At 51.1% G+C, this 143,008-nt stretch overlaps 1 protein-coding gene across 2 annotated transcripts; it reads right to left on the bottom strand.

Moving 5' to 3' along the window:
* Positions 1-22,183: 22,183 nt before the first annotated feature.
* On the bottom strand, positions 22,184-72,076 carry CD82 (CD82 molecule). Of its 2 annotated transcripts, none has more exons than XM_061203278.1 (9): positions 71,941-72,076; positions 45,282-45,412; positions 41,841-41,913; positions 36,862-36,986; positions 36,632-36,706; positions 27,291-27,392; positions 24,179-24,385; positions 23,791-23,874; positions 22,184-23,474 (listed from the first exon to the last, which is right to left on the bottom strand). In XM_061203278.1, the coding sequence occupies exons 2-9, from the start codon at positions 45,342-45,344 to the stop codon at positions 23,397-23,399; spliced, it is 807 nt and encodes a 268-aa protein (XP_061059261.1). In that variant the 5' UTR covers positions 45,345-45,412; positions 71,941-72,076; the 3' UTR covers positions 22,184-23,396. The 2 variants fall into 2 exon arrangements, with proteins under 2 accessions (XP_061059261.1, XP_061059260.1); XM_061203277.1 differs by having other exon boundaries at positions 45,282-45,364.
* Between the last annotated feature and the right edge of the window lie 70,932 nt (positions 72,077-143,008).

Genomic DNA, 143,008 nt, shown 5'->3' with positions numbered 1-143,008 from the left:
GGCTGCACCCAGGTCTCCTTGCCTTGTGCCCCTTCACCCGTGTGACATCCACGTGACACACAGGTCCCACCATTAGCAACGTATCCATTCCAGTGCATGGAATTCCTCTCCAGCCACCCTTTGCTACAGCCAACACCAGCCCCTGTGTGTCTTTCTCCCCGTGTTCCCACCTCTAGCCATTGGCCACACTGTCCTCTCCTTCTGTCTCTTCTCTGAGTATCTAAATTCTGCCTACTTTCAAGGTCCCTGATAAAGTGCTTCCAGGTAGAAAGCATCTCTCTCCATCCTCTGGCCTCACGGTGCCTTGCCTTTTGTGACACTGGTCATTTTCTGTCGTATATGATAGATATTTGGGTAAAGGTCACGTCTGCCTTCCTGTAGCTCTTGAGGCCAAGTGTGAGCTGAGTCCTGCCATGTGGTGCCCAAAGGGTGCTTAATCCAGTGCCTTGGATGCGAGCAAGAGGAACTGACATTTACTAATCTAGTAACTTTGCCCTTGCTAGTACTCCTTACTTATCTCAGTAATCCCCACACAAACATGGCGAGGCAGGCACTACCGTCCACATTTTACAGATGTGGCAACTATCATAAACACTATTGTTTTTTATTATTTACATTTTCCAGTAGTATTGGGACATACAAGCAGGATGGATTCTTTTCTGTGTTGATTTTGTATCTGGCAGCCTTGCTAAGTTCTCTTGCTAAGCCTAATACTACATCCATGAATTCTTTTGGGTTGTCCATGAAAAAAATCACATCATTTGCAAGTTATTATTATTTTTTCTTTCCAATATTTATATCCTTTAATCTTTAAAAACTTAACTTTATCTTATTATCTGTCTTACCATGCTGCCTGGGACTTCCAATACAATACTGACTAGAAGCAGCATTAGTAGGCAACTTTGTCTTACATCTGATTTTAAAGGGAACGTTTTCAATCACTCCTCACGCTTTATGATGTTTGCACTAGGGTTTCTGTAGATACTACTTATTGGGCTAAAGAAATATTTCTTCTCTTTCTAGGTTTCTAAGAGTTTTTGTCATGAGGAGATATTGAAATTTATTGAACTTTTTCTGCATCTGTTGAGATTATTATATAGCATCTGTCCTTTGACTTGTCTGATGTGGTAAATTACATTAATCTATTTTCCAAAGTCAAACCAACTTTGCATTCCTGGGGTAAATTGAGCATGTCAGGACGTGTTGTCATTTTTATTCATTAGAATATTCAGTTTGCTAACATTTCGTCCAGAACTTTATCTCTATGTTCACAAGTGAAGTAGTTTCCTTTTCCATCGTGTTGTGTCTGGCTCTGGTATCAAGGTTTAACTTGTCTTATAAAAATGAGCTGGGGATTACCTTCATTTTTCTGACCTCTGGAATATTTTGTGTAAGATTAGAATTATCTGAAACTTGACTGTTTGGTAGAACTTGCCTATAAAGCTGCGTGAGCCTGGTGTTTTCCATTTGGAAAGTCTGGAACTTCAGATTCCATTTCATCTGTGGTTCTAGAACTATTTAGATGGCGGGGGGCGGGGGGTGGCATATGCACAATTTTAGAGACACTATTTTACCTTGTATTTCTTCTGGTTCCAATTTTTAAAGTTTTATTTTTCTAAGAATTCATTCATGTCACATAATTTTAAAAATGTATTTGAAGAAAGTTCATAATATCTTCTGATAATTTTGGCAGTTTAATTGAGCTATAACTGACATGAATTAACTTTACATATACAAAGCATAAAATCTGATGAGTTTTGACAGAGGTATACACTTGTGAAACCATCACTACTTTCAAGATGGTGGACACATCTCTTATCGCCCCAAAATTTCCTCATGCCCCTTGGTAATTCCTTCCTGCCCCTTCCCTGACCTTCCGTCCAGGTAACTACTGATCTGCTTTATGTCACTATACCTTTGTTTTCATTTCCTAGAATTTTATAAAATAGAATCATACAATACATACTCTATTTTGTTTGGCTTCTTCACTCAGTAGAATTATTATTATTATTATTTTTAAAATTTTATTTATTTATTTATTTATTTTTGGCTGTGTTGGGTCTTCGTTTCTGTGCAAGGGCTTTCTCTAGTTGCGGCAAGCGGGGGCCACTCTTCATCGCGGTGCGCGGGCCTCTCACCATCGCGGCCTCTCCTGTTGCGGAGCACAGGCTCCAGACGCGCAGGCTCAGCAATTGTGGCTCACGGGCCCAGCTGCTCCGCGGCATGTGGGATCTTCCCAGACCAGGGCTCGAACACGTGTCCCCTGCGTTGGCAGGCAGATTCTCAACCACTGCGCCACCAGGGAAGCCCTCAGTAGAATTATTTTGAGGTCTCCCTAAATTGCTATGTGTATCAATAGTTCATTCATTTTTATTACTCAGGAATATTCCACTGTATGGATATACCACAATTTGTTTATCCTTTTCCCTTTCAATGGACATGTGGGTTGTTTCTAATTTTGGTGACTAGAAACAAAGCTGCCATGAACATTGGTGTACAAATCTCTGAATGAAACACATGATGGAGCTGGAATGGCTGGGATGTATGGTTGGTATATGTTTAACTTTTCAACAAACTGCCAAACTGTTTTCCAAAGTGGCTGTACCATTTTACATTCCCATCAGCAGTGTGTGAGTTCTTAACATATCCTCACTGACACTTGGTATGGTCAGTCTTTTTCATTTTAGACATTATAATAGTGTATATTGATATCTCATTGTGGTTTTAATTTGCATTTCCCTGTTTGGCTAATGATGTGGAGCACATTTTCATGTGCTTATTTGACATCTGTATTGTATATCTTCCTTGGCAAAGTATCTGTTCAAATTTGTTGCTCATTTCTGGTTTTTATTTGTTGACTTTTAAAAGTTCATTATGTATCCTGGACTTGACTTTTCATTCTGTTAACAAAGTCATTTGAAGAGTGAAAGTTCTTATTTTTGAGGAAGTCTAGTTTCTCCATTTTTTCTTTAATGGCTCAAGGTCACAAAGATCTTCTCTTACATCTTCTTTCAGGAGTTTTATAACTTTAGATTTTACATTTAGGCCTATTATTTATCTTGAGTTCATTTTTGTATATTGTGTGAGGTACGGATCAAAGTTAATTTTTAAAATACAGACATCCAATTGTTCAGCACCATGTCTTGACAAGACTACTGTTATTACTTTGCTAAATTAACACTTGTTAAGTAGAGCACAGGGCGTGGGATGGTGAGTCTCAGTTCAACATGAGACCACAAAAGACATCAAAATAGAGAAATTTATTACTCACAGGTCCAGAGGAAGCACATGGCATACCTCAAGGGGCCACAGGGGGAGGTCAAGGCAGAGTGCAGACAGAGAGAGTGATAGGACTTAGGGCAACAACCCTTTATTAGGATCCGTGGGTGGAGTGCTTTGGGGTTCCCAAGCCAATCCCAATCCTAAAGCCAGATTGGTGAATTCAAACCAAAAGAGCAAGTTTTTGGTAAACTCTATGGGGTCTCATCTAAGGGGTGCAAAAGGGGAAGGCCTGGGAGGCGGGGGAGACTTGATCACAAGGGCTTTTTGTCATATCAGAACTTATACTTGCTTCTGACTCTTCAAGCTTCTATCTAGGTCATGCACTTGCATGAGGAGGCTGGTATTATTTTAAGGCCGCTGCAGGCAACTTGGCCAAACAAAACAGATGTCGTGGCTTCAATACATGGAATAGCCTAGCTAAACTCTCAAAAACTATCCTTTCTCCACTGTATTACCTTTGTACCTTTGTCCAAAATCATTTAATCGTATACACATGAGTCTAGTTACAGACTGTTAGTTCCATCAAACTATTTGTCTATTTTTGATGCTAGTACCACACTGTTTTGATTACTGTAGCTTTATACTAAGTCCTGAAGTGAGGTAGTATAAGTCTTCCAACTCTGTTCTTCTTTATCAAAATTGTTTTAGCTGATTCTAGGTCCTTCACATGGCCAAATGAATTTTAGAATGAGTTTGTCAGTGTCTGAATCTGTAGATTGATCTGAGGAGAATTGACATATTAACAGCACTGAACCTTCCAATCCATGAACACAGTATGTCTCTCCATTTTTTTTAGCCTTCTTTAACCTCTCTCAGCAATGTTTGGTAGTTTTCAGCATATGGGTTTTTCACATCTTTCCTCAGATTTATCTCTAAGTTTTTCATATTTTTGATATGATTAAAATGATATTTTTTGCTTCATTTTCCTATTGTGACCAGTATATTGAAATACAATTAATTTTTGTATATTGATCTTACATCCCATCACCTTTATCAATTCACTTATTAGTTATTGCAGTATTTTTGCTATTCCAGGGGATTAGTTGCATAGATCATCATGTCACTTGAAAATAAAGGCAGTTTTACTTCTTCCTTTCAAATCAGAATCCCTTTTATTTCTTTTTCTTGCCGCATGCACTGGCCAGAACCTCCAGTACAATGTTGAATTGAAGTGGTGACAGGGGACATCCTTGCCTTCTTCCTGATCTTGGGGGAAAAACACTCAGTCTTTCATCATTAAGTATGATGTTAGTTGTAGGGTTTTATAGTTACCCTTTTTTATGTTGAGGAAGTTCCCTTCTATTTTATTCTATTGCTGAGAGTTTTTATAAGGAATGGATATTGGATTTGACAAGTGCTTTTATTTCTTCCATTCAGATGATCAAATGGCTTTTCTTTTTTTAGTCCCTTAATAGGGTGATTTATATTGATTGATTTTTGAATGTTAAGCCAACCTTACATTTTTGTAATAAAACCACACTTGGTTGTGATGCATTATCAATTTAATGGCTATCATTAAAAAGTCAGGTAATAATAAGTGTTGGAGAGGAGGTGGAGAAATTGGAACCCTGACACTTTGCTAATGTGGTGCAGCCATTTTGGAAAAATCTGTAAGTTCCTCAAAAGATCAAACATAGAGTTTTACCATATGACCCAGCAATTCCAGTCCTAGAAAACAGATGTCTACACAAAAGCTTATACATGAATGTTCATGGCACCTTCATTCATAATAGCTGAAAAGTAGAAACAACCCAAATGTCCTTTGGCTGATGAATGGCTGGGTAAAATGTCTATCAGACAATGGGATATTATTTGTCAATAAAAAGGAAGGAAGTACTGAGATATGCTACAACCTGGGTGAACCTTAGAAAGATTATGCTAAGTGAAAGAAGCCAGTCACGAAGCAGCCCATAGTGTGTGATTCCATTTATGTGAAATGTCCAGAACAGGGAAATCTATAGAGACAGAAAGTTGAATGTAGTGGCTACGTAGGGCTGGGGATTTTGAGAGAAATGGGGAGTGACTGCTAATGGGCATGGGGTATTTTTCAGGGGTGATGAAAATGTTCTAAAATTGATGGTTGCACAACCCTGTGAACATACTAAAAACCACTGAATCGCAAACTTTAAATCGGTGAATTGTGTGGTATATGAATTATGCCTTAATAAAGCTACGATTTAAAAGAAGAAAGGCAGAAGCATACAAGCAAACATAGGCTCAAAGATCAAAAAATAACTAGCTTAGAGCTGGAATTTAACTTTTAATTGAGTCTAAAATTTTGTCTTTTAATGAGAACATTTAGTCCATTTGTATTGATTGTGATTACTGTTTAATGGGTTTATTCCCACCATTTTATTTTGTGCTTTTATTTGCACAGCTTTTCCTGTTTCTTTTCTTTTATGCTTCACTTTGAATTAAATAGGTTTGGCCCTCACTGAAGAACACATTAACAGGAGAAAAACAAACAGGAGGGACAAAAAGTAATGTTATCCGCCAATGCCCCCAGATCCAGCCCCCAGAAAAGTCAATCTGGTTTTTATTTGTTTTGTTTTTTTGTTTAATTTGTTTTCCTATTTCTTTATTTTATTTATTTCTTTATTTATTTGGCTGCGTTGGGTCTTCATTGCTGAGCGCGGGCTTTCTCTAGTTGCAGCGAGTGGGGGCTACTCTTTGCTGCGGTGCGCAGGCTTCCCACTGCGGTGGCTTCCCTTGTTGTGGAGCAGGGGCTCTAGGTGCACAGGCTCAGTAGTTGTGGTGCACGGGCTTAGTTGCTCCGCGGCATGTGGGATCTTCCCAGACCAGGGCATGAACCCGTGTCCCCTGCACTGGCAGGCGGAGTCTTAACCACTGCGCCATCAGGGAAGCCCCAGTCAGTCTGTTCTGAGGTGAGCTTTATCTTCTCTATGGCACTCTGCCCGTAGGGCCAGCTGCTCTGTGATCTGCTTATATGCCCAGTAATAACACGAGGTCCAGATTTCCATGCATATTGAGTTCCATTCCCTCCCCACTAGTTCAACAGTTTTATTTTCTTTATCAATTCTTTGTTACCTTTAATATTTTCACATTCTTACGTAGCATAACAAAGCTAAGCTCTACCTCGTTATATTAGACTCCCTTCAATTAGACATTATTTGCTTTGTATGATACAGTCATTGGGTTTAGAATTTAACCACACATTTACCATCATCTTTACTCACCATTCTTTCTTGCATCTCAGTCCTTTCAACTCTGAGATATTTTCTTTTCTGCCTAGAGTACATTTTTTAAAAACTGCTTCATTGAGCTACAATTCATATACCATATAATTCATTCATTTAAATTGTACAATTCAATGATTTTTTAACATATTCACAGAGTTGTGTAAACACCACCACAGTCAACTTTTGAACACTTTCATCACCCCAGTAGGAAACTCCATAACCTTAACCATTTGTAGTCATTCCACATTTCCCCCCAAATCCCCCAGCCCTAGGAAACAACTAAACTATTTTCTGTTTCTGTAGATTTGCCTATTCTGACATTTCACGTAAATGGAATCATACAGTACATGTTTTTTTTGTGACTGGCTTCTTTCACTTAGCATAATCCTTTCAAATTTATCACGTTGTAGCATGTATTAGTACTTCATTCCTTTTTATTGCCAAATAATGTTCCATTGTATGAATATACCACATTTTATTTATCTATTCATCAGCCAGAGGACACACGGGTTGTTTCCACTTTTTTATTGAGTTGTTTCGAATAATGCTGCTATGAACATTTGTGTATAATTTTTTTGTGTGGATGTATGTTTTCATTTCTCTTGGGTATATATCTAGGAGTGGAATTGCTGGCTCATATGGTAACTCCATGTTTAATATTTTGAGGAATTGCCAAACTGTTTTCCCAAGTGACTACACCATTTTACATTCCCATCAGCAATGTATGAGGGTTCGAATTTCCCCCAGTCCTCACCAATACTTGACATTTTCTTTCCTTCTGGGTATAAAGTGGTATCTCATTGTAGTTTTGAATTGCAGTTCTGTGATGACATTACATTAAGCATGTACTTCTGTTTTCATGCACTTGTTGGCCATTCGTATGTATTCTTTGGAGAAATGTCTATTTAACTCTTGTGCCTATGTTTCCCCTGGGTTATTTGTCGGGTTATTTGTTTTTTTACTATTGAGTTGTAAAAGTTCTTTATATATTCTGGTTAGTTCTTTATCAGATATATGATTTGCAAATATATTCTCCCATTCTGTGTTTGTCTTTTCATTTTCTTGTTGGTGTCCTTTGAAACATGAAAGTTTTAAATTTTGATTAAGTCTAATTTATCTATTTTTTCTTTTGCCGCTTGTGCTTTTGGTATTGTATCCAAGAAGGATCTAAGATTTACACCAAGGTCACTAATATTTACACCTATGTTTTCTTCTAAGAGTTTTATAGTTTTAGCTCTTACATTTTGGTTTATGATCTATTCTAAGTTAGTTTTCATGTGTGATGTAAAGAAGGGTCCAACTTCATTATTTTGTACAGGGATATCCAGTTGTCCTCGTACCATTTGTTGAGAAGACTATTCTTTCCCCATGGAATTGTCTTGGCACCCTTTGCCATAAATATACTAGTTTATTCCTGGATTCTCAGTTCTGTTCCATTGATCTATATGTCTATCCTTATGCCAGTACCACACTGTCTTGATTACTACAGCTTTGTAATAGGTTTTAAATTCAGGAAATGTGAGTCCTCCACTTTGTTCTTTTTCAAGTTTTAGCTATTCTTGATCTCTTGAATTTCCAGATGAATTTTAGGATCAGCTCAGCATTTTTTTTTTTTTTTTTTGGAAACAGCCAGCTGGGATTTTGAAAGAGGTTGCCTTGAATTTGTAAATTAATTTGCAGTGTATTGTCATCTCAACAATACTAAATCTCCCAATCCATGAACAGGAGATCTCTTCCCATTTACTTTGTTCTTCTTGATTTATTTCACTAGTGTCCAGCAGGTGAAAGCTGGCATTGATATTGATTTACATCCCAGATTTCCTGAATCGAAAATCATTTTTGGCCTCTGCTAGTTTTTGTTTTATAATATTTTTTCTGGCTTGTTTTAGTTGATGTATTTAGGAGGGAATGTCAGAGTAGCTCACTCTTCATATGACTTGAAGAGCCCAAGCATTTTACATATATAAACTCACTTAATATTCTTAACAATCCTGTATATAGGTACTATTATTATCCCCTTTTACAGAAAAGAAAACTGAGGTGTAGGGAAGTTAATTAATGTGTCGACCATTGCACAGCTAGCAGTGCGGAAACGGAGATTTTAGCCCAGGGACTCTGGCTCCAGATCCATGCACTCAGCCACTGTGCTCCAGCTGCCTCTAAGTGCAAGGGAGGATGAAACCAGTGGCAGCATCCAGATGGAAAAGCTCAAATGGAAATTACTTGAGTCATCCTGAAGGTCACCTATACTGGCTGCCATTAGGTGACATGTTCTTTGGTAATAGCCACAATTAAACCCTCAATCCAAACTTCTCAATGATCCAGAGTTGATCAGGTTAATGGACGCTGATTCACACCTACCACCTCCCAAAGGATGATGTATAAATCAGAATGCCAGCTGGTAACGTACATAATCACGACTGCCTGTGTGTCACCTTCCCACTAAGAAAGCCAAGGCTCCAGACGTTAGCATGGGGAAAGGGGAGCTAGATGTGTGATTTGAGTGTGCACTAGTTCCCAAAGTATACTCTGAAAGTCACCCCTTATACAAGATTAGTGTTATGGATGTCAGAGGAGTTTGACAAATACCAAAGGAGAAGGAAAAAAAGTAAAGCCATTTTTTTTACTGAAGTATAGGTGATTTACAATGTTGTGCTGTTTTTTAATACCAGAGCTCATTCGTTCATTCATTTATCACTCAAAAATATTAACTGAGCATCTACTGTATGCCTGGCTCTGTACTAGACACTGGGGACACAGCGAAGAAGAGCAAAGCAGACAGAAATCCTTGCCCTCGTGAAGCTGCCAGTCTAGCGAAGTACAGACGACAAACCTATATGCTAAACGATCCATAGCACAGTGTCAGGTGGTGTTTTGTGCTATGAAGGAAAACGAAGCTGGGTGAGGACAGCAGAGCATAACATGGGGTGGGGGACTATCTAATTAGGGCGGCCAGGGAAGGCATCCGAAGAGGGGACATGAGCTGAACCCTGAGTGAACGGAGGAACTTTAGCTTCAGTTTATATTTGTCTCCATCGTGTGAGCTTTTTACTGTAACCATGTGTTATTTTTATAACAGAAACTTAAAGTGTTCCCCATGAAAAGCTAAGGTGGGGTTGGGTAGATGGGGGGAGGTGGGGAAGGTTTTTTGCCTTGCTTGCCGAATTTACTCAACCACATACCCTCACTACCATTATTTTACTGGTGGTGGTGGTGGCGGTGGCATGTGTGGGTGTGTATCTGATGAAGCACCTTGCAGGACTAGCATCCTGGGGGACACAGCTGAGAGGTGCTGGCTGGTTGGCACCTGCTGGGGCAGCCTGGGGGATCTCCTCCCTGGAGAACTCCAGGGGCAGCCAGAGGATGCGATGCGGGAGAGCAATCTCCCAGTGGGAGGGACGGGGAGGCTCTCCCCTCTCCCTGCCAAGCCAGCCGCCCTCTGCATTCGAATTCTGGGTCCCAGGTGGCAGGGGGTGGGGATTAAGAGCCTCACTGTGTTTCAAGGTCATTCCTGAATAAAACCTCCATCCAGGTATTTGCTCGGGAGTCACAATCCCCTTGATGGGAAGGATGAAGAGCCAGTGCTGGTATTGTAGCCTTGGCTCCCATTGACGAGCAGGAGCTCCTGCAACCAGAGTGGGTCCGGTGCCGGGAATTTGCACACGTGGCCGTGCCTCACACTGGGGACGGCTGCTGTGGTGCCAGGAGGTGGGCGTTGAAAGCATGGGTGGGAGGTCCTTGTCCCCCAGATGGCCATGACAGCAAGGGACCAGACATTTAACTTTGAAATGGACCTTGCGGACTTAGGAATAAACATCCCACTGGCAGCCAAGATGGCCCAAAGTTCCCCTTCCCCCGGGGCAGAACCCTGATGGACATGACCTCATTTAAGCCTCACAATCTTCCTGCGAGGCAAGTCTGATGACTATCCTCGTTTTAGAGATGAGGCTTAAGGAGATAAAGTTACTTGTCCAGGGCCGCCCAGCTGGTAAGTGTAGGAGCCTGAGTGTGTATTTGTATCTGATGGCTCTGCCTTCAGGACCATGACTGCTCCAGCCAGACAGAGAAGCCTCCAGCTCGGAGGGGAGACAAGGCAGCCTGAGCACGCTGAGCCCAGGGATGAGGACCCAGGGGACAGCTCCCTCCCCCACCCACCCAGGATGTGTTATATTCTCAGGGGCAGCCAAGGGTGAAGGGTAAGCTGACTGGGGTGGGGTGGGACTCGGGAGGGTGACGTCACCGCCCTCTCAGTAATGCTTTGGCAGACCTGAAGCTCCCACCTTGGGAGGGAGGGGGGAGGAGGGGCAGCACTGGGGCCAGCGGCCAAGAGGCTGCCAAGTTGGTGATCAGGAATGGGCACCCTGCCACGAGCACCCAGGACCAGGCCTCCTGGGCAGGGGGTCTCCGGGAAAGGAGAATTCCCAGAGTCTTGGGAGGGGACTGCGGAAGGGAATGTCCACATCGGATAGAGTGTGGAGTGATGGTCTGTCTGTCTGGCGAGGCTGGCAGCCGGACATCCCCTGATCGATGCTCTACTATCTGATGGCCTGACCATTCATTCACTTCACTGTGTGATGGACTGCCTGATTTATGTGACTGACACTTGAAGATGGCGGCAGGGATGGGCTGAATCTCTGTCTACTTTTATGAAGCCTTGGGCTAGCCTCTCACAGGTGCCAGATGCCATCCTTTCTGAGCACTCAGGGTCAGGTGGAAGGCAGGGAGGAAGTTAACATCCAAGGGTGGCCAGGTGCCAGAGGAACGGAGGTGAATCCAACAAAGGGCTGCCCACAAGCAGCTCGCATTCTGGGAGGGGAGACAAATTCATACCCATAAGGACAGAAGCCAGTGAGCACTTGGGACAAGCTGGACTCATGGGGCGGACGTGGAAAGCAGCTTTACTCTTGTCTCCTGATGTCTCTTTACAATCTCTTCATGGGAGCAAGTTCTTCCCCCATGCCTGGATGAAAACTCAGGCAGTTCCTCTAGTTTTCTGTCTCCCATTAGGGGACAAAAATTCTTAGGTCACTTTAAGTTGCAAACATGAAGTCAAGCTAACAATTCAAAGCATCTGGTCCCAGGTAAGAGTCACACCTTTGAACTTGGTTTAGATTTAATACTCCTGCCCTTGCTGTCCCCCGCTGTCTGCGAGCTGGAGAAGGGCGTTAGACCCTCCTTCACCCCTGCATGGGCCCTTGCTCTTCCGCCCTCTTCCCTCATCTTGTTTTTGAGTTTCAGAGGCTGCCAGAGCCTAGAGAGGAAGAGGCAGAAGTCGAGGGAAGGAAAGGTTTTATTTCACTGGTCCCTTTCTGAGCTGGATTCTGCTAATGGGGCCCTGCAGAGGGTAGGACTGACTCTGGGGGTCCTCAGGCCCTGTTTCCACCCCTCACGACGTGGGCATGTGCCTTCTCCATGTGGCTGCTCCCCAGTCAACCTCAGGCTCTCCAGGGCCACACAGACTCTCTGTTTATTGTTTCTCGAATTTACTAGACCACATAATGGTGATGATGATGATGATGATGATGGTGATGATGTGCCGTGTCTTGTAAAACACCTCGGCAGACCAGGCCCGTGTGTGGACCACAGAAAACACACATGTGTCCTGGACGAGCTCTGGGGTCCTGGGCCATTCTGCTCATCCCTAGCAGGTAGCAGCCCTTTTCTGGCCCTTTTAGATTTCCCTGGTGGGAGCCAACTACGTCTGGGCCACTATGTGCCAACCTACTGGAGACACACGTGACCATCTTCGTATGGTTCCCTGGGAAGCCTCTCACCATGCCGGCAGGAGGGGTGAGTAGTCCCACCTCTCCCCCTTCACAGGGGCTGGAAATTCAAGCACCTTCCAGATCTCCCTCTAGAGAAGCCCTTTTGACAAAATCTCTCTCCTCCTCTCTAGCCACCTGACCCATTTACACCCTCAACATGGCATGTCGAAAACCTGTTTTCTGCCCAAGTTCCGGTTCATCATGACCCCTTATCTGTTCCCAGTCATGCCCCTCCTCCAGGTTCCCAAGCTTGTAAGTGTCCCTTCATCATATTCAGTTGCCCAAGCTGGAACCTGGGAACCTTCTCTGACCCTTCCTCTCTAACCCCAATCGGCCCCCTTGTTCTGGGGACTCACCCATCCTGGAGTGACCAACGCATCCCGTTTGCCTGGGACTTTCCAGGTTTTAGCATTGACAATCCCACATCCCGGAGAATCCCTCAGTCCCAGGCAGACCAGGATGGCTGGTCACTCTCCTCCATCTCCCCTGCTCCAAATGGTCCAGGCTGCTGACACCTCTTATTCAGACTACTGGTCTCCCTGCCCCTACTCAAGCCCTTCCAACCTGCTTTCCACACAGCAACCAGAGTTATTCTTCAAGGTACAAATAGGATCATGGCTCCCTCCTCTGACACCCTCCCAAATCCTCAATCACTTGGTCCTCACTCGCCTCTCCTCCCTCCTCTCTCTCCTCTCCCTAGCTCTGTACCTTCTGCCCCAACCGTGGAGCCTGGAAATTTCCATCGCTAAGAAGAGACTCAGGTGATCGTTAAATCAGGCAAGTATGGGGCACTGCTCAAAAGATCGTTGCCTGATTTCTTTTCTGCATCACCCTATTTCATTCTGGCATGGAAATTACATTATATTCATTCATTCAACAAATACGCATCAAATGCCTGTCTGTGCCAGGCATTGTGTTCCAAGCTGGGGGCACAGCAAAGAACAAGCCAGAAGCCCCCTGCCCTCCAAGAACTTAGAGTTCAACAGAAGATACAAACTTTAACCAGCAATTACAATTTACTGTCACCAGAGCTCCAATGGGGAAACAGTGCCCGTATCCGGCACTGAGAGTCTGCTCCTTGTTGGGCAGCAGTTCTATGCCTGCACACGTGCTAACTCACTCAGTCCTTCCAGCAACCCTTTGAGGTGGGACTATTATTAAGCTCATTTTTCAGAGGAAGAAACAGAAGGTTAACCCACTCACTGAGGGTCACACAGCTTGGGAGGGCAGGGTCTGGATTTGAACCCGTGGCCCATGTGTGGGCAGCCAGGAGGCCGTGCTATCTTGCCTTGGGAGGAGAGGGCCATGGGCGAGCAGAGCAAGGCCACCTATGTCATTAAGGGGTGTGGTCAGGGAAGCTCCCTGAAGACTGACCTGAAGGAGGAGCAGGGCTCGACAGGAGACCAGAAGGAGATTGTTTCAGGCGAAGCGGACTCGTTTTTGAGCGCGCGAGCACAACAGAGGAATTCAAGGCGCTCAGGGAGTACAGGGTCAGCAACAGTCCAGAGCACCAGGCAAGTAAGCGTGGGAGGGCCACCTGCCCAGGAGCTGATGAATCTGGCAGGGTGTCCACGCATTTGCAAATGGTACCTCCCCCAGAAGGGAGGCCAGCGGCCATGAGGCCGAGCCCCTGTGCTGGAAATTGGGGTGGCTCAGTTCAAATGCCCTGTGGCCACCCATTTGCCAGCTGTGTGACTCTGGGCAAGCTACTTAACCTCGCCAAGCCTCCTCAGTTTTCTCACCCATAAATGGGGAGGATGCTAAGAATTTTTCAGTCTTAGGGTTGTTTGGAAAAATAACTAAGATACTGTGCGTGAAGTTCTGAGCACTCGCTAAACGTTGGTTTTAGCTTCTGTGCGTATGTGGCTTTGAGCGCTCTCTGTCCAGTTTAAAGATGAAGAGATGGAGGACCAGAGAGACAGAGTGACTTGTCGATGGTCTCTCAGCCAGTGGGGGCCCCTAGTGCAGGGATCTTCCCGGCACCCAAGTTGAGCCAGGGGAAGAGAGCCACGTGTAGTTGTGGGGTATGAAATCCCTGCCATCGCCGAGAAGACCCTCAGGCCTCCTAGCCTGGTATCTCTGTACCCTTCCTGCTCCTGCAGACACACCTGCCGGTGCTCCTGGGCCACATGAAGGCTCCTTGCAGCTAGACTCTGATCGGCCAGGGCAGCTAGGTGAGGCCTGCTGCCAGCCTGGAGGAGACAGCCTTGCTGGGAACAGGGCTCTGGCAAACTTTGAAGGCCTACGGCTAAGCCCCCAGCCTGGGAGTGTAATCACCCTGGGAGGAGGAGACAGCCTAGACCGTCCCTGAATTCCCCGTTTGTAAACAGTTCAGCCAGGAGGAACAGGGCACTGTGCCCGGTGCCTGGTGCTGGAAGATGGCTGCGGTCCAGCAGCTAAGCAGAGGGGCGGGGCTGGTGGGCGGGGGATGAAGGAAGGCTGGGACTTCTCAGCTGTGGACACAGGGGAGCAAGATGGAGGCTGTGGTTGTCTCTCCACCCCACCAGCACATGCTCCCTCCTTCCTGGCCTGCTACCGCTCACAGGGTTACCTGGGCCTGAGCATTGTGGCAGGGTGCCTGACAGCTCTTGGAGTTAGGGAACATTTTCCAGCACCCCACTACGCTTTCTTTCTCGTCTCAGCCTCCCAGTCTCCTATCTGCCATACTCAGAGCCCAGGGTAAATTTCAAAAAAAGTCTTTTTTAAAAAAGCCACAGCTATGGTGATAGAGTAAGAAGAGGACCATCCTGAACTCAGCCAAATCTGGAATAAAATCATGTCCCAGCCACTTACTAGTTAGGTGGCCTCAGGGTGGCCACTTTACTTCTCTGGAACCTCAGTTTTCCCATCTGTAAAGTGGGGATGACCTTAACTACCCCAGTGTTGCTGTAAGGATTACATATGCTAAGTGAGGGCCTGCCACACAATAGGGGTCCAGGAAATGTCATGAGAAAAAGAATGCTATGGAAATAGGCACATGACAGACCCTCAATAAATATTTTCTGATTAAATAGGAGGTTGAATAAAAAAGAAATAAATGACCCCAACATCTGTGCCTTTGTCTTTCTAAAACACATGGGAATTAGAGGTATTGGCTGGGGTGAGAAAGGAGCAGGGTGAGACATGGCATAATTCTGGGGGAATGGAAGGCTGAAGACATTCTTAATGACGTCAGCTCCTGTGTACAGAATACATTATGATCTCAAGGGCTACTAGCTTGCTCTGACACTGAGGTTCATCTAGGAAGGAGATTCAGAACTGAGTACATGAAAACAGACTTTAGGTTCCAATCTTGTTTCTGCCACCGGCCGTTCAGGCAGGCTTGGACGAGGCCCATGTCTTCCCCGAGTCTCAGTTTTCTTGTCTGTAAAGCAAAGATCTGAATACCAATGCTCAGAGTTGCTAGGAGGATTAAATGAGGTGATCTATGTCGAGAGCTTGGTACTGGGCCTGGTGTACAGTAGGCTCAACAAATGGTAGCCATCATTATTATTACCTAAGCTCATCACTGTATCAGTTAGCTATTGCCATGTAATAACTACCCCCAAATTTAGGGGCCTAAAACAACCACCATTTAGTTAGCTCACGATTCTGTTTAGCACGTTAACAATTTAGGTGGGCTCAGCTGGGTGATTCTTTGGCTCTCCTCTTGCGTCTGTGGCTGGCCAGAGGTGAGCTGGGCAGCTCTGCTTCCAAGGGGATGCTGGCTACCAGCTGGGGTTATGAGGTGACTGAGAGGATGCTGCTCATCCTCCAGCAGGCCAACCTGGGCTTCTTCACTGGGCAGTGGCAGGGTTTTGAGAGAGAGAGAGTGGCAGTGCACAAAACTTCTTGAGGCTTGGGCTCAGATCTGGCCTGCTGTCCCTTCCCCAACATCCCATTCACCATAGCAATTCTCAAGGCCAGTCAAGATTCGGGGGCAGGGCAGGGGGGGAGCTGCACGGTCATGGTGCAAAGGGCATTGACACAGGAAGGGGGAGAGCGTGACCATTTCTGGAAACAACTGACCACAGTGCAGCCTATGAGGGGACCTCTGGGACAGGAACCAGGTCTCTTGATTCGCAGTGCAGTGACCCCACCTCAGCTACCTGCTCTGCCCTGCGACACCAGCAGCAAAGTCTGGTGCTTTCTCAGATGGCTGCACTGCTCCATGCCCCAACCCCGGTCAGAGCCAGGTTGCCACCTTCAAATGCCTGCACCCTTAGGAGATGGAGCCCAGGCTCTGCACAGGGCCAGCCACATGCATCCCATTCATGGAATCATGGGAACCTGATGACCTGCATCCCCCATGGAAACTCTACGGAGTCCCTGTCCCCTCAGTTCTCAGGGGAAGGAAATATACACAGCACACCTGGACATGCATGTGTCCTCTGCTCCTCCCCACAGGGCAGCCCCAGCTGTCTGCTAAATAAACTCATTAAACTTATCTCTGACGAGGTGTTTTAGACCATCCATCGTAAGCTACAGATAGCTCCTCCTGCCCACGTTGCAAGGACAGGAGGGCATGTCAGTTCCCCTTGGGGGTAGGGGGTATCTGGTTCTCATTTGCATTCACATTTTGATTGGTTCCTGTGCATCCTCTCGGGTCGGCCAGCCTCCTGGTAGAGTGGCAGCCCTGCAGGGAGCCTGCAGCTCCAGGCAATGAGGACGTCAGGTCAGATGGGCAGTCTGGGGACAGGCTTCTTCCATCCTCTGTGCATTTACTGACAGGCAGAGACAGTGTCTTGGTCATATGTCCCCGATAGGGGGCACATTTTCCAGTTTATGTTTGTATTTATGGCCTGTGCCCCACTCTAGACTGTAAGCTCCACCATGTCAGGGATGATGGCGAACCCCGATTCCTTCCACAGAGCCTAGCACATACTGGGTGCCCAATAGTTATTGCACAGATGGATGGAAGAAAAGTTGGATTTAATTGCATTGAGCCTCCTCACAGAAGGCTTACCTCCTCTACTCCTTTTCTGAACCAGGGGTCTTTTTTCCCATTGGCCTTGAGGCCTAGTAGAAAGAGCCATGAACACAGAGCCACAGGCCTGGGGGGCCAATCCAAGCTCCTCCGCTTACCGTGTGACCGTGGACACGAGGTGGTCACGTGCAGTGGTACTGGTTGCCCACTGCCACCTCCAGGGGGAGCCATTTATTTAGACTACAATGTGAATGACTCCTCCTGGGTTCGTGCAGTGGGGCAGGTCTGCAGCAAGCGACTTAGATTTTCCACGTCTCAGTTTCCACAACCATAGGGCGCATCTACTGTGCTGGGGTGTGAAGGGTAAAGGTTGACACTAAGTACATGGTGGCTGTTGTGACGGTGATGATGACTGGGAAGGAAGCAGGTGCCAGGGAGATGCGCCTGGTCCGCACACCTGCTGGCTGCCCGCCCTCTCTCCTCTTGCCTCCCCGCCTGCCCCGTCAAGTCACGCCTTGCCCTGCAGAGTTGGCCCAGCTCTTATTCCCAGCTCTGCCGCCGGCCGGGGTCCTATTCACAGCATCCTTCTCACCCTCACCCTCCCGACCTCCTCTCTGTGGCTCCCCGGGTGAGCCTGGCTCCCCGGGTGAGCCTAGCAGACCCCAGGACAGGGACACCTCCGGGCCCCCAAGACCGAGTCCCCCAGGGACCATCACCAAGAGGGTCGCTGTCCCCCTGGAAGCCCCAGAGTGGGCTCACCCAGGTGTGTGATGCAGGGCAGAGGCCAGACTGCTCCACTCCTGTCAGCTGCCGTCAGCCCCTTCCCGCCCCCGCTCCCCCCGAACCCCGGAGGCTGCTGGGGCCTCTCCAGCTCCCACCTTGCATCCTTCCCTCGCGCCAGCCCCTCTGTACTTGCAGCTGTTCCTGCCGATGCCCCTACACCCCCAGCATCCTGCAGGAAGCCCACTCTTGTTCCCAGAGGGCACTGCTTGAGGCATCCGAGGTAACGTTAGTGAGCGAGCAGGGAGCTTGGCTCTGGGCCTGACGTTCCCCCAGCCCAGAAGGCAGGTGCTGGGGAAGTGACTTCAGAGGGGGCAGCTGGGGTGGGGGGCGCTCATAGCTCGCTGCCCTCTAGCGGCTCCTCCTACCCACTGCACCTTCCCCCAAAGCTGGGAGGCTCCGCCCCACCGGGCAGGGGTCTGGACACAGATTCCTTCCTGCTGGCAGCACCTCTTGGACCAACCAGCAGTTCCTGGGCCGGAGGCTGCAACCTGCCCGTTCCGGTCCTAGGAGGCCCACCCCAAGGGAATGAGGAATCCCACTGAGGCCAAGGACAGTCATGGGAATAGGCGGCACGGGAAGTAGCTCATTATGTACCTTACATCATTTGATTCCCACGATAACCCTGGGAGTTGGGAATTATAGTCCCCATTTCACAGATGAGACTAAGAGAGGTGAAGGCACTGCGCCCATCACCCCCCAAGACCAGGAGGTGTTTTGCTTTTATTTGGTTTCGGCTGGAAAGGGGGCTGCCAGGGGAATGGCTGACTCCTGTGAAGTGTGACTGGAGCGGAGGGGGCTGAGTGATGAGCCTTCCACCCCCTTTCCTGTTTGTTCCACTCGCTGTTCATTATTCTACTTCCTTCCACAGGATGCCAGAGGCCTTGGATGGGCCCCAGGGGTCCCAAGCAACACTCAGCAGGGACCGTGCTGTCAGCAGCTGGCGGTTGTGTGCACGCACATGTAGGTGTGTGCAGGTGAGTGTACAAGACTCCCTACATTCACCAGAACACAAGTGCCACGTAGGTGTCTTCACAGCCGTGTTCTCAAGAGCCTAGAACAGTGCCTGGCACATAGCAGGTGGCCGTTAAGTATTCATGGCATGAATAAATGAATGAATGAATGAGCCTTAGCCCACAGGTTCCAAAGACCCCAGGGAGCAGCGGGGTATTTTCCCTGAGGCAGTGTGGTAACTTAGGTCTCTGTCCCTCTGCAGGGGAAGGAGGTGGTGGCAGTCCTGGCCCACAAGAAGGGCTGGTGACCCTCTTCACTGCTTCTTGGCCTGGGGGACTTGCTCACCTGGAAGACCCCAGGGCAGGGCCTGGAGGAGGCTCTGCCCTGAAACAGGCAGCATTGGGGTCGGTGGTGGGTTGCTCTGCCTGTCCTGGAATGTTCCAGGCTGGCAGACATTTGGCCTTTCCTGCCTACCACTGGCTGGCCACCCACAGCTTAGTCTGAGCAGAGAAGAGCTGGGAGTCTTCCCAGCCGGGAGTGGACTGAGCTCACGGGGTTTCAGGGCCCGTGTGTGTGTGTGTGTGTGTGTGTGTGTGTGTGTGTGTGTGCGCGCGCGCGCACATGCGCACACAGGGGTGATGTCCAGCAGTACTCACCCAAACAGCCATGCCAGCTATTAAAACACTGAAATAGTTCTCTACTGGTGGATGACAATCCCCCCGGGCCAGCCCCTAGGTGGCCCTGCACCGCCCACCAATCCACACAGAAGGACCCTATTCCAGCTCAAGTCTGGCTTCCATTCCCATTGGTCAGCGTCCCTGCCACACAGCTCCAGCCTCCTGGACACTTCCTGGGCACTGCCATTGGCTCCCCCAAAACCCAGAGAGCAAGCTGGCGCCCACCTAGGCCTCCTGCCTGGCCCCAGGGGCTCAGCAGCTAGGCACCGTGGGACCCTTGGCCAGTCCTCCGAACGGCATGTGCCCTGGCCTGGACCTTGGTGGGAGAGACAGCGGCCCGGGGGCGGCCCCGCCCCACAGAAGGCCTGGCAGCAGCTCAGCTGGCCCAGCCGCCAGGGAGGGAGGTCAGAGGCTGGAAGCCCTAGGCCCCTGTGGACACATGACCGGCTCTCGGGGCCAGCTGGGAATTAGAGAAGCCGGTCCACAGCACCTCCCTGTGGAATTTCACGGGCCTGGGGCAGAAGCGGGTGGAGAAACTCGGTCCTCCCAGGAGGTAGGAGTGAGCGGCCAGCAGGCTCAGGGCGATGGTGACCAGGACTCACAACACAACCCTGGGGTCATCCCAGGAAATCTGGGGCAGAGGGAGGCTGTGGAGGCAGGAGGATGTCCTTAGAGTCCGCTCCATGCCGTTCCAGGCCTGGCTCTGGCACTTTCCAGCTGCCAGGCCAGCACGTGCCTCAGGAGGTGGGCATGCCAGAGGAAGCCGGCTGCGGGATTTAGCCCACTCCCTAATCACTTACGACGTCTTCTCTGTCTTCTCTAAAATATTTTCGGGCACAGTTTTGAACCCACTCCTACTCTCTGTGGCACAGGGCCTGTGAGGAGAGGCCAGGTAGAACCTTCTATACTCCCCCATCCCTCCCCTTCACCCACTCGAGAGGGAGGTAGCCAAGGTCCCATTTAGGTCGGAGGTCAGCAGGTGGCCGGGACAGGAGTTAGCTCAGGTCTCGCTTGCCCCCTACCTTCCCGAGACTCCCCGCCTCAGCCCCAGAGCCCCAGGCATCGGGGCCTGACCCGCCCAGATGTCACGCTGTGTTCTCAGCCAGCTAACATCTGCTGTGGCTCTTTGGGGAAGGGGCTCTGGGCTTCCTGGACCATCCTGGCTCCCCCATTCTTCCACCCAGGACGAGGAGGGTGGAGGAGAGTTGTGCATGGGGAAGAAAGGGGCCCGAGGTTTCCTTGTGCTCATCTGATTGCTAGCCCCACCCTGGTGTCGTCCCCAACTCCTGGGTCCTGATGGATCCTGAGAAAGCGCCCAGGCAGAGACCCCTGTCTGCAACACCCAACACCCTCACACCTACTTTTCCAGGTGTCCCACTAGGGGCCCCATCCGCAGGCGTCACTGAAGGGCAGGGAAGCGCTGCCATCTGGCCACCTAGACTCTCCCGCCACTGCCTACAGGGCCCCGGGCTCCTCAGCGCCCACCTCCTGCAGCCCCTCACTGTGCGTTTGCCATCAACAGGCTGGGCAAATCAAATAAACTTGTGTTTATTTCACCCAAGTCTATACTTCTTCATAAATTTATTTTTCTCTAAGTTTTTATATTTTATTAGATGTACTTCCTTTGTGGAATGAGGCAGATTATAAATAAAATAAGCTGGAACAGCTTCACTCAGAGCCCTCAGCCCTCTGAGCTTGGTAAGAGCTCCAGGGAGAGTCCCTGACTGCGGTGAACAGCCCTTTGGAGTTTAAGGTTTTTTCAGCCCAGGGCTGTGCCCAGCACCTCCCACAGGCCAGAAAGCGGGTTTGCCCTGGATTTTAGCCGCAGAAAGCCTCTTGCAAGAAGTTAATTGGGTTCAGATCAAGAATTAGACTGTCTCTAAGGTGTACCCCCTCCCTCCTTCCTGTATAGACAAGGGCTATCTTTCCCAGGTCCACCCTCCAGCCCATCTCTCTTTGGGGAGCATCTTTTCAGAGCCTGAGAAACTAAAGCAACTTGATTCAGGAATTACCTTGGAGGGCTGCTAAAGATGCTGTTTCTTTCTCCCCAGCCCAGATCTGCTGAGCCCTGGAATCTGCACTTTCACCAACCCACCCGACTGAGAGACCCACAGGCCTGGAGCTGGTGAGGCACCTGGAGTGACCTGGCAACAACTCTGGGTTCCACCAGCTCCAAGGCTGGGGCAGCAGTGCCACCTGGTGGGTCCCGCTGAAACACCTCCACCACCCTTCTCGCCCCACTTCAGGGAGGCAAGTCCCCCACCGGCCCCTTCCTCTGCCTCCAGGGCCCCGGAGAAGTCGGAGAGGAGGAAATGGCAGAGCAAGTGCCACCCTAGACTGGCCATTCTCCCAGCCTTCCCTCCCCACCACACCCCCTCTCCCCACCCCAGGGAACTTCCTCCATCATATGTCCTAAAGCCGCCGTGATGACAGAGCGTCTGAACACCTCCTCTGGGCTTCGTGATGCCGGGCAGGGGGTGTGCTGGGGCTCACCCCTGTGCACAAGTAAGAGCTTCCTTTAAAGTCTCATCTTGCATCTTTAAAAACCTCCTGAATTCTGCACATCCTATTCCATCACATTTCTTTAATATGAAAATGTTTCCTTCCTTTGTGAAAAACAGATGCTCTAGAAAGAGGCAGAGTTTATTCTGTGGCTTCACTGATCCACCCCCGCGGCCAGCCCAGGGGCACCTGTACCCTGATCTCGGAGGCCGGAACCTAGGAGTACCATCTACACCTGTTTGAACACACAAATCAAACCCCAGCCATGACGGCAGCCAGGCAAATGGACAAGAGCCAAGCATCACACTTCTCATGGTCCCAGCTTGAACAGGGGACCAGAGATGCCCCAAAAGGGCCCCCGGCCCTGGAGACAGCACTGAGGCGCCCACAACTCTCTCCTGCAGACCCAGCCACTCTGTTAACATTACCTCTCCTCTTTGGTCCTCCCCCAACCCAGGGAAGCAGCATCCCCACCATGGCAGGCTGGATTGTTACAAATCCTCTTTAATAATCAGTCATCTCTGTTTTACAGAACTGTACACAGGGCCCCTCCCCACTCCCCTACAAGGCACAGCCTTACCCACCCATTCCCCGGGGGACAGAGGACAGGAAAAAGCATACTTTAGCTTCCCTGGACAGCTCAGGGTCCTGGAGAATGCAGGGCCAGCTCTGTGCCACACCCGGAGGGTTCACCCCTCTGATTCCCTAAGTGGCCCAGGGCCAGTCCAGACCCTCTGGCCCAGGCAGCCCTGCTCCAGCCCAGCTCACCTGGGCACTGCTCCCACAGCACGGCCCAGACTGATCTGAGCTGCCTGGGTGGGGCTGGCTCAGGCTGGGGAAGGGGTGCTGCTCCTCATGTCAGCTAAAGCCCCCCTCTCCCGCTACCTCAACGAAAATGTGAAAACCGAGGACAGAAGCATCGTAGTGGAAACAAAGTTGACCCACGCAGTGGGCAGTCACCTGACAGCCCAGGGTGCCTTATCCACCCCACCCCCAAGTTTTTAATACACTTTCTCCCGTACAATGTACACAGCCCCCAAGGCTGGTAGAAGCCCAGCCCACCTGTGCAGGGAGCGTTTTCTCGGAGTTGCTAAGACAACCCTGGCGGACAGTGAGTGGAGGAGCCACAGAAGAGCTGGGGCTTAAGGCTGGCGGCAGAGAAGCAAAGGAGAGGGGTCCAGGCCCCAGGACGCCCCCCACTTCCAGCCAGCACAGGACGGACAAGGGGTCTTGGCAGTGAGGTGGGAGGCAGGCCTGGAGGGGGAGCCAGGGAGACTCCTAGGAGCCCTGAGGTTGTGGGACAGGCAAGGAGGTGGGGACAGCGGCCACTTCAGTACTTGGGGACCTTGCTGTAGTCTTCGGAATGGACGTGCCGGCACAAGAATATGGAGAGGAGCATCCCCAGGAGCTGTCGAGGGAGAGGGCGAGAGTCAGAGTCAGGCAGGGCTGCCCCGGTCCCCAGAGGCCCCAGAGCAGCATCCCGCTGTCCAGGCCAACACACGGGACTTGACCTGGATGAAGCTGATCCTCAACTAGAGCCTCGGGACCAGCCTGTGGTTCAGGCGGCAGAGGGGCTGGCGAGGGGCAGTGGTCAGGCCAGGCTAGCCGCAGGGCCTCTAGAAGCTGATGAGCCTCAACCCGCCCCTCCCCGCACTGGGCGTCTGCAGAGCAGGGACGATCTGGGAGGGCAGCATGGGGAGGGTTGGAGGGGATGGGACCCAGACCTCGATGACAGCGATGCCCACACACACGCCAAGGATGACGCCCAGGTTCTCCTGCAGCCAGGCCTGCACCTTGTCCATGCAGCCCTACAAGTGGACAACACAGCCACGTCACCCCATGATGGGCCGCTTCACCCCATCACTCAGAATCACCAGGAGGGGCCACCCCCAGCCTGGAGGGCCAGCAGAGAGGGGTCTGGGTGTTCCTTGAATGGATACATTGATGAATACATAGATGAAGGTGCAAATGACAAGTAAACAAATGAATCAAAGGCAGGAACAGCTCAGTGAAGAAAGGTCGATGGAGCAACAGCCCCGGCGAGCCGGGGGGACTGAGGGTCTGAACCCACTGCGCCCCGACCCCAGCCCTACCCGACAGCCACCCACGCACCTCCTTGTACACAGGCCAGTCATCGGGGTTGTTGCTGCTCTGGGTCCCATTGCCAACGGGGGCCTCGCAGAAGCCTGTCTGCGGCAAAAGGCTGCTGTCATCCTCGCTCTTGTTCTCGCAGGAACAGGGGTAGGTGATGTTGATGCGATTCATGAGCTCGGCGTTTTCTGTCCAGTTGTAGAAGCTGACCCAGCCGCAGCACTTCACCTGGGCAGAGAAGGGGACAGGCTGTTCGAGCCCATCGCCCACTCAACTGGGGTCTCCCCGGACAGGAGCTCAGATCTGCCCCTTCCAGCTCCCCCCAACCCCGGTCTCAGCCAAACCACCAGGATTAGAGTTTAGGTTTCACTTTGGCATTTGTGAGCCACAAGGAATTTAAAGGGGCTCTCAGGACATACCATAAACTATGAAAACAGTAGGAAACAAAATCAGCAAAAATATAAAGCAGAGCAGGAGGGATGGTCAAGTTGAAAGAAGATGGTCAAGGTATACGGGATGTGAGGAGGGCAGATGGCATACGGCTAAGAGTTTGGGGGCTGGAGTCAGGCGACCGGGTTCAAATCCCATTTCTGCCACCTACCAGCTACTCAACTCTGATCAAAGTGCTGACCTCAACTTCCCCATCTGCAAAATGGAGGGAACAAAGGTTCCTAACTCGGTCTGTTATAAGGACTAAATGGGACGAGGCAGGCAAGGCATCCAGCCCAGGTTGGAAAGCACAGTAATCGCCCAGGTAAGGCCAGTTCCACTTTTAGGCTCTGAGAACATGCTGGAGCTGAGGTTTGGCTCTGAGCTTCCTGGTTGCCAGAGTGAAAGGGGAGACACGGTACATCTGCCTTTTTAGAGGAGGAAATGCTCAGAAAGCCTTTCTGGGCTACATGGGGCTCATGAAGAGGACCCCGAGAGGCTTCAGATCACATGTGGGCTTGAATTCCCGACAGGACTGGGACCTCAGGGAATAAGCCTGTGCCGGGAAATGCCCAGGAAGGCAGAGCAGAGTCGGGGGAGGGCCCTTTCAATTTCTGGCCCTGCCCTGTGCACAGGCAAGCCGCTGCACTTCTCTGAGCCCCGGTTTCCTCACCGGAGAATGGGGTGATGACAGCCACTCTGCTAGGGCCCCCGGGAGGCTGAAGGGCTAGCATGGGAGAGCTGTGTGCCACCTTGCCCAGCACGAGGTCACGTCCCCACCTGCTACCTTCCTATCTCAGCTGGGAAGTCCCTGACCAGCAGCCCGGTGGCCAGCAGGGGGCGTGCCAGGCACGCTCAGGCGTTCTCCGGCTCCCCGCAGTTTCTAGTCTAGGATTTATTTTTTAGGTTGCAGGTGCCTGGCTGCCTCCTCTCCAGCAAGAAAGGCTGGCACCTCAAACCTCTGAGGGGCACCCACAGGCCCTCCCACACCCAAGCAAAATGAGGCAGCTTTCCTTGGTCCTTCGACTGCACCAGGCAGAGCCCCGCTCGCCAGGACCCCCCGCACTGACGCCCCCGGTGCCCCAGTGGTGGTGCCTGATGATTAAACATCACCACCCACATGCTACATGATAAGTGCCTCGGGCTTTATAAGCTCATCTCACGTGAGCATGGGTCAACAGTCCCATTTTATACATGAGGAAACTGAGGCTCAGAGAAGGCCTGGCCAGGAAGTAGCTGAGTTTTGTATTTCAGCCCTGGGAGCCTGACTCACCATCTGTTTTCTTACCACCATCCCAAGCAGCATCTGACAGACATCAAATCACCTAGAGGCCCTGCGTACTGCAGGAATCCCCAAGTCAGTCCACCACCTCCCATGACGGGGTGCTCATCACCTCCCCAGGGACCCGCCTCTGCCCCCAGGCTCCTTGAAGGGTGACACTTGTTCATCCTGGGACATCCCGTTCCCTCTAATCTTAGCAAAGGGTCTCAGCCACCGCGGATCAAACCAAAGGTGGCACGAAAAAAGTCTTCCTGTGCGCCTGGAGCCCTCCAGATGACACAGGCCCCCTGTGTCACCAAAACTCTGTGAAGCACGCAGGCCAGAAAGTGTCACCCTCCCTTCTTCACAGCTCAGATGATGGACATGCCCATGTTGCCGGGACAGAGACCCATCTCTAGTCTCCACGCTCTCCTGGTGTCAGGCTTTCTGGTGCTGTCCTGTCCCCGCCCCTCACATCCCACAGGCCTCCCCAAAGGCAGCCGGCAGGCAGTGCCGGCAGGTCCTAAGTGATTGTTGTGTGCAGGGCCCTCTTGTGACAGAGCGGGAGGCTGCAGCCTGGAGAGGGCGGCTCCTGGCCAAGGGCACATAACATCTGGGACCACCAAAGGGGGGCAGCCGGGATCCCATCACTGAGGGCGCTTTGTGTGTGTGCTGATTGGTTCATCACTGAGGCAGGCTGGGAACCCAGTCAGTCAGTCAGTCAGTCGTCAGTTGTTTCATCCATCAGTCTGTCATTCATTCATTTAGACAATCAGTCAGTCATTCTGTCAGTCAGTCTGCTTGTTGGTCAGTCAGCCAATCAGTCATTCTGTTAGTCAGTCATTCTATCAACAAGTCAGTCTGTTATTTTGTCAGTCAGTCAGTCAGTAAGTCAGTCAGTCAATCAGTCAGTCAGTCAGTCTCTCTCTTTTGCTTTAATTGAGGTGGAATACACACACACACCAAAGTGTACAAATCCAGCTTGATGAACTTTTTCACCCATATTGGCATTACCACCACCTGGATCAAGATGTGAATAGAACATTCCTTTCACCCCTGAAGGTTCCCACGGCTCCTCCCCAAAGGCAGCCTCCACTCAGACCTGCGTCAGCATCTCAGCTCTGGCACCCAGCTTCTTAACCTCCAGGGGGAGCTGCCAGCACGCCCCAGTCCGGCTTGAGAGGAGAGGGTCGAGGGCTACCCCTGCTTCTGGCCACTTGGGGAGTACTGTGAGCCCTGGAGCAACCTCCAGGGTCCGGGGCCCCTGGGCGAGGAACTGCTGGGGGTGGCAGGAAGCGGGGCTGCTCAGGAGCCCTGCCCCCAACAGATACACACTGACACTCAAACCGCTAACATCTTCTGTCTGTCAGGCACACCCAGGCCCACAGACGACCAGCCACAGACACACAGACACACAGAGGCTAGTCTCCCACGTCCCCTCACCTGAGCCTGCACGTAGTCCCAGGCCTCCTGAAGGCTGTCCTCGTGACCATCCGTGTAGTTCTGAATGAGCTTGGTTACGATGCTGCCCATCTCCTGCTTCAGCTGCAGAGGGGAGAGTGAGGACCGAGGTCAGATTCCCTGAAACCCGCACCCCATCTCTGGTCACATCTGCTTAAGCTGCCTCTCCCCCACTCCCCCCAAACACTGGGGACACGCTCACAGCTCAAAAGCGTTTCGTCACCCATTCCAACCAATTTCCACTTTCCTGGTACTTCCTGGGTACCTCCTCCCCCGGTCACCACGCTAAGCCCAGTGTGGTCAGGGTCAAAAACTCCCACCTGACCGTCTCCTCAGCACTCAGCAGCACATGACCCTTTAGATGGGAATCTGTCCACGTCACTGCTAAAAACCATCCAGGGGCCTCTCACCACGCTCTGGAGAAACACCACCGTCTTCTCAACAGCCCACAAGGCCCTACACCATCTGGCCCTGCTCTTTCCAGACCTCGTTTCCTCTGCTCGTCCTCCCTCTATTTCAGTTACACAGGTCTTGCTGTCTTTGTGCGAGGCATACTCCTGCCTCAGGGCCTTTGCACTTGCTGTCCCCTCCGCCTAGGATCCTCTTTCCCCAAATATGAATGTAGCTCACTCTTCCACTTTCTTTAGAGCTCTACTCAAATGGCACCTCCTCAGAAAGGCCTTCCTGGACCACCCAGAAAATGTCAGCCCTTCTCTATCAAGACCCTCCTTATCCTACAAGGGGAAGCATGATATATTTTTCTTCATAGTCTCGTGATTACCTGCTCCTCTGTTTCCAGGATTTATGGCCTCTCTCCCCCACTGGAACATCAGCTCTGCGGGGGCAGGGACTGGGTCTGACCCAGCCTGGCCAGAGTAAATGTGTGGCGAGCACGGATAAGGGACGCGTGCGTAACCCCGCCACCTGCCCCGCACCAGGGACCCACAAAGTTTGCATTCCGCCTGTGCTGGGACTCCAGGGCCCCCCATGGAGGAAGAGAGAAGCACCTGCTTTCCACTAACCCCACAGAGAAAACAGTCATTTACAGTGAAGGCAGGCGAGGGGTGCAGGGATCAAAGGGCTTCGGCCCCCAAGGCCTCTTACTGGGGCTCTGAATAAAGGATCTCACCACGGCAGCTTTTCAGGAACAAGTCAGCTGTGCAAGGGAGGCAAACCCGAAACCAGCCTAAGAGCTGCGGACACGCTTCCCTCGGTCCAGAGGCCGGGCCCCACCTGCCGACTTTGCCCAGGGGCCTCCCCGGGTGCCCCAGCAGGGATAGGCTGGTCATGGTCACCTGCTATCCCTGCAGAACGCCGGGGCGAGGTGCCCGAGAGGGGTAGGGGCACCGAGGGGACAGCCCCACACCTGGTCCTCTGCTGCTGAGAAAGAGGAATTGGGGAGATGGGACAGGTGCCTCCAGGCGGGGACCTTCAGAGCCTGGCTCAGAAGCCCGTGAACGGGGCTTCCGCCAGCTCCTCACGAATGCAGCGCTCAGAGAACCCACATCCTCCAGACCGACCTTCGAGCTGCTGCGGGCCTGGCTCCCCGCCCCCACTCCCTTCACCAACTCTGCGAGACCAGCCCCACCCCCAGGCAGCCCCACCCTCTGGAACTGCTCTCTGCCCCTCTCCCTTTCCATAAAACTCTTAGCGAATCATCAATACTTCTTTTTTTTTTTTATAATCTAAGATTTTTTTAAATTAATTAATTAATTAATTAATTTATGGCTGTGTTGGGTCTTCGTTTATGTGTGAGGGCTTTCTCTAGTTGCGGCAAGTGGGGGGCACTCTTCATCGCGGTGCGCGGGCCTCTCACTATCGCGGCCTCCCCCGTTGCAGAGCACAGGCTCCAGACGCGCAGGCTCAGTAGTTGTGGCTCACGGGCCCAGTCGCCCCACGGCATGTGGGATCCTCCCAGACCAGGGCTCGAACCCGTGTCCCCTGCATTGGCAGGCAGACTCTCAACCACTGCGCCACCAGGGAAGCCCATCAATACTTCTTTGATATCACTCACACGGAGCTCTACAATTTGCAAAGCTTGCCTGTCAGTAACTAATCACAACAACAGTAGCAGCTAACTTTGATTACATGCTTACTATTACCAGCACCATGCTAAGGACTTTTAATGCAGTATTTCACTTGAATCCTCTGAGCAGACCTATGGCCTAGGTACTGACCTCGTTCCCTCATTATGGAGATGCAGAAAACGAGGCCCAGAGAGGTTAATTAACTTGCCCAAGGACTCACAGCCAACATGTGAAGAGCTGGGGTTTGGACCCAGGCTTGTCTGATTCCGGAACTCAAGTTTTTACCCATTAGGCTCTATCGGCATTTAAACCACATGGCCGTACCTTGCAGCAGGTCAGAGAAGTTTTAAGGAGGGCCCAGAGAAGCTCAGTGGTTTGCCCATGTCACACAGCGGGGGCTGTCTGCCTGCAGAATCTCAGTCTTTTTGCCCCGACTGTCTCTGCTCCACCTCCACTCCCCGGTGAGCAGATGATCCCTGGGGTGTGGAAAGGAGGGGGTCCCCAGAGGCATGTGCATAGACAGCCATCTTCCCACATCCTCCCACCCACCCTCCCCCACCGACCTGGGCTCTATTTATACCCGGCATGGTTGCCGCAGCAGCACAGACTTCCCTGTTTCAGGCCCCAGAAATGAGAAGGTCATGGAAGCTGGGTGGTTTCCACTGAGGCTGGGTGGTTTCCATGGAAACACCACATCCATCCTCCAGCCCAGAATGGGGCTGAGGGACACAACTGGGCCATGATGGGGACCATGGCTGCAGGGGCTGGTTCAGCTTGGAGCTGAAGCAAATGCCCAAGAGGCGGTGTCAGGAGCCCAGGGAAGTTACTCTGGCAACCAGGCCATTCCTGAAACAAGAAGGAGCAGGGAGGGAGAGTGAGAAGGCACTCACCATCTCACTTCAGCCCTGTGGCGGGCTCTCTGTGGTTTCTGCCTGCCCCACAGCTACTCTCCCTTCTTGAAACAGCAGTTCCCTGGCTTAGCAGTAAGCACCCCTCAATCCCTCCATGTGGCTGGGAAGCCCTGCCCCCTTGTTGCCATGGGCAAAGACCCAGGCTGCCACTTAGTGCCTTCCACACCCTGACCACAGCAAGCAGTCCAGGGATGGGCATGTGACCAGAGGTCACACACATGGGCCCTCTATTTCTGCTAATCTGGTGGGATGAGGGCCTGAGCTGTTGGTGGCCACCCCAAGAGCCACTGGGGATAGCTGACCTGAGGAGGGAGCCAACGGAGGAGAGCAGGGCCGAGGATGGAGAGGGACAGTCTTGGTGGCAGCCTTTAGAAACCTGGATCCAGCTGAGCCTGCAGCCGGATCTGGCCAGATCTGGGTTACTTTCACATGTAATAAAGAGTCTTGCCCAGGAATGGCCGCAGAATTTACAGCCCAGTGCAAAATGAAAATGCAGGACTCCTTATTTCAAAGTGATTACGAATTTCAAGACATCAAACCAAGCACGGGACCCTTCTAAGTGTGGGACACTGTGTGGCTGCTCAGGGTACAAACCCAGGAAGCCAGTCCTGGTCCTGCCCAATACCATCCTCCCCACTTCCCAGAAGAGAAAACCAAGGCTCAGACAGTGAGAACAACTTCCCAAGATTAGACAGCCGGCAAGCAGACGAGATATGACCATAACCTGCCATATGCAGCTCTGGAACCCTGAGATTCTAATCATAGCAAGCCACCCATCATCTCCACCTGGCCTGAGATCCTGCCATCCTCTGGCATGACTCTCTTCCCCCCCAACCCCATGCTGTGCTTTTATGTCACCTTGTAGTGTGACTTTTCTCAGAGAGGTAGAATTAGAAGACACCTTTGAGTCCAACATATCATCCAGATGTAAGAGTCCTCCCCATACTTTTCCAGGCTCTGCTTAAATGCTCCCTGTGATGGGGAACTCAGTACCACACAAAATAGCACATTGCAGGTTGGGGAGGCTCTTGATACAAGCAATTCATTTTAAGTTGAGCCTAAATGACTTCTACCCATTAGTTTTTATCCTCCCTCTCCCTCCCAAGTCCCAGCTGGGACCACAGAAAACAAATCAAATTGTTCTCTCCCAGGACAAACATCATTCAGATATTTGAGACTCAACCACATCTCCCTTTACCCCCTCCTCCCCAGGGTAAGTGTCCAGGCTTTGATGGCTCTTTGGGATGGTGTTCAGCCCTCTCTCCATGCTCTAATGTGTCAAATTGCCTCTTACAATGAGGTGCCCCCATGCAATGTAAGGGACCCACACCTTCCTGTCCCCTCCCTGGTTTCCCACAGAAGGTGTGGCCAATGCTTTGAGGCTTCATCCTGGGATCCTGGCAAGAAATGAGGACCCTTTGCCCTGGTGAATGTGGAGGGGGTGGCATGTTTACTTTTAGTGACCATCCAAGTCTTTTCTGAGAGTCCGGCTGCAATCTACATAACCAGCTACCCCAGATTTCAGCAGGAGGACCACGTCGTGTGCCCCCTGCCCTGCCCCCATAGGCTCCCTGAGGGTGGGGCCTGAGTCAGGTATGGGAGCCAGGCACGCAGGTGCTTGAGAGTCTCTGCCCATTGCTCTCCACATTCCTTTCCAGAAGGACAGCCTGGACTCCTTCTTTCCCCTTCCCAAAAGGGAAGAGAAAGATCACCATCGCCTCCCCCTGTCCTGGCTCCAGCTGCCTCCCTATGGCAGTAGAAACCCAAGCTAGTGGATCAGGAAGTTTCCATCGCAGGGAAACAGACATCTCAGATGTCTCACAGAGCGGCGCTGTCCTCAAGGAACACGTTTTACCACCTGTGCGCTCAGTCCTATGCGCATGGCTATTTGGCTACTTTGGGCTTCTTAGGTGGGAGCGGGAAGGAGGAGGGAGGGAATCACAGTTCTCCTGGCTGGCCATCCTCTCTGGGGAGCACACAACAGTCCAGCCCAGCCAAGGTCACCAACCCCAACCCCCGGCTCCCACCCAGACTCTGCAAGCCCCTTCCCTCCACGCTCTCAGCCCTCAGACCTTCTGCACAAGCCCCTGATATAACCTTTCAGAGCCTCAGCGGTCTCACACGTGCAGGTCAGTGGTGCAGCCTGCGTCACCAAACCCAGCTCCCAGCACATCCTGGGAAACAGTTACAAGTTCACCTCCTTCCTCACTGACCTCCCACCCTTCACTGCCTGGAGAGAACAAGTCAGAATCCCAGAGTGTCAGAGCTGGGAATGGCCCAAGAGGTCACCTGCGGCTCAGAGAGGCTGGGTAACATGTCCAAGGTCACACAGCAAATAGCGGCAGAGCCCCCCCCGCCCCCACCAAGAACACAGGGCCCTGAATCCCAGACCTGTCCTTTTCCCACTAAACGGGGGCTAGATAATGATCAGATGAGGAAACAGCCAGAGGAATCTTAACTCCACACCTAAATCCTGGTTCCCACAGCCCTTGCTAATACGAACATTAATACTGGTGACAACAGGAACAGCTGCCATTTACTGGGCCCTTACTAGGCATTAATGAAGTTAGTAATGGTGACAGTAATAATAAACTCTTGCAACGATGCCAGCAAACATCTGCTCTGCACCAGGCGGACACTATGCCCTTCCCATCTGTCAATGCTCTCCATCCTTGCCACCACGCTATGGTGGCCTTTGGGGCCAGTGGGCTCTGCCACTGAGAAACGTTCAGATTTTAGGAAGGGCTGGGAGCTATGTGTCACACCCCCACAATCTCTCCCATTCATATTTCCCAAGGGGCACCTAAAGGGGGTAAACCATGGCCATCAACAAGCTCATTTCCGTTCAGGTTCCATTTTGCCACCAATTGAGTTGCAAATGGTATTTTTGTTTTTCAAACTGTTTTTTGGACTTTGGAATCGCAGATAAGTGAGAGCAGACCTGTAGGATTACTGCCATTTGACAAAGGAGGAAACTGAGGCACAGAGAGGCTGAGTAACTTGCCGAGGGTGTCAGAGCAGGGCTCCAGCATGGTTTGGAGTCTGGAGTTTGGTTCTGGGGTCCAGGCCCTGGGCCACCACTCTATATTTTCTACAAGCCTTGCAGTCTGGGTTCCCTGAAACCCTGGCAGGGGTGGGGGCCAGCCAGGTCTATTCTCCTCCATTGACAGACGCAGAACCCACGGCTTGGAAGGCCTGTGCTTTGCCCAAGGCACCCAGCCTCCCCTGTTGCTGCCCTGGGAACAGTGGCTGCTGGGAGGAAGGACAGATGGCGGCCCTGGAGACCACTTCAGGGAGAGCCCAGAGGCTCAGTCCCTCCCACCCGCCCAGGAGGCCTGGAGAGAGACGGAAGATTGGACCCATCGCCTTCCAGAAAGCCTTTTTCCTTTAGCCTCACACAAGTCCCACCTCCCCATCTGGGCCTCATCTGCAGGAATAAACACCACCAGGGCATGTTTAGTCTTCCACTGGGATTTACAATGCGCGAGGAAAGAAAAAATAAATCATTCATTCCAACTCGGGCGATTGAGTGGCGCCAGAACTTCCCCAGCAAAGCCAGGAAATTTCCCCCTGCTTTCCAGAAAAGGAGGTGGGCCAAGGTGAGGCCAGCTGGGACTGGGGGCAGGAGGTGTGAGGTGTGGAGCCTGGGGGTTGCGGGGAAGCAGAGGAGGGGATGGTGAGGTACCACGACAGACACAGCCTGGACTGGAGTCAGGAGAGCTGATTCTCCAAACAAGCCCTGCTCTGGGGCCGGGGGGCTCCTCTAGGCATGGTTCCCTGTCAGCAGCCAGGCAGATTATACCAGCTCGAGGGGAGGAGCATGGAGTAGAGGAAGGCACGGGCCTTGGGTCGGAGGGATGGAGATGGAAACCTCTGCTCTGACGCATCTGAGCTGTGTGTGACCATGGCCCAAAGTCACTGTTTTTCTGGGCCTCAGTTTCTTAAACTTGAAAATGCTCTCAAAACTAAAACATGCGTCAAGTGACTAGCTCAGCTCCTGGGACACGGTTGGTGCTCATAGATGGGCACCGTCTTTATTACTGTGAGATGGGGAAACACAGGGGTGAAAAGGTGGACTGCCTGACACCCCTGCCATGTTGACCAGCTTCTGAGTCACAGGAACCCGCTCACTGGGGCCCAGTTCTTAACCACTCTCTTTGTAATGTACCACTGACTGGGTCCCAGAGAAGCCCCAGGTGCCACAGGGTGGAAATGAAGACCTAATCCCATAGTCGTTGCACTGGAAAAGTAGTTCCCCTTCCCTAAACACTGGCTTTCTGTCTGGCACCAAGCGAACTTCCTTTCATCTACTAAACTGCTATTTCCCCTTTTGCCTTGGCTGCCAGGAAGCTCAGTGTTCAAGTTAGCTCTCAGCTGCTGTGAGTATGTTGTCCCCTAGCTTCAGGAACAATGGCCTTCTTCTGTCTCAGTGTGCATTCTGATCTTTCTCAGACTGATTTTAGTTGCTCTATGCCTATGTTAGAAGCCAGCTCCAATTCTCCTGGGAAACAGGCTGGGTGGATTATAAATAAGTAAAGCAGATTCAGGTAGGAACCACTATAATGAAAATTTCACCAGCATGAACCCAGAAGCCAGGCTGCCAGGGTTCAAATCCTGGCTTTGCCACTTACTAGCTGTGTGACCTTTGGCCCAGTGACTTAACCTCTCTGTGCCTCAGCTTCCACGTCTGAAAATGAGGGTATTCATACCCATGACCTCAAAGGCTTGCTGTGAGGAACGAATAATTAAATGCAGTATATGCAAAGCGTTTAGTGCCAGGCTTGTTCTAAATTCTATTAAGTATTAGTTGTTGATGTTGCTGTAATGTTTTCTCAGCTTCCTTCCAAGAGAGATCTGTGGCAACTTGACCTTCAAGTGGTAAAATGTAGGAGATCACCTGGCCGCTGGCTCTGCCAGCCCAGTCAGTAGACAAGAACTGTAGCCCTGGAGGAAGGCAGGGCCCCAGCCTCAGCTGAGCCATGGGTGAACTCCGACTGGCCTCAGGGAGCCTGGGCTCTCACCTGGCCGGGCCACTGACCACTGTGTGCCCTCACCCCTCACCTGCAGGATGAGGAGGTGAGGCTCAGGGAAAGAAGGAACGCAAAGTGGCTAACGCTGCGCCCAGTATCTGGTGTGTGCCGAATAGGGATTAGGGATGAGGGGTTATCATCACTACTACTGATGCTGTCGTTGTTATTCATCTCTCCGGGCATCTGCTTCTCTGCCCGTCAACATAACACTTACAGGGCAGAGCTGCTGGGAGGACGAGACAATGTGCGTAAAGCTTCTAGAAAATACCATGTGCACGGAATAGGTGCTCCACAATGATAACTGTGACAGCCACAATCAACTGGCAGGCCCAATAGCCATCGCCAGCTCCCTTCTCTCTTATGTCTCTGTCTTTAGAGCCTGAAGGCTGGATACTCACTTTCTCAGCCTCCCTTGAAGCTAGGGGTATCTTAATAACCCAGACTGGGAGAGACTGTTGGGAGGCTTGCTTTTCTGATAAAAGGGGTGGCCATGGCTGGCACTACCCCACTCCATTTCTTCAGGCCACAGCAGCACAGATGTTGTACCTGGTGCTGTGGCAGCCATCTCGTGGCCATGAGGTGAGTGGCAAGATGAAGGAAAGCCGTCACGATGAGGATGGTGAACAGACAGCCAGAACCAGGGCCTCTGAGCTTCCAAACCTGACTTCTGGTTAAGTCAACAACAAATGTCCTTAGAGTTGAAGCCCCAGTATGTCTGATTTTTTATTCCTCAATGCTGAGTGTCTTCCCTCTGACACGGGAATAATGTTTTCATTGACGGTCTCCTCCCTGGGCCTCATCTGTGGATGAGGTGCTGAGAACTGTGCTAAGTGTTTTGCTAAGATAAAGATCATCTCACTGAATCATCACAGAAACCCCGAAAGTTAAATTTATTAATGTCCCCAGTTTACAGAAGGTGAAACAGGCACAGAGAGGAAAGCAGCTTGCCCACGGCCACACAGCTAGAAAGTGGTGGGATCGAGCCAAGATTTGGGCCCAGCAGCGACTCCACCGACCTGTACTGTCCTCTCCTCTAATATTCTGCCATGTGACCACAGGGAGCTGGAGGCCTGGGAGGCTGACCTGGCACCTATGGGTTTCCGGTTTTTTTTTTTTCGGCTGCAACGCATGTCTTGTGGGATCCTAGTTCCCTGACCAGGGATTGAACCCGCACCCTTGGCCGTGAAAGTGCAGAGTCCTAACCACTGCACCACCAGGAAATTCCCCACCTATGGGTTTCTCTGTGACAACTAAGAGGCCTCTTGTCTAGCCCCCATCCCCAGGCCAACCCTGCCCCCCACCCCGCGTGGCTGGTCCAGCCCAGGTCGGGGGGTGGGGACGAGGGGGGTGCTTACCTTGCCCATGTTGAAGTAGAATAAGACCCCAGCAGTCACCTGGGCGATGAGGATCAGGAGGAGGAAGGCAAAGTACTGGGAACACAGAGCAGGCACAGAGTCAGCTGGGGGCTCCCACCAAGTCCTACGCGCCTCAGACGCCCTCACCCAGGCTGGGCCGGGGCAGTACTCAGGCCCCTCTGGGCGGGATGAGGGGGGCTGGGCGGGCGGTGGTGGAGGACCATACTCACCATCCCCAGCAGGCAGCGGACCTCATTGACAGCACCAATGCAGCCCAGGAAGCCCATGAGCATGGTGAAGCCCCCCACGCCGATGAAGACATAGGCCCCCACCTTGAGCGAGGTGGACGAGGTCTCTGCGGGTGGACAAGGGCATCCGATTCAGCCTGCCTATCTCGCCCTTATTAAGTACAAAACCGGGGCAGGGCCGCTACCAAATCCCTGCCTTGGGGTCAGGGCACCGGGGTCAGCCATCCAGCCGGAAGCCTACTCCTTCACCAGCTTTGGAGGCCGCCTCCCCTAGATGTGCGGCCCACCCCCATCTATCCTATCCCCACCTCCCACCCGTCCCCGCTTTAGTTTTTCTCCTTAGCACTTACCAGGATTGAAAAGACTCTCGTTCTACTGGCCTATCTTGCTCATTGTCTGCTGCCTCCACAAGCCTGTGAGCTGCACGAAGGCAGGGACTCTGGTCCCTGCTGAACCCCCTGCCCCCAGAACTGTGTCCGGCACAGCAAAGTGCTGTATGAATAACTGTTGAATTAACGAACCACAGACTGGCAGGCTCCGCTGAGGCCACAGACGCTGAGGGCCTGCCTTCCTCCTTGTCCGTGAACAAATGCGGCCTCCCTTGCCCACTCCCTATGCCTCAGGGGCTTCACATGTGCCGTCTCCCCTCTGCCAGAACTCTACCCAGTAGGTACCAGCACGGCCATCTCACAGATGAGAAAACTGAGGCTGAGAGAGGCACACCAGCATGGGCCAGAGCTGGGATTTGGAAATGGGCAAACCCCCAGCGCCATACTCTTTGCACTGAAGCACCGGGCACGTGTACTGACACAGGCGTGATGTTCTTTCATGTGTTCAGCCCCCAAAGATTTACCAGGGGCCCACCGTATGCCAGGTGCTGTGCCGCCTGCTGGGGATACAGCCGTCAGCCTGCTGAGGGCCCCACGCCATGAAGCTGATGGGGTGAGGAGTGGATCTTCTGGCTGTGTGAAGGGTTGGGAAGCTACTGAAGCCGGCTAAGGTCAAGGACATGGGCAGGGAGGGGTCGGGGTGGTTGGGGAAGGCCGGTCTGAGCAAGTGACATGATCGCTCAGACAAGAATGAAGAAGTCAGACGAGAGAAGATATGAGGAAAAGCATTCCAGGCCGTGGGAACAGCAGGTGCAAAGGCCTGAGGAAGGAGTAAGCTCAGCATGTTTGAAAAATAAAAAGGTGAGAAAGAATGGATCAGTGTGAGTGAGAGAGGAGTCTGACAGGCGACACGCCTGAGGCGGAGAGACAGGGGCCTAAAGGCAATGACAGAGCCCCCCGGGTAGGTGGAGGTCAGAAGATTCGTCGGGGCACTTGACCAGAATTTCCCAAGAATCCCAATTGATCACACAGGGAGAAGCTCATGTCCTTCTCCAGCTCCCCGGTGTGGGGTGCGTGGGGTCCCCTCTACCCTGAGGCTGTGACGCGCTAGGAGGACCGGGGTGGACGCGCCCCCCGGCAGGCAGGGCGCTGCGGGCTCTCTCCCCTGACAGCCCAGGCACTCCAGGGAGGCTGGCGCGGCACTCTCAGGGTGTGGGGTGTTTCCAGAAGGATGCAGAACATCCCGGAGAGCCTCAGCAGATCAGGGGGACCTCTCAGGGATGCAGACTCCTGGGTCTGTCGGAGCCAGGCAGACTTTCCAGGAGACGGTCTGGAACCTGCATGTTGAACGTGCTTCCCTGATGACTCGGGCACAGCCAGGGCTGCCACAGTTGCCCGTCAATAGGCTGACTGACCACCATTTCCTGGGGGCACCTCAGAGGGGCTGAGATCCCCACCTCGACCACGGAGGGGGCGTTAGGGCCCTTAAGGAATAACAACAAAGCTGGAGTGTGGGTGGGTAGGAGAGTGTGATCCAGCTCCATCCACTTCCTGGGCACAGACAGAATGTTCTGGAGCTCAGGAAAAGCCCTGGCCAGCCCACTCCACTCTCAGGCACCAGGGCAGGGAGGTCCCCGCTCAGGTCCTCACAGGAGCCCCCAGGAGCCGGACAGAGGCCCCAAGGGGGTGAGTGAGGGGGCTTCCTTTTTACTCCAGGCCCTCACCACCCTGGCTCTCAGCCATCAACAACAGCAGGGGAAGGCCATCAAATTTTGCTTTTCTTAAACTTCCTGGGTTTGGGTTCCAACAAGCCCTCCCAGCGAATATTCCCCCCACCAAAAAGCAAGTGGCCCTGCCTGGAAATCCACTGTGTGCCAGCCCTGAAAAAGGCCCTTTATCCAAACCATCCTGCTGAATTTCTGCCGTGGCCCAATGAGGGTGGATCTGCACCCTGATCTGTCTGTAAGGGCCCAGAGGCCCAGAGCAGGCAAGAGGCCGCAGATGGGGCCCAAGGGGCAAGGCTGGAGGCTGAGACTCCCACTCGGGTCCTTCTCTTGGGAGGCCAGCCGAGCTGCGGTGTGGCGTCTCTCTTTTCTCAGAAAATTTCATCAATACCAGTCCCTGGCCTCCTCCTGGGTCTCAGGCTGGCCCTGATCTGAGCAACCTGACTTAGGAAGGAGTGGGGTAGCCCGCCCACTGTGTACCAAGACCAGCATCTTCTTGGTTTTATCGGGCCTCGGAGGTACCAGCGAGGTGGGGAGGAAGTGGCCCAAACTGAAAATGACTGAGGAGCACGAGAAGAGGGTACCACTTAATCCCAGCTTTGCTGCTAACAGGCTCTGACCCCGGGCAAGCCATTTTCTGGGCCTCTATTTTTGGCTCCGTGAAATAAAACTAATTCCTACTTCTTAAAGATGTTCTAAGGTTCAGATGGTATTATAAACTAATTTAACAATCACTTATGTAGGGTTTACTAGTTACTAGAAACTGTTCTAAACTCTCTTCACATATTAACTCGCCTCATTTCTCACGATAGCCTTATGACATACTGTCTCTTACTGTCTGCATTTCACAGATGAGGAGACACAGAAGGTGGAGTAACTTGCCCAGGATCACACAGCCAGTAGAGAGCAGAGCCAGGATGGGAACCGTGGCTGCCCGGGTCCACAGTTTGTGCTCTTAACCACTGTGCTTGCTTCCGCTCGTTACGGTGTGAATGCGTGGCGTGCTGCAGAGCCCTGTGGTACAGGGGATGGGGGCTCAGGAGCCATGCCCCCTGGTTCACATCCCAGCTCCCTCACCCTCTAGCTGTGTGTGTGCCCTTGGACAAGTTCCTCCCCTTCCCTTCCATTTCCTCCATTGTAAAATGGGGTTAGTAATGGCTAGCCCCATGGACTCACGGAGAGGATGCAGTTGGTAAGGGAAGAGCCGTGTCACGCAGGCCTGGCACACAATAGGCCCTGGGTTCCCAGTTCTGACCCTCACTTGCTGTGTGACTCTTAGCAAGTCTTTTTCTCCCCTTCTCTGAGCCTCAGTTTACCCAAGGGTATAGTGACCGGGCTAGCAGATTGGGGGTTTGGAACTCTGGCTGCCCGGGGAACCCCTGGGAAGATTCTTAAAAGCCTCAGTGCTGATCTGGAGTCAGATCCCTTAGGGTGGGGCGAGGCCTTGGTATTTGTAAAAGCACTCGGGTGCATCCAGGGGGCCTCTAAAGCTTGGCCAGCTTGAGATTCTCAGCCCCGAACATGGAGGAGCAGCAGGAGGTCCCCGGAGCCCCAGTCGGGGTGCAGAGGGCAAAAATGCAGTGGGTGGGCTGGGCCTTGAGACTTTGCTCCGAGATGCAGTGCCCGCTGGGTGTGGGCCACAACCCAGGAAGCGGGAGCCTGGGCCGAGCAGGGCCAAGGAGGATGTGTCCCATGTGGGAAGGGCGTGGGGCTGGAAACCTAAACCTTAGCCCCAGAATGGAGAGCAGCCCGTGCCTACCCGCCCCCACCCCCCAGCCCCGAGCAGGAGTCAGGACTGACAGCCCCAGATGGCAACGGAAGTGGCTGGAGGGTGGATCATCCTTGCTTCCCTTCATGTGTGAGGGGAGGCCTAGCCCCCAGGGCCCCTCCATCACCCATCCTAGCCTGGTTCCGTTTCATTCAAATCAAGCAGCTGTCACCGGCCAGAGTCCAAACCTGCTGCCTCAGGCAGGGCAGCTGCTGGGAGGGGAAGTGAGCCAAGGTCGCACTTGCTGAGGGGAGCGGCATCTCTGTGCTCTGCTCTGCTTCCCTCCCTCCTCAGGATGTCCACTAGAGGCTAGCGCAGCAAGCCTGGCAGCCTTCCTGGAGGTGACCGTGAGTAGATCAGAAAGGCCTCTCATCATCATCATCGGGCTTCTTTTCCTCCAGCTTCAAGAGTGAGACAAGGGGCTTCCCCTACCATGTGCAGCATTTAGGACCAAAGCTCTGGGGGTTCGAGTCCCACACCTATCACTCAGAGGCTGGGTGAACTTGAGCGAGGGACATTACTTCTCTGAGCCTCATTTCTTCATTTGTAAGGCAGGAAGTTCCTACTGCACAGGGCTGTTGTGAGATTAAGACAGTTTATCTACGCCAAATGCTTGGCCCCATGCCTGGCACATCATGACCACAAACGATAGACACTGGGCCCGGCACCTCCTCGTCAGCACACTTGCCTGACCCACCTGGCTGGTGCCAGGCACACAGTAGGCGCTTCACGCATACTTGGCGATCTGCCATTCCTGGCCCTTTTTCCGAACTAGGAAGGGGAGGGGCTGTTGGCCATGTTTTGCTGAGCAGCCAAATGGAAGAACTGAGGATGTAAGAGGCTTTCTCAGGTCAGGGCAGAGGGAGGGGGCCAGGATGGAGAACAAGCCTCTCTCATCCCCCACCCAGTGTTCTCCAGACAACAGCAGCTTTGTTTGGGGAGGGAGAGAAAATTCCTTCTGGAAACCCCTGCAGAGAGGCCCAAGGCGGAATGGTCAGCATGCAGGACCTAAGCGAGGCCCTGAGGGCAGCTGGGAAAGGGACCCGTGTTGAGGTTCAAGTACTCGTGGGAGCAGCCCTGCCTGCTGCCCCGGCCCCCTTTCAGAGGCAGCTGGGGTAGGCGGCGCAGAGGGGTCCTTACGCAGGACAGAGATGAAACTGCTCCTGTCGGCCAGGATCCACACCCCGAAGCCCAGGATCACCGCGCCCAGGACCTGGAAGGAGAAAGGGGCAGTTAGTGGGGGGCCGCTCCCAGCTGCCCCTGCAGCCTGGCCTGGGGGACACAGGGGAGCTGCCTCCATCCCTGTCCAGCCCAGGGATGTCAGGGTGGCCTCAGGCCCCGCACCTCAAGTCCAGCCAATTCCAGCAACCCAGACAGCAGGGCCATGAGTGGGGAGGCCCTCTTGCCTCCCGTCTCCCTTACCCTATGCCCACGTGTGGTCAACCTGAGCATACCGGCTCTGGGGGTGCAGCCTCCTGCCAGGGGTACCCTCCTACTTATCTCCTGGCCCTGCCCCAGCCTGGGGGCTGGGAGCTTCCCCAACAAGCCAGGCTCAGGGTGGGGAAACCCTCAGGGGACATGACCGTCAGAGCCCAACCCGTCTTCCAGATCTCTCGGCTCCAAGGCCACCTTCCGCAGGAGGCTTCCTGACCCCCAGGCAGACTAAGGGGCCTCTACTATGTGGCAACCACCGTGGGACCCTTCTTTAATAGCCTTTCTTTAATAGCCTTTCCCTCTGGGTTTAACTCTGCCGCCTGTCTCTCTGGCTAGACTGTGAGCTCCCTGAGGGCAGGGCTGGGTTGCATGCAGCTCTGTGGGCCTGGGCGCACCAGGTGCTGAGGGCCCCGCGGATGAGTGAGTTCCTGAACCAAACTGTGTAAAGGCAGGATTAGAAAAGCAAATGAATGGTGGTGGGGATGGGGTGGGGTGGCTGGCATAGGCCCAGGTATTCCCTGCCTCTCTTCCCTCCACCAGGGGGCAGACCCACAACTGGAGCCCACCTCCCCCAGCCAAGATCAGCCCAGCAAGATCCCATTAAGTCAGCCAAGGCTGGGGAAGGGCCTGTAGTCTGGGCAAAAGCACAGATTCCCTTGAGGGGATGGAGGTGGGGAGGCTTGCATCACCCCATAAGTTTGGCCTTTCCCTGGGGCCTGGCCTGGGTCTACCTGGCGGATAACCCACCTTCAGGGTCCCAGCATGTCACCACCCACCTTTACTACCAGCCCTGGGTCCCCGCCTCAGCCACCATCCCGTAACCTCAGGTGCAAGTGCAGCAGCTACTGATAAAGCCCTCAGCCTGGGAGGAGCCGCTTGGTCCCAGGGGTTTATCAGCCTTGCTCTACAGATCTTAAAAACCAGAGCTGGGACACTGGGTAAGGTGAATGGGGCATTTGCCTCACATGTGAAAATTCGGGGGAAACCAAAAACACTCAGGAACCAAGATAAATGAGTTTATAGCAATCATTTTTAAGAAATGAAAATTAATGGGGAAAAAAATCCATCATGATGAACAAAATATCAAGCTTTTACATAAAGAAAGGCTTGGTGTTCCTGATTTTTCCTTTTGAAAAGGAGCGGGGCCCCAATCTGATACAGTGCCGTGCTGTTTCTGATCCCAAAGTGAGTGCCTCACTCGCCTCACCTTGGCCCAGGTTCCTTAAAGACAACAGCAGCTGACGACCAGGAAGAGGAAGGCACAATGACCTCCCCGCATTTGTCCCCAGCAACTCACTTGTCCCCTCCTCTCTCCTGGTCAGATGGGCCCTGTTATTGTCCTCACTTGACAGATGGGGAAACTGAGGTCCTAACCTCACCCGAGGTCACCCAATTCACTCATCAGGGGCTCCAAGTCAGGTCTTGAATCCCAAGCCCCGCCACCTCCTAGGCTATAGCCCAGACTCCTCCCTCCAGTCCCTAGAGCCCCAGGGACAGAACCACAGGGGTCCCACACTCCCCACCCCATCCTGGCCAGCTGGCCCTTAAAGCTGGACTTCAGCCTGGGAGCCAAATGCCTGCCAGGAAAGGCGTGCCTGTGTGGGCAGCCACTTTTTTCCAGAAGCCTGGCCCAGCTGGGAGGGACCTGACCTCCAAGCTGGGAAACCCAGGTGCTCAGGCCCGGCTGCCGTCAGTGGAGGGCCAGAGCTGCAGTGGGGCCCCAGCGCCGTCCTTGAGGGGGGAGCTGGGGCCGGAGCCAAGGTGGACGACCAGTAGGGCAGGCAACAACAGGGCTGTCCACGTGCATGTGGGTGTGTGTGTGCACGTGGGTGTACTTGTGTGTGCCAGGAACATACTTGTAAGTATCCGTGTGTTGGGTTAAAGTTATGAGGGGGAGTTTAGAAAGATTCTTTATTTTCCAAACTTTCTATAATCCTATGTAACTTGTAATGTAAAACTTTTTTTTTTTCTACGAGAAACTCATGTCTGTTGTAGAAAATTTGGAAACTGCAGAGAAGCAAAAAGAATAAAACCCAAATTCCCAGGAATCCCAACACTAACATTAGGAGGTATTTTCTTCTCCTCTCAAAAATATTCATGTATGTGTACATTTTTAAAAATAAAATTGAATCATAATAAATATCCTATTAAAAAATCTGATGTTTTTAACAGTATAGGGTGAACCAACACCATGAGAGGCCACAGTCCCCAGCAGCACTCCTTTGAAGGTCTCTCCAGGCCACTCTCCCCACAGCCCCACCCCCATCACACACACTCACACTCTCACACATGCACACTCATACACTCACACACACACTCGCTCACACCCCCACACCCTCACACCCATATACACTCACACATACACACACACACACTCACACATAACCTCACATATACTCACACACATATATCTCACACACACACACGCACACACACGCACACACACACACACTCATTCCATCATCCTGGCAACTCCAAGGCAGGAGTCTGCCTTGCCAAACCAGAGAGGAAAATTGGGGCCCCAGGAAAAGCAGCTCCAGATGTGCACAGAGCTTATAGCTGGGCGGCCCTGGGGCTCATGACCGGGTGAGGCCTGCCAGGATGGGTCTGGGGAAGGGCCACTGTGTCCTCACCCTGGCCCAGAGCCCAGCCTCCTCTTGCCCACCCTCTGGGAGCTCGAGGGACACCCCCCACCGTGTGGGCGGGAGTGTGATGGGGGCAGTTGAGACCCAGACCTGTAACAGGCAAATTCTTCAGAGCCGGCGGAGGAGGATGGGGAGTCGGGATAGGACAAGAAAGATCCCAGAGGCTCCCCCTACAACTTCCTGATGAGGAGTCAGGGGATGCCCCAGGGGTTCTCCTCTCCCCACGCCCACCTCTGGCCCTGATAGCCCAGGTGCTGCGGCCTCGGCGCTCCAGGAGGGGGGAAGGCTGGGGGAGCCATCCAGTGCTCTGCCATCCAGCCAGCTGGGAACGCTGGGAATCTCCTCACCACTCCCACCTGCTTCCATTTCCAACAGTCTGGGCTCAGCCCCCTGACCCCAGCCACACCCCACCACCATCCCCAGGCTGGAGGGTCTTGGACTGGGATGTGCCCGGGAGGAGCATCTCTTTTGGAGGCATCTGGGTAGCACGGGTCATACTTACAAAGAAGAGCAAGTTGAAGAGGAAGAGGAAGTACTTGGTGACTTTGATACAGGCTGACCCCATCGTGCTGGTCCGGGAGCTCCCTGGGGAGAAGGCAGGTCGGTCAGCGCAGGGCGGGACCTGGCTGGGGGCTGGGGGGAGGAGAGGGAATCGATGCTGGTGGGTACCCCGGACCCACCGGCGCCAAATCATCCCAGCTCACCCTCCCAACAACCTCATGAGGTAGGTACTAAGGTCAGGTCCTGTTTCAGGGGACCCGGAAGCCCAGAGAGCTTAGATGACTGACCCAAAGCCAGGCGGCAGGATGTGGGTGGTAGGTGGCAGCTGGGGTCCAGGTCAGCCACTCCACCAGGGCTCAGCCTAGAGGAAACTTATGGAGGAGACCCTCAGGCTCCCTGAGGCCAGAAAACCCAGGAATGGCCACGGCCCTCAGGCCCCATGGGGCTAAGGGAGCCAGCACAGGCAGCTGGGGCCGAGACAGCTGGACTGGGGCAGCTGTGTGGGCAGAGCTGGGCTGGGGGGTGGGGAGAAGCAGGCCACTAAGCAGAGGGAACGGAGGGCCCAAGGCATGGGCTTTATCGCTTCTTCCTCCTGCAAGGGTGAAAGGCAGTCCTAAGCCTTGTGACTCTCCCCTGTCCACACGGAGGTCCCCTCACCCTTCTCGTATCATTTTTGCCAAGTGGGAGCCCAGCTTCGACTTTACACCTCCAGTGACCGTGGTAGGGGAGTTAAGGGGGAGATTGGGGCACAGCATGAAGCAAAGCCTCCAACGAAGGAAAAGACTGCCTGGCAACGAGCACCCCGTCACAAGTGGCATGGAAGCAACATCTGACCGAAGACTTACGGGGAATTCAAGTGCTACGTGGGGAGATGAGACTGAACACTCATCCAGGCTCCAGGGTCCAAGGCCTGGATCTGAGAAATGCGGGGACAGCAGTGACTCAGAATCAGGGAAGTCCGGCCTCAGCAACTCCACCTGGGGCTTCCCCCAGGCCCAGAGGGGGAGAAAACAAGGGCTTCCCCCCCCCCGCCCCCCCGGGTCAGGAGATCCAGAGATCTGAGATCCTGAACCCAGGCCTGGCCCCAGGAAGGCCTGCTAGGGATGGTCCACAAGAAGGAGAGCTATTGTTTCCTCTCTCCCCTCCCAGCGCAGCGCCTGACAACCACAGGCTCTTCGTAAACTGGCGCGGAGAGAAACAGCAAGAGAGGAAAGAGTCTCTCACCAAAGGAGGCCTGTTTTTCTTTCCTATCAGGGACCTGCTTGAGTCTCTCAGCCCCAAGCAGCTTATAGATAAATCATCATTTCCCCAGAAGAACTCCACCACAGCATTTGAGCGGGGTGCCCCAGGAGCGGGACGCTGGCTGCATTCTTGTGAAATTGGAGAAGTGTTGAAACAGTCCTTTGGCAACTGATGTCCGCCAGCAGCGTTGCACAGGCAAGGGAGTGTCTCCACTCTGCAGCTCCCACATCCTCCGCTCAGGCTGGGTGTCCAGGGCAGCCTTGCCGGGTGGCGGGTGCTCAGAAAGGGGCAGTTCTTAGGCAACAGTGAACACCTGGCCTCCCCATCAACAGCATCTGCTCTGGACAGCCACTGGCACGTGTCATCCCTTTAATCCTCACGACCTGCCCAGAAGGTGAGGAGGGTCTTCCTGTCCTGGGGAGCATGGGGTGGGGGGACAGCCTCAGAGAGAGATGAGGTAATTTGCCCGAGAAACATAGCTCGTTAGGCAGTGGTAACTCCCGAGGTCAAGATCTGTGAAGAGCTGCCTTCCGGGGAGTGGCCACGGCTGTATAAAGGGGTCTCTGGGGATGGCTGGGATTCCATTGTCCGAGTAGGTGGTGAGCACCAAGGTCACTGCTCAAAGGAGCTCTGGTTTGTGGGCAAGGAGGCAGAGGCTGCTGGGCTGGTATCCCCCCACTCTCCGGGCAACCCCGCTGGCCTCTTGTCACTCACACAAATTGTACTAGGTGTAGGGCAAAGAAAGCCCTTCAGCATCCTACAAGCAAACTAAAGCTCAGAGGGGTGAAGGAGCTTGCCCAAGGTCACGGGTACATGGACCAGCAAGGACAGACCCAGTCCTCCTGCCCCCTTAGGCCACCTCCTCCTCTCCAGGAGGCAGCTGGGTGGGTTCAGACACTAACACAGGAGCCAGGCAGCCCCATGACTGGCAGGCGGGTTGGCCAATCAGGGCAGGCCCAGAGACTACCTGGGAATCACCTGAGGGAAGAGAAGGGGCTGAGAATCAGAGCCCGGGGTGGGTGGCTCCAGGGCCTGTTGGCCAAGATCCAGGATACAAAGTGTTTCTGCCCCGCAAGTGTTGACATTCCCCGCTCACAGCAACAGGGAGCAGGAGATGAACATGTTCTCCATACTGGGCAGAAGATGGGCGGTTCCATGAAGGGCTGGGAGTCAGCTCAGTCTGGGGACGTATCCAGGTTGCCCCATGATGGGGGCTGGTATCAACCTCAGGGAGCCCATAACCACCACCAAGCCCCGAGGAGACCCCAAAGTCGGATTCAGAGGGCCTGGGGTTACGCTCTAGCTCCGCCCACCCTGAGAGGCCTCAACCTCAGTCTCCTCATCCACAACAATAAGAATAAGGGTTGGTGTAGGGCAGGGATTAGCCAGTTGGGGTCTGTGGATCAAATCCAACCCACCGCCTCTATTCTGTACGGCTTGCAAGCTAAGAACAGATTTTTCATTTTTAAATAGTTGGGAAAAAATAAAAAGACTATTTTGTAACATGGAAAATTAAAATAAATAAGTTAAGTCGTATTGGCACCCAACTGTATTGTCCACAGCTGCTGTCACAGGCAACGGCAGAGTGGGCCGGTTATGACAAGAGACCACTGCCCCGCAAAGCCTAAAACATTTACTGCCTGGCCCTTTATGGAAGAAGTTTGCCAGCCCCTGGGGCAGGGGATCAGATGGTACACACACAAGTGTCTGTAAAAGATGGCGAGGATCAGGACTTCCATTAGCTCGGGATCTTGGGGGAGAACGAGCTGGGTGGCAGGAATCGAATAGTCAGGAAAGAGAAGACACAGGATCCCTAGACAAGGGTTCGAATCCTAGCTCTGCCGACGCACAGCCACAGAGCAAGGACTCACAGGGCCTCGTTTCCCAACTGAACCCCGTGTTATAAAGAAAAGTGAGATCAGCGCCTGGCACAGTTAGGGCTGGATGAGCTGGAGCTGGGTAAGCGTCTTTATCGGCACTTGTGGAAGGAGTGAAGGGTGAGCGTTTCACTTGCTCATGAAATTAAACAAAGAGAGAGTCTCCCAATATTGTGCTTTACAGAAATACTAGAAGGTCTGCCCATGCTTTCCTGTGAGGATGTCTGGACAGCCACAAAACAAGGGAATGAGATGCAAGCGCATCTTATTTGGAAAGTTCTGGAACAGTCACTGACAGCTCTGTGAGCAGTAGGAAGGAGGTGCTGATTTTATGTTATACTCTATAGCAGGTAAACTGACCATTTCTAAGCAACTCCAATTTAAATTGACCAAATACATAATTTTATGCCAAATCAGTTTATACAATGGAATTATTATACTACTAATATTTTACTAACTCATCCTTTAATACACACCTCAGACATCCACCTCCTCCAGGACACCTCCTACTCCAGCCACCCTTGTCACTACCATCAGGGTCACACGCTCCCCACCAACACACATGCTGGTTAGGAGCCCTCCCCCTCTGCTTCCTTCCAATGGCACTGGATACTAGAGCAGTTCCTGCGACGGGCTCTGGCATCAAACTGCCTGGGTTTGAATGATGTTCTATCACCTCCTAGCTGTGTGACCTTGGACAAGTGACTTAACCTCTCTGAACCTCAACTAACTCATCTGTGAGAAGAGGAAAATAAAACCTTTCTGGCAGATTTGCCCAGAGATTAAATTAGATAACGTGGGTAAAATGCCTGGCATGAAGTAGGTTTTCAATAAATGGAGGTTACTATTATAACTCATGATGCTGTACAGTAGTTTTCTACTTACTTGCCCATCTCCCCCGTGGACTGTGATAGCTTGAGGGGAAAGACTATGTACTATTTACGAGGTCAAAGTAGGCTCCCAACAAATTTGCTGAATGAAAGACTAGATGCATGGATGGAGGAAGGGAGGGAGGGAGAGGAGGAGGGATGAGCACATGGATGAAGGGATAGATGGGTGATGGAGGGATGGGTGGATGGAGGGAGGGATGAGTGGACGGATGGTTGGGTGGATAGATGGAGAGGTGAAGGGGAGGGGAAGGAACTTCCACATAGAACACCAGGACTTTCAAGTGCTCAGTCACGCAAAGGGAGTCTGAGATCCACTGCCCCTAAATCAGCTGAGACTCTCTTTTCAGTCTTCTTCTGTCTTCACCCAAGGGGTGGGGTGGGGGATGTGTAGGCTGAGCACTCTGAGCCACCTCTGCATGCCAGGACCCCCAAGCAAGGCTCCCTCACCTTCCCCGGAGCCCCTGGGGAAGAACCCCTTCTTTAAGAGAACCTCTTGTCTGTGTTGGGGCTCTGTGAGTCCACCCCTGCAGAGTAGGAGGTTGGTTTATCCTTCACTTGAGGTTGGGGGAGGAGCCCTCCAGCCTGACCCCAGAACCTGGGTGTCCCTGAATAGCCTTGGGGAAACCAAGTGGTGCGGTGGTGCAGCCCCTCTAGAGCCAGAGTCCAGAGGTTCGTGCCTGGCGCCTGCTCTGATGGGACGTGCTGTTTGAGACCCAGCACAGGTGACTGTCCCCGGACCTCCCCGCCCCCTGCCGCGGACCTGCCTCCTCAATGGTCAAACAACAGGCTGGGACCAGAGCAGCAGCATTTTCCAGAGTAGTTCTTCAGAACACAAGTCCTAGAAGACATGCCCTTAAGAACAAGAGTCTTTGCTGTCACCAAGTTTGTGGAGCGCCAATTCTCCCCGAGAGTCACTGTACATTAGGCACTTAGTGTCTCCAAGACACCTGGCAGTAAACACTGCTGACTTAAAACCATCTTTCACTCAACAGCCTAACATCACGTGGAATACATATTAGGCTCTTGAGGGTCCCTTGGGGGCCAGGGCTCCTGGACTCTATGTGCTGCAGGATTCAGAGGAGGCGAGGAGATGCACGGCCCTTCGACCCACCAGCTGGCTCAGACCCAGCACCTAAGAGCCATGCTCGGGTCTCTTCCTCATTCCCCTCATCCCACAGCCCAAATGCGTCTCCTCCAATCCACCACCTCTCCCGGCCCCATGCCTCACCTCCCCCCTGGACCAGTGCAGCTCCCTGATTGGTCACAGGCTCCACTCCTGCCCTTGTCAAGCTGTTATGCACACTGCAGGGAGGGCTCTTTGAAAAATGCAAACTAGATCTTCTCACTCCCTTGCCTGCAACCCTCCAATGGTGATGTAGCTGACACTTTGCTATAAAATCCAGACTCTTATGTGGCCAGCGGGGCCCTGCCTGGTTGGCCCTGCCCCTCCTCGGTCCTCAGCACCTCCGTCCTCCCCATCCCACCTTCATCCCTAAGGCCACTCTTTCTTGTTGTTCTGTACACCAGGCCCCTGCCCACCTGAGCGCCTTTGCCCTCACGGTTCCTCTGCCAGGAGCACTCTTCCCCCAAAGCCCCTGGCTCGCTCCTTCCCTTCCTATAAGTAGACTGAGCTACTCCTCCCAGAGGCCCTACCCGACCACCTGATCTATACAGCAGGCCTCAACTCTAGCTGCGCTTAGAACCAAAATATGCCCATGCACAGCCGCCTGTCCTTGCCCTAGGCAAGTCATCAGACTCTTGGGTATGGGTGGCTTCGCTGGCGACCCTAAGGAGGAGCAGCTTTGACACCTGGGCCTGTCACATGACCCTGCTCATTGCAGTCATCCTACTGGTCCACTGGGGTATCCGGAGCCCCCATTAGAATATGGTTCCTTCAGGGGAGGGGCTGCGTCTGCCTCATTTGCCCCGTACCCCAGAGCCTAGGATAGTGCCTAGCACGTAGTAACCCCTGGATGTGTATTTGCAGGAAGAAGGAACAGAAAGGGGAGTCTGGGGAGGTCAGGAAAGGTTTCTTAGAGGAGATAAGAAAAACCAACTTTGATCCTGCAACTGGAGGTTTCTGGGCCTTAAAACTGACATCATTGGCTTGTGGGGAGGGGGTTGCTTCCTCCCAGGACTGGATTTTAATCTCCTCTGGGTCAGAAAAGCCTGATAGAAGCCGTGAACCCTCTCTCTATAAAGATGCATGAAGACAGGCAGGCACATGCTTTCATCCGGTTTCAGGGGGTCACTAACCCTGGAAAGCCAGGACTTACTTTCCCCATCTCCCAGTTGCTTTAGAGCAGTGGCCCCCAGTCTTGGCCCTACATTAGAATTATCCGGAGAGCTCTAAAACGTGCTGGTGCCTGCCCCGCCAATCCCCTCCCCCAAGCCCCTGAGATCCTGATTTAATTGGCCTGGGGTGCAGCCTGGGCATCGGGGTTTTTTTAAGCTTCCCAGGGGATTCTCATGTATTGAGACCCAGCATGGCCTGGTCCCTCTGCTCTGAGCGGGAGGCAGGAAGGCCTGGGGTCCCTGGTGCAGCAGGTCCTGGCCGGGGAGAATCTCACGTGAAGCTTCCTGTACCTCTGCTCCATCCTCCACTTCCTGAAGGCACACTCCTGGCATCATTCACCAGAGAGCAATATCCCGCTGCGCAGAAGACTTTTGAGATCACTGCATTTCTCAGAGGGGCCAGAGAAAGCAGGAGACCACAGGTCACAGAGCAAAATCAGGGCTGCGCACGCAGTGGAGGACCTGCAGATTCCTGGTCCAGGCTTTTCTCTTTCCATCTGCTGTCCTGCCCCAGCTCACCGGGCCTTCCGCATAGAGATTTAAGGAGAACTGGACTCAGAGTCACACAGCAGCCCTTGGTTCCCACCCCTGGATCTGCTACGTATGGGCCACGTAACCTACAGAGCTGCCTCCTTATCAGTGAATGGGGAGACTAAACCCACCCACCCCTCACAGGTGTGAAGGTGAACTGTAATCAGGCTAGCACATAGTAGGGCTCGATCCATGCTGGCACCCTGGCCCCCTCCTCCCACTCTCTCTGCCTGAAGATGCCAAATCTGCCACATCTTACCAGCTGTGCGGCTTTGGGCAATCACTTCACCCCTCTGTCTCAACTTTCCCACCTGTAAAATGGACTTAATAATGGGCTATGGTGAGGCTTACATGAGTTAGTACCCATAAAATGCCTGGCACCTAGTAAGTGTCGAGTAAAAGCCACCAATTACGATGATGATGATTATTATCCGGAAGTTGCTGATTTCCTGACCAACAGTCTGAAGCCCTCTGGGGGCCTAGATCCAGCCTCCAGATACATGCCCAGCCTGGAGGCTTCTGTGCCAGAGAGTAACTACTGCTGCTCTCAGGCAGGGGGGTGGGGTGAAACAGGGCAGGGCTGGGTCACCTAAGGAAGGAGGCCTCTGCCCTCCACAGGGGCGGGGCCTCTGTCCCTGAGCTCTGGGCTGTGCCTCAGGGGCCTGCCTGAGACCTGGACGTCCAGCCAGTTTGGTGAGTCAGACAACTGATCGGTGGGAGCTCAGTCAGCTTGGAGAGAAAGTGGAGTGAGAAAGCCTGGCCTGGCTGTCTACTCTGGAAACCTGCCTGTCAGCAGACAACTCCACCTGCAAGCTGGTTCTTGGCCACCCAGCTCTGCAGTTCTCTGGACTTTGTCCCGTGAAAAGAGACTGGTCACAGGTGGCTGTGTTTGTTTTCATGTGTGACAGGTGATGTGTTTCCTGAAACCCATGCTGACTCCAGGGGCTGGCTTTTTGACCTCCCTACTACCTTATTTTTCAATCTTGGGTCTTACCTTTTCCCCTTGTTGTTAAAACAGAAAAATAAAAATAAAAGGCTGTTACCCGGGACTTCCCTGGTGGCACAGTGGTTAAGAATCTGCCTGCCAATGCAGGGGACACGGGTTCGAGCCCTGGTCCGGGAAGATCCCACATGCCGCGGAGCAACTAAGCCCGCGCCCCACAACTACTAAGCCTGCTCTCTAGAGCCCGCAAGCTACAACTACTGAGCCTGCGTGCCACAACTACTGAAGCCTGTGCACCTAGGGCCCGTGCTCCACAACAAGAGAAGCCACCGCGATGAGAAGCCCACGCACCACAACGAAGAGTAGCCCCTGCTCGCCGCAACTAGAGAAAGCCCGCGCGTGCAGCAATGAAAGACCCAAGTCAGCCAAACATAAATTTAAAAAAAAAAAAAAAAAGCTCTTACCCTGGCAACCAGAAAATCAGGAGGCCATAAAGCGTGATTAGGATCTCACATTTCCTTCAAGACTTAGGTTTGAATCCCAGCTCTGCTTCCTCCTGTGTGACCTTAAGCAAGGGAGTTACTGAACCTCTCTGAGGCCAACGTCTCATCTCTAACATGGGGATACTAGCAGGAACCCCTGTCTCGTAGGGTTGTTGGAGGCCTGAGATGGGGCGAATAAAGAGCTCTGGGGGCACTGTCAGCTGCTCACAACGCAAGTGAGCAAACCCCACCACCACCAACACCATGGCGTGGAAGAAACACATCCAGATCAGACCTCCCCAGGAATCCCAGGATTTTAGAGCCCAAGGCCTCCTGTTTGTCTTACAGATGCCAAACCCAAGGAGCAATGAAGGACAGCCCCGTCACATGATCCCATGAGCCAGTGTGACAGGCTCCTGTTCTCCTGAGGACCTTAACAGCCTGAAGCTGGGACTGACCCCTGACATTTGGGGGAAGGAGGCCAGGGGTAGCAGAGGAATGTAGGCCACCAGCCACCCTGGCCAGACTATGGCAGTAGAGTGACAGCACTTTTTCATTTGTATAATGCCATTCCCACGTTCTCTCATTTAATCTCTGTAACAACCCCCTGAGATATTACTACCCCTATTTAGCAGATGAAGAAACTGAGACTCAGGTTCAGTGACTTGCCTAAGGTCACACAAGTAAGTGGCTAAGCCCTGATTGAACTTTAGGTCTGACCTGAGACGAGAGCTCCTTTCTCTTCACCTGCTGCCAAAATGAATGAGGTCAGTGGTGGAGCCCGCCCGCCCCACCCTGCCACACCTCAGTCTGCTTGCCTGACACCCCATCTTACCCCAGCTCTGAGGCCTGACTTTTGGCTTCTGTCAGGAAGGAAAAGATCAGCCCCACCAATCTTGGCCACACTGTTCCTTCACTGGCTGCTGAGGCCAACAGATGTGGTCCTTCCTTGCTTTTCTCTGAAACCCAAGCAATGAGACCAGAGGGCTTTCAGCATGAAGAAGGGGCCACTCTGACAGAGGGTGCAGTTTTGGGGAGAGCAGACACTTCGAAACTTGCAGCTTCCCCACCTGGCCCAATGTAGCCAAAGATTCAAGTTGAGGTTGAGCCATAGTCTCTGACCTCTCCCTCTCCATGGCTCCCTTTCCTATTTTTTGCAGGCTGCTTGGTCCCCATGCAAACCCTGCTCTCTCCCAACCCCAGGTTCTAAGGCTTGCACACTCAGATTCACAGTGCTAGAAAGGCCTTTGACATCACCTACTTCAGTCCCCATTTATACGATGAAGAGACTGAGGCCCAGAGAGGACCACGAATCCCCACCCTTCTGGGGAGTGTATTTGTACAGGGCAAGGACAGGACTGGTTAGAGCCATCAGTACTTTCCAACCTGTTTCACATCATGATACATGTAGAGAAGTACACATATTTGTTCAGCACCCTGATGTGGACAACACTGAGCCTGGTCTGAGGTGACCCGCCCAGAGCTCTGTTCCCGGGGCTGAGGAGATAACCAGCCATTTGGGCACATCAGTTGGGAAGCCCTAAGTTAGAGGGATATTTAGGACTATATGAGAGGCTGCCCAGGAGCCCCACAGTCTAGGGGCCCTAACAAGAAGACCCAGATTCCCAGGTGGGCTCTCAGGGGTCAACTACCTTCTGAGGACCCCTCCCCAGCCCCATGGTGGGAGGGAGAATAATGAACCAGTTCATAGTATGCACTTTGAATTGAGAGAGACTTAAATTCTAATCCCATTTCACAGAGCTGTGTAACCTTTGGCAAGCTGCCTACCCCCCTGAGCCTCAGTGTCCTTATCTGTAAAATGGGGATATCAAGGCTTGTCCAGGAAGATGGTGGAATCAGCTTGCCAAACCCTAGAAAGCAAGCATGACAGAGGCAGGAGTCTCTGGGAAGAGGTCGTGTTAGGCAAAGAGTCCCTTCCTTACATGGCAGGAGGAGGGTATGCATAAAGACTCTCCCTTGAGATGTGGGACACACAAAGATTCCTACAAACTGACCCTGGAAAGTTATCGTCACCCAAGAACTTGAAATAGCTATCAGGCAGAGGGAGGACTGATGAAATGAATGTTAACGAAAGCATTCCCATGTGAGCGGTGCTTCACAGATCTTATCTTATTTAACCCCACATCCCCCTGCCACGTGGAGAGCATGGCTTCATCATCTCTGTTTTACAAGCAGGGTGTCTGGGGCTCAGGAAGGTGGTGGCACTTGCTCCAGTCACATGGAGGACAGTGGCCGAGCTGAACTTTGTCCTCCAGACCCTCTGACTCTGGAGTCCAATGTCCTACCTGCTTTGTGATACTGCTCCTTACTGCCAAGCCTTCTCACATGGGGTCACCCAGCATCAAAGCCCATGGAATCAGAGTACCCAGGAGTGGGGCCAGGTGTCTGCAGGTGTAACAAGCACACAGGGGTTGTGGAACTCTTACCCTACACCAGCCAGCTATGGCAGCGGTGGGTGCAGAGGGCCAGGCTGAACCACCAGGATGTGAGTGAACCTAGGCCTAACCCTCAGAGGTGACCTCAAGGGGGCAGCAAGCCTCCCCCCAGAACCGCTCATGGGTCAGAAGGCCTGAGGGGCTGCCCTCCCAGAGGGCTCCCAAGAGGCCATCTCTGCTCAGTTTCCGTCCTCAATCAATGCAGTTCTTTGACCCCCCAACTCTGGCTGGGCCCGGAGCTGGACATAGGAAGTGGATGGATGAAACCCATCCCTGCCCTCAGGGAGTGCTCAGTCTGGAGAAGGCAGAGACAGGAAAGTAAGCAATTACACACCAGCATCATCATAAAGCAGCACGGTGATTCTACCCCGCCTCCAGCTCTTCCTCTGTGGGACAGGATGGGCTCTTTAGAACACAGCCCTCAGTATTCGATCATAACAAAAGCTAACGTTTTTGCAGTTACTATTTGCCAGAGATTGTGCTAAGCGCTTCACATGGCTTACTTTATCCCTGCAATGACCCTATGAGGTAAGCACTGCTTTTAACCCCATTTCACAGTTGAAGAAACTGAGACTCAGGGTGAAGGGATTTGCCCATGGTTACACAGACCATAGGGCTGGGAGTTGAACCCCAAAACCTGACCCAGAGCCCCTGAGCATTACTGTCATGCTGCACTGCCTGCAGAAATGAAGTTATAAACAATAGGTAATTAAAATAACCTCACCAAGGCCCAACCTACATTAACTGGGTTTCACAGCCCAGCCTCTGGACCCAACCAACTGAAGACACTCTGAGGAGGCACTAGGCATCAGGGACCAGCTCACACACCCATCCCGGGGCCTGGCCAGCTGGGCGCAGGTGGCTAACAAAGGGTTACCCTCTGGGTCAGGGCTGCGGAGATGGAGGCTGGGAGCTGGGTGTGGGGAGGCTGGGAGCTGGGTGTGGGCCCTCGGCAGGGTGGCAGGGTGATTAGGGAGAAGGAGGGGGGCTCTAATCAGGGACCTCACATGGCAGCAGTCACAGCACACACCCTCCAGACCCTGGGCTCAGGAAGGAAGAGATGAGGCCACTGAGATGCCACCTCCTCCGAGCAGCCTTCCCAGAGCATTCTCCTGCACACACACTCATGGAGCACTATCTGGCAGCCCCAATCATCTCGGCATGAGTAGTTAGGGTGGGCATCGGACGGATGTGGGTTCAAACCCTGGCTCTGTCTACCCATCACTGTCACTTAACTTTTCTGAGCCTCAGTTCCCTCATCTGTAAAATGGGCTAATACTTCCTACTTCCCAAGCTGTAGTTCTCAGCACCTTCCTAGGCTTAAGAGCTATTTTGGCTTTGGGGATATTTGATGAGAGAGAGACAGAGACAGAGAGGGAGGTGAGTGAGACACAGTAAAGGCAAAGTGCTGCACACACAGGTATACGAGGTACGTTTTCTCTCATGGGTCCTGGGGGGAAACACAGAAAAGATGGAGAGTGAGGAGGGCAAGGGCAGGTCTGTAACTCCAAGAATTTGGAGGTGCAGGGTAGGGGGTAGAGGGGGGTCTTCCACCTGAGACCCCGCTAGAGGCCGCTCGGCCAGGGGAGGAGGGGGCAATGCAGGGCCTCTGGGCCCTCCCCGCTCTGTCCTTCAGTCCCTCCACCTCACCAATCTCTTCCCCTCTGTATCTGTCCCTCTCTCTGCTGGTGGCTTACTCCAGCCTTCCCCCAGCCTTCCCCTCTGCCCGTCTCTCCCTGTTTCTGAGACCAGCTCTCAAGTCTCTCCCTCTCACATCCTGAGGGCCTCAGAACACCCAGAGCGTCCAGGGCACTCACTCCAGACACAGGGCCCGGACTCCAGCACAGCCAGCCCTCCCCGTGGCGGGCACCTGGCTCCAGGAAGGGATGGCCCGGGGGCCCCACTTCCACAGTCAGCTGCAGGGGTCCAGGCCCTCCGGGGCTGGGAGGAAGGGCTGCACCTCCCACATGGCAGGTAGAGCCCAAGCCCCCAGTTCCCAGGCAGGGCGGCGGCCATTTAACCCACCCAGACACCTGGCAGTTGGGGCAGGAAAGCAGGTCACAGAGGAGACCAGCACAGCCTGTCAGGGATCTCCATTCAGGGCTCCCTGGGCCTCTTGGGTCCTCAGGGATTGCTAAGGAGCAGGGCTGGGACGGCTCCAGCTCCCCTGGACTGGGCTCAGCCAGGGTGGCCTTGGGCCTCAACACCTGCTACACCCTCCAGAGATGCTCTGGCTTCAGAGGCATGGGAGACTGATGGGGGCATTGGTTGTGGGGCAGGTAAAAAGAGAGGCAGGGGAGAGTGAGAGATGCAGAGGCAGAGATGAGGGGAGAGAGGCAGAGGCAGAGATGAGGGAAGAGAGACAGAGAATGGCAGGCAGAGAAGGACAGACAGATCCCAGGTGGAGGGAGCCTCCCGTGTAGCCAGGGCTCCAGCCCACAGACCTCAGGCCCTCTCTCTGGTCTCCACGGGAAGCCCCCAGGGGGGCCCTGAAGCAAAAGCTCACCTGGCGTGCAGGCCTTGCTGGCCCAGGTAGGACCCCACCCTGGGAGCCAGCCCAGCTCCGCCCCGCAGCCCGCCCGGGGTGCTCACCACCCTCCCGCCCCCAGTCTTCAACAACGGCCATCCCCTCCCCAGACCATTCTTCTTAGGCTTGGCCTCCCCCAGATTCTGGGAGTGCCAAGCGGTGCCCGGACAAACACACCCACCCACACACAGGCACACACACCCCCCTCTGGAGACTCCTGAGCAGGCTGGGTCTTTATCACCAGAAAGGTGCTGGAGCCACTCCCAGGCCCTAAGGGAGCTGAGGCAGGGCAAGGGACTTGACCTCAGCCCGCAGCGCCTAAGCCACAAGGAGCACCCAGGTCCCAAACAGCCCCATGGAATCCCCCCAACTCAAGCCCTGTGGAGGAAAGAGCAAAGCCCAGCCAGGTCCTCACTAACTCATTCCTCTCCCGTAAACCTCAGCTTCCCCCCCCTCAGCAATGGGGATAGTCCCTATGCCAGCCCCAGAAGCAGGGATACTGCCCCCGCCACCCTGGAGACCTAGGACTCCGCCACCCTCGCCTTCTCTCAGCCCACTTCCCACTCCCAACTCCAGGGGCACGCCTACAGCAAAATTCAGCCAAGAATATGAGCACCCACTGAGGGCTGGGGTACGGAGCTGGGTAGAGAGGTCGTGAGTCCCCACTGTGGGCTTTGAAAAGTCCTTTCCCCTCTCTGGGATGACAACAATTCACTCCTACCTTATAGGGAGGAGACAGCCTTGAGGAATCAGAATGCTCTAGCACAATAAAGGGAAGTATGGTGATTATTATCACGGTGAGAAGGTTCCAGGCCACAGAGAGTTGGGAGAAGAAGTGTGTGCAGACAGACAGACAGAAATGGAAAGGAAAGGGGCTTGGTGCCACTGGAAGGGGTCTGTGTCCCCAGTGAGCCCCAGGGGCCAGGGGTGGAGTTCCGGGAGTTCTCAGCGCAGGGACCTTGAGTCAGGCAGGGCTTCAGGCCTGGGCCAGCTCCCTGCGCTGCACAGGAAGAAACGAGCCCAGACGGATGGTGACCCCGCACGCCAGGCCCAGAGCCAAGAGCACAGCAGCCTGGTGAGCCTCCAGGTGGCCAGAGGGAAAGGGGGCTGTCTGTGTCGCAGCAGGAAAGCGGACATGGAAATGAACTGACTGGCCGGACTCCAGGCTCCTGGGAGGGAGCACACAGCACTTCACGTCACCTGGATTCCCACCCCTACTCCTCCAGCTCTCCCAGGAAGCCCTGTGTGACCCTGAGAACACAGGTCAGAGGCGTATGCCCCCTCCACAGACCTGGAAACTGAGGCTCAGGAGGTACTGTGCCCAGGATCACAACGTGAGGCTGGCAGAGCCTGTTTGGAGCTAATTCTGTCCCTCTGCCCAATCCTTCCCCTGTTATCTGCCTAGAATACCTCCCAGCTAGAGAAGATAGAGTTCAGGCCTGACACCAATGCCCAACCAGACACCCATCCCAGGGGGTTGGGTGGGTGGAGGAGGAATGAAACCCAAGCTGATTGCAGGCAAGGGGAGGAATCTGCACTCCCGAGCACCTCAAACCCACGAGACGTCAGCGAGCACCTCAAACCCACGAGATGTCATCGGCAGGTGTTTTGCATATTGCATCTCACGCCAGCCTCACAGTGGTCGGTGAGGAAGATAGCTTTCTTATTTTTATAAAGAAGCCAGTGGTCAGAGAAGAGAAGTGGCTTGCTTGGGGTGGGGGAAAAGTATGAGTCACAGGTCTGAGGCTGACCCTGAGGGACTCAGCTGTCCCCAGCCCATGCAGTCCCAGCGCCCTGAGCCCCGCCAGCCTGACAGACCCCCCAGTGCTTGGGCCCAAAGGAACCACAGTCCCTGCTCTCATGGCCACCCTGGTGAGTTATCTAACCCTGCTAGCCAGTTTACCCATTGGACAGAACCCAAGACAGTTGAGTTGGCTTGGCCACAGGGAAGAAGGCGGCTAGAACTGGGTCTGGAGGGACAAGGAAGACGCAGATCAGGAGATAAGGGAAGAGCTGAGGGCATTCAGGCAGAACCACAGGGCAGGGGCACCGAGGCCTGAGAGTCTGGAAAATTCTGTATCGTGTATCTGGAGGGCAGGCACAGTGCTCAGAGCAACCAGGAGCTGAGGTGGGAGGGGGACCTTGGCCAGACCCCCCTTCCCACCAGGGACCTCAAATGTCCGGGTCTGGGCAGGAACCAGTAACAGGGGCAGCCTGGACCACCCTATCTTCCTTCCCCACGGTTTCTGGCCCAGAATGAGGATCTCCGGCCAGCCTTTCCTGGAGTCCTGGGCCCCTGGCACCCAAGAGCCACCACCCCAACTAAGAGCCCTGGGATCCCCAATCCTGAGCTGAGAATAGAAAGGAGCCCAGAGTTCTCCCTCCTTACTTAGGATGCAGCTTGGGCTGATGGACCAGGCTCAGGATGGGGAGCAAAGACAGCACAGGTTCAAGTCCTGGCTCTATCCCCTCCTTAGCCGTAGGATCCTGGGCATCTCACTCACAGCCTCTGTCGTGATCTGTAAAATGGGCTCAGTAATAATACCCTCCCTGCCTATTTCATAAGGTGCTGGGAGGCTTGCAGGAGTAAGTACGTGAGAAAATGTCCACTGCTAAAAGCTATAAAGCATAAGGTATCATTATGAGGTGAATGAAGCATGATTTGAACTGGGTCTCCTGCTGGCTGGGCCAGGGTCCTCCCACTGCAAGACCCTGAGTCCCAGGGGGGCCCTGCCCCTCGGGCTGACGCTCTTTGCATGGATGGTGGTGGAGCACAGGCTGAGTCTCCCACATCCCAGCTCCTTCCGTCCAGGATCCGCTGCCACTCCAGACCAGGGGGCCCAGCCTTGGAGTTTGGAACTGAAAGCCCAGCTCTGCCTCCTTCAGCTGTGACGTTGGACAAGTCATTTCAGCCCTGGGAGCCTCAGTTCTCTCATCTGTAAATGGGGGCTGATGATAACCTCTGCTGGGGGGAGGGTGCTGCTGGGAGGATGACCTGACATCACGGCTGCAAAGTGCCCAGGGCCGGGCCTGGCACACATCAGATGCTCAACAGGTGAGGCTTCTCGCCCCTCCCTCTGCTGTGCCCGCCACACAGCGGCCAGGCTCAACCAGAGAAAGTTTCTAGCCTCCCGGAAAAGTGGCCCAGAACAATAACTGGGAACATAAACTGGCTGGAGAACACTGGATCTCGGAAGAAGATCACGTGGCTGAATGGTTCGTGGGGGAAAAAAGTAGAGCAAGACCCTGGCTCAGAGATGATGGGGAACCTGCCTTCCCAACCCCCTCACTTGGAGTCCCACAGGGCAGGCACAGGGTTCAGGGAAGGCACCTCTTCTCCTGCATCACACCTGTATGAGGTAAGCCCAGAGAGTGTGTGTGTGTTGGGGTGGGGGGGGGGAGTGAGATTCAGGAGGAGCAGGGAGAGGTGACAAGGCCAGGGGTCCTGTATTAGCGCTCCTGCCGGCTTTCAGAGCATCCTTGGATCTATCAGATCGCCTGTCAGAGCCTCAGTTTTCCTTTCTGTAAAATGGGGATGGTGGTAATCATCTTATCCTCTTGCACATGGCTATATAACAGTGCATACTGGAGAAGGGGTGCTGAAGTGGGGGTAGGGGGAAGGTGAGTTCAGATCTCACACGAGCCTTTATTAAACAAGGCAAGGTTCCTACTGGCAGCAGCCCCAGGAGCTGAAATTCACTACACAGCCTCCCCTGCCCCAATCCACTACTCCATTGGTTCTCAAAGTGTGGTCCCACACCCAGAGCAGCAGCATCTCCTGGGAACATGTTAGCAACACACATTCCTGGGCTGCACCCCAGACCAATGGAACCAGAAACTCTGGGGGTATGATCTGTGCTTTAACAAACCCTCCAGGAGACTCTGATGTATATCAGGGTTTGAGAGCCACTGCGCCAGCCCATGACCCCCCAGCCCTACTCCAGAGAAACCTCCTCCTACCGACTCATCTCACTTTCCCTGGCTCCCAGAAGGCTGCTGGGGAGGAAGGAGTCACCATGGAGAGAGGTCATTAAAGAGTAAAGATCCCATAATTAGTTAATGACACCGCAGGCTCCCAGAGAGGAGGAGGGTCCAAAGTCAGACTACAATGGAGGAGGAAAAGCTCCTCCATATCTGTCCTTCTCTGTCTGTCTGACTCCTGTGCACCCACACATGCCCCAAGAGCCTGCCCCCTTCCCTCCGTGAGCTTGCTAACCAGCACCGAGGGACAGACAGTGCCTCTCGCCCCAAGAGAGCTGGAGCTACATGTGCAGGTACCCGCTGGTGTGTATCAGGGAAAGGGCTTTTCCCCAAGAATCTGGTCCTTGGACCTTGAGTTTAAAAACCATCTGACGAGACAGCCACTTCGAAGAATTCAGTCTGTGAAGATCATTAAAGTTGAGAACAAAACAGACGTATGGACCAGGTGGTCACTATAGCAACATGGGTACTAATGAAAAATTCTAAACAGCCTAAGTGTGCAACAGCAGGGGAATGCTTAACTGGGTCACGGCAGATCCACGTGGTGTGATACTAGGGAGCCGGGAAACACGCTGTGGAAGAATATCGAATAACGTAGAAAAATCCTCCCTCTACAATGTTAACCTAACAGTGGCAGCACAGGAAGTGGTTCATAGGGTATGATCCCAATCTTGTGTGTGTGTGTGTGTGTGTGTGTGTGTGAGTGTGTGAACACCAAACTGTTCACAGGACATCTCTGAGCGGTTATTTCCTCCTTTGCATCTGTTCTTCACCCTCCAACTTTCCCCACAAAACTATTTCTTCAATGGGCCTTTTTTTAAAGGGCCCATTCGTTCAGGTAGAGATGAAGGCTTTTTTAAAAAGTTGACAGAAATGGATTGGGGTTGACATACACACACTACAATATATAAAATAGATAACTAATAGGAACCTACTGTATTGCACAGGGAACAGTGCTCAATACTCTGTAATGACCAAAATGGGGAAAGAATCTAAAAAAGAGTGGATATATGTATAACTGATTCACTTTGCTGTACATCAGAAACACAACATTGTAAATCAACTATGCTCCAATAAAAATTAGTAAAATAAACAACAACAAAAAGTTGACAGAAATGTCTCTTTGCTACATCAGAATCACTGGCCTGAGGGTGGGGCAGGGCGCTACAAGGGAGGTCTGGTTACCCTCCCTCACACCCAGAGAGCCATCACACTCTACATGGTCCCCAAGTGGTCCCCAACGCATGATCAGGACCAACAAGTAGAAGGGAGAGTGGGTTTGTTCAAATACTACACAATATTTTTTAAGAGTCAGATATGTCCAGACATGAAAGGTAGTGAGCTCTCCAAGCCTTGAGGTGTGCAAGCAAAGGCTGAATGTTGTCCATGGGATCGGACCGAGTAGGTAGGTTGACTCAATGAACTATAACGCTGCCCACAAGACTACGATCTTGTGCATCTAGTCACAAGCCCCCAACTTTGCCCTCATACTAAGCCAAAAGCACCCAGGTCGAGGCTGGGCTCAGACAGTCTTATAGAGGACCAGGCCCATAGAGGTCTAAGGCCTTCCTGACCCCCAGATCTCCAAACAGTCCTGGAAAGCTCCTTCACTCCAGACCGGGGACCTCGGTCTTTGGGGAGGAGGACTCTGTCATTTCCTCAAAGGGGTGGAAGGCGCAGCCTTCATTCACCACTATCACCCTCATCATCCTCTGGCTTGCATGGAAGCAGTATTACGTGCTGGGACCACCACTAAGCATTTTACCCAGAGCCGTTATCTCATTTAATCCTCATCGAAATTGGTGAGAGAGGGGATCAGAGGGGCATTTGAGAGCCCCTGAATGACACAGCCTCCTGCCGCAGTTACTCCTCTGCTGTGAGTTCAGAGAGGTCAGAGGGTCAGGGAGGTGACTTCCCTACGTGACCGTCAGTGACCCAGGGCCTAGCTAGCCACCCACTCATTTGCAGTGGGATCTCAGACAAATCAATCATCCCCGATCCCCACTGAGTTTCTATTTCCTTTATATCATCATGTCCCGTTGCAACAACATTCTAATATTCCATATCCTAAGACAGTGGATGGGAGAGTAATTTTCCAGCTTCAGTAGCAGAATTACTCATTGCTATCATTATTGTTAGCAACGTCAAATTAACATTGAGTGTTTGCCTACCAGGCATCATGGGAAGCGCCCTGTAGTTATGAGGAGGAACACATATTCCTCTCTCCGCTTGTTTCCCTGAGGAGGGACCTCTACGGGGAGAACACCTCAGGCCTCGCTCCACCCACTTCTTCACTTCAGGCCAGGACCCCAGCAGTGGGTTATGTGATTGGTTCATCTGGGAGACGTACTGGGCACGCTCAGTGGCTGCCCGCAAGGAGTGTTCATTCTGGGCTGCTCCTCCGCATAATACCAGCCCCTGCAGGGAGGCTGGCCCCTGTTCAGAGTTGCCTGTGACCGGACCGTAACTCTGCCAGTTCCAGGGCAGACGGTTAGCCAGCCCTCTGGGGACCGGATCTAAAGCCACGTTCTCGGGGCTTCCTTTGGAGCGCCATCTTTGTCAACTGTTCTTTTCACTCGGTTCCAAATTCAGAAGAAGAGGGCTTCCCTCGCAACTTAAACAAGTGTGAAGCTCCTTTAACCTTCACAGCACCCCTCTGAATTATGTATTATTATCATCCCCATTTTACACGTGAAGAAAGTAAGCCCGTCGGCGTCAAGGATTGTTGAAAAGCTTTCTAAACATCAGGCAGCACTTGGGGTGTGTCCACCACGATGGAAGCTGGATTATGCTCCCATTCAGAATCTGACTCTTGTCTCCCTCCAAAGACACTCCCTCAGTCTTGTGAGGCTTGACTAATTGACATTCACTTCAGACCAACACCCCACCCCCTTTTAAAATAAATATGATTTATTAACAACAATAACTTCAATATGATCCCAAGTTTATATAATGCATTTTTGTTTAAATATATATAGTACGTTTTTTGATAGCTTTATTGTATAAGTGTGTTCTTTCTTTCTTGAGCATAAAAATAATATGGGCTTACTGCAGAAGATTCAGAAAATGGGGAAAAGTAAAAAAAAAAAAAAGTCTGTAATTTGATCTAGATAATCCCATTATGTGTTTATTTAAATGTTTCACCTACTTTTTAGCCTTGTTGAGTGCCATTGCGGGGGGCTGCCCTGTCGTTCTGTGTCTGCAGTACCTCTGTGACAGTGTGGGAACCTGCCCACCTACTGTGGCTGTCTCAGGGCAGGAGAACAGGCTGGGCACCGAGAAGTCCTTTCCCTGAATAAAACCCTGCAACTCCTCACTGTGATATCACATGTGCCTGTCTTACAAAAGCCAAGTGCAGCAAATGCAGGATAATAGAGTTTTGCAGCCCAAAAAGGGCTGCAACTTGCCCAAGGTCACATGGCAAGTAAAGGATGAGCTGGGCTCAGAACCCAGGTCTCCAAATTCCCAGACTCAAGCCATTCACCAAAGACTGCCCCCAAAGACTTAAATCCTGCTTCCTATTAATAATAGCAACACTATCCAAAACATCTGGTACATATAAAGCACTCACTATGTGCCAGGCACGTCTCACAAATGCTTCACATACATTAATTTGTATCATTTTCAAACAACCCTATGAAGTAAGTATTATAACCAACTCCAGTTTAGATGCTGAAACTGATGTACAGAGGGGTTAAGACACTTGCCTAAGGTCTCACCCAGCAGGTAAAGAGCAGAGGCAGAAATGATCATCCTTGGGTAGTTTGATTCCAGAGTCCACGACATTGCCTATGGTTCGTCCTCCACTCTCCTGGGCCAGGGCCAGCTGGACCCCAGGCAGGCTTCTGGAGCATTTCTGCCTGAGGAGTAAGCAAACTGGCCTAGGGGGTCACCCCCCCGGAGCAGTTCACTCTGCAACTTCACAGCAGAGCCAGGAGCCGAACCCAGGCTTCCTAAGGCCCAGCTTCCGGCACTTCGTCCACTTTTCTGCATGGGTCCTATGAGCCTAGGTCCAGAATCTTCAGGAACTCCCACCCCAGATCACCTCTTGACACAGCAGGGAAAGTCAGGGGTGGGGCCCAAAGAAAGGCAGACGCTCCCAATTCCAGGAAAGAAGCCAGAGGGGAGAGTGGCGGGGCCTCCCAGAGCTGCCCACCTGGTGGTCTCCAGGGATAATGTCAGGGGTGGGCCTCCTGGAGGGCATCTTCCCACCCCCCAGCCCTGCGCCCACGCCTCACGGGGCAGGAGCACCTTCCACAAATAACTGCTGACTTCAACGTGCCTTTTCTGGCTGAGTCAGGGTTCATAAGGGCCAGAGTGGCTCCCACAAGGCTGGGGCTGGAGGAAGTTGGGCTCTTCCCCTCTCAGGAGGGGAAAGGCTGGGCCTCATGAGGGAAGCCGGAGCCCGGGCTGAAGAAATCCCAGGCCAGCCACACCATTCCCACCTCTCCAGACCCCGGCTCCAGGCACGGGACGGGCAGGCCTGAAAGGCAAGGCAGGGGCATCCAGACCCTGCTTCCCGGCTCCGCCTTTGCCAAAAGGAGCCACCAAGGATCTGGCTCTGAACTGGGTCCTACTGGGCCACCCTGAGGAGAATCACTTATTCATTCAACCATCATTTCCTGAGTGCCCGCTGTGGGCCAGGCCTTGTATCAGGAGTCAGGACACAGAGATGGATGGGGCAGTCCCTGGCTGGGAGGATTCACAGAGATACTCCATATGCCACCAAACAGCAGCAAAGAGGCAAGTACTCAGTGTAGGCAAGCGCAGAGGAAAGAGGGGAAGGGAAAGGAGGGGTTTTGGAGAAAGTCTGCCATTGACGTTCAACCTACTTCCCCTCAGGAAGCTCAGAGTCACAGTGGGGAGACCCAGCCACCCCCAGGAAGAGCACCACGCAGGTGGAAATGACTGGTGTCTTGGAGCACGTACACACACGCTGGAGAGGCACAGAGGGCCCATACAGAAGGCTGGTGCTCTGGGGAATGTCTCTGGGGGCCTGAGAAGCAGCCTAGTATAAGCCTTGAAGACTGGCCAGATGCAGAAAATAAGGACAGCAGCAGCTCTCATTCATGGAGGATACACCATATGTAGGTAGAAAATTGCTAAGTGCTTCACATGCACTTTTTTGTTTTATCCTCACGTCACCCTATGAAGTAGTTACCATTATTATCCCCAATTTACAGATTCGGAAACTGAGGCCCAGAAAGGGTCAAATAGCTAGGAATGGCCAGGGCCAAGATTTTGCTCCAAGTCCAACTCTTCACCACCATGCTGTACCATCTCCCTAATCTGTGGACAGGCAGAAGGTAGACAAGGGTGCTTCAGGTGAGGGGTAGGCAAGGTTAGGAGGTGGAATTGTCCAGTTCCACTCTGTACTGAGACCCTGTGTTGTATGTGTGTGTGTGTGTGTGTGTGTGTGTGTGGTGTGTGTGCACTCACATGTGCCCTACTTTACAAACGACAGAGTCCCGGTTACAGAACCCTCTGAGAGCCAAGTAAAGAATAGGCCATTAGCAGAGGAGGGAAGGAAAGCCCAGAGAGGAGAAGGAACTCATGAAAGGTCACAGCCTGTAAACAGAAGAGCTGGAACTAACTCTAAGAACCAGAAGACAGGCCTCTTCCCTCCCCTCAGCTGCTTCTCCATGTCAGCACAGAGTGAATCAGCTGCTGACAGGAAAACCACGGTGTAGGGGGAACCCCAGGGGTGAGTCAGGAACCAGACAGCCCCCAGACACCAGCGGGGCCGTCACAGAGGCCCTGGGCCTGTGGCTGGCCTCCTCACAGGCAGCATCAGGGGGCGAAAGGAAGAGGGAAGCAAGCGTAGCATGAAGCGCGGCCAATGTTTACCTCTAGGCTTCCCTCCTGGCTCCTCAGATCCAGGCTTAGAGGAGGGGAAGCCGGTGGGCAGGGCAGTTCCTGCTGAGATTAAACCGGACCCCCAACCCTGGCCCCCGCCTGTCACACACAGGGGCCCAGGCTCTTCCCTCCCGCCCGCCTCTCACAGAGCCAACTCCTGACTGTTTGATTTTTCCGTGAAATCATAACCGCCCCCTGAGCTTCCCGTGGGGTGGAGGAAGTGGGTTTAAAGATTTGGAGCAGGGGGTCAAGGCTGAGCCAAAACCAGGGGGTGCCAGCTGGCCCCAGATGCTCTAAATCGAAAGGAATGCTCGGGGCTTGGGGCTGCTCTGCCCTGGGCCAGGAGGGGCTGTCTGGTCCTCAGGGTGAACAGGGGTTGCGTCCCCAGGGTTGGAGGGTAAGAAAAGGGGGTGAGGAGCTTCCAGGAAGTGGTTCAAAAGTCTGAGGCCACAAGAGAGAGGGGACTGCCCCACATTGCAGAAACTTCAGAGGAGCCCTGGAGGAACCAAAAATCCACCCCCTGCCGCATGTGGGAAATTTGTGCCCCCGCTGGCTAACCTCTCACCCTGGCCTTCCCTGGGCTGGGACTAGGAGGGGAGAGCTGCAGGCACTTCTTTCCAGCCGCCCTGCTCTCCTGCCCCCCCAGCCCCTGCTGACTGGCTCAAGTTCCCTCCAATCGGCCCAGAGGCCTCCCCTTCATGGGCAAACACAGAGCCTTCTTGGGCGGCTCCCTCTCTATCACTCTGTAGCACTTGTCACCCTCCCCAGTGCCTTTACCCACTCAATCCAGACACCTTCCTGAGCACCTGCTATGCACCAGGGTCTAGGCTCCATGGGGGATCGAAAGAAACAAAGGGCACCCACTGGGACACTTGCTCCCTCCCCTCCAACAGAGCCTTTCCTATGCCCCAGCTGCAGACATCCCCAAAGCCCCCCAGTCCCCTCCTTCCCCATCATCACAGCCATCAGTACGTTATCCCTTGACGACTGGGTCTTGCACCCCAGCGCATCTGGCAAGACTGTCTTTCCAAAAGTGCCACCCTATGTCACTCCCCTGCTCGAAAACCTTCAGCGGCCCTCACTTTCTACAAATCAAATCCAAACGTCTCACCTTGGCATTCAACGTCCTCCACAAGTTGATCCAACCTACCATTCCCCCTTCGCATCCCTGCACAGTCCCAGCTCTTCAGCCAGACTGATCAATCTAGCAGTTTCCTAAAAATCCCCTGAACCCTCTGGTTCCCTTTCCCATCGGATCTGAACCCTGATCTTGGTGGTTGTAAAAGTACCGAAGCTGTGCTCACAGTGTCTGCTATATAGTATGTGGGCTACTTTCAAAAAAGGTTGAAAAAAAAAAAAAATCCCCTGAACACACTGACCTCCTTGCCTTCCCCTAGGCATCCTCCTCTTCCCAAAACGCTATATTTGCTGTGGCTACTGAAACCTTTGCAATCCTTAAGGCCCACCCAAAACTCCACTTCCTCCATGAAGCTTTCCTGAAGATCCCTCTGACCCTTCATCTATCTCCTATCAGAGTCCCCTTGTCTAAGTTCCTCACCAGATGGTAAGCAACTAAGGATGGGGTCAGTGTGTCATCATCCGTCATTCATCACGTGGGGTAGAGGAGTGGTAGGAGGACTTTCCAGTAGATGTTTACTAAGCACTGTTTGAAATGAACATCTCCTCCTTGCCCCCCGCACAGGCAACACCTACTGACCCCTCTCCCTCCCCACCAGACCAAACTCTAATCTTAAGCCACTCAAATGCTTGGAGAGGGGAGTCTGGGGCCCCAAGTTGATCCAAGCCCAACCAGGACTTGGGATCCCAGGCAGAAAGCCCTGTTCAAGTCTCACCACCTCCCTTTCTCCCGTGTCTCACCTCCCCTGAGCACCACCCTCCCATACATACACACGCTGTTTCCTCCACATAGCACAGCCCTCAGTCAAACTCTGTCCCATAGTTCTTTCCAGCTGGTTCCACAGTGTAGGGCTCATCTCCCCAGGAGAGGCAGGGAGCCAGCCACCTTCAGTGCCCAACCCTGATCAAACAGATAAAAGGTGCCCACACTGCCCCTCACCTCCACCCCGAGCCAAGCATGCAATGGAAGAGCTGCATTCTGGCCACCAGAGCAGTACAAACCCATGAGATCTCATCTGGCCTTGAGCTCTGGGTGTGAGTTATCCTCTCCAGCAGAGGCATGGTGGGGATGGGGACCTCACTGTCAGCAACTCAAAATGAGGGTAGAACCCAGAGGCTAGCTCACCTCTGTATCACCTAGCTCCAGCTAATATATAGTAGGTGCTAAGTAAACATTTGGGGGTTTATTTAACTGGACACCTAACAACTGCAAGCAATATTACTGAAAACTCAGCTACTCTTTGGTCCAGATGACACATTACCCAACCCCAAAATGGACAAAGTGATGCTGGTGGCAGGTGGCAAGTTTTGGCTCTCACAAGGTCAAGAGGAGCTGCAGCCAGCCCTCCAAAAACAGTCTCATTCCCAGGCAGGAAGCCAGTCTATCACCTGCCCATCCACATCAGAGCAGCTGTCATACAATGAGGCCTCACTGGGTGCCTGGTGCCTTGCTAAGCACTATATACACATTATTCTATTAAGTCCTCACTACTACCATTGAGTACCATCACTACCCCCATTTAACAGATGAGGAAACTGAAGCTTGAAGGGGGAGTGGAATCCAAATTTGGTCCCAAGTCCTTGACCACTGAACTAGGCTGCCCAACTACTATGGCCCTGGCAAGAACACCTACCGCCACCAGGGACAGAAACCTCCAGCCCAAGGAAGGAACCCTGGGCATGCAGCAAGAGCCCCGGCTCTGGGCTTGACTCTGGGCCCAATGTTTGCGGGGTTTTCCCTTGTCTTCCCCACTCACCCGGATAAGAACTTGTCCCCTAGTTTCCGCCAGGGGCCTCCCAAGCCAGCTCACTTGGAAAAGCCCTGGGAGGGGGATAAATGCCCTGCTGAGTTTCCCACCCCAAGTCTTACCGGGCTCTCAGAGTTGGGGGGAAGGGGAGGCTGAAACCTCCCTGACTTGGGCACCCATCCCACCCACCCCGGCTCTGCCCCCGGTTCCCAGGCCTGTGGGTTCAAGTCCCATGCGAGGAACTAGTGTGACCTTTAAAGCAATTCGCTTCACGCTCGCAGAGAGTTCTCTTTGCCCAGTGTCACTCTGCAGGGAGACAAACTGTAGTCTGGGCGACGCAATCCGAACACCTGTTGAGTCCGCTCTCACCTGCCAGCCTCACCTTCCGGGGTTTCAGTGAGAAAGGGCAATAAGAACACAGAGTCCACCTAGTGCAACCTCTTCCTTTTACTGGAACCCGAGAGGTCCAGGGCAGGGTGGGGGGACGCGCCCGGGGTCACACAGCCGGAGCACGGCGGAGCCGGAGAACTGGGGGTCAGGACTTGGGAACTTAAGCTCCTTCTCACCCACCAGCTGCCTTCGTGGCCCGACCTGTCACTTGTTGCGAGAAAGCTGCCCAAGCGGGCTCTGGAAGTGGGGACGAAAACTAACTTTGCTCGTGGTTGCCGGCAGGCCTCCCCCCACCCCCTTCTCACCTGCTGGCTCTGCTTTTTGCTCGACGCTGCAAGCCTGGCGTCTCCCGCTCGCGCCCCAGTCAGCGTCCGACTGCGCAGCCCTGGGTTCAGTAGCTCGATCGTCCCCCTCCCGGCAGTCGTCGGGGAACGCAATGGCCTCGGCCAGGCCCCGCCCCCGGAGGCCCCGCCCCCCCGACACGCCCCCTCGGCCTCCTGACTTGGGCCCGCCAGCCCCGCCCCCAGACCCTGCAGGAATGTTGACTGGCTTCCAGCCGGATCGGGCTCTGTCCGCTACGGCCTCCCTGCTCTAACCGGCCAGCCCCGCCCCGGGTCCTGCGGGGATGGAGCTACGCCCCTCGCCCCGCCCCGCTACGGCCCAACTTCACCCTGTGGATGGGGCCCTCCCTGGGCCTGCCTCCTCGGCCGGGTCCTCTGCGCCCCTCCAGGCCCCGGGCCCTGCCCGGATAAAGCCTTGTCTGGGTGGGCATGAGCCTCAGCCCTGCCGGGTGGGAAACCTCACTCTCAGCGCTTCCTAACGGTCCCGCCCCTCCTCGGCCTTCCTCAGCCTTCCCACGCTCCTCCCGGGCCGCTGGCCACCTCCCTAGGCCCTCCCACCACCCCCGCCTCCGACTCCCTCTCCTCCGGGCTTATCCCCGCCCCCGGCCCTCCTAGCATGAGGCCTCTCCCCAGGAACGCCCCTTCCTCGCTTCACCGCCTCCCTAATCTTGCCCTGCCCTACCCTGGCAACCCTACCCGAGGCAGGCAGGCCTCCGGATACCCACGCTGGCATTCCGGGGCGGGTGTATCCGGGTGCAACCGGTGAACGGCGTGGGAGCGGTTTGCGTTCCAAGTCCGGGCCTCTACCAGGAGGTGGCTTGGGCCCAGGCACTTTTTGAAAATACTAACGGCTACCACTGATTGAACTTTCGCCAGGGACCAGGCTGTGTGCCAAGCTCTGGCTTGGAAAAGTACTTTAAAAGTACTGGCCGTTGAATTTGCACAACTCTATCCAGATGTTGCGCCCATTTTACCAATGAGCAACCTGAGGCTTAGAGAAGGGAAGTCACGGCCTCTGAGTCTCACAAGGGTGGTGAGCAGGACCCAGTCCCAGGCCGTGAATCACAAGGCTTGATGCTGCACCAGCTTGCCTGGACTGGCCCCTGGACGAGTAGCCCGGACCAGCCGTCTGCTGAGGCAGTGCTAGCAGGCTGCCAGAGGTAAGGGAGGAGGCGTGGGTTGATGAGCTGGGGGGCAGGAGGGGCTGCTGGTCCATCCCTGAGAAGCTGGCTTTCTCCCTTGAGAAGAAGTGGCTCAGAATTAAGATGGGCTGCAAAAGATCTCCGGATGGCTGTGGTACCCCCACCTGCATCCCAGCCCTCCATACACCCAGACCCCAGGGACCAGCCTCAGGTCCCTGGGTTATGACCAGAGCCATTGAGCTGTGCAGCTGACAAAGCTCTTTCATTCCCATTATCTCACTGGCATTTCACAAGGACATCATTGTGGGGAAGGTATGATTATGCCCGTTTTGCATGGGTGGAGTAGGGCGGGGAGCTGGATCCCCGCCCAGCAAGGTGGTTCCCAAAGCACGGTCCTTGGACCAGCAGCATCTGGAAACTCATTAGGAATGTGTGTTCGGGGGCCCCATCCCAGATCTACTGAGTAAGAAACTCTGGGGGATGAGCCTAGCAGTTTGCTTTAACAAGGCTTCAAGGTGATTCTGAATCACACTTCAGTTTGAGAACCACTGTTTAGCATAAAGGTGAAGAAGTCAGGGTGCTCTGAGAATCACACAGACCAGGTAGCCTCCTGGGAGCCTTGTGACGCAAGGCAAGGCAAGGAAGGTACTTAACCTGTCTAGACTGAGCCCTTCAAAGGGATATCATGATAATAAAAACAATACCAATCTTGAGAGTGGCTGTTGAGGATTAAATGTGGTAGCGCTCGTGAAGTGTTTGTCCGCTCTTGGACACCGTGCATGCTCAATAAATAAATGTTTTCTTTCCAGTAAAAAGTCCCTTTCATAGAATCTCCACATCAAGCCGGAGGAGTGGGGCTGGGGGGTTCTTTAAGCCCAGGAGTGTCCCATACTGTTGTCCTTCCCACAGAAGGACACCATCTTTCCTGCAAGGGGCCAAGAGCCTAAAAAGCTCTGGATGATATTGATGCTAAAGGGATCCATGATGTTCCAGGGACCATACTTCGGGAACCACAGTGCTATTCTGTCTTGGCCTGGACTCCAGCTCCCCACCCTAGCCAATCCATGCAAAATGGGCATAAAATACCTTCCTCTCCTACCTTGCTCCGGATCCCCTCCCTTCAAGCTGGGGGTGTTGGTGATGGTGATTGGCAGGTGGCAAAACAGCTGGATTCCATCAGCACCCCCCCTTCCCCCAGGCAGGCGTTAGATCACATGAGTCCCATCTGCCACCCCTTCCTGTCTCTGTCACTCCGGATTAGAGATGGAGGCAGCTGGGGCAACATGGAGGGCAGTCTGCAGGCAGCTTCTGGAATCTCTGCCAGACTCTCCCACCATCCTCTGCAGCCCATAGACGAGGGTCTCCTATAGGAGTTACAGCCTGGGGCACTGGTCCTGTTCCACAGAGCTACTCTGACATGTTGATAGCGAAAACTGAGGCCCACATATATATCTAAACATTTAACAGACTGAAAAATAAAATATGTCTATTCTCCTGCCTTGAGAAATATTCTTTATAATGACCGAGAAGGCCATGTTGAAATTTAGAATTCTTGTACTCTTTGTAATTCTATGCAGGGCCATGGTGGGTGTAGGGGTGAGTCAGCCCTGACCCCAGTCTTCAGCACACCCACCCTAATTCTCTTCCTAGCACCATCTGTGTCCTGTGTCACAAGTAGCCTAGGACTCAGGCCTGTGAACACCCCAGCCCACATGCCCAAACTCTGTCCACACACCTTGCCTATAGCTACCACTCAAGTCACTCCTCTAGGGGTGCACACGGGGGCATGTTGTACCCTCAGACGGATGGACCTGGAGAAGTCGCTTGTGTAAGCGCTAAAACTGGGCTTGGGCCATTTAGGCAGAGATTTCTAGGTTTTTAGATACCTGAAGCATGATGGAGGAGGAGGGTGGGGTGCAGGCTTTGGGTAGACACAGGTGGCTTTCCTGCCAGGTCCGTGGGTGGCACTGCCATTCAGCTTTGTCTTCCCAGCACCCAGCATAATGCTGGGCACACAATGGGAGCTTAAGGGACAGTCAATGAATAGACGTGTGTCTCAGTTATTTACTGAAATGTCAAATTGGGTTGGTTTTTCAGCGTTTCCTCTCTTCCAGCGGGAGTCAGGCTTCACCGTGACTTACCTCGGTCATTTTTCCAGGCAGAGAGCACAGCCACCTCTAGTGAGAGATTACTTCCATCTTTTGGGAAATTCTCCAGTCCATTCCAGAGGTGAAACCAGGAGTTTTGGAGGCAGGAAAAGGGGCAAGAAGAACCACTCTAAGGAGTTCCCTGGTAGCCTAGTGGTTAGGATTGCAGGCTTTCACTGTTGTGGCCTGGGTTCTGTCGCTGGTCGGGGAACTGAGATCCCGCAAGCCACATGGCATGGCCAAAAAATATCAAATGGCCAACTTGGAGGTAGGGGAGATGGTGGTTATAAGACCTCAAAAGGGTATGGCCATGGCGTTCCCAGCTTCCCAAAGATTCTCCACCCCAAAGGTGGCAAAGCAGGAGATCTGAAGGTCCTTGTGGGCAAGAACGTGGGTGTCAGGGTCTCATCGGTGCCTGGGCCTAGGAAAAGCCCCAAGACTCTTGTACAGCTCTGGGAGGAAAGAGGAGGAGAGGGATGGGGGAGAGTGGTGCATCTGTTTCCTATTGTTATGTAACAAGCCACCCAGTCATTTATTTAGCCCATAAATCTGTCATTTGGGGTATGTTCAGTGGGGAAGGCTTATCTCTGCTCTAGGCAATATCAGCTGATTCAGCTGGAGGTTGAGGATCCCTTTCCAAGACGGTGCACTCACTCAGCTGGCTAGCAAGTTGGTGCTGGCTGTCAGCTGGGAGCTCAGCTAGAGCTGGCGCCCAAGGCCTCAGTTCCTCTCGATGAGGCATCACGGCAGGCTGCTGGGGCCTCTTCACAGCAAGATGGCTGGGTTTCAAGAGCTAACAGAGAACAAGATAAAAGCATATGGCGTTTTATGACCTAGCCTCAGAAATCATGTAGTATCACTTCCTTTGTATTCTATGAGCGGAGGCAATTACAAAAGCCCACCTGGTTCAAGGGGAGGGGACATAGTCTCCTTCTCTGGATGAGGGGTGGCAATGTTCTAGAAGTGCTTGCAGGGCAGAAGATATTGTTGCAGATATTCTAGTTGGTGGGAAACTCAATCTGGAAAACACAGTCTGTCCCAAGTGGGACCTCAGAATGACTGGAGTAGATATTCCTCTGGTGGGAACTGAGAGTCTGAATTCAGCTGATTTAAAGAAAAAGGTGCCCAATATTTTCTTACACAACCATTTGTGCACAAATGAATCAGAAGTCTGGCAGCAGACACTTAGTCCAGAGTGTTTAGGTTATTTAGGATCATCCTTCAGAGAGTCCGCAGAACAGATTTAGCACCTCCCTCCCTTCAACCTGCATGGTTTCCTTAAAATTATAAACTTAAATAGCACCCCTGGATCCTCATAACAGCGACCCTAGGAGGTACATACTATTACGATGCCCATTTCTAAGATGTGGGAATGGAGGCACTGAGAAGGTAAGTAACCAGCTCAAGGTCATACAACTAGTAAGTGACAGAGGAAAGAGAAGTGATAGTTTATAGCCAACTTAGTTTTCGGTTGCAGAAATTGACCCTAACAGGGAAAGCCCAAGATGCATAGGACCTAGGTACCCAGATTCTGACCACCAACACTAAGCCATGTGGTCTGTTCCTAAAGGCTCACACTGCATCAAAGAGCACCCCGCAGGGCCTTGAAAAGACCCTGCTTCCTGCTTGAGAAGCGGAAAGAATGCTGGTCCCCGGAGAGCTGGGTTCTCTCCCCGCTTGACATAAATCTGCTCCATACTCTGTCTTCTTGCCGGGTCTTGGGCCAGGAAGTGGTTAATAGCAATTTGTCAAGCCTGAGTCTATTGCTAAGCACAGTAACTCCTGCATTGGAATGGGTTCAACAGGGCCAGGGCCTTTCTTCTCCAAAGAACTGGATGAGGATCTAAACTCTGAGCCCCTTATAGCTGGGTTGTAGCTGGGACAGGATCCAAGTTCCCACCAAAGAGACTGAGCCGTTGATTTTTTTCCGTCTCAGCCATTTAACAAAGATCATTTAGACCCCTGCTCAAATCCCACCCTGCCCCCCGCTACATCTGAAGGTCCAGGGGTTAATCCCACGCAGCCCTGGCCTCAACGGGGCTTTCTGCACAGTGGGGAAGCTGACCCAGAAACCAGTGCAGTGGTGCCCCACAGTGTTACAATACCAAGAGCAACGGCAAAAATAATAACAGAGCCTCCATTTTTAAAGCAAACTCTTACCATGCTCCAGACAATTTAAAAATGACTTTGGGTATATTTAACTAATTTGATAACAAGCATTTGTGTAGTGCTTTATATATTATGAAGCTTTTTGGTTTTTTTTAACAACTGTGGCACTTGGGTAACTTTGAAACTATTGAATGATGTCTCCCCATCCACAATTCCCTGTTATGCCTGTTGTTTTCCCCTTTCAGGCATCAGATCAACCCCACGGCAGGAGTTGGGTACCCCAAGCAGTCATGAGACCCCCATGCCAATGTATGTTAGTTTATTTATTTATAATCGAGATGTATGCACTAATTTGCTACCATTTGGCATATTCCGAGCCATACGCAAAAACAGAATTTGAAAAGACAAGATAAAAAGTTATTTAAAATATTCAAGATATACAAAAATAAAAATCAACAAATATAAAGCAATCCTATCATTTTCTCCTTGAACCCCAGTAGATCCTGTTAGAGACCATTTCTTGTGACCTCTGTGCCCACAGGGAAGAGTTGTTGGAGCAGAAAAGCAGAAAACAGAAAAGGCTCCTCTGGACAACCCTGTTTTGGTGTCTCCGGATACCCCTAAGTCCCTGAGATGGATGGGGAGCTGCTACCAAAAGGGAACTAGAAATGGCAGCTCTCACTCCTGCCATTGGGTGGCGCTGCGCAAAACCAGCGTGAGATCCTTTCCCGAAACAGGCACAAGGCTAAAAAGAACACTCCTGTGGCCCAAGGAGCCAATGGTGTACACAGTCTCCTCATTGTAAGGTTGAGAACGCCAAGGCTCAGAGAGTTGAGTTGAAAAAGTTTTGCATTTGTCACGGGTATTTCAACATTGGGGGATTTCATAACATTTAGACATACAGCTTCTGATGAAAAAACAGAAAAACCCAAACACCCTGACGTGCATCCTGACAGGGCAAGAGCTGGTGGACCTGAGTGTGGTGTCCCCTTCATTTGTAACATACACCCTCCAGCTGGCCACAGTCCCCACCACTCCCCATTGCCCACCCGACCTGCTTTCCTCATTTTTGTGACCTGCCTAGTCCCCATGGGCAACTGAGGTTGCAGTACTGGGCTCAACAGGTGCTGGTTGAATTGGCGTTTGTACTGAAAGCTCTCCGAGTGGCAGCACTGCCACACAGACCTCTGCAGGAAAACGCCACAGTCTTTTCTTCCCTTCTCTCCATGACCCTCCCTAAGAAAACTATGGTGTTAGCACAGTCCTCCTCTCTGAGAGATGGCTTATCTTCAAGTCCCTGCCCTGATAACTTTCTAGGCCATGTGACCTTAAGCTTGCATCTTCACCTGTCTGGGTCTGTTTCCTCACCTGTTAAGCTGCAGGCAATGCACATACAACATTTGCTACATTAGGGTTATAAGACAGACTGGTTAGTTGTCTCCAAGTCATTTCTTTCCCTAACAGAAATGTAGAGATTAAAACAAACACACACCAAAAAAAAAAAAACAACAAATTTCCACACGCTTCCCTCCGAAATGAGCATTTAGCGCCCTCTTGTGTCCATACCACCCAGTGCAGCCAATCAAGAGAAACCTGGAGACCAGGAGTGGAAAGCCTGGAGGGACAGGGGAGGGACAGGGGAGGGACAAGGGAGGGGCCCCACCTCCCACCCCGGGCCTCAGGTCAATTCAGGCTCCCAGGAGCAGAGTGTAGGCGCCGCGTGAGAGCCAGGCGAGGGCAGACATGGAATTAGGTCTCCTTAACAGGTTCCAACTGCAGATTCCCCACCCAGCCCAGACAAGGAACTTGGTGTGGGATTTACCAGCCAATGCTAGTTGGCCTGCAGTCCCCCTGGGTATCTGGAGGCCTCGAAGACCGATAACTCTTGTTTAATAATGGTAATGAAATAATATTAACTCTAGTAAGCATTGTAAGCATACGAAATAGAGTCTAGTTGTTCATGCAGAAAAATTTACTAAAAGGTACTTGCAAAGCCCCCTGAATTGTTGAGTGGGGGATTGGGGTTGGCTGGAGAGTCAGGCTCGAGCTCAGTTTCCAGAAATAAGACCTCAGACTACGCTGCAGCACCAGCCTAATAAGACAACTATCACTGTCACATCCTCCATCCGATGCCCCTCTACCCCAGGAAGTCAACTTTGCAAACCCCTGGGATCCCACCACCAGGAGGTAACGTCCATCATGACAGCAAAACACGGAAGCTCCTCACAAAGCCTACTGCCTCTGAATCCAAGCCTTGCAGCCAAGTGTCAGATCCCAGGCACCGAGGCCACTGGCCTGCAGGCTGGCTGCCAGTGGGGCTGGGAGTTAGAGTTCCGATGCCTGCTCTGGGAGGTTGAACTTGTAATGTGGGAATTTCCTCAAACATAGAAAGACTATTCCAAAGACGCAGGGCAGCTATGAATATGACAGATGTCCACCGCAACTCCTGCTGATGGAGGGTGTACCACATGCCAAGCACTGGGCATTATCTCATCTAATCCTCACTCTGACCCTCAGAGGCAGAAAAATTACCATCCCCATTTTGTGGAGAAGGCAACTAAGGCTTGGTGAGTTTAAATAATTTGAATAAGATCTCGTGGCCGGTGAGTGGCAAAGCCAGGAGCAAGTCAGGACTGCCTGACTCTAGACCCTAAAAGATATGCTATATTGTTTTCCTAAAGTGTCTCTTTTTTCCTAAAGTGACTCATGTCCCATTTACTGAGAACGAGCCAGGGAGTCTAGAATGAGGGCCTAGAAGGGAATTCAAAGGTCGTTTAACCTAACTACTTCTCTAGTGCTACTCCTTAGCCCTGTATCAGTCAGCTTTTGTGAGGTTATGCTGCAGTAACAAAGAACCCTGAAAATCTTGTCGACTTAATAACAACCAAGTTTTAGTTTTCACTGATGTTAAGTGATTGCTGAAGATTGCCATGTGTCAGGTGAGGCTCTGCCCCTTGTGTCTTTGTCATTCCTACATTCAAGATGAAAATTTGGCCCCTATTTGGGATATGCTGCTCTCATGGGAGAAGGAAAAAGAGCAATGACCAAGCCACATGATGGCTCTCAAAGACTTTGCTCAGACGTGGCATCTGTCCCTTCTGCCCATATTCCATTGGTTAAAGCTTCACATCAGTGGGCAGAGACGTATCCTCCCTCAGGGAGGTGCCTCTAGTCATGTGACAATGTGCGGGGCTGTCTAATCTTCTTATAGGGATGGGGAGTGGATAATTGGGAACAAAAGTACACTCTACCACCAGCTCTCCTAGCACCCATAGCTGCATTCTAGGTAGCAGAGTTACCACATGAACCAGTTGCAAAGCAACCGAATGCAAAAAATCATGCTTAACACTAACTCACATTTAATGATCATTCATTCCTTCATCCCATAAATGTTTGTTGAGTGTCTAGTGTGTACTGGGCAATATTCTAGCACTGAGAGGACAGCAGCAAACAGAACAGTCAAGGCCCTGCCTCTTGGAGCTTCTTACCTTCCAGTGAAGGACAGAAAATAATATATAATATGGCAGGTGGCAACAAGTGGATTGGAGATATTGAAGCAGGGTAGAGGGTAGGGAGTTTCTGGAAGAGGGAAGTTGTTTCATATAACAGAAGCCCATCCGAGGAGATAACATGTGAGTGGAGACCTAAATGAAGTGAGGGAGTAAGACTACCTAGAGGAAGAGCATCCCAGGCAGAGCAGGTGCAAAGGCCCTGAGGCTGAAGCTATATTGGAATAGGAGATGAGGCCAGAGAGGTGGCAGGGCCAGATGATGGGGGGCCTTCCCAGCTTGGGCTTTTACTCAGAGGGAAGCATTTGAGCTGGGAAATGGCATGATCTGACTCATGTTTTAATAGGATCCCTCAGGCTGCTGGGTTGTAAACAGACCTTAGGGAGGCAAGGCTAGAAGAGGGGAGACCAAGGAGGAGGCTACTGCAATAATCCAGGCAGGTGATGTTGACCTGGACCAAGGTGGCCCAGCGAGCATTCAGAAGTACATTTATCGATTTACTTATATCCCCAGGAGCAGCCGGCAATCACGAGAGCAGACATTATCAACAAACGCAAAAAGATGGAGGTCATGATATAAAGGAAAAGGGAAATTATATCTATAAAAAGCCCAGTTGAGAAAAGCTCTAACAAGTGAGCACAAAATCGAGCCACTGCAGTGCTGTTAATATGAAAATAACCTGGTTCAGTGCTCTTCAAAGCAAGCTTTGCGGTGATGTGTATCTTCATATCTTTGTGGACGTGAGCGGAGTCCACTAGGGTGGTTCCAGGGGCGGGGCTTCGGGCTCCACTACCACGTTCCTCGGGCAGCTCTGCGCTCAACTGTTTTGTATGTATCACAATAAGACTTCTTCTGAAGAAGGGGTGACACACACACACACAAAAGGACCTGAAAAAAATGTTTACCCCAAATTCACTCTCTCACTAAAGAACAAAATCCTGCTCTAATGATTCTGCGGGAACATGGCGTAAAGACATTTACACCGCGGGTGGATCCGGTGCAAAGATTGTGTGAGCGGCGGCAGCATCTCAGCAGTTCTTCCCGGAGATCCGCGTCCAGTGTCTACACTGTGTAACGGGCCATGAGCCGACACTGTCGTCTTCCCCACGTTATGAAGTGTAAATGTTTTCTACGAAAGGGAAAAAGCCTGCGAAGAAAGAAGGTGATCCGGAGACCTGGAATATCTAATCTACTTAATAGAAAAGCTTTTGGCGATGGAGGAAATGAGCGGATGAGACGGTGCATTTGCCCATACGTGTGCCTCCAGCTACTATACATTTTTTTTTTTCATGTGTAAGAAAGTAAAGATAATTATAAAGACGTTATTGGTTCTGGAATGCATTACCGCATTTCCTGAAGCGTGATGGGGTGCTTTTGAAAAACCTAGAGAAATGGTTGCGTGGCGGCCTGCAACCTTCATCCACCAAGGAGCCCGAGCTTCGCATCCACACAGCGTGCACCCTGAGGACAAACAGACCCGCTCATGAGTCCAACAGAGGTTGAGTATTTAGGCAGTTGGTGTTTTAGCTGTTTCATGTTATGCAGAAATCCTTAGTCGATTATTATATATGTTTACATGATATTTGGGGAATCGGTTGGGGATTTTGAATGGGTTAGGAGTGCATTATTTGCATTATTATTTTTTGCCCTGAGAAAAAGAAGAATGTAGTCCCTTATGCAAAATTTACAATCTGATACTTTAGGCATGGATGAGATTTTTATACTGAGGCACACTTCTATACGTAAAATTAAAGACCTGGTCATAATGATATCTAATATTAATGAGTCTTCCCCATGTCCTGGGGCTGTGCTTAAGCCTTTTACATGCTGTAATTTATTTGACACTTAAAACAGGGCTATCGGTAAGATATGTTTATTATGATCAATGCTAGTTTACAAATCAGGAAAGAGAAGAGAGAAGCAGAGGAACTATCCCAAGGTCACAATTCCTGGCTTGGGTAGACAAACATTTGATTTTAACATTGTCCTTGTAGTAGACACATTTTCATATACACTTGTGTTCTAAGTTTCATCATAAATAAAAGAAGATATTAATAGAAGTAGAGGGACTAATCCCTAACTCACTCTATGAAGCCAGCATTACCTTAACACCAAAACCAAAGACATTACAAGAAAAGAAGACTACAGACCAATATCTCTCATGAACATAGATGCAAAAATTATCAACAAAATATTAGCAAATCAAAGCCAACAATGCATTCTGGTTTCCCACTATATCCTCAGCGTCTAGAACAATGGCTGACACATAGCAGTGATTCTATAAATACTTTTGAACGAATTGATTGGCTCCTGAGGCAAACTAGAAACATATCCCACCCCCAACCTTCAAGTAAATTAAAAACTAGGCTTGTGGCCGTATGTTCTCCATGGCGAAGACCAATCACTTTTTCACCTCTCCCCTCCTGCCCTCTGCTTCCGTGGCTACTGGCCCAGTTCAGCCCCTTAACTCTGATCACAGTCTCCAGTCCTGAGCCCCTTGGTCCTGTCGACTGAAGAAAGATGCACAACCTAAAAGTTGCAAGTTAGGTTTTATTTGGAGACCTTGCTGAGGACTATAGCCTGGGAAAGAGCCTCTCGGCTAGCTCTGAGGAACTGTTCCCAAGAGGTAAGGGAGGAACCAAGATATATAGGAGCTTTTGCTGAAAAAAAAAATGTAGTCAAATATTAAAATATTACTGCTAATCATAAAAAACCAGACATCTCAAGTTAATGATCTTAGTGCTTTTCTATGTGTGGGAAGATGCAAGAGTCTGAGTTCAATGAAATTATTCCTTAGATATGCATCTTAACTATCTAGGGCCAGTATCCTGTTTTTCTTCATCTTGAATTCCCCTCAGGGCACAGCACTGGGGGAGGCTGCAGTGCCTGGTGGCTTGATGGCAGGCAACATTCGTTGTTTACTGGAATGGCAGACAGTATTTTTTGTCCACAGCCCACCTTGGAGTAATCATTGCAACACGCAAATCTAATTGTTCCTCTTCTCTGCTTAAAATCTGTCAACATCTCCATGTCAGGTGTGCACTGATTTCCACACTGAGGTCAACAGCTGTTGATGACCCCTTCGGTGTCCAGAGGAGGTGAGGGATGGGCTGAACAAGCATGACTCCTAAGCCACCCCCCCTTCCTTTCAGCCAGAGAAGCCTCACTTGTATAACCTGTACACAGAGGCAGTGTGACATTGAGATGAAGGGCAAGGCTTCTTGAGCCATCCTGCCTGAGTTCAAATCCTGACTCTGCATCTCACAAGCTGTGTGACCCTGGCCAGGTTACTCAGCTTCTCTGATCACTCGTTTGCAAATGGAGTTAATATTCTTACCATGTACATGATATCACATGTTGCTAGTAATATGCTTACTATCTGAAAATGGAGCTGATGACAGTGCCTGCCTCCTAAGGTTGTTGGGAGGATTAAATGAGTTTGTTCAGGTAAAGCACTTAGGACAGTTCCTGGCCTGTAGTAAATGTCCAGTAGTGTTGGATATTACTGTAAATTACACTTCTGTATAGGATTTAATTTGCCCTGATTAAGAGGAAAAAATGTGTGAAAATTTGGTTTTCATGCTTTCCATTGCAATTATTATTATATAACAATATTATATGCTTGAAGTTTCTTGAGGGAAACTTCTCTCCTTCTGGAGGTTTCTTGAGGGAAAAGATCACATTTGGCTTTGTGTCCCTAACACCTTGGACTATGCCTGGCACAGAGCAGGCCTTCTATACAGGCACACTGAGGGTCGGAGGAAAGGAGAGAGTGAAAGTGCCCTGGCATCTTCCCGGGCTACTCCCAGAGCATTTAGCAGCATGTCATACTCATGAACTGCCACCAGGAGTCGCCCTTGTCTCTGAAATGGGGCCTTCTGGGCCTTGCCACTGTGGTCCAGGCTCATGCAAAGACAAGTGACACCCGAAGATGCTGCTGGCCCAGTGGATGGGCAGGAGGGGAGTTGTTCAGCACCCAGGGGAAGACACTGGGAGAGGCATGAAAAGCCTCACCATAGCAAGCCTCATGCACTGTAGAGTCCCGAGGCCTGGGTTCTGGTCCCAGCTGGGAACACCAGGACGGTCCCTTCACCCCTCTAAGCCTCAGTTTCCTCATCTGCCAAGTGGGGGCAATAATGCTACATCTGGACATAAGTAGGTTAACAGGCCCTACTGGATAGTCGATAAGGATTTGATTTGCTTTCTTGTTTCCTTGCTTGTTTTTAGGTTTCCCCTGCATTTGCCAGGGAAGCCGGGGGCATTTGCAGATCTTCCCACCTTATCCCACCTCTCTGAGTGGAATGAAGTGAAAAATTTACCAGCCTGGAGTTCTGAGGAGGAAGGGACAAATAATGAAGAATAAATGAGATTGGGTTGCCCAAAGATGTCAGAAGAGCCAATGTCCTGGGTACACCTCTGGGTGACTCTTCTGTGCCTGCATGAGCCCACCTGGGTAGACTAAAGATCTTTCTTGAGAGACAACCATGCTAGTGTTAAGAGGATAAGGGCGGTGGCATGGATGCTCCTCTCTTACGTCTGTCCCCTCAGCCTTCTTTGCTGTGTGACTCAAGCCAGTCCCTTTCCCTCTCTGGGCTGTTCTTTCTGTGAAATGGGATGGGCCTAGGTCAGGAGTTTGCAAGCTGATCTTTAGCAGTAGAAGCTGCTTCGAGCCACATCCCCTGTGGAAGAAGATAAAGCAACACCGTCAGGGTCTGGAGGGGCCAGGAGAGGAGCTGTGAGCCCTCTGACCCCTCCCCTGCAGTCACCCTGAGCATCCCCTAAGGTCCCCTGCAGCTTGATGGCTCTGCAGGTCCTCCTCTCCCGGTCACCTTGCTGTCCTCCCACAGCCAGGTCTCCCCCACCCCTGAGACTTCTCATCCCCCCTGAACTTTCCCCACAGTCTCAGGCCTAGGGAATGTGAGGCTTGGAAGGGAGCCCCTGGAAGGGGGCCACCAGCTTCATCCATCACTTTTTGTAGATGGGGGAAGTGATCGAGAAGTGAGTAGGGACTAGTCCAAGGTCACCAGGGCCTGGGGACAGAGCTGGGGCTGGAAGCCAGGTCCCCAGACTCCCAGGTCTGAGCCGGATCTTCCCCACCAACCTGCACCCCACCTCTGCCCCTCACCCTAGAGCTTCTTCCAGGTCTGCTTGAGAGGGGCCGGATGTCTGTGGGTGCCAGGCCTGGTGTCAGGGCCACTGGGGCGCCAGCCTGCCTCCGAAGGTCAACACCCTCGCCTTCCCCTCCCGGCGGCTAATCAACTCCAGGCCAGGCCTGGCCCGCCGCAGCTCCCTGGATGCTCCTGACTCCCCAGAGCTGGGGTGAGCCCAGCTTCCCTGGCCTGCTGAGGTCACAGCCCAGCCCCACCCGTGCCCTCACTGCTCCTCCTGGCCCATCTCTCGCCACATTGTGCCATCTTGAGGACATTTTAGGAGTTACCCACGCTCTGCAGGTTATTTGCTTACCACACCCACGGGGCCTGGCCTCCGAAGGGGCACAAAGCCCTGTAAGACCGGGCCCCGCCCTCGAGTTGCTCCCCAGGACATCTGTCCACAGAGCACAGGCAGGTCCATTCAAAACTTCTATCCACCCTCCCGGCAAATGGATGCCTGATCGGACCCTGCATCCCATCTGCCCTGCCTCCAGCCCAGACACCAGACCGTCTCACCCGGACAACTGTGGTTGCCGCCCTGCTTCCTGTAGTGTGCTGTCCAGTCCGTTCTCAGCCAGCATCCAGAGCCGTCTGTTGAAGAGGAAGATCCCATCCTGCTACAACCTGCCAAACTCCTTACCCAGGCTCACCCAGCACGCCCTGGCCCCTGCTCTCCTCACCCCCTTGTCAACTAGTCCTTTCCCACACAACTCGCCATGTTCCAGCTGCACTGGCCTTCTCTCTAGTGGGAGATTTGTACCTGCCCCAGGACCCTTGCACTGGCTGTTCCCACTGCCTGGAGTACCCTTCCTCCAGAGAGTCACATCATCCAGGTGCCAGCTCAAGTGTCCCTTCTCAGAGAGTCATCTTTAGGGACCCAAAGGTGGCCCTGCCACTCCCCAAAGCTCATGCCACCATGTCTTTTCCTCACAGCTCTTACCATCTAAAATCATTGCGCCCTGTCTCTTGCCTCTCACCTCCCCATCAGCGTGTACGCCCATGATGCAGAACTGTGTCTGCCTCCTTTTCCTGGCTCTGAACCTAGAACGGTTCTAGCCACTGAAGGAATCTGTGTTGCTTGATTGGATGAATGAACGTGTGCCTCTTGCATGGATGGCATTTTTCTCCACTTTGGGGCACATAAACCCAAAGACAGACCTGGAAAGTTCCAAGTAGCTTACAGGCTGGATGGTCCATTAAACTTGGTTCATCAGAATTAAAATACAGATTTCTGGGCCCCTCCCCCCTGAGATTCTGCTTCAGTAGGTTTGGAGTGGGGCCTTGAAATCTCTAGGGCTCCCCCACTCCACCCCTGCATGAGTCCTGAGTGATCCTGATGCTCTAGTAGTTTAATCTAGTTCAACTTCTCAGGTTTACAGGTGGGGAAACTGAGGCCCAGAGAGGGGAGGGGCTGACAGAAGATCACACAGAGAGTCGGAGGTGGAGCCTGATTCATGAACAGCGTCAGCTCGGCAAGCCTGAGGCTCTTGAGCATTGAGCTGCGGGCAATGGGAGGGGCTGGGGTCCTTCTGCCTGGGGGAGGCAGGATAGTGTGCCCCAGTCCAGGACCAGGACTGGGGTGAGGAAAGCCAGGCGCCAGGGAGCAGAATGTAAGGAGGCACTTCTGTGTGTGTGTGTGTGTGTGTGTGTGTGTGTGTGTGTGTGTGTGTGTTTGAGTGCCTACCTTGCAAGGGCCTCCTTTAACTCTGCACCTTGCTTGTCTCACACTGGTCCCAGCCCTGGACTCCCTCTCTCCTCCCCCAGCCCGAATTCTTCTGGAAAGAGGGCTTTGGGGGTAGCCTCCCTACTCTGATGGCTGCCCCAGGGGAGCTCAGGGCTTTGATTTCTTTGGCTTCTCCAGCCCTGGCAGCCCCACTGAGCAAGGGCCCGGTGCCCAGCCATAACTGTGGGTTCGGCTCACCCTCAGAAACCCCGCACCTCGTACCCTTGAGCCTCTCTTCTCACCCAGGAGCCTCTGCAGTTGGGGAAAGTAACATATGTCCTTCTGGGTTTGCTGCTAGGATTAGCCGAGGAAGGGCCTCCCTGGTCCAGGGCTATCCATGTTATCATCTGAGTGCTCAGCTTGGTGGCCTGGCCACAGGTCTCTGGGACAGAGAGCATCTCCAGATGCCTTGCTTGGAATGAGGAAGTCTGGGAGCAGGCTGTCCAGGAAGGTAGGAGATACAAAGTGCAGACCTAGAAATACGAGTTGGAAGGGAAGCCTGCTGGGCATCTGTAGACCACCTCCTGAGCTTGGTGTCCAGCCTGGAAACATGAAGAATAATGGACCATGTGAGCAGGAAAGAACCCAGATTGCCCTGAGGTGAGCTCCCTGGGTAGTTGGGTTGTGTGTCCTGGTGGGCCATCCCTGGAGTTCCAGAGGATGACTTTAAAAGGCTACAAAGACCCAACAGCACATAGCATTGAGTCACAGAACCAGAGAGCTATTCGCTCTCTTTACTTCTTTTCCTCCTTCTGATGAAGCCCATGAGGAGGTCTCAGTTTGCTGCTCCTCCATCTTTAACACCCCTTCGATATTCCCAACTTCCCCAGCTAACAGCAGCCTCCCTGCTACCTTTCTGACCCTTCCCCCAGCTCACTTGGCTACAAGGTTCCTCAGACACAGGGGAACACTTCTGCCTCAGGGCCTTTGCACTTGCTGTTCTCTCTAACCTGGGCGCTCTTTTTTTTTTTAAATAAATCTATTTATTTTATTATTTTATTTTATTTACTTATTGTTTCTGGCTGTGTTGGGTCTTCATTGCTGCACGTGGGCTTTTCTCTGGTTGCGGCGAGTGGGGACTGCTCTTCATTGCGGTTTGCAGGCTTCTCACCGTGGTGGCTTCTCTTGTTGCAGAGCACGGGCTCTAAGCGTGCGGGCTTCAGTAGATGTGGCACGTGGGCTCAGTAGTTGTGGCTCATGGGCTCTAGAGTACAGGCTCAGTAGTTGTGGCACACGGGCATAGCTGCTCTGCAGCATGTGGGATCTTCCCGGATCAGGGATCGAACCCGTGTCCCCTGCACTGGCAGGCGGATTATCAACCACTGCGCCACCAGGGAAGCCCTGTATGCTCTTTTCTTAAAGACCCATATGGCTCTGCCTTCGCTCCCTTCAGAGCTTTGCTCAAATTCACATTGAGACCCTCCCCAACCCTCAGTAAGGTAGTGACCTGTCCTTCATCTGCTTTCTTTTCTTCCACAGCATGTGCCTCTACCATACTGCATTTATTTTACTTACTTCCTATTTCCCTCCACTAGGGCATGAGCTCCATGCAAGCAGGGACTTTATCTATTTCTTTTTAATTGCTTTATTCCAGCACCAGAACAGTGCCTGGCACATGGAAGGAGCTTCTGGAACAGTCGTCAGCTGAATAGGTAGGAGAGAGAGCGGGGCGTTTGGACCACAGCCCTCGGCAGGGAACAGTTTCCAGTGAGGCTAATAACACTATTTTCCCTTCATTGAATTTATTTTTCTGGTTACCTTTTTTTTCTTATGGCAAACGACACTGAGTTTTTCCATTTGCAGAAGTGATTTAAAATTCCCTTCTAAAATAAATTCACTTAATTAGAAAAAGTACATTTATTTCAAGAATAATATTCAGTTAATAGAGTTACAGGTGGTAGGTGGACGCAGCAAAAGCTGGGAAGGAGAGACAGGAGCGACCAAGGCTGTGTGATTACTGGAGTCCAGGCCTCCCATTTGACAGATGGGGAAGCTGAGGCCCAGAGCCCGAGTTACTCATTCAAGGTCACAGAATGAGTTAATGGCAAGGTGAGCACTTACACCCTGGTCTTCTGCTTCTAGGTGTGCCTTTTCCTTCTAAGTTCTCTGTTTCATCTGTCAGTGGACACTTAAGGGGAGGTGAGGCTGGGGGCAGCTTGTGCTGAAGATAATAGGACTGAGGACATTTTTTAAATGACTTTATCTCCATCACCAGAACAGTGCCTGGCAGGAGGCACGTGTTAGATGCATGAATAGAAAAGAGACTAGAAGACCTTGAACCCCAAATCCTTCCCTGATGAGCACCCAGTGTTGCTGGGGAGAGGTACCAGGCCCAGGGCAGCAGAGGTAGGCTGTGGAGATCACCTGTTGACATAGACCTCTGCAGGTAGATGCCCCAGTACAGAGGAGCAGTGAGGATGCTGGTGCTGAAAATAGGGAGGGGGGTGCACCCTTTGGGATCTGGAGAGAGATGTGTGCTGCGTGGGGCAGCCTGGGTTGCAGGGAGCAGCGAAGAGCAGGATGTGGGTGATTCCTTCTTCCCGAGGACGCCCACAGCCGTGGGCTCTAGTGCAGGGAGGAAGGCGCAGGCCCTGCGTTGGACAGCTCTAGCTTGGAGCCTGGCCCCTGCCACTCACCAGCACCATCTTCTTTATCATCTTCATCTCCTTCCTCCCTCTCCAGAGGGCTGACACCAGGACTACATGAGAAAGTCCTCCTAGAGTGCTCACTGTAGCATCGGGTCCATAGATGGAGCCCAGAAAATGCTAATGCCTGATACTTTAGGGTAGGGGTCAGGTTCATTGATGGGTTAAGAGCACCAGGATGTCTGCTATGCACATTTCTTGGTAACAACTTTCTAAAGCTGTCCATTCCTATTTATTTGAGGAGAATCAGTGACGCTAAAAGGTCCTGCCCCTTTGGGGTTGGGGCTGGAGAAGTGAGAGGCTGGGAGGCTGAATCAGGAGGCTGGAGAGAGCTCAGGAGTAACAGGGTGGTGGAAAGAGTCTCAGGGGGCTCAAGCCCATTGCCATGACCACACAACTGAGTGGGGATTGGAGGCCAAGTGCGTGGGTCCCATACTCTATGTTCTGCCCCTAGCTCCTAGCAGCTTCCAGACTCAAGAATTGGAAATTCACTTGCGTTGGCCAAGTGAGATATGACAGGTCATCCTGGCATTGTAGCTGAGTTGGCCCTGAATGACTCAGGACAGAACCTGAGCCTCAGTTTATCCCTCTGCCGAATGGGGAGAAAGGTACTGCCTAGTCTGTCTCACTCAGCAACCTGAAAGTTGAATGAAATTGTTCTTATTTCCCTTTGATTCCTCCTCCAATTATTTTGATTATTCTGATTTCTTAGCTGCCTGGCTCAGCCTCTGGAGGCCCGGGGACACCTGAGGACAGACCTGACACCCCCTCCAGGCCTGAAGATTTGGGGAAAGGGGTCTCAGAAGCCAGGCCTCGGGGCTCTACGGAAGCGTGGGGACTCTTTCCCAGGGCCCTGCCTGAGAAGGATTTATGGTTTGGCCTGCAATGTGGTGAACTGCTAAATATGCAGATTATGGGTACAAATCCGGGGGTGGCAGGAAAGGCGGCTGGGTGGGGCGGGGGCGTGCTGGTGGTCTGGCTGCTGGACCACGTGTGCGGGTGGGGCCTGGCCGCTCCAGATGGGGCTGCAGATGTGCCTGCGGGAGTGCTCAGGAGGGGCGCGGGCTGGTGGGGCTGCAGCGTCGTGGCCTCACCCCACCTCCTGGCCCTCCACGGGCTTCCAGGCCAGACCGGCTGAGCTGCTCCCCCCGAGTCTGCAGCCACTGAAGCCCTCTGGGAGCTGGGTCCTTGAGCAGCTGCACAATGGGAGAGGTGGGGGGGATGGCGAGAAGGGGCATGTTCACTGCTCAGATGGGAAAATCAAGGCACAGAGATGTGGGGTTATGTCCCCCAGGTCACACAGCACCTTGGTGACCAGGTTTGAAACCAAAGGCAGGTCTCTTGACTCTTGGTCAGCACTGGGCATGACTGGGCAGCAAGAGGGGTGACTCAGCCCGTAGCAGCTCAGATCATATCCCAAACAACCCAGGACACAAGGGGTGGTCACTGCTGTCACACACATGAGGAACAGGAGACAAACTGCCCGAGGTGCCCAGCTGGAGGCAGTAGAGCTGGGTTTGTCCCAGGGCTGGGGAGGGAGGCTTCGGGGAGGAAGGGGCCTCAGTGAACACAGGATGGCTTCCTTAGATTAGCTGGAAGTTTCCTGGACAACAAAGCTGGGTTGCTGGAGGGCAGAGGAGTCAGGATGTAGCTGTATTTTAGGTGAAAGATGAGGAGCGTGAAGCTGGAGGGTCCTACAGTCCCAAAGGGGGTATGGGGAAGGGTGTCATCCCTCCCACTTTTTCCCATAGGGGAGACAAGGCACAGAGAGGGCCAGTCATTCCTTCAAGGGACACAGCATTTGGGTGGACTCATAGCAAACGGATTTGATGTCTTGGGTTCCTTCCCAGGGTGCCTGGGGTGAAAGAAAGCGGTGCTGAGTGCTGAGACCAGAACCTTCCCTTGTCCTTGGCTGAGGGGCCCAAGCGTCCTCTCCCTGCCCCCAGCCCAGGCCCCTCAGCCTGACCCACGGCTGGTCCTGAGGATAAGGCAGGTCAGGGGTGCCTGGGGCTCCCACCCCATCCAGCCAATCGCCTCCTCCCCAGCAGGAGTACCAAACTATGGGAGCCCCACCCAGTGCAGGGGAGACGGCTCACTCTCCCCGGCTTCCTGTTTGTAGGTCCTGGACCCCCAGGCACTTGGCCTAAGATGGCAACGGGGAAGCAGGACATCAGAGACTCAAAGTGGCAGGCGTCAGGATGTACAGGCAAATCCATCAATAGGAAATGCGAAATGAAATCGAAAGTGCCGGGGCCCTGGGAAGCAGAGTCTACTCAGGTGTCTGAGTCAACAAGATGTTCCGGGGACAGCTGGGGTTTTTCTCAGGGAAAAGTGGCACTGCCCAGAACATGACCAGTACAGGCGAAAGCGGACGCTCCCATCACGTACAACAAGGGCTGCCAGAGGGAGGGTGACTGCTGCAGGGCCTCTGCCCTGCCCCTCCCCCTGCCCCTCCCTCCTTCCCAGCAGGATTCTGACCTGAGGGCCTTCCTCTTCTCCACCTACTCATGGATCTCCACATTCTAGCTTGGAAGTTGTACATGGCTTCTGGGGAGGTGTTCTCAAGGATGGAATAAGCTAAGCATGAGCTGGGAGTCTGATGGACCCAGGTATGAATCTGAGTCTCTTTTGTTAGCTGTGTGACCTTGGGCAAGTAACTTAACTTCTCTGAGCCTCATAGATTAAGGGTTGCTGTCTGCCTGGCCCATAGTAGGTGCACATTAAAATGGCCATCCCCCTTCTTTTGTTTTCCCTTGAGAGGAAACTTCTGTTGCTCCACCCCTGCTATTGCCAACACCCCATAGGCTCCTTCTCCTCCAACTTACTTCTTCCTTAGTGATAACAGGACTGTAGGGAAGTGGATAAGTAGCAGCCTTAGCTACCAGTCCCTGTGCTGGGTGTTTCCATCACTGCTGGGGAACTGAAGCACAGAGAGGTGAGGTCACTTGCTCAAAGTCACACAGCAACCGAGAGACCAAGGAGACAAAAGTCCAGATCTGTGGGAGCCCAAGGCTTTGCTTTTCCAGTCCGCCTTTCTGTCTGCCTCTTCTAATGAATCATAGACAGGCTTCAGACTCAAAAGATCAATAAGGTGGGGCGGCGGGGGACGACGTCGCGGCCATGGGGATGAGGGCACAGCCTGGTGGGGTCTGGAAAAGAGAAGAGGGCTTGAGGGCAGGGTTTGTCTCCACAGTTTTGCAGAGGGGAGGGCCTGCCCCATGCTGTTGGGTGACTCACAGGACTGGGGGGCCCAGGGGAGGGTCAGGCTGGGGCTGTTGGGGGACTAGGAAGGCCAGGAGAGGGCCAGAGATGGGCCCAGACCTTGGGCACCCACTGGTCCTGCTCTTGCTCCTGGGAGGGCAGGGATTGCTCCTTTGCTTTCAGGGGAAGCTGAGTTATCAGAAGCATCTTCAGGCGAAGCTCCGGGCTTCAGAACGTTTGTCCCCACCCCTAGCCCCTACCCCCAAGCTAACCACAAAAGGAGGGCTTTCATCCTGGGAAAGGAACATTTTTCCCCCATGTCGTTTTATTAAATTCAGCAGAGCCTTTTATTTCTAATTCAGGAAGTGTCCTGACAATAAATACATCATCGATATATTAACTCACTTCAAACTTTCAAGCACATTCTGGGGAGAGATTTTCCAAATGGAAAACAACACTGCAATAAAGGGAACAGTGTGGTCCCGGCTGTCACTGCGTTTATGGTTGGGCTTTGAGCAGGGGAGGGAGTGTGCGGGGAGAAAACGAATAAAAACCCTAACAAACCAACCAGGAAAGGCAAACTCCCACCATCGCGTCAAGGCGTTCGTTCCAGAATCGGCCTCCGTGACTGGGCATTGCTTCACTTCACTTCCATCTGCTGTAGCAGAGAAATTACAAGAAGCAACAGCTATGTTTTAGTGCCCCTGGCCATGATATTAACGCTATTGACACCCTCCCAGGAAGACATTCAAGCTCATTCTCTAATTTCCAGTGGTCATGGGTGTCTGTGAAGTCTTTTATTTCACACAGAGGCCTGTGATAGGATTTATTTTCAGGGACTCTTTCAATTCAGGCCTCCCAGCACGCTCTGGAGCAGAGACGTCTCTCCCCACTTTAGAGGTGAGAAAAGCTGAGGCTTGTTCAATGTCACACAGCTAGAAGGTGACAGTCCGGGTGGTGTCCAAGTGCTCTGACCCAGACACCCCTGCTGAGAGGAAGACTTTGGTTCTTGGAGGGCAGTGGGGATGGAGGCCCTCCAGCCTGACACCCTACTTTACCTTCAGTGTCAAAGTTGAGCCAACTTCTCCTTAGTGGGAATTCACTCATTCATTCATTTATTCAACAGATACTTATGGAGAATCTTCTAGAAGCCAAGGCTTGTGCTAGTGCAGGGATGGAGTAATAAATAAAAACAGCAAACGCCAGACTCACTGATTTTCAGGGTCAGGCCCCTTTCTCCTGCCACCCCCTCCTCACTGAAGAAGGGGCAGCTTTGGCCCCTGATCTGCCTTAGATTTCTTCTCCACCCACCAGGAGCAGCCCCCAGACGGGCGTGAGACCAAGGCTGGTGCCTCCCCCTCCCTCCCCACAGCCCACCCCCGGCCTCTGCCCCAGACCCTTCTGGTTTCAGCTCTGCCTGGGACAGGCCAGGGGCAAGGGAGCCCCCGGGGAGCCGGGAGCAACAGCCATGAGGGGGTGGGGAAGGGAAGCGGGGCAAGCAGAGGTGTGTTTTGAAATCTGCTTCCTTTTGGCCACGCTTGAACTTCCAAGCAGCCGGGTTTGACTGACAGGCGCGGAAAGGGAGCCCCGGCTCCCCGTGGAGCCCGGGGCAGAGATGGAACGGCTCCGAGGGGGCTGGGGCTCCAGGGCCCTCTTCCTCCGCCCTTCCTCCCTGCTCTCTGCTGGGGAGAGCCTGGGGGCCTGGGTTCCGGCTCCCTGGGCCCAAAAAGGCCAGGGTGAGGGTGGAGGTCTTGGAGTCTGAGACAGGAAAATCCCAGGATCGCTGCAAGACTGAGCCCTTTCAAGCGTGTTTGCCAACAGCAGCCCCGTCAACAAGGGCAGGCAGCATTTACTGAGTGCCTACTGTTTATTCTTTACATATGCTTATTAAATGAGTTCATCTTTGTAAAAATCTTAGAATAGTGCCCAGTGCATATATGCATATATATAGTCATGTATATGCATTCCTAAATGAATAAAGAAGTTGAGGCTTGGCTCTGCCATTTGTCTGTTCAACTCAGATCTGTCCCCTGCTCTTCCTTTATCCTTTTCTGTGTCTTAGGGTTGACTCTGGCCAAACGACATCTCCCAGGCTCTCTTGCCAACAGGTTTCCTGTTATCCTTGGCCAATGGGAAGAGCCGGTTAGAGATTAGAGGGTGGGAGCCAGGGTTCTTCTCCCCCTCCCCACCCTGATCATCTGCTGTCATCTTGGGCAGTGTCTGAGCCACCCCTGTGGTTCCAGGTCCTGGGGACAGGCCCTCCCTCTGTGTCCCAGCTTCTGGGGTCAGCCCCTGCCTAACTGTGGTTCCAGTGTCCCTCCCCGATCCTGGCTCCTGGGCTCTCGTGTCATCACTTACTCCTCGGTCCCTCTATTCCCAGGGATGTTGCAGCTTCCTGCTGCTACTTGCCCCTGAGTTGCCCTCTCATCCCATAAAGCCTTTCAGCTCTTCTAACCCCTTCAAACTGAGTGCCCTATATTAAATTCCTTCTGTTGAAATAACTGCAGTTCTGGTTTCCTGACCGGATCTAATAAAATCCCCAAGTATGTGCCATGCTCAGGTGCACATATAAACTGCCTTCAAGAAGTTTATAATCTAGTAGGGAAGAAGGGTGTTCATCCAATCATCACATAAATACATATATAATTACAGACAGCAATCAGGGCTGTCAAGGACAGAGTCTATAAAGAAAGGTCCTATCAATGGGACCTGGATCTCACCTTGGGGTCAGGCTTCCCCGAGGAATGGACGTGTTTTCCAGGCACTGCATGAGATGCTTTCCATACACCAGTTAACCTCATGGCAATACTGCAAGGTAAGTGTTATTATCCGCATTTCATGGATAAAGAGGGGAAGGTCCAGCAAGATACAATCTTCTACTGCAGCCACACAATCCTGGGGGGCCTGGGCTGTGATGGGGACCCGGGGCCTGCCTAATCTTTGCCTGGCTCCATGCTGCCTACTGTCTGGAACTGAAATTTTGCAGAGGAAAGAATAGGGCTGGAGAAGGACAGTGACTTCCCCAGGGTCCCCAAACCAGGAGAAGCTGGATCACCTCGTTCCATAACAGATCCCAGGGCCACCTCTGCCCTGTGAACTTCTCCAGTCACTGCTCAGCTGCAGACTCAGCGCTTCCTCCCCTTCCCCCTCCCCCAGCTTCCCTCCAACCCCAAGGCTGAGGCAGCATCAGAAACCACAGTTCTGGGCCCAGTGCCAGAGCCTGCCCCTTCGGCGACCCCTTTCCCACTGTCCTGAGTTTCTGAAACTTGCTCTCTGTCTCAGGGGAAAGAAAGCTTCTGCAGCCCTCTTGAGGCCATGTGTATGTGAGTGAGTGTGTGTGTGTGTGTGCACGCACGTGTGCTCACGCTTACCTAGGGCACGTCTCCCCTGTGGTAGGAGGTGGGGGACCCTTCCAACCAACCCTCACTGTGAGTCAACACCCCTAAAAGTCATGCCTAGGTGTGGGCACGACCTCCTGCTGCAGGGGGCGTAGATAGGTGGGAGTGGGGGAATGTGGGGAGCTGGGGGTCCTGAGGGCTTTTCAGGGCAGAGCAGCCCCTGCCAAAGGCTCTGGGGTCACAGGGAGGGGCCCAGGGCTTTCTGGCTGGGAGCCGGTGGGGACAGAGAGCTGGCCCAGGGAGAGCCAGAGAGGCAAGACTCCAGGACATCTGGGCTGGGGGAAGGTGAAAATTATTCATGCAGGAGGTAAAGGCCTGGCTCTGCGTGGCCCTGAGGTCTCTGACGGGAAGTTAAGGCCTCAGGGAACAGGGAGCTTGGCTGGGAAAGGGCTGGGGGAGGGAACCAGCCACAGAGAGAAGCTGGCTGATGCCTCCTTGAGCAGATGGGGACACTGAGGCTGAGAGGTGGATGATATGTTCAAGGAAGAGACTGGAAATGACCTAACTTTCAGTACTTCCGACTCTCCACCCCATCATTCCTATATCCATGCCAACCAGGAGCCACTTCTTTAAAATCCCAACCACCATAGCCTAATTTTCTGTGGGAGGCGGGAGGTAGCACTGGGCTACAATAGCCAGCATTTATTAGACTTTATCATTTTATTTTATTTTATTTTATTTTGGGGCTGCACCATGTGGCATGTGGGATTTTAGTTCCCCGACCAGGGATCGAACCCGTGCCCCCTGCCATGGAAGCGCGGAGTCTTAACCACTGGACCGCTAGGAAAGTCCAGCCAGCATTTTTAAACTCTCACTATGAGTCAGAATCTGTCTAAATAAACTCACAACTGTCATTCCATGTGTCTTCACAGTAACCCGACTAGGTAGATGCTATACTCATCCCCATTTTACGGATGAGGAAACTGAGGATAAGGAAGGTTAATACTTGCCCGAGATCACTCAAATAGGCAGTGGGAGATCCAGGATTTAATCCAAGGATCCAGAGCCCCTGCGGTGCCACCAAAGACTTGCAGGAAAATGCCCTCCTCCCCACTGTGTGCCCTCATGGCAGCAGCCCATGACTGTCCTCTATGGGAACTTCAACAGGGGCCTTATCAGCTGTCTCAGGCATCCTGGGCTCTGCACACACTGCAGGTTCCTTTGCCTTCATTCATTCATCCATTCATTCATTCCTCATCCTACAAGAATTTATGGAGCATCTACTACATGCCAGGTGCTGGAGACTGAGCACAAAATCATCACCATCTCCACTGTCATGGTGTTTACATTCTAGCGGGAAAGATGGGAAATAAAGAAATATATAACATAGTACCAAATACTCATACTGCTAACAAATAATCAAGAAAGGGGATGGAGATTGACAGAGTGGTATTTTAGAAACAGGGGTCAGGGAAAATCTCTCTGAGGAGGTGATACTGAAGCAGAGCTGTAGGGAAGTGATTTATCACAGCATAAATGAATTATTCTCTGAAAGTCTATCTAATGTCTGTCTTTCCCACCAGACTGTCGCTCCATGAAAACAAAACATTTGCCTGTCTTGCCCATCATGGTATCTCAATGCTTAGAACAGTGCCTCACACATAGTAAGTGCTCAACGAACAGTGCCTTGCACACAGTAGGTGAATGGATGAATGAATGAATGAATGAGGCAGAAAATCTTTGCAGGCTCAAGTTCTAACTGCGCTCCTGCCCCAAAGAGGATGCAGACTTGTCAGTTTCCTCCTCAAAGCCTCCCTTCCCTCCCAAAAAGCGAGTGAACAGGGAGCTTGACTGATCCTTTGGGACAGGTGTTGAGAATCCCAACTCGTTAAACATCTGGGCCCAAAACAGATGATTAAGGCAAGCCAGCAAGCAGCGAGGCTACGGGGACGTGGAGCGAGAAGAGGGAGAGCTGGAGATGGGACCAGCTTACAGTGCTCCGGCTTTTCTCCAGACAGCCCGGATGGGCCGTCATCCACACCCCTGTTAGAAGCAGGGCCCCCGCCAGGGAGGCCAAGGTGGTGGGAGAAGGCTGCTTCCTCACAGCTGTGTCGACTCTGGAGCTGCAGGGCTGGACAGGAAAGGGGATGGGGAGGGCACCTCCACCCCCAGCACAGGGGGCTGTAAGTGGGCAGGAGGTCAGGGCCGTCTGGGAGTGTCCCGGGCTCAGGAGAGTCCAGGCTGGCTGGCGGTCAGGGGCTTTATTCTACCAAAGGGAAAGATCCCTTCCAGGTTGGGGGCTGTTAGCGAGGGCCTGGGCTTTGGGGAGGCTCTTCTGCTCCCCAGTGCGAGGGCCAAGAGTCCACCTGCAGAGTCTCAGCATCCCTCAGGTCGGCCCTCCTGAGCTGAGATTGGCCTGAGAGGGAGGAGGTGTGGGAATAGCTGAGGGGCTGTGGGGAGAGGGCGGGACGTCCACCTCAAAAGCGCTGGCCCAGCCACCTGCTGGCTGTGGCCCTGGCAGATGTGTACCCTCTCTGGACCTCAGTTTTCTCACTCTGTAAAATGGGATGATCACAACAACACCGACCTCACAGGATTGCTATGGGGATCAATAGGTGAAGCCACATTATTGTGCAAATGCAAAGCGTAGGCACTGGGTGATGGACTCAGAGGAAAAAGAAAACTTGTTCCATGTTCGCTGATTTTTCCCCCCAAGCTGGCGCTTAGCTCAACAGGCCAGCACTTGTGTTTTGGAATCAGACTTTGAATCCTGTCTAATGATTCTCTGAGCCTCAGTTTCCGTGCCTGTAAAATGGATGAACACAGTAAATAGTAAAATAGAAAAACACAGCACAGCTTCTGGCACATGGGAAGATATAAACGGCAGTTTATATCACAGAGTAAATGTCAGGGGCTCAATATGAAGAAAGGTGGGCTCCCTGCCCTCAAGCTCATGGTCACTTGGGGACAGATACCAAATGATTGTGGGAGAGGTTAGTAAGGACCAGGAGGGGGCCTGGATGGAGCAGGGGTGCCAAAGCAAGCCTGCCAATAGCAGGTGGCACAGACGCCAAGGCTGCGAGGGCAGGTGGGACTTCTCCAGGGCACCCGGCACTCCAGGCAGAGGGACCTGCGTGGGTAAAGGCAAGGAGGCTGGAAAAGCACAGAGGCGTAAATTGGCTGAGGACAGGGCACCCGGAGGCTTCCTACCAGAGGTCCCCAGGGCCAGCCAACATAAGGAAGGGGGCCAAACCCCACACCCCTCTGTGCATGACCCTGAGTCACCGCTGCCCCGCAGGGCCAGGCCTATTTTTCCCTGGATTGCGCAGGGCGGAAATCCAGCAGGGGCAGCCAGGCTGACATCAAACCCTCCCACCACAGGCCTGGCCTCAGCCCCTCTCCAGGCCTCAACGAAGCCATAAATCCCCAGGCAGGGCAGTGGGAGGGGCAGGCCCCCGCACATGTCCCGGCGGCTGGACAGAGGCCGGCATCTCTGGCTGGCGGTGACTGAGCGCCCCGACACCCCATCACTCATCCCGCACGCCCAGCTGCCCCCACCTTGGCAGCAGCCCATCCATCTCAGCCGGACGCTTTCAAGTCCAGCCCCAGGCCTCTCTGCTTAGTGTTAAGATGAGCCTGGGCTCACGCGGACTGTTCTTATTTATCTTCAGGTTCATCCCCCAGCGGCCATCACTCTGCGGGGCAGCCCCAGTTCTCAGGACAGGCCTCCAGAATGCGGTCCTCTTCCGGCTTCCTTTCCAGTTCCCCACCTGGCAACGCACAGAGAAGGCTTGCTGCCCGAGGGCGATTCGTCTTAGTCACAGGCCGTTATAACTGGGCGTTTGGGTCTCTGCTATCTCTTGGCAGCCCTTTGAAGCATTAGTGTCTGTGCACTATACCGGGGGAAGCGGAGGCACAGAGTGGGGAGCTGCTCGGCTCAGGGGTCTCCTGGCTGCCTGGCTCTGCTGCGGGCACCGGTGGCCGATCCTTGGCCAAATCACGCAAGGCCTTGTGGGGCCTTTGCCTTGATGTCCTGCAGGGCTGGGCACACCAATTCGTGTCCAGTGTCCTCTGCTAGACTGGGAAGTCCTCCAGGCGAGGGCCACGCTGCCCCAGATCTCCCACCCCAATCACAGGATTCTTGACCCAGGCACGGGAAGGAAACTTAGTGCTGGGATTCAGAAGTGGGGTTCTGGAATCAGACAGGGCTGGAGCCCTGACTCTCCACATCCCAGCTCGTGACCTTGGGAGCTGGTAAGGTCTCCGAGTCTTAGTTCCTCCCGTGTAGACTGAGGACAAGTAATAGAACCTGTGAGGTAACACATGGAAACTTCCTGGAACTATGCAGGGCATAGGAGGTGAGCTCAATGAAGGCCCATGACTGCGTTTCTTATCACCATCACCCTCCCAGGGGCTCTTGACCTGGGGTCCTCAGAGAGGTAACAGAATAGGTATCATCCCATTATTCTGGCAATTCCAAGGCCCTTACACCCCCAGCTTGGAGAATCCTGCCTGGACAGAGAATGTTCTCTCTTAGGGGTGATCAGAATTTCAACAGCCCAGTGTGGACACAGCAGTCATCTCAGAGGATGACCACAGGCACGTTGGAGGGATAGAAGGAGGGAGGAATAAATTAATTATTACTTTAAAACAAAGTTTGTTCAAGAGATAAGATCTTTCAAAACACAGGATAATGAAAGCTTGGAAAAAAGACCAGGAAGCTCTAATTTGGTCCAGCACCATTCCTACCCCCCCACCCCAGCTCTGGGCTTGATGCTGCTTTGATGACCCCTCCTGTCGGCCCCCTGAGGGTGGTCCCATTCTCCAGGTGAGGACACTGAGTTTTAGGAAGGTGACCTGACTTGCCCATTGTCACACTGGCGGAGGCCAGGCCAGGCCTCCACGCTGCAGAGGTAGAGGCCTTAGGGAGGAAGACGCAGCATGGGCTTTGGAGTCAGGCAGACCTGGATCCCAGCCCGGGTCTGCCACCCACTGCTGTGAGATTGTGAGCAAACCTCATTTCCTCATCTGGAAAGAGGGTGTGAAACCACTTGAGGGAGTTAAAGACTAATTCTCTAGGTGATCTGACTCGTGGTCACATTTTCAGAGATGAGGCCTCACACTTCCTGACACCCACGGGTCTGGTGACCAAGGTCCCCAGTTCCCACACCCTCCATCTGCAGCCCCCGAGGTCTGTTCCTGGAGCCAAGAGCCACGGCCTGGCTGCCGGGGTGAGGTGGAACTTCCCAAAACAGGGGCTCTTGCCTTCTGCTGCCACCCAGATGTGGAGACCTCCTTGGTCACAGATGATTGTGTCTTTGAGTGGTTGTAACCCCCTTTGACCTTAGGATGAGGAGGAGAGAAAGGGGGTGGAAGAGAACTGGAGAGTTCATCATTAGGCAACATAGACACCCAGGCCTCCGTTTCCACCCCTGTGAAATGGGTGAGCAGGAATGAGATTAGATGATCTCTTAGGACACTTCCAACTGAGGGCTGGGTGTGGACCTCCCCAGTGCTGGAGCAGGAGGCAGCATCTCTGTGCCCCTTCCCCCCAGAGATTTGCAGCCCCCATGAAGTCAGAGCTGGGAGAGACTTGAGTGACCACCTCCTTTTACAAATGAACACAGAGAAGGAAATGAGCTCACCCAAAGCCACACAGGATGTACATGGCAAAGCCCAGGGAGCAACCCAGGTGTTCTGACCTCAGCCCAGGCCTCACCTGCTACACCACGCTGTGTGCAATAGAAAGATCCTGGTTGTTGAATGAATGAATGAATGAAAGTTCAGTGAGAAGCCCCAACCTCTTCCCTCCGTCCCTCCCTCTCTTCCTCTTCCCTTCCTTCATTCTTGCCTTTCTCTTCTCCTTTCTTTCCCTCCTTCCTCCTCCTTCCCTCCTCCACACTCCAAACGTCTGTTCTGGGCCAGGCCTTGTCCCAGATAGTGGGGCCTCCAAGCTGAGCCGACCACATCCCTGTCCTCTGATAGCTCTTAGACAAGTGGGCAAGAAAGATCCTCCTGGGAGCCTCTTGACCCTGACGGGCCCCCAGGAGTCCCTCTCTCCCCACACGCCACGCCCAGGATGTGAGGGGGTTAAAAAGCACAGGGCAGAACAGGCCCACTCAACGGCCCGTTCCCCAGCCGGCCAGCCAGGCCACCTCTGGGGGCTTGCTGTGTTTCTTTTCCTCCTCCTCCTCCTCTCTCCTTTTTTCTTTTTTTTTTTCAAGAAACACATGTCATTCGCCATAACTCATGCGCTTATTATAATCATGACCAGATGGTTAATGGGATGTAATAAAACCACCGCTAACCTGGCCCTGCTCACAAATCTCTCCCCCTTGCCTCCACCCTGCGGCCAGCTCGCCTGCCCCTGAGCTACTTCAACACTTTTTCATGGCAAGATTGACCTGAGGAAAAGGGAGAAAAGGGGGAGTGAACTCTGTCATTCACTTTTCGTTCATTTGTTCATTCATTCATTCATTCATTCATTCATCATTCATCTCTCACCCATTCACTTTTTATTGAATGCGTAGTGTATGCCAGGCTCTGAAGATGCAACAGTAAAGGAGGACAGGCTCACCTCTGTCCTCCTCGGTCCTCTGGTAGGAAAGATAGATGTCTTGTAAACAGGTAATTAAACCCTTAATTAATTACAGTTAATTACAGAGGGGATGGCCTTACAGGAAGGCCAAGCAAGACTGGATTGTCGCCTTCAAGAGCAGAACTGTGTCTATGTGATGCATCCATGTATAGTGGGTCCCTAGGAGGTCCTTTATGAATATTTGTCCAGTGAATGAATGGATGAATGAATGAATGAGTGAGCTGTAGATCAGAAAAGGCTTTCCTGAAGGACAGAAGTTGAGTTCTAAAATAATGTCTCCCAAATGGAGAGTCCAGTGGATTACATGAAGAAAAGAGTAGAAATTCTATTTATTTTTATTTCTCAATTTTAAAATAAGAAACTAACATTTTCTCCGATTATATATACAGACCGATGATAGACTATGTGGTATATACATGAAATTCACAAATAGCTCTACATGCAGTGGGGTGTGCTCCGTGTTTTTACTGCTGGGGAGAGGCGTGTGATCAAGAGTTGGGAGACCCCTCGTCTTAGCTCAGGCTGCCCTCACGAAATACCATACACTGCATGGTTTAAACAACAGAAATTTATTTCTCATGTTTTTAGAGGCTGGGAAGTCCAAGATCAAGGTGTTGGCCAATTTGTTTCCTGGTGAGAGCTCTCTTCCTGGCTTGCAGCTGACTACCTTTTCCCTGTGTCCTCACACAGCTTGTGTGCACGTGGGTGGAGAGAGAGGCCCCTCTTTCTTCCTCTTCTTATAAGGCCACCTAGGCTATCAGACTAGGCTCCCATCTTATGACTTCACTGAACCTTAATTCCCTGCTAAAAGACTTATCTCCAAATGCAATCACAATTGGAGGTTAGGGCTTCAACATATGAGTCTGGAGGGGCACATCTCTGCTCTAAAGGATGGACAGGTGAAGTCCTGGATGAAGGGTGAAGGTGCTGGGGGAAGGGGACCCACATTCTAGAAGCAGTGGCTGCTTCAAAAGCCCTGACATGGGGATGAGTTTGGGGATAAGAGGAATAAAATTCCCACCTTTCCTTTCGCCATCCTTAGGAAAGTATTTCTTCCCTCTAGTCACGCTTCGTGCTGACGTGAACCTAGTACTTATTTAGATGCGCAAAACAACGTAGGAGGTAGAATCGGAGGATGATCTGAGATTCCAAGCCCACGGAGGCTTCTGGACAGCGGGATGGCTCAATGGAGGTGGTCGTAATATAAAGATGTAGTGTGGATGTAATGTCACAGTGTGCGCTCCAGGCCAACACCTAGGGCGTAAAGCTTCGTTCTCTGCTGTCCTGATGCCAAGACTCCCTTACCCACTCTCCCTCTCCAGTCTCGCCCTGCCCCAGAGCAGGCCCCCACTGCACCGCTCCCAGCACCCACTCGGGCCTTCCCGAGGTCTATCCCACAGGAGGACAGGATGCAAAGGGATCCTGTTAAAGCAGATGAGCATGCCACTCACAGGCTTAAACCCTCAGAGCTTCTGCCACTCTCAGAATACGTCCCAGTCCCTACCATGGCCCGTAGGCATGGACTGCGTGAGCTGCCTTCTGGCCACCTCTTCCAAATTCACTCCTATCCCACCTTCGGCTGCCACATGGGCCTTCTTGCACATGCTTGAACGCACTGAACACTCCCACCCCAGGGCCTTTGCACTCGCTGCTACCTCTCCCTGGGTCACTCTCTCTCCTTTTATCCCAGTGTCTCACTCCCTCACACTTCACTCTGGTCTCTACCCAAATGACATTGCTTCAAAGAGGTCTTCTGGGGCCACCCCATTCCTTATTCTTCTTTCTTTTTTAACAGCACTTATCACAATCTGACATATTATATATGTGTTTGTTTATTTGTAATATTACCTCTCTCCCACTAAAATGTAAGCTCTAGGAGAACAGGAATGTGTGTCTGTTCCTTACTGCATTCTGAGGGCTTATAAAATTATCTGGCCCCCAGCAGGTACTTATGAAACATTTGTCAAATGACTGAATTAATAAGCAAATGAATAGAAAGCTTTTTTGCAACTTATCAAGCAGAAGGAGATGGGAGAGAAGGAAGAAGATGGACCACGAGAGACTAGGAGACCCTGGTAGGAAGTTTGGAGTTTGTACTAACTGAAATAGGGAGATACTGAAGAATCTAACATGATTTGGTTTATATTTTGTAAAGATAACTCCCCTAGGTATGCTATGGCAGAATAAAAGGGGAGATTTTTTGACGATGGAATTGGGGGAGATTAGGGGCAATCTGATAAAATTATGGGGAAAACAACACTTTCAGCCTCAGTCTCCCCATCCATCCTCTCTCCCTGTGCCCCCCAAAATCTCTCTAAGGTCCTTTTTTGGTTAAAAAAAAGCAAAGGAATAAATATGGGGGTGGTAAAATCACTGACCATCACGTCCAGCCCTCCGTGAGTTTTCTATCTGTTCTCTGCGTGTCCTCCCCATTCCCGAGTGTGTGAGAAGCGGGTCCGGCGCTGATTTATGCTGCTGACAGAAAGTCTAATGAATTGAAGACATAAAAGCATAACAAGGTTCCCCCTGGGATAAATCCATTCTGGATTCGGGCCTTTGAGAGGGGCACGTGGCCGTGCTGACAGTCCAGTGTCCGTGATGGATGTGGCTCTGGACGCCGCGCTCGGGGGCACCGAGATCTCGTTGGGGGTGGTAATGGGAGGAGCTGACGGAGACTTAGGAGGCTCTAAAACATCCGAACCTTGTAGCAAAAGGAGCTTAAGGCAAATCCAAAACGGAGATTCCAAGCACGTGTGGGGTGCACGCGGGCTGATTTCACCGTACGGGGAAGGATGCATGGAGAACCTGGGGCAGATGGAGGCATGGAGTGAGGACCCAGGGACTTTGGTCCTAGCCTTGGGCCAAACTTTGTCACTAAATGCAAACTTGGACAACCCCCTAGCAGGGCATGTATGTCCACCTGTAAAATAAGGCTTTAGATAAATCAGGGACCGAAAATGTCAGTGCTTATGGGAGGCCAGGACAGATTTTGCATAAATGGGAGAAGTGAGCTAGGTAGAAGCTGTAGGAAAAAGGAGAACATTTGCCCTGTTTGTAAGAAGTGGCCACCATTCATCTCTAACCAATGGGATTATTGTCAGAGTTGGGTCCGGGGGGGAGGCAGTGGCAACTCTTCTGCTTATGAAAGAGAAGTCAGAAAGTCATCACTGTGGTGACTTTTTTTATTATTCATCTCAGCAAGCCAGCTAGACTGGCTCCCGAGGCAAGGCCCCTACACGGTACTCTGGTGCCCTCTACGATACTCTGCACATTTTAGGGGCTCTACACTCTGAAGTGTCATCCCGTGCCTGGTGTGAAATGACTCTTGAATAACTGAATGCATAGGTGGGTGGATTGTGTGGCAGGAGAAGGAAGGACAAACGTAACCAGTTCAATATTTCAAGTATTTTCTTCAGTTGAAAGACCACTCTCCTTTTTCCTTTCTTTAACCATACTCCAGACAAAGGGAGAACAGATGTCCCCTTAGTCATACCACGGATGCCCCAGAATCGGCGAGACACCATCTGTGGCCAACTCCATGTCTCCCACTGGGAAAGAGGGATTCCGGATGATGCCGAGGAGCTGGCTGCTCAGCGGACGGGTGGTGTTGTAGAGGAAAGATCGGGGTCTCTGTGTGTCAGGAGAGGGCGCGGCAGGAAGCCCAGCTCCGGGACACACACCAGGGGAGTGCTCGATGCTTGTGTGTTGCGACACAGGCTCACGAGTGCAGAGGTTTTTCTCACCCCCACATCACGTCATGGAGTGTGTCAGAGATGGTCGGAATCCACCAAATATTCCAAGTGCTCCTTCCGTCTCCCAGAATCCCTTGCAGCAGGGACGGGGCCCCAGGACTCCCTGGGCTAGTAGACTCCGAATGGAGACTCTGGGTGCCCCTGCCAGGCAGAGGCAGTGAGAGCCAGCGTCCCTTCCTCGTCTTTCTCTCCTCTGCCTCGGGACCTAGGCGGCCACCTGTTCCAGAGTCTGCTGCTAACACACAGCAGAGTTGATGAGAGCGAGAAATACAATGGTAATGCCCCAAGCCGCTGAGCTGTGTGGGTCTATCAGTTACCATAGCACAGCCTGGTCTGTCCTAACTAGTCGCTGGATTCACATCTAAGCAAGTCTCCTGCATGTTTCAGAGATAGGCAAGAGCTCATAGTTTTATCAACACGAGAGTTCATTTTAAGGACTCTCAGTCTTCTGGTTCAACCACCCCCTTTTCACAGATGGAGAAACTGAGGCAGGCTCCGAGAGGAGGAGCAACGGCACCAGTGAGGCACCAGGGTGGCCTGGGTGAGTCCTCAGCTGGGGTCTCCTGGTCCGCAGCCCATCATGGCCACTCTGATCAAATCAAAGTTTCAATGAAATATACTCTGAAAGTTCAAAAGACTGGCTCCTCCAAAGAAGTCTAAAAAGACATTTTGTCTGTGGGGCAGGCTTCTGGTGTCCCAGATGCTGCTTGCCTCTGGGCAGCTCACTGTAAACCACCCCGGCTTCCTTCAACCCTTCAAAGACCCCTCTTTCCCCTTCCCCGGCCCCTCCCTGCCCCTCCCTGCCCCTCCCTCTCTCACCTTCTGGAATTCCGCCTGCTGGACATCTCGAGTGAGGTTTAAGCTCGTCGCTGACGCCCAGAGATGGGCTCCACCACATGCGTGTGGCTGAGAATCCAGCCCTTCGTGAAGCTATTAAGTTCCCTTCGAGAAGCCACAGGCTTTACCATGTAATGAGCAGCCTGTACAAGACGAGCCCCACCATTAACATGAACAGTCTCTCAACTCCCAGATGTCTGCGTGTCCCTCTTCAGGATCGAGAGGCATCAGCTGGTGCAGGGCTGGCTACAGGGATTGACGGAGTAGTTCAATGTATGCATCGAACCGTTTACTATACACCCTCCTTATGAACATGATACATTCCCCGCACCCAGGAGCGGATGTTCTGGCAGGAGAGCAGACATAAAACAATTAATTAGTTGCAATTGTGTTAAGTGCCATGTGTGAGATAGACAGGGCAATGTGGGAGCAAATAACATCATCTAGGATAGGGTGGTAGGAAGGCCCTCTATGATAGGATTTAATCAGGTGAGAAAGGAGATGGGGGAAGCACTCCTGGCAGCAGGATCTGCATGTGCAAAGGCCCTGTGACAGGAAGGAGTTTGGAACATTTGATAACTTGAAAGAAGGCCGATGTGACAGGAGGAGAGAAAAAGACAGACAGTCAGATGGACAGAGGGAAGGAGGGAGGGATGGAGAGAGAGGAGATGAAACAAGGGAAGATAAGAGCCTGGTCATCACAAGACCACATCATAGATCTGGGACTTTATTATTTTTATCCAGAAAGCCACTGAAGGACTTTAGACCGATGATGATGGCTGCTTTGTGGTGAACTGATGGTAGGGAAGCAGGAAGACCAATTTGGAGGCTACTGCAGTGGACCAGGGAAGAGATGGGCCTTTAATTAAGATGGTGACAGGCGAGATGGAAAGAAAAAGATAGATTTGGGAATATTTGGGGGGTCTAATGGGCAGGCCTTGGTGATATGTTTGATGTGGGTCTTTGCTGGAGGTGGGGGAATAGTTGTCAAATTTCTGTCTTGGGCAACTGACTGGAGGACAGTGGTGCCAATTCCTGAGATTGAGAAGTCTAGGTTTATGGGGTAAGTGATCAGTTTAGCATTGGATGTGGCTTTGGGTGGTGGAACCAGGAGGTGGGCTCTGATTGAGAACTCCCTACCTTACAGGCAGTGGTAGAGTTGTCAGGTGTCTACCTCTACCTATTCTCCCTTTCCTCTTTAGTATATAATATAACCCCTGACTCTTAGCTGGGCATGTAGCCACCTGGAATAAAGAGCCACTTCCCAGCATTCCTACTATCAAGATGTAAGCAGAAATGCTGTGTTCAACTACTGAGCAGTGCCCCAGTAGGCTACCTTCCTTTGTTTTTTCTTCCTCCTTCTGGATAACTGGAAAGTGGACTTGATGTCTGGAGCTCAAGCATCCATCTTGGATCATGAAGAGTAAGTCACATGCTGAGAATGTGGAATAGCAACATGGAAGGAGCTGGGGATGTGACACTGTGTAGTGTCACACCAGCCCCAAACTACATACTTCTGGACTTCTTTGCCATGCACCTGACCTGGTCCTAGTTAATACTAGGAAATCTGACCCCTGACTATCAGATGGTCCTCACTTCCTACCCCTCTCCCTCTTACTCACTCCATGCCAGCTACAGTGGCTTTCCTGTTCCTATAATGTTCCAAGCTTATTCCCACCTGGAGACTTTATACTCTCTGTCCTATCTTCCTGGAATGCTTTTCGTCTTCATCTTCCCATCTGGCTCTGCTCAAACTTCCCCTCTTCAGAGAGGGCATCCCCGACCGCCTTCCTAATGAGGTTCCTTCCCCTAAGATTTCTTCTAGCTAGCATCCTATTTCCTTTCTTGCACAGCATTTTTCACAGTCTGGGTATTTTGCTTGTGTGTGTGTTTACTTGGGATTTACTGCTTCTTCCCATGAGAATGGGTGCTTTATGAGAACAGGAACCCTGCTCTTTGTCTTCCCGGTGTCTCCCAAGGCTAAGCAGAAACCAGCAAGGACTACGGGCTTCATACATAATTATTGACTAATTAACGAAAGAAACTAGAGCAAGTGCCTCATTTTACCAAGACTGTTGAGGCCAGAAAAGGAAATAAACTTGCCCAAGGTCACCGTTCAGGTCAAGGACAGTCCTGGAGTCCAGGCCTCTCAGCACCCAGTCCAAGGTGTGCCCCTCCCACACCTCAGCAGGGACAGGCAGACCCTTGGTGGAGGCACCACCATCCCCTCTCTGCCTCAGGGGCAGGGATTTCTGCATCCATGACCTTCCACCAGCCTGGCTGGGCTGGCCTGGCTCCTGCGACCCCAAGACACAGTCCCTAAAGGCCTTGTGTCCCTCTCCTCTAGCGCAGCATTGCCCTGAGGGGCCTGCGTGGGAAGAGGGCAGGGGGGAAAGAAGCCTGCTGGGGATGGGCCTTGGGCCACATCTGGAATTAAGAGCCAAAAACCCAGCTCAGTGCTGATAACGCTTTATTGACAGGAGATGAAAGTCGGGAGAGCTATCCCTCTCTGCGCGCCAGCTCGCATTGCTTTACGAGGTGTGATGCTCTCCAGTAACTTCAGCGGGCCCTCCCCTCCCCCTTTCCTGCTCCCAGCCCACATTAGAGCCTTTACAGGCAGGAGTCCCCGGTCTGCACTCCCACCCTTGGCCTTGGCGGGGGAGACGGGGGAAGGGTGGTGTGCGGGACAGGTAGCCCCACCTTGGAAAAGACTAAAGAGGCCCAGGAAAGTGATGGCTTGTTCTTGTCCCACAGGACCCGGAATTCAGGAGCTTCCCATTTCCAGCAGCCTCAACTGAGACAAACCTTAATTCTCCCATCATGTAACATATCACAGGTTCTGGGAATTAGGACATATTTGGGGGGTGGCATTTTCTGCTCAGAAAAGAGACCCTCCTGAGGGGGTGTGTGTGTGTGTGTGTGTGTGTAAAGAGAAGTGAACCTTCTGGCAGGAACAAACTCATAGTGTGAGGCAGAACAATAAGGCAGGTATACATTTTACAGACAGGTGTGTAAATAAATGGGACTTCTTTTTTTTCTGTGACAAACCTTCATTTCTCTCCGGAGCCCTCATTGTGCTGATGCAATAAAATTTGGTCACATCCAGGCGGATGCACCGACAGCAGTGAGTTTCTCAGGCTTTCGCTAGGCCAGCATGGGAGGCAGGCATTACTCAGTGGGGGGCCACTGCCCCATCCTTCATCCTTTGGAGGCAGTTCTCAGCTGCTGGCCCCTCAGGCTGGTGCCCGTGGAGGCAGCTCAGCCTCCTTTGGGCCTCTCCTTGCCAGCTCCTCAGGGCTCGGGGTTCTCCTCCGCTTTGGGCCCCTGCCTTTCTGTCATTTAGCCAACTTGAGTCCCACAGAAGCCGTGGGGAGGTGTCCCTGGACACCCACCCAGAGGCTCTTGCCACACTGTGGAGCCACTCTCGCTCCAAGCCCTGCTTGCTTGGGGGACACTGGCACAGTACCCTCGTGCGGTCATTGTCACTTCTTGCATGACGAAGGGCTGTGCTCCAGGCTTGCCTGGACAGCCCCCTGGGCCACAAGGCACCACCTCCTTGCGCCCGCCCATCTCCCACCGTAACAGGGGCTGTTCTTCCCACCTTCTCCGGATTCTCCCCTAGCAGTGGCAGAGCCCCCATTCCAATGCAAAGCCTCCGGCTACCTCCCCCAAACGCTGCCGTTCCTGAAACAAACCCTCTTCCCAAATTGCTTAGCTTTTTACCTAAATTATAGAACGTTGGAAACTTTGGCCTTTCTCAGTTGCTTGTGACACCTCCCTGGGGACCACATCTAAAGGCTAGTTAAAGCTAAAAGGTACAGTACGCAGAGGTGAGAGTTGGGGAGTGTCAAAGGGTTAAGAAAGTTGTAGAAAAGCATATGAATTATGTGTCGCTTATCAGCCTGCCGTGATCCCAGCATGATGGTCCACCATCGCTGAAGTCCAGTTCCCTTTTCTGTAAAATGGGTACAGGGAGGCTGCTATCCGCATCAGAAGATTGTTTGAGGGCTACATGGGACTGTATGTGAGGGTCTTAACCCAGAGGCTGACACCCTCCACAGGCAGGATATCAGGCAGTAGCTGCTCTTTTCAGGTGGCAGGTAAGCTGTATTGGGGGACTTCCCATGAATAATATGCAATCTGCATTAGGAATGTTTAAAAGTCGTTTGTTTACAGTAGCTTCAAACTTTGCTCCAAGAATATTGATTTTGTAATCTTGCATATATTGCTTGTTTTTAAACTCAGAGCTGGTATAAAGTTGAAAGCATGGGGCCCCATGTCCACTGGAAACATCTCCATCTTGACAAAGTCTCAGAGGTTACCCCAGCTGTTTCTCCCTCTCCCCAAGAGCAGCGACCGCTGACGATGCGGGGAGAGTCCACAGAGTGTGGCCTGTGGGTATGGGGATTTCCGTCCTGCTTAAGCCACAGAGCAGAGGGCACACAGGGTGTGTACAGTATCTACTGCATGTGTGCTTGTGGGGAGCTTTTCATCTGGCTTTATATCTAGATGGACTTCTCGTTTTAGAAAGGCTCCATGGAATCATACTGGATGAATTCACCCAGTGCCTTGTAACCACACCTCCACAGAAACCCGCCCATTTTGCAGATGTGGACAGTCATGGGCCCAGCTTCTTGGAGGCACTATAGCTCAGTGGCCAAGGGTGTGAATTCTGGAGCCAGAGAGACCTGGGCTTGAATCCCTGCTCTGCCATTCCTCATGCTGGGTGATCTGGGCAAGTGACTTCATCAACCCCAGCCTAAGTTTCCCCCTCTAACAAATAAACATACTAATAGCACCTATTGTTGAGATGACATCTACCTTACACTGTTGTCAGGAGAACTGAATGAGGTCATGTACAGATCCATTTTACAGACGGGTAAACTGAGGCCCACATCACCATCCCAGAGACTCATCTGAGGCTACACAAGTCCCTAGAGAAGAATTTGGGGTAAGAGTCTGGGTCTTCACTTCAAAACGTGAAAATCCCTGGCAAACAAACCTCTCCTCTCAGAGGCTGTGAGCTAGGCACAGGCCCCTCACCCTTCCATCAGCATCCTTCCCTCCCCTCCCCTTTCTCCAGCGTCACCCTCCTCCCTGTCCCAGGGATGTCATTGGTGTTCGTGTTTCCCTGGCTCTCTAGACAATGTGACTATGCAAAGACTTGGAAGAGAGGAGAGGGTACAGTAAGTGCAAAGACCCTTAGCTGGAAGGAGCTTGGCATGTTCAAGACTGACATGGAGGGGGAATTCCCTGGTGGTCCAGTGGTTAGGACTTGGCACTCTCGCCGCCAGGGCCCAAGGTTTGATCCCTGGTGGGGGAACTAAGATCCCACAAGCTGCGCGGCGTGGCCAGAAAAGCAAAAAACAAAAAAGACTGATACAGAGGCTGGTGTGAATGGTGTGTAGTGGCCCTGGGAGAAAAAGGAAGAGGGGACATTGGAGAACTCGGCATGACCAGGTCTCCCAGGGCCTTGCAGGCCATGGCGAGCGCAAGAGAATTACACGGTCCCAGTTAGAATTCTAAAATATCCACTTTCTGTGGAGTATAATGTGCATGTGGGTTGGGGAAAGAAGCAAGAGAGAAAGCAGAGACTCCAGTTCAGAGGTGTATTCATTTGCTAGGACTGCCGCAACAAAGAACCACTGGCTGGGCAGCTTAAACTACAGAAATGTCTCGTCTCACAATTCTGGAGGCTGGAAGTCTGAGATCAAGGTATTGGCAGGGTTGGTTCCTTCTGAGGGCTGGAAGGGAGAATCTATTCGTGCCCCTCCCCTAGCTTCTGATGGTTTGCTGACGATCTTTGGCATTTCTTAGCTTATAGAAGCATCACCCTCATCTCGGCCTCCGTCTTCACGTGGCATTCTCCCTGTGTGCACATCTGTGTCCCAATTTCCCCTTTTTATAAGGACACCAGTCATGTTGGATTAGCAGCGCATCCTACTCCAGTATGACCTCATCATAACAAATTGCATCTATAAGGACCCTATTCCCCACTAAGGTCATATTCTGAGGTTTGGGGGTCTAGGACTTCAACATATGAATTCAAAATTTTTGAATTTTTCAATCCATACCAGGAGGCTAGTGCAATAGTCCAAGAGAGATAGAACACGTGGCCTGGACCAGGTGATGTCAGTGGAGGCGGAGAGAGCGGTCAGACAGAAGACATATTTTGAGAGCAGCTCTGATGGGATCTGCTGATGGATTAGGTATGTGGGGGAAGTGGTGGTGGTGGGCGGGAGGACCCACTTGGACTTCAGATTCTGTCTTGAGGAGCCAGGGGGATGTCGGGTGGGGGCTGGGAAGTAGGTCTGGGGGCGAGAAGTCAAGAGCAAGGTTTTGCAGCCAGCTGTGGCAGACACATCTGGCGTTTGCCCCGGCCTACCTCTCGGGTCCACCTTGTCCTGGGCTGGAAGAAGCCAGCCCTAATGAGAGGCAGCTGTGGCCAGGCGGCCGGCTCACATTTGTTCTTCTTTCAGCATCAAAGGCCTGAGAAGAGGTTGTCCAGCCCTGAAGGCCATGACCATCCATCTTGGAGGCTACACCGCCAAGAAGCCAGGTCCCCGTGGCCAGCGCCTGTTCTCTCCATGAGGAGGACCCTCTCCCCCTTTCCAGCACAATTTCCTGGCTGCGGCTTTGGAAACTTCCCCTCCACCCAACACCCTCCCACCTCCACCTAGGATTGGTTCATCCCTGCCCGAGATCAATCACATGAGATAAAAGGGAGCTGTGAAGGCAGAGAGGGAGAGGCTCATGGGACATATCTGACTCTCCCCAAAGTGGTCCCCAAATGCGTGAAATTCTACTTAATAACCAAGGAAGGGAGCCATCATGCTCTGGCATCATTCTGCCTGTTTTAGAGCCTAGATCTGCCTCTTATCAGCATCTGTAAAGCGGAGGGAGAAATGATACCTACATCATAAGGTAATTATGAAACCTAAGTGCTTGTCACACGGTAAGTTCCTGTTATTATTACTATTGCCATTATTCTTGCTATTTGGGAGTAATCATTTTATATCAAAATTGTATATTTCAAATGTTCACCCTTACAAACCAACAAAGGCTCAAACATTCTAGATAGATCTTCTACTTAAGGTAGAAATTTAAGCACTTATAGTATGATAGAGCCTCAAAATTAGTAATAAAAATATTTATATCCAAGCCATGTGCTGATGTGGAAAGATCACCTACTGTAGAAGCAGGCCTGGAATTCTAATCTCAGCTCTGCTGTTTGCTAACTGTGTGAACCTGGGCAAGTTACTGCACCTCTCTGAGGCTCTAAATCAGGGACAGAATGATAATACTTGTGAGTATTAAAGATCATATATAAAGGATCTGGCCCAGGACATGGCTCATAGTAAATACACAATAAATGATGAGTTTTGTGGTAGATGGTGTTAATACCTCTGCCCCCTCCCCACCTCCCCACCCTCTGCCTAATTCTTTACCCCATCACAGATCTTCACTCTCTGTTATGTACATTTTTAGTGTCATGCCTCTCTGACTGTGGCTTGGACATGTGACTGGCTTTAACCAATGGAATGTTAGCTTATACAGTTGACCCTTGAACAACATAAGGTTTAGAGACACCAACCCTCTCTGCAGTCAAAAATCCAAGTATAACTTAGGGTTGGCCCTTTGTATATACAGGTCCCTTCTACCTGTGGATCCTCCATATCTGTGGCTCCACATCCACAGATTCAACCAACCACGGATCTTTAGTACTATAACATTTGCTATTGAAAAAACTAGTGTATAAGTGGACCCTGTGCAGTTCAAACCTGTGTTGTTCAAGGGTCAACTGTACTTCAAGAAGCACCTTCATATAGGTCTGGGGCATTCCTGCCGGAGGATGTGACACATGCAGCAGAGCTGGGTCAGCCCAGTCATCTCAGACGAGGCCAACCTAGATCAGCCAGAAGCCAGCCAACTCCAGGCATGTGCACAGACTCAGCCAAGTTAAAGCTGCCCAGACAACCCGCAGCTGGCAGCAGATGCATGAACAAGTCCAGCTGAAGTCAGCCAAGCCCGCCCCAGATCAGTGGAACCCTACAGACTCTTGAGCCAAATACATGTTTATTGTTGTAGTCATCCAAGTCTTTGTGGTTGTAAATCAGCATTATTGTGGCAACAGATAATAGATACAGATCTTAATATGCCATATTAGTGATGCTTGCTTAATAAATCGAGACTCCTTTAGATGGCTCTTCAGGCATTAAAACCCAAAGATATTGACATTTGTAATGAGAGTTCACCCCTGTCCTAATCCCCATAAGACTATTTAACTGTGAACCCATAAATCTCCAAATCTGAAATATAATTTTTAAAAAGCTTCATTATTTTGTTTTGCTTTGTTCTGTTTGAGGTAAAGAGCCAAGAGCAGAAACATTCATGATGTTGGCCAGACAGACGAAGTGAGAGGAGAAAATAGGCCACGTCACTCTCTATTTCTATGTCTTCTAACCCAAACCTTGTAGCCATCTTGGCTCCAGGATCATAAATTAGAGCCCTCTCTTCAGGACCTTCCCTGTTAATTATACAAATCTGATTCTAAGCATCTTAATATGATGGCTTTAGCCACCTCCTGGGCAATCGTTCATTGTTGTAATGAAAAATCTCCGTATGAGTCTGGTAATCCACTTAGCTCCCACCAGCCTAGGAAGGAAGGCCAGCACAGAACTTGTGAGTCTGGCTTGGCTTCAGGAGCCCTGGCCTTGAATCCCAGCTCCCCTACTTTCCAGCTGTGCAGCCTTCAGCAAATCACAGAACTTCTCTGTGAGGTTTTTACAGAGGCTCCTTCTCTGTGAAATGGACATAAACTTGGTTTAATAGGATTCAGGGGGATAAAGCAAGGGAAGAGTCAGCACATAGGAAGTGCTTAATGATTTGGATCTGTCATGATGGATATATTCATTTAGTCCAGGTACAACATGGAGCCTGTGTGCCTCAAACTGTCACAACAGGGTCAGTCCTGGGACCTGAGGGCTATAACTGATGCACTGCCCCATCCTGCTATTTCCAGATTTGTTGAGGCTTTTCTCTGAGCCTCATGTCAATTTTATATCTTGGGTTAGATTTTCAGGATGATCAGACAGCTAAGTAATCATTGACAACTGGATCAGTTGTTAGTTGATACTAAAAATAGAGTAAATCCCAAGAACTTAGTGGTTTAACATAATAGAAGCTTATCTCTCATCCATGTAAAGTCTAAATGGCAGTGGGTTACCAGGGAGGTGTTTGCCCCGTGTTCTCAGGGACCCAGGTTGATGGAGCCTATGCCATCTTCATCTCCTAGGTTCAAAGGTCACACTGGGCATCAACATTCAGCCAGAGACCTAAGAGGGAGGATGTGGAGGCCACCAGGAGAGATTCTGTGGACCCAGCCTGAAGGAACTCATCACGTTTTCCACAGTCCATCAAGCAGAACCAGTCATGTGACCACACACAGATGAGGGGGCTGGGAATTGTCATCCTCGGCTGGACGGCTGTTTGCCAGTAATGACTCTATACTCTGGAAGGTGAGCATAACTCTTGGTGGATAGACAACCACCGCTGGCTATGTGCCTGGCTAGCACTCCCTGGTTACGTGCCTGGTCCCACGTGATGCCCTTTACACCCATCATTCATGGATGCTCATGGCAGCTCCATAGGGGAGGATCCTTAGTATCACCCTCATCTTCCAGCCGAGGAATGAGGCCCTGAGGGATGACCCCTTGCTGCAGCACTGCCTCTCAGAAGCAGCGGTTTCTCGTGTGTCCTAATTGTGCTGGCAAGGTGGCTGGGTTCGCATTTCTGAACTCTGGCTTGAAGGCTGACTGTTGGCACTGTCTTACCAACACAGCACTGCTGTCCTCTCAGGCTCTGCATTGCACACTCTCCATCACCACCTGTGCAGAGTATCCTGGGCTAATCTCCCTGCTCCGCATCACTGCCGTTGCCAACCCTCAGCTCTCACCAAGCCATTAGCCTTTCCATGGCTCTAAGTTAACATGACTTGCTCTGTTCTCTGTCCTAGCTAAGATCAGGTAGACCAGCTCCCTGGACTTCAGATCGCAGTGTATGAAAGAACTATAGGTAGGGTTTCATCCTTGGCTGTCTTATCAGTGTGGCTGCTGGGATTACCATTTGTGGTGGACGGTATGATGCACACCCCCCCCCAAGTTGTCCACATCTTAATCCCCCGCAACTGTGAATATGTCATTTTACATAGCAAAGGGGAATTTGAAGATGTGGTTAACTTTAGGATTTTGAGAGGGGCGGATGATCCTGGGTTATCAAGGTGGGCTCAGTATAATCACAAGCCTCATATAAGAGGAAGGCAAGAGGATCAGAGAGGAGATGTGACGATGGAAGCAGAGATTGAAATGATGTGCTTTGAAGACGGAGGAAGGGGGTTGTGCCTTCTTTGCTCTAACGTGGGTCCTTTGGTCCAATGCAATATTGTGCACGAACTGGGTGGGTGGATGAACAGCTGGCTAGACCTTGAATACTGGTAGGTATGGGCTAAAGCCTTGTGGACAGAAAAGACAAACTCATACCTTGAGTATGTGTCACTTTTAGTCAAGATAAATCTGCTCCTTCCTGGGTGGACAGAATCCAACACAGTCACTTGCCACTGAGAAGCTGTTTGTTCTCCTTAAGGGAAACTGCCATGTGGGGGGCTCAGCGTTGGTCCCACTCCTGGCACCAACTGTTCCAGCAGTGGCAATAGCTAGCTCAGCCTTGAGGACTGGGACCCCTCGCATGCGTAGCCTCCATCCCAGCCACCATGCCTACTCCATTCAGTGCCAGCTGTACAGGCACTGGGGTGGCCGATATCTCTTTGGCTGACATCATCTGGCTGAGTCGTTCTGTCTGTTTAGTTGGTTAATGCCTCTTCTGAGGTGGATGCTCCCTTGCAGACATTAACATGCAATGGAAAAATCTTCACATTTTATGCCTGTTCCCTTAAATCCATCCACCCATTTCTTCCAAATTTTCTCTTTCCTGAACAGCCAATCAAGCCATTCACCTCTGCCTATGAATCTATGCATATTCTAACCTCAGGCCAATTCTCTTTCTACACTAAGTGGATGACCAGGTCACTGCCAAAAACTCCACCCAGGGCTAGAATCTCCCGCCATCACTGTTTTTCAGGACTAACCCTGAATGGGGCTATGTGCAGTTAGGGTCCATTTGCTGCTTGCATCCACACGTCAAGCTAACCCATCTGTGAATTTTTTTTTAAACTGTTTTTTTTTAAATTGAAGTAGAGTTGATTTACAATGCTGTGCCAATCTCTGCTGTACAGCAAAGTGACTCAGCTATACACGTATAGACATTCGTTTTTTTTTTAATATTCTTTTGCATTATGGTTTATCCCAGGAGATTGGATATAGTTCTCCATGCTATACAGTAGGACCTTGTTGTTTATCCATTCTAAATGTCATCTGTGAACGTTTCCCCTCCTCTATCAGTTATTTATAAGGACCCTGCATATGGACATCGGGTGACTGGAACAGTGGCCGATGATGTGGGGGTTTGGGTTATTTGCCTGTCAGCTTATTTGTACCCTCTGGTCCTGTTGGGCCAAACTTATGGTTTTGCAGTGCTGTCTGAACTCAGCTAATGATGGACAGCTCTGGCTACCTGGAGGCTTGCTGTCCATGGTTGGGTACTCTATCAGTATCAGTATCAGTATCATCAGTATTATTCCAGGAGCTGTTTTTGAACAATGTATATTTTTCCACTGCAGATGGCATGAACTTGCTCCAGAACTTCAGAGGTCTACACTGAGAGTCTCCTACTGGGGCTCGCCATAAAATCTACATAGCATTTTTTCCCACCTTGGAGAGCTCCAGTACCATATAGTTTGTTGGGTCATATGGCCCAAGCAGCTGAACTTCTTACACTACAGTCTGGGTCTGTTGTAGACAGACCCTGCTCTGGTCTCCACTGAAAGCTGGCTGCTTCTCATGTATTTCGATGTATAGGTGGAACACATGTAAAATATGCTGCCTCTAGAACCCGAAGAGGTCTACCAGGATGCAATAATTTGCCCTTTACTTTAGAGGGAATGTCCTGGTATGCTCTAGACCAGGACCAGATTGGACCCTTAACTTCACTAATGTGGCTCCTAAACCTTCTAGGACTACCTCCCACTCCCTGGAGGAGTTATACTGAGGCTTCCAATGTATTTGCTATTTATTGTTCATCTAGTCCTGTTAACATGATGTCATCAACCTAGAAGACTAATGTGATGCTCTGCAGGCTATCCAGATGGTACAGTTCCTTCAGATTATATTATGACAGAGGGTGGAATAATTAACATAGCCCCAGGGGCAAGACAGTAAAGATATACTGTTGCTCCTTCCAAGTGAACGCAAACTGTTCCTGACCCTCCTGTCCGATAGATGGAAAATAACACATTCACCAGATCAGTGGTCAGGTCATTTCCTAGAGCCCACACTAATCTGTTCTAGCAGAGAAACCACACCTGGCACAGTAGCTGCAATAGGGGCTACTAATTGGTTAAGTTTGCAGTAGTCTATGGTCATCCTTCAGGATCTGTCTGGCTTTTATAGGGGCCACACTGGTGAATTAAATGGAAAGAGGATGGGACCACCCTCCATGCCTCCTTTAGAACTTTGAGTGCCACTAATTGCTGCCATTTCCCCTACACCCTCCGCCAACTCTGGGGTACAATATTTTTTTTATTTACTATCTTGGTTGGGATGAGGGGGTCAATTTCAAAAGCTGACACTTGGATCTTCCTTCACATGCCAAGGAACCAATGTATTCTGCCAAGTTCTAAGTGTAGACATTCCAGTGATAAATTTGGGGACAAGGCAAATGATCTGAGTAAGACCATAGACCCAGTGGACCCACTGGAAGCTGGGGCTGGCTCCCAAATGCACCCACTCTAACAGAAGGCCCATGATGATGCTTTGAGTCCCTGAGTATCAGAGTCAACTCATGCCCTGTGTCTGATAGTCCTCAAAATGTTTAGGAATACCTCTTTCCCCAGTGTTCAGTTACCCAAGTAAATGGCTATAGGTCCCTTTGGTGGAAGGGCTGGGGAAATCCTTATCATATACACTTGCCATGATGTCGCAGGCTCCTTCCTCCTGCAGACCCAGCCTCTTCTTCAGCCAATGGGTTTAGGTCTGAAAAATGACTCAGGATCAGAAACTGGTCAAGGGATCATGGCTTTTTATTGGATGGCTGCTCTCAGACTCCTGATCGTTCATTCTTAAATTTAATTGTATAGATTAAGGAAAACTCTTGTTGGTTGCCCGTCCAACCCGAGGATGCCATTTTCTCTTAACCAACTCCGGTTGGCTCTATTCCTTCAGAATATAGTCCCTTTCCCCTCTTAGAAGGTCCAGCACATCCCTGCCTGAGTTATGTTGTGAATTAATCCTAATTATTCATCTGATGGTCAGGAGGGGAGGTAGGAGCACATTCTAAGGGAGGCATATATTGCCTGTAAGTCAGAGGCCTCTGCATTGCCATCAAGCAATGGCCAGAAGATTCAAGGTTATCTGGAGACAGAAGATTTTCAAGTGTATCAGTCCAGATATCCCCAGCTCTTATCTCAGGGTCCTACTCCTTCCTAAAGGTCTGACCTTTCATAGAAACTCCTTTCCTGGAGCTCTTCTACCCTAAAGAGTAGAAGTCCTGGACCCCATCCTCAGTTTTTCTTGCCTTCTGGCGTCAAGCAATTATAGTCGCTTTTAACATGCCAAGAGGCCCTCTGGCTTTCACAATTAGCTTTTTTTTTTTTCATTTAAACTTTTTATTTTATATTGGAATATAGTTGATTAACAAGGTGGTGTTAGTTTCAGGTGTACAGCAAAGTGATTCAGTTATACACATACATGTATCTACTCTTTTTCAAATTCTTTTCCCATTTAGGTTGTTACATAATATTGAGCAGAGTTCCCTGTGCTATACAGTAGGTCCTTGTTGGTTGTCCATTTTAAATATAGCAGTGTGTACATGTCAATCCCAAACTCCCTAAACATCCCTCCCCGCCACCCTTCCCCCCAGTAACCATCAATTCATTCTCTAAGTCTGTGAGTCTGTTTCTGTTTTGTAAATAAGTTCACTTGTATCTTTTTTTTTTTTTTAGATTCCACATATAAGCTATATCATATGATATTTGTCTTTCTCTGACTTACTTCACTCAGTATGACAGTCTCTAGTTCCATCCATGTTGCTGCAAATGGCATTATTTCATTCTTTTTAATGGCTGAATAATATTCCATTGTATATATGTACCACATCTTTATCCAGTCATCTGTTGATGGACATTCAGGTTGCTTCCATGTCTTCACTATTGTAAATAATGCTGGAAATGAAAATGAAAGCACAATGATCCAAAACCTATGGGATGCAGCAAAAGCAGTTCTAAGAGGGAAGTTTATAGCAATACAATCTTACCTCAGGAAAAAAGAAAAGTCTCAAATAAACAACCTAACCTTACACCTAAAGCAACTAGAGGAAGAAGAACAAATAAAACCTAAAGTTAGTAGAAGGAAAGAAATCATAATGATCAGAGCAGAAATAACTGAAACAGAGATGAAGAAAACGATAACAAAGATCAATGAAACTGAAAGCTGGTTCTTTGAAAAGATAACAAAGTTGATACAGCTTTAGCCAGACTCATCAAGAAAAAAATGGAAAGGACTCAAATCAATAAAATTAGAAATGAAAAAGGAGAAGTTAAAACAGACACCACAGAAATACAAAGGATCATAAGAGAATACTACAAGCAACTGTATGCAAATAAAATGGGCAACCTGGAATAAATCAACAAATTCTTAGAAAGGTACAATCTCCCAATACTGAACCTGGAAGAAATAGAAAATATGAACAGACCAATCACAAGTACTGAAATTGAAACTGTGATTTAAAAACTCCCAACAAACAAAACTCTATGACCAGCTGGCCTCACAAGCGAATTCTATCAAACATTTAGAGAAGAGTTAATAACTATCCTTCTGAAACTGTTCCAAAATAATGCAGAGGAAGGAAAACTCCTAAACTCATTCTATGAGGTCACCATCACCCTGATACAAAAACCAGACAAAGATATCACAAAAAAAGGAAATTACAGGCCAATATCATTGATGAACATAGACGCAAAAATCCTCAACAAAGTACTAGCAATCCGAATCCAACAATAGATTAAAAGGATCACACACCATGATCAAGTGGGATTTATCCCAGGGAGGCAAGGATTTTTCAATATCCACAAATTAGTCAGCGTGATACACCACATCAGCAAACTGAAGAATAAAAACCATATGATCAACTCAATAGATGCAGAAAAAGCTTTTGACAAAATTCAAGACCCATTTATGATAAAAACTCTCCAGAAAGCGGGCATAGAGGGAACATACTTCAACATAATAAAGGCCATATACGACAAACATACAGCTAACATCATACTCAACGGTGAAAAGCTGAAAGCATTTCCTCTAAGATCAGGAAAAAGACAAGGATGTCCACTCTCACCAATTTTATCCAACATAGTTTTGGAAGCCCTAGCTATGGCAATCAGAGAAGGAAAAACAATTAGCTTTTTTTTTTTAATAGATCTTTATTGGAGTATAATTGCTTCACAATACTGTGTTAGTTTCTGTTGTACAACAAAGTGAATCAGCCATATGCAAACATATATACCCATATCCCCTCCCACTTGAGCCTCCCTCCCACCCTCCCTATCCCACCCCTCTAGGTGGTCACAAAGCACAGAGCTGACCTCCCTGTGCCATGCTGCTGCTTCCCACTAGCTGACTATTTTACATTCAATAGTGTATATATGTCGATGCTACTCTCACTTTGCCCCAGCTTCCCCCTCCCCCCACCCCATGTCCTCAGATCCATTCTAAACTCCTTCAGCCTTTCCTTGTCTATCTCCAAAGCATCTATTGCCCCTAGCAACAGTCACTCAATTCTACTGTCCTTAGAATTACTATTTCCCCCATACCTGTCACTCTTGTTACATTGTCCAAACCTTCTGTTCCTTTCTACTCCAAACCACCCCAGTTCACTACTAGTCAAAGACTAATAATTTCATTGCTACAGTGCTCTAGTGATGATCAGTGCTCCACGTGCCAACAACGATGAGGCCCTCATTGCCAGCCGGGCAGCAGATAATCCAGCTCAAAAATCCCATTTTAAAATCTGCCTTCTTGGACCACTCATGGCACCAAATAGCACAGGTCGGGTTTCCTGGGAATCAGACTCTGAGACAGAGATTTGCTTGTGGGAGGTTTATTGGAAGATGTTCTCAGCATCAACATTGGCAAGGGAGTAAAGGAAGCATTTCTTGGGCACAAGGAGGAGTTAGGCTGCAATGCAGACGCAACAAAAGCCTCAGCCAATCCCACAGGGAGTTCTGGAGCTAGAGTTACCCCACATTGGGCTGAGAAGGTTAAGTCTTTATACACCTCCATTAACCAGTCATCGGATTCAGGCTATGACCTTGGGCAAGATGTTTCTTTTCAGCGGAGAGCAATCCCTGGGGTGGCTGGAATGAGGGTGGTTCTCAGCTGTCAGCTGTAAGCTGCCCACCCGCTTAGTAGCTGAAGGAGGATCTGGGCAAAATACCACAGCATCCACTACACCACAGTTTTTCTCACATGAAAACATGTGTAAGAACCACCAGAAAGACAGAGATTTATTCTCCGTATTTTGCACATTTAAAATGTTGATTGATATGGCCAAATTTCTCTCCAGAAAGCTTGAACCAATTTATACTTCTACCAGCAATGTATGAAAATGCCTATTTCCGAGCCTCTTAGCCAACTTTGAGTATCTGATCTTTGAAAACTGTCAATGTGGGGTGCGGGGGGTGGAGAATATATTTCATTGTTCTAATTTTTCATTTCTTTTATTATTAGAGAGGTTGGTCATCTTTCTGAATGTTGTTCAGGTTCTTTGCTTTTTTTACTCATTGATTTGTAGAAACTCTTTCTATCTTACAGATAGTAAACATATCTCTATCATATTTTTTTCCCAAGCAAAGCTTGTCTTTCAACTTTATTTGCAATGTGTTTTACTGTAAAATCTGTAAAACCTCAAACTGCCTATCTTTTTCCATTATGGCTTCTGGGTCTCATTTGCCACTTATGAAGGCTTTTCCTTATAAAATATTCTTCCATCGTTTTTTTCTAATATTTTTATGGTTTGGGTTTTTACATTTAAATTTTATTCCATCTGGAATTTATTCTGGTGAGAGAAGTATGCATCTGTCTTTATTTTTTTTCCAAATGGCCAGCCAGTTCCCTACCTCATCTATTAAATAATATATTTCTCCCCTCTGATTAGAAGTGTCTCTTCTAGTGTACTAAGTTCTCATATTAAGTTGCACTTTCTAATCTACTCTATTGATGTCCTTATCTTTGATCCCATATCACAGCATCTATAGTATTCTATTTTTATAAAGTGTTTCAATATCTGCTAGTGCAACTTTTCCATCTTTTCTCATTTTTGCCCCAGATATTTATTTTCTCCTACGTATTCTTCCATGCTGTCAAGCTCCAAAGATAACCACATTGGAATTTAGGTTGAGATTGCGTTGGATTTTTCAATATGTTTTCGGAGAATTGACAGTTGTATAATTTTGAGGCCTTCTAGACAAGAAAAAGATACATATCTATTTACTCAAGTCCTCCTCTCTATACTTTTGGGGGTTATATATATTTTTTTCATATGAACCTGCCAATTCTTACCAAATCTATTCCTAATATTTTATCTGTTGTTGTTAGTATTGTTGCTTTTGTGAATGAATTTTTTATTTCCACTATACTGGTTATTGTTGCTATATAACAAGGCTACTGATTTTTGTATATTTATTTTGTAACTATACATTATACCAAGCTTTTTTATTGTTTATCATTGTTTTCCATTAATTATCTTGGCCTTTCCAGAGAGATGAAAATAATCTTCTTGCTTCCCAGGTCTATGCTTCAGAATGATTAGGAAAACATTGGGATGTTAGAAGCTGGAGGCTCAGAGTGGGGTCTTAGCCCTAAATAACCCATCATACTAAGTATGATTTCTTTCTTCTAATCTTTGTTAGGACTGAAAACTTCAAGGTTAGTAGACAAGAATCCAGAAGTTCTGCCTATTGAATTGGTGATGAGGTAGAATGAATCTTCAATTTTTGAACTGTAATTTTGTCATGATTTACTTTAATATTATATTATAGGAAGCCAGTCTGTGTAGATAAAGGATAATAATAAAAGCAAACACCAAAGCAGCACTAGCTGTGTGTGAAATACTCTTCTAAGCAATTTATATAAATTCTCTCATTTAATCTCCCTTTGAGGTGGGTACCCATTTTACAGGTGAAGAAACTGAGGCCCAGAAAGGCTGAGTGACTTTCCCACAGTCATTTAGCTTATAGTTTGTAGAGCCAAGATTTGAATCCAATGACTCTGGAGTCCATTGCCCGATAGTCACTGCAGTAACATGAGTTAACCCAGTAGAAATCTGCTCTTTATTCAGCGCTCCAGAATAACCTTTGAAACCCAAATCCAGGTTGACTACAGAGCTTGCCTTCTCTTTTTTGCATCTTCTTTGACTCAGCCACCCCGGGGAGGTCAGGGACTCCCAGCTTTCCAGGCAGTCCCAGGATATCAGAGCAGACAAGGAGAGCCATTTGGGGAGGCTCCAAGTGTTGGGTGAGGAGATGAATTATACGGCAAAAACCAGATGCTGATTTGGTATGGCTGGGCCCTGGAAGATCTCAGTTTTTAAAATGCAAATTTTCCCTGGGTGTCTCTCTCATTTCATTACATTGTGGTCGATGGTTGGAGTTTTCTCCCTCTTTTGAAAATTGTTTCTAGTTTTTGGCCCTGACCTCTTCTTCTCTGGCCCATCAGTTGCACGATGGGGATGAAGTCTCCTTGCCTGTGCCAGCCTGTTCCTTGGTGGGGGTTCCAGGCCTCCAAGGTGACAAGGCTGAGCTATTCTCTCAGAAAAAACCCTACAGCAACTCTCAGCAGCCCTGGACCACCTTACCTTAAACCAGCTCAACCCCAGGTCAGCTGGCCAGTAGACATAGGCACAAAATGCTCCAGAAATCAGAGATGGCTTCAGAGAGGAGGTGACATTTGAGGCATTTCCAAATTAATTTTGTATGAACAGTATTGCTATTAATCCCTACATTTAACAAATATTTACCAAGCTTTTATTATGTGCTGGGGATAGAGTGATAAATCAGACTGAGGGGTCCTTGCCCTCCAGGAACTTACATTCTAGGCACTAACAAGTAAGCAAATAACTAAGATAATTTCAAATAGGTGGAAGTGCTGTAGATAAGATGATAAGATAAAAGGATAGAAAGTGAGGGGTGGGGAGGAATGACTTAAGACAGGTAGTCAGGAGAGGCTTCCCTGAGGAGTTGCAATTTAACTGGTACCTGAATGTTAAGAAGGATTCAGAGCTGTGGGGATCCGAGGGTCACTCCGGCCACTGTGTGGAGAATGGACCGTGGGGGACAGGGGCAAACGGGAGGCCACTTGAGAAGCAGTAGAGTGAGCGAGGGGGCCATGATGGAGAGTTGGAAGGAGAGAAAGGGGGGGAAATGCAAAGACGTGGTCACCGTGGGCAGATTCAGGAAGTGGCGCCACCCGCGCATGGATCAGCCTTTGGGGGTAAAGGAAGTGTGCTATAAAGGTGACTCCTGGATTTGAGGCTTGAACATTGCTGGATACAGGGTGAGGCTGTTTTTCAAAGTGAGAAAGATAGAGGATGGAACAGGTTTTTGGTGGGAGGATATTTAAAACTCATGAGTAGTTAATTGAACACAAAGTGCCTGCTGTTTGCTTACATTCATTCCTTAATTTATCAATAGTACTGTGAACTAGATACTTTGCCATTTTCCAAATGAGAAGAGAGTCTTGGAGAGGGGAAGTGACCCTCAGCTCATAAAGGACACACCTGCCTGCTCTTAACTGTTAGACTCAATAGTGACTTTAAAATTAAACTTTTATAAACACAGCTGACCCTTGAACAACATGGGCTCCAACTGCGCAGGTCCACTTATACTCAGATTTTTTTCAATAAATGTATAGTCAGCCCTCCGTATTTGTGGGTTTCACATCCATGGATATGGAGGGACCATCCTTTCATTGTATTATGCCATTTTGTATAAGGGACTTGAACATCCATGGATTTTGGTATAAGAGGGGGCTCCTGGAACCAATCCCCTGTGGATACGCTAATAGAATTTTTAAAAATTGTTGTGGAAACATTTTTAAATCTTTTAACAACTTTTAAACACTTGGATAAATTATTTGGCATTTCTTTAAAAAGAAATAAATAATAATGTCTATATGGATGTCAAAATCCTCCAGTGAGGGATGGACATTAGACACTCTGGTCATTGGGCAAGTTGCCCAACAGGCACACAAACCCAGGTGAAGACATGGATTGTCCCTCAAGTGTGGGGATCCAGATTCTTAACATAGTGTCAAGGCCCTGCCTGGTCTGCCTCCCCCTTCTCTCCTCCATGAATTTCAGCCCATCCCCTATGACTTTCTGCTCATTTCTGTCCTCCTGCTGACCAGGACTTATGTTCACTTCCTGAAAACCTCCCTGCTCATCCAAACCTGGGATCCTCATTCTTCTGCCCTCTCCCTTGGTTAACTCCTACTGATATGACAGGACACAAGGCAAGCCTCACTTCCTCCAGGAAGTCTTCCCAGACTCCCATCTGGTTCTTTGTGTCAGGCCTCATAGAATCAAGCTCCTGTTCTCCTCAGCACCTTCCCTTAGTTTTAATTCTCATTCATCACTGTGATTTCTCACCACCTCCCAACTAGGAATGAAGGGACTGTGTCTGCTTTTGTTCAGTGGGGAACCCCAGGTCTTAACTTGGAGCTGGCACTGAGTGGGAACTCAGTAATTGGCAAGTGAATGAATCATGTCTCTTGGCAACTTTGAACGGCTTTGCCTCTGTGAGTCCTTAGGGGAGACTCCTGGCTGAGGTGCGGCTCTGCCACAGCAATACCTGGCATTCCCCTGTGGAAGAACCATCCTGGTCTCCATATGGCCAGACGCTTGCTCCCAGGTCACCTGCTTTCCAGGCCACAGTGCTCCAGGGGGGGCCAACATGGCTGCCAGAACTAGGAGGGCAGGAGGGGGGACCCTAGGAGGGATGTTATGGGAAAGGGGAGTCGAAGGTCTTTTGTTGTGGTGTTACGGGGAGGGGTCCAGAGTCTCAGCGTGACAGGCAGTCAGTGAGCTCCCACTAGCTCAGCCCAGTTATCTGGAAATACTGCCCACCCAGGGGCTCCAGACCACCAGCAGCCCTGCCCTGTTGGGGGGTTGGGAGTGCAGTTTCCATTAGGGAAAATGATGACTTCAACAGAGACCTCCCCCATTCCCAGCCGGTAGACCTGTCTCCGGTCCCTTACAGGAAAGCTTCATTTTGAGGCCCAAGCCGAGGCTGAGTGGGGAGGCAAGCTGCACAGTCCAAATATATGTAAATGGAGCTGTTTTCCCAAGCAAAGCAGAACCAGATGCCACCTCCTCCAGTGGAGGCCAGACCTTGGCACTGGGCAGGAGGCTGGAGGCTGGGAGGCCTAGCTGTAGAGTTGTAAGGTGGAGGCTGGCCAGGGATTGCAGCGTGGGGTCCTGGAAAGCTGGTTTCATGTTAGAGAGGGAGGATATTTTTATGCTGCCTGGCTAGACGGTGAGCTAGAGAAGGGCAGGGCCTGCATCTCACTCGTATCTGGGTTGCCAGCACGTGCTAAAGCCAGGTATACCGTGGGACCCAGTCCATGTCTCCCAAAAGAATAGCTAGTCCCTGGGCCAGCTCTAGCTGTCACGTCAGTCAGACCTGGATTGAGCCACACCTAGTAGCTGCACAGCCTTAGCCAAGTCACCTAACGGCTCTGTGCCTCAGTTGCCTCATCTGTGTTATGGGGATGATATAGTACCTGCCTCACAGGGTTGCCAGGGTGCCCAGGAGTCCACGTGGATAAATCTAGCCCTACGCTTGGCCCAGAGTTGGCTCTATGGAAACGCTCACTCTTAGTAACCCCTAACCATCTGGGTGGGCTGGCAAGGAGCTGGGGGAAATCAGCAGAATGGGAGACACTGCTGCACAGAAGCGGCAGCATGTGGACTCTGTGGATGGGGGAAATGGGGAGGTGACAGGGCAAAAGGCAGAGCCCCAGATGGCTGGTAGCCACGGTTGCAACAGGACACATATGTTTCAGAGGCTCAGTTTAGAGGGACGCAAAGATCAGGAGCCTAATAATTTTTAGATCCTTCTTTCCTATGAAGTTCCTTTAAAAATACAAGTAGGTGTGGGGTGGAGAGGAAAGAAGGACACCAGAGGGAGGCAGTGTGAGGCAGTGGTTAGCTACGGGCTCAGGGGTCAGGCTTCCGGGATGAAATCTCAGCTCTGCTGTGGTGCCACTTAGCCCGCCTCTCTGTGCCATTTTTTTTTTTCTCATTTGTTAAATGGGGCTATTAGAGGTGCTGATGTCGTAGGGCTATGGTAGGCATTTGATGGGTGAATACCTATCTATGCCCAGAGTGGTGCCAGGCTTGTTGTAAATGTTTTTTTGTGTTTGCTTGAAAAGAGACAGCCTGGCAAAATGGGAAGTGTATGAGTTTGGTTCCAATATCTCAGTTCAAATCCAGTTTCCTCTCTTTCCCATCTATGTAATCTTGGATGAGTCACTGAGCCTCTCTGAATTTTGGGCACCTGCTTGGTAAAATGGGAACAATAATGATGATGATGATGGTAGTGATGATGATGATGATGATGATGATGTTGGTGATGATGATGTGAGGGGCTAGTAGCACTCAGCAGGTAGCTGTTTCATGAGATTACCATGAGCTGAGATGCTCCTGGAGTATGAAGTCTTAGCTCTCAAGAAAAACTGACCTAGAGGCTGGGTTTTCAACGATCCCATGATGGTTAATTGTATGTGTCAACTTGAGTAGGCCATAGTGCCCAGATATTTGGTCAAATGTTATTCTGGATGTTTCTGTGAGGGTGTTTTTAGATGAAATTAACATCTAAATCAGTGGACTTTGAGTAAAGCAGATTGTCCTCCATAATGTGGGTGGGCCTTGTCCAAACAGTTGAAGTCCTGAATAGAACAAAAGACTGAATCCCCCGAGCAAGAGGAAATTCTGCCAGAAGATGGCCTTTGGATTTGAACTGCAACAAGGACTAGTCTTTGGGTCTCTAGCCTGCTGAGCAACCCTGCAGATTTTGGATTGGTCAGCCTCTGTAATCACATGAGCCAATTCTTTAAAATAAATGTCTCTAAATGTGTGTATATATATGTACACACACACACACACATATAGACACATACACATTATATGTATACACATTATACATTATATGTGTACACACACATTATATGTAAACACACATTCTATTGGTTCTGTTTCTCTGGAGAACACTGACTAATATAAATCCTATGTTTATTGATAATGAAAAGCAAGCCCATGCAGCACCAACCACCTCATAGATGAAAAGTGGGAAAAGGGAAGTTCTCAGCAGGCTACTTTGGAATTGAGCTGGAAGTATATCTTCAGGAAGTAGACCCTTGGGGCCCCAGGCCCTGGGCAAGCCCTGAGTGACCTGGGTCTGGTTACTCTGTGAAGCCACAGCAGATTCAGCAGAAGGAAAAAAAGCTCCTTCTTGGTGAAAATGTCAAGGTAGTGAGGTTGATGAGATACCCTTATGGAGCCCAGACTGTTCTCTATAAGGACCCACCTTGGGGAGAAACCCTGTGAACAGAGAGAAGTCTGGGGTCCTAGCCTGTGTTCCCTTCCATATCCCTGGGCCTCAGTCTCAGGCCAAGGGAACTGGGTAGGAGCGGAAGCAGCTCCTGGAATGCAACCCAAGCAGCAGGCTGGGAAGAAGTCCTGTGGGGGAACCATGATTTTAACTCTGGGGGTGTTCAAGTTAAAAAGCTACTTCAAGGCCTGCTGTGTGGGTCACTGAGAAAGGAGAGGAACTCCTCCAGGTTCAGGGATTCAAGAAGAACAAAGATTTTTTCCTGTGCCAACAAATTTAATTTTTTCTTCAAAAACATGTAAAAATTATTCAGGCACACTCCACTCTAATCTAACCATCTAATTTAATTTTTTGTATGTTGTCATTAAAAAATAACCTTGGTGTTTGCTTTTTCTTCTTACAAGCATGGTAAGTTTTTATTATAGCATGTTAAGAAAATTAACATAAGCACAGGGGGAAGAAATTTGCCATGCATTAATTAGAGTAGGCCATCTGATGTTAATAAACAACTTCCAAATCTCAGTTGCTTAAAATAATAGATTGTTTTTGCTCATGCAAAAGTCCAATGACAGTATTTGATCCATGGCCTTTCTCTTAATGATTCTGGTACCCAGAATCCTCATATCTTATGGCCCCATCATCCTCTAGGGCCCTGAGTTCTTTGTCTCTAGCCAGTAGGTGGGAAAAAAGAGAGTAAAGACTGTGCAGCAGGTTTTATGGGTTAGGCTTGAAAATGGCAAGCGTTATTTTCTGCTCACATTTCATTGGCCAGAATTCAGTCACGTGGCCACATCTGACTGCAAGGGAAGCTGGGAAATGTAGTCTAACTGTGTGTCAGGAAGAAGAGAAATTGGGTCTGGTGAACATATCACCGTGTCTGCCATAACCGAAACTTCTGCACCCTGACAGAACCACTATTCACATTTTGAGGGACCTCCTTCTATTCTTTTTTGTATGTCATGAACATTTTGTGTAATAAAGCATTTGGCTAGGTTTTTGTCTCCAGTTCTGGGACGCAACCTCTAAGCCCTTGGAATTTGCTGGGTAATAGGAGTGCATTATTATTGCTGGTGGGCCCCTGGGACCACACCTAATAGTTCATACTAACAGGGTGGCTCAGGATAGGGGCTGGCCATGCCTGAAAGACCAATCCTATGATTAGAGGGTTAGGGCTTTGAGCCCAACATCTGGGGAAGGGAAGGGGCTGGAGATTGAGTTCAGCCAATCATACCTGTGCAATGAAGCCTCATTAAAAACTCTGGACTCTGAAGCTCTGGCGAGGTTCCTGGTTGGCAGTACTCTTGGTCATACATCGAAGCCAGGAGGGTAATACGGTCCTGAGGGTGATGGAAGCATTGTGTTTGGAACTCTCCCAGACTTAGCCCCATGCGTATCTTCTAATTTGTGTCCTTTTTGCTATAATAAAACAATAATCATAATTATAGTGCTTTTTTGAGTTCTGTCTTTCTAGTGAATTACGGAACCTGAGGGAGTCCATGGGGATCTCAGAGTCTGTAGCCAGCTGGTCTGAAGTGCAGGTAGCCCTTGTGTCTGAAGGGAGGGCAGTCTTGTGGAGGACCATGTTCTTAATCTGTAAAGTTTGACCCATCTCTGGGTTCCTATGGAAATAGATGTAGATTCATACATATACATCCATTGAAATGCATGTACTTGCAAAGATGGGATAGCTCTATAAATCCTATTTAAAAGATTTTTCTTTCACTTGACTGTTGTTGCTGATGTCTTTCCAAGGATTTGATCTGAATTCCTGGTTAGTCCAGTAACTCAGCCAGAATTCTAGAATTCCACTTGTTTTCCCAAGTTTGGGATGGCCAAACTCAGCATCTCACCCTTATCTGGCTCCCAGTCCCGCGCCTGGCCCTTGTCTCTGACATCATCCAGAAGCACCTCTGAAGGAGGACCAGGTTGGCTTAGCAGGGTTAAGTTTGGGCAGAGAGACCCAGGCCCATGGCAAACCCTCCAGAGTCTGGGATGGCAGGTGCCCCTGACTAGAGCTGCGGCACAGGGTTGGGGATTTGGAGCTGCCCCGGACAATGTGGGTTGAAGCAATGGCCCCACCCAGGCTCCAGCCCACATGGACTTCTGGACTTGGCCAGCCCTGGAGCAAAGATCCAGCCTGGAGTCCCCAGTGCAGAGCTCCAGTTCCATCCAAGCTCCAGCCCTTCACCCACTGCACATTGACAACAACTGGCTTCTTGGTACCTTCCAACAGGGATGGAGGCTAGGAAGAAGCAGAGTCTACATACCGTGCACTAGGAGCCCTTGATGTGGCGAGGCTCTCCGGAAGGGAGTGTGAGTACAAACCAGAATTAGACCACACCTTCTTTACCTTCTTAGGAGACAGAATGTCCTGGCAGGGAGAGCGTATGTCTTAGAGTTAGCTTGGCACGGGTTTGAGTCCAAGCTCTGCCACTTCCCAATTCTGTGGCTTTAGGCAATTCGTCACTTTATTGCTCTGAGCCTCGGTTTCCTCATTTGTAAAACAGGAATAACACTAATAGCTGTCTCACTGGGTTGGCGTAAACTCTGGAACAGCCTGAATCCTCAGATCTGGGCCCTGACAACCATGATTTGCCCAAACTTGGGTAGGCACAAGAGATCTACAGTCACCCAAGGTCACCCCACCCTCCCTCTGGGTCCAGAATGAGTGACGGCTCTGGGAAGCCGGCTGTGTTTGGCACGGTCGGTCCCCTGGCCCCCAGGCATCCACTGGGTCTGGGTACCACAGAGGCAGAGGCCTTGTCATCCCAGCAGGGGTTCACATTCTTCCCCCTTCTTGGCGTCTGGAAACTCATCTCTGCCTTTTCTTCTCTTTAGGAAACAACAACAACAAAGCCAGGATCCTGTCCTGGGGGACAGCGCTGCCCCCACCCCGCAGGAATGGCAGCGGGGAGGCCTTTTTCCACCCCTCCCCCTAGGCTAACCACAACTGTGCTGCCCCTGCCTTCCCTCCCTCCTCCTCCGGCTGGCGGGCTGGCAGGGTGGAGGTCCCTGGGAAAACTCCCTGGAGGAGCCCGAGGAGCCAGCAGACGTTGCCCGGGGCCTTGGCAGGGGCCTGGACTCAGGATGCCCTGACGCGGTGTCTGGTGGCTCAGTGCTGGCCTGTGGCGGCACTGCGCTGTGCAGGTGACACTTGTGACGCTCTGTATTCCCACAGGTGAGGCTGGGGAAGGGGAAGGATGGCCAGAGAGTTCAGTGCCCAGGGATGGGGATGGAGTGGTGGGGACAGCAGAGATGAGGACCAGGGACGACGCTCCAGACTCAGAAGAGAACCAAACCCTCCTGCCTCTTCCCGGCTCTGCCTGCAGGAAGCTGCTGACCCACAAATGTCTCCCCCTACAAAGGCAGCCACAGGTCTCATCTGGGAACTGAAAGGCACCATGGCCATCTGCTCCCGGCTTCCCACCCCGTGCCAGACAGCCTGTACAACCTCCTTATGAAACGCTCATCCGGCCTCACCTCGGACACTTTTTTGTTACTCAAAAAATGCACTTTCATGATAGCAAAGCTGAAAGACAGAGTTTTCAAAAAGAAAAAGAGTGATTACTCCAAACTCACTATTTAGAGAAAAATCACTCTTGACCTAGTATTGCGTTTCCTCCCAGACTTTTATATAAGATATAAAACAGGGCAGTTTAAAGTGTGGCCTGGGAACTGTTTGTTCCCGGTCCCTGAAGAGATAAGTGTGGAAAACAAGAGTAAGCATTTAGAAACTTCCATAGCAATTTGACACGGACACCACATTTTTATTTACTGTGTTTTACAAAAGTACTGACTTGCAACAGATTGAAAATTGCAGAGTGGTCCTTCAGCATAGCTAGTTTGGGAGGCACTAATATAGACATTTTGATAAAAATGGGTTCATATCCTGTTTTGTAACCCACTCCCCACCCCATCTTCATACTGTGTCTCCCTTACCACGTCACGTTGTGTTTAGTGGCTGCTTGCTTCCACGGATGCTCTGCAGTTTTGTTACCAGACCTTAAAGCTGGACATCCAAATGGTCTTCAGTTTTCAGGATAATAAGCAATGCTTGGTGAATGTCCCTGTTCATACTCACATCTCTGTTCATTTGTGCCATTATTTCCTTCAGATAAAGTTTCAGAAATGGAATTACTGGAACAAAGGATGTATATCTTTTTTAAGACTATAGACACTTGTTGCTAAAATGATGTAAAAAAAAAAAATCTGATCCATGTCATACCTTCACCAGTAAGTTAGGAGAGCTCAGTTTTTAAGGCAGGCTTCCTGTGGGGGACCCATCGTACGAAACAGCTACCTCTTCCAGTGATAGATCTTTCAGATAAGATTTAGTCTCCTTGTCTCCAGCTCTTTCAGCCATTTCTCACAGGGATCCAAGAACAGCCGGCTCAGAAGGGGCCTTAGAGATCCCCAGCCCAGGAGTTTCCAATTTGGGTTCCATGGGACACTGGTTCTTCAGGATGTTAATTGGTGCTCATAGACAATAGAATTTAGGATTGAATCATCTTGGGAATCAGTGAGTTAAACAAATCCAAGAAAATAGTCTCTGCTGCAGGACTTCTCAGAGAGTTTAATATATTAATGTGTATTATTTTTCAGCAAGAAGGGGCTATAGTGAATCAAGTTTCCCAGGCTCATTTGACCACAGGATCCTTTGACAAGCAGCAGCTCAAAGAATCAACAGTTCATCTATGCCCTTCCCCAGCACAGTGGTTTTCAAACTTTTTTAAAAGTTTTATAAAAATTATTTCTTCAAATTATTTTCTATAAGAAATCTATAAAGCAATTATACTTCAATAAAAATGTTTTAAAAAAATCTAAATTTATATGAAACAGATAAAAGCAGGGATGGGACCACACAGAAGCCTGATGATTCACTGTCCTTCCCAGTGGGGCCCCTGGGAAGGTGTTCAGAGCTCCTAGGGAGCCACATGACACCATTTGAAGGATACACTCAGCTCTGCCTCTTCTCCCCCACCAAGGACCGTTTGAAAGGTCAGTGTAGGGGGAAGAGGACAACTCCATGCACGGCTAGTAGCATTTATTGAAAACGTATGGGTCAGATCCTATGCCAGGTGTGGGGCTTTAGAAAAAAATAAGACCCATCCCCTTGTCCCCAAGGAGTTTAAATCTGGCATGTGAGATGCACATAGACACAGGCAAAGGGGATTACAAATAGCTATGTAATAAAGACAAGTGGTACGATGGACCATTGTTTTCATCTGCCACACACCCCTTTGGGAAGCTGCCTTTCCCCTACTCCATCACTGGCAAGGTGCCAATCACAGTAGTCCATGTTTCTGGCCCACCAAGTGGTGATGTGACCCTTGCCAGGCCCATCACTGCACCTTATTCTCCTGGTCTCAGTGACGGATCTGGGATGGCACATGGTCCAAACCTGGCCAATCAGAATCATTCCTTAGGATTGTAGGCAGATGCTCTCATTCACGCAGGGCCACTAAATCGGGATGGCGGGAGCCTGCAACTGCCCGTGACCATATTCTCTTTCTGCCCCCCACTGCATGGAGGTACTACATCTGTAGTAGGAAAGAGTGAGGGCAGCCCTAGAGAAATGAAGGGTTGAGTGATGAAAGGCATAAGAGTCCTGATATTCATTTCTGGGACTTTCTCCAAGCTTGGACTTGCCAGATACATGAGCCAATTAATTCCCCCTTAAGATGCTAGTAAGAGCTGATTTTCTGCTGGGTTTTTTTTTTTCTTTTTATCAAAGGTGTCATTGACTAATGCAAGAAACAAAGGAGCTCAAGGAGGGAGATGTCTCTTCCAGCTAGAATAGTCAGAGAAGGTATCTTGCAGGATGATAAGCTTGAACTTGACTTGGGAGGATGTAAACCTTCTACGTAGGAGGTGGTAGAGCATTGCAGACAAAGGGGATGGGGTGAGCAAAGACATAGGAGTGGAAAAGTATAACAGTTGATAAGAGAACAAGGGAGTAACTGGGAAGACAGGTTTGGACCATTCTGTGGGATGGCCTTGAATACCAGGGTGAAAGGTTTAAATGTTATCTGGTTGGCAATGGGGAGCCACTGAAGGTGTTTGAACGTACATGGTGGAGATAGAGAAGGGATGATATGGCCCCTTTGGTGTTTTGGGAAGACCTCTGTGACAGCAGGTGACAGGTGGGGCATGGGCAGGTAGAGGGAGGATGGACCACTGAATGACTTGGAGCACAGAGCTGCCACCAGTGGAACAGAGAAATGAGCAGGAGACGCTGATTTGGGGGCAGGAGGGCAGATTGAATTAGGCCACACTGAGGTTGAAACTTGCTGTGGACTGCCTTGTGACCCCCTCACCCTAATAATTCATATGTTGGAGACTTAACTTCCAGTGTGGCTGTATTTGTAGTAAGCAAGTAATTAAGGCTAAATGAGGTCATAATGGTGGAGCCCTGATCCGATAGGATTAGTGTCTTTACAGGAGGAGATACCAGAGAGTTATCTCTCTCTCTCTCTCTCTCCCATGTGAAGATACAGTGAAAAGGTCTGCAAGCCAAAAAGACAGCTCTCATCAGGAATCAAATTGACCAGCCCCTTGATCTTGGACTTCTCAGCCTCCAGAACTGTGAGAAATATGTGTCTGTTGTTTAAGCCACCCAGGCTGTGGTGCTCTGTTATGGCAGCCTGAGCTGACTGAGATAAGGCCACATGGGACACCAGACTGGGGACATCCTGCGGGCGGGTGGAGACAGGTGAATTTGGGTGAAGCTCCACCTGGGGGCACTCTTCTTGGGGATGCAGATCTGCCTGGACCTGCAGCCAGGTATCTAGAGGATCAGGTGTAACCATCACCACTATCTGTTTCCAAATCTTTTTCATCATCTTGAACAAAAACTCTGGACCCATTAAATAATAAATCCCCCTTCTCACCTCTCCCCAGTCCCTGGTAACATCTATTCTACTTTCTGTCTCTATAAGTTTGCCTATTCTTGGTACTTCATGTAAGTGGAATCATACAATATTTGTCCTTCTGTATCCGGCTTATTTCACTTATTGTAATGTTTCTATGGTTCATCTATGTTGTAACAAGTGTCATAGTTTCATTCCTTTTTATGGCTGAAAAATATTCCATTGTATTTACATGCCACATTTTATTTATCCATTCATCTATTTTTAATGGGCACTTGGGTTGTTTCCACCTTTTGGCTATTGTGAACAATGTTGCAATGAAGGTGTCTTTTTTTTTTTCCTGAATCAGTAAAAAACATTTTTATCTACAAAATAGATTAAAGGGGAGTCACTGTGTTTTAACTGAGATTTGATTCCACCCACAATCTCCCCACACCCTGCAGCAGCTCCATAGACCTGAGCCGCCTTCCCAAACACCTCAGGAAAACTTGAGTCCAGCCCAAACCCCTCGACGTCCAGCTTCCTGTGGAAGGTGGCACTCTCTTGACCCCTACCGCTACCCCATAACCTGTTCTTTCCCACAACAGCAAATGGACACTGTCACCCAGCCATCAGCTCAAGCGCCAAATCTTAATCCCCTACTTTCTATCACCGCTTATATCTATTCCATCAGCAGCTCCCATCAGCTCAACCTTCCAAAATACTGTATAGCCTCATTCTGTCCACTGCTCTCCCTCACTAGTCTGGGCCATCATCCTCTCTGGCTGCAACGGAAATAGACCTGCTAGGTCTCCCTGCTTCCTTCCACTGCCCCTCTACAATCCACTTTCCTCCCACTGCTAGAGCGGGCTTTGACAACAGCCAGATCACGCCACACCTCTGTTTACAGCTCTCTACTGACTTCCCATTTCCCTTAGAATTGAGTCCAGATTCCCTCCTCTGACTTATAAGGCTCCGCATCTACACGCCCCAGTCACTGCTCTTCCACCAAGTCCATCTGTGCCACTTCCCCTGCTCACACGCCATTCCAGCCACTCTGCCCTTCCCTGCTTGCTCCTTCCTTGGATGGGGCTCCTGCAGTTTGATGCTTTTTCTGCTCGAAACCCTCCTCACCAGGATCTTTGCACAGTTAGCTGCTTCTCACCTCCGAGGGATCCACTCGGATGTCACCTCCTCCGAGAAGCCTCCTTGACCACCAGACTGAAGCAGCTGCTCGGTGCCCCCAGGCCTGGACATCTCCCTCTCCTAACCACACTTAGGGTCTTTGCACCATTCATCGCTATCCAAAAGAATCAGCTGCCTTTATTTCCTGTTCACTGTCCCTTTTCTCCCTTGTAGACGTTAACTCCACTAGAACAGGGGCTGGTCTTGTTTGCCATTCCACCCGTCCCCCACCTCCCTGTTCCTAGAACAAGGCCTGGCACAAAGGCACTCAACTGCTATTTAAAATTAACGCAATTAAACGCATAAGGGTTTGTGATCAGGGGTAGAGCTGAAGTCTGCACGGGTTTTCTGTGGTTCGTAGTGGGATCCAGGCTCTGCCAACACTTTCCATGGAGGGTCTCCCATAAACAATAAAAGCGTGGACCATCTTCTGCTGGGTGGTTGGAGGAGTGTCACTTTCTCATCAGGGACATCAGAGGCTGGGAGGATATCTTTCAGAACATGGACAAGCACAGATATGGACCCTTTGCGTGAGGGTGCCCACCCCATGCCCAGGGCTCTGGGACTCCGCAAGGGAAACTGGTCCACTGGGGTTCAGCCTCTGCTCCTAGCAGTTCCAGGAAACCTCGTAGCCTCCCAACATGCGGTCTTTTCTGCTCCAGGGAGGAAGGCGATGTTTCAGAGACAGCGCCTCCCTGTTTTGTGGTTGGCCTATTCTTGTGCCTCAGAATGCTCTTCTCGGCGCTGACATCTGCCCCCTCTCCCTCTGGTGCCAGGCCTCTGGAGCCTCGCTTCGTGGGTGGCAAGGGCTTCCCCAGCCCGCACACCCACCTGGGCTCTGGCAGGCACGCTAGGAGGAACTCAGAGCGTGTGGCATCCAGGAGCTCCTCTCCGGTGTCCCCTTGGCTCTTCCTCCTCCTGCCAAGCAAAAGGTTCCTGCTCAGGCAGGGACAAGAGCCCATCTGTAATTGTGGAACAAACAGCAGACCAAGCCTTTTCCAGCAGGGAGAGCAGCGGGGCTGCCTGGGGCCTAGGCCTGATTTGCTTGCTTTTTCCCAGGCTCGGAGCAGTACAGGAGCCGTGGTGGAAACATCCACCTTCTGGAAGAGTCAGAGGACTGTGCATCTGGTCTGGGGCTGGGCCCATTCTCTCTACCACCCCTTTCTGCTGGCTGTGCTCCCTTGCAGCTGGGCTCCTCCCTCACTCTCTCCTCTCCGGCTTCTGGATTGATGGTCATTGCCTGTTGCTGCCATATGCTTTTCCTCCGACACCCAGTTCATCATGACTGGACCCTTCCAGAAGCTGATACTGGTCCCCTTTTCCTCCTGCATTGTTCCCTCAGTGAGCAAGCATGAAATCATCCTCACTATCATCACCATACTCATTCTATCATCACGCTTACCACTTACTACCTTTAGCATCATCCCCATAGTTAACCACCTACCATCATCATCATGGTTCCTATGTGTCTGGCACCAGGCTAAGCACTCGGCATGTCTCATTTTTTCCTGGTGAAATCGTTTTTATTCTTCTCTTCATTTCACGGATGAGGAAACTGAACTCAGAGAGGTTGATTCATTTGTCTAGGGTCACACAGCTGGTGAGTGGCGAACGGGGATGCTAACCTGACGCCCGAGGTCTGCTCAGCCCCCAGGCCATGTGGCTTCCCGTGGCAGAGGGTGCAGGACGTGAATCCCGAAAGCAGACTGCTGGAGCTATTCAAGTCCCGGTCCTAGTCCTGCCATCTGCTAGCTTTGTGACTTTCGTCGTTATTTGACTTCTCTCTGCCTCAATATGCTCATCTGTGACACGCGGATAACGACAGTCCTGTAAGGACTAAACGAGTTAATACATGGAAAGTACGTAAAGTGTACATGGTAAGTGCTCCCTGACCGTTGCAGAAGGTGCAATAAGACACAGCCCCTGCCCTCGTGAGCTTCTAGTTGAATGGGAAAGGTCACCACATCTTGGGATGATCTAAGCCACAACAGGGAAAAGAACAGGGCACACAGGCATATGTGGCAGGGATACCAACTGGCCACGAGGGCTTCCACTCCTGGCCATGCCTGGGCCAAGTTAGTTGTTTCTTTTTTTTTTTAACAAACTTTTTATTTGGGGATAATTTTAGATTTGTAGAAAAGTTGCAAAGGTAGTACAAGAGAGTTGCCATATATTCTTCCCACAGCTTCCCCTAATGTTAACATCTTATATAACCACGCTACATTTGTCAAAATGAAGAGATGAACGTTGGTGCAATCCTATTAACTAAACTACAGTCTTTGTTGGGATTTCAGCAGTTTTTGCAATCCAGCATCCAATCCAGGATACCATATGGCATTTAGTCAGCTTAGTTTTGAAGGATGAATAGGAGTTCACCAGGGCACAGCTCTAGGCGTTGGAGCTTCTGAGCATGACAGAGATGGGAGCACCACCTAGACTTTGTAACATATGCCTGAAGACCATGCTATTTTCCCGGAAATAAGATAGAGGAAGTGAGACCACAAAAGATGTTCATTGTGTCAGCCGTTCCCAGGCACACTCCCTTCAACCATGAGCCCATGGAAAGGATATAGGAAGAGGTAAATACGGATTCAGGCCAAGGCTGCCTCCTCAGGCCTGTCTCCTGCACGGAGGGCCTGAATGAGGGATTTTACAAGCAAGCTCAAACAGGAAACACAGCACAGCCTTTCAGGCTAGGATGGAGCCCTCTGGCTTCTGCGCTGTTGGAATGAGGTGGACGTGGGACTGACCACCTGACGGAGGCCCCTGGGGCTGATTTCTGGGCCTTGGGAGGCATGAGTGACCTTCAGGAAGAAGATGGTGGGATGTGCAAGGGCAGCAGGGAAGCAGGGTCTCCCTGGGGGAGGCCTCTTATAAGGGACAGACTCCTGCTCTTCTCTTTTGCTCACTTGTTCTATCTTGGCTGTTCCTCACCGTGGGAGTGGTAAGCCACTGAAGGCATGGGTTTGGCAGCAAAGGGTAACGGGGGTGGCTCAATCAGCTCTGGGTCCAGGTCTGCCCCAGCCTCCATGTGTGTGACCCACTTGGGCTTCCGGGGCCTCCTCCTTGGTCTTGGGG

This window comes from Eubalaena glacialis, chromosome 10, assembly GCF_028564815.1.
Source record: "Eubalaena glacialis isolate mEubGla1 chromosome 10, mEubGla1.1.hap2.+ XY, whole genome shotgun sequence".
In the NCBI taxonomy this organism is placed as follows: Eukaryota; Metazoa; Chordata; class Mammalia; order Artiodactyla; family Balaenidae; genus Eubalaena; species Eubalaena glacialis.
This window is presented reverse-complemented; position numbering and strand designations above follow the sequence as displayed.

What these genes read in the sequence shown, in the direction of transcription:
- CD82 (XM_061203278.1), bottom strand. Translation starts at nt 45,344, where the DNA reads ATGGGGTCAGCCTGTATCAAAGTCACCAAGTACTTCCTCTTCCTCTTC. An exon ending in TCCGCTGCCTGCTGGGGATG is followed by an intron (nt 36,707 to 36,861) that starts GTGAGTATGGTC and finishes CTGTGTTCCCAG; the next exon opens with TACTTTGCCTTCCTCCTCCT. An exon ending in ACTGGCCTGTGTACAAGGAG is followed by an intron (nt 23,875 to 24,178) that starts GTGCGTGGGTGG and finishes GTCCACTTGTAG; the next exon opens with GGCTGCATGGACAAGGTGCA.